The 144,179-nt window shown below is 41.1% G+C and overlaps 2 protein-coding genes across 2 annotated transcripts; both read right to left on the minus strand.

Annotated features, from left to right (window-relative positions):
* Positions 1 to 17,335: 17,335 nt before the first annotated feature.
* On the minus strand, positions 17,336 to 88,712 carry slc17a6a (solute carrier family 17 member 6a). The gene is made up of 12 exons (XM_060838609.1): positions 88,627 to 88,712; positions 86,737 to 86,989; positions 86,177 to 86,295; positions 61,813 to 61,927; positions 60,616 to 60,703; positions 60,420 to 60,506; positions 51,769 to 51,911; positions 45,740 to 45,889; positions 39,303 to 39,435; positions 26,493 to 26,603; positions 19,062 to 19,189; positions 17,336 to 17,668 (listed from the first exon to the last, which is right to left on the minus strand). The coding sequence occupies exons 1-12, from the start codon at positions 88,710 to 88,712 to the stop codon at positions 17,336 to 17,338; spliced, it is 1,746 nt and encodes a 581-aa protein (XP_060694592.1).
* Positions 88,713 to 104,414: 15,702 nt separating this feature from the next.
* LOC132824273 (transmembrane 7 superfamily member 3-like) lies at positions 104,415 to 133,692 on the minus strand. The gene is made up of 12 exons (XM_060838610.1): positions 133,573 to 133,692; positions 130,390 to 130,544; positions 128,663 to 128,798; positions 125,946 to 126,066; positions 120,978 to 121,149; positions 118,047 to 118,224; positions 114,174 to 114,266; positions 112,786 to 112,866; positions 111,192 to 111,344; positions 108,867 to 108,964; positions 106,698 to 106,860; positions 104,415 to 105,964 (listed from the first exon to the last, which is right to left on the minus strand). The coding sequence occupies exons 1-12, from the start codon at positions 133,652 to 133,654 to the stop codon at positions 105,792 to 105,794; spliced, it is 1,605 nt and encodes a 534-aa protein (XP_060694593.1). The 5' UTR covers positions 133,655 to 133,692; the 3' UTR covers positions 104,415 to 105,791.
* Between the last annotated feature and the right edge of the window lie 10,487 nt (positions 133,693 to 144,179).

The following is a 144,179-nucleotide window of genomic DNA, read 5'->3' on the forward strand; positions in this document are numbered from 1 at the left end:
AGGTTGCATGGTATCATCCTGAAAGCCGGACAGTTTGCTACAAACAATGATCTGTTTCAGGTTTGGTGGTTGTTTAAAGGTGAGAAGTGGAGGTGTGGGGAAGATCTTGGCGAGGTGCTCATCCTCATTGATAATGTGTTGCAGGCTGCAAAGATCATGGCATAGTTATCCAGCTCCTGGGAAGTACTGGACAACAAAGGTACCCTGTCGGTTGCAGTTCATGTCTGTCTCCTGAGGAGGTCATTAGGTTCCTCACTGTGACATGTCGGAACTGGCGGTTGATAAATTGAGCATCATACACCGTTCTTATGAGGGCATTCCTGTCTACTTCCAAGTGCCCATTATGTTCCTCCTCCTCTGAATAGATCCTGTGTATGGTAGGTGTCACAAAGGCTGATAGCTAAGTTCCGTTCCCATGGGGAGGGCCTCAACTGGGACCTTGGGTTCACGTCACACTACAGGTGGCCACCATTGCACGATATACATACACACACACACACACACACACACACACACACACACAAGAACTTCTATACACACATACACACAGACATACATATACACAGACACGCACACAGACACTCACACACACTCCTACAGACACACACATACTCCCACATTCACACACACTCCCACACTCACACACACTCCCACACTCACACATGCATCCTCTCTCAGACTTAGACCACTTTACACTCACACACACACATATACACTCTCTCTCACAGACAAATCCCCCACCCCAGACACACACACTCCCACATTCACACATGCACCCTCTCACAGACTTAGACACTTTACTCTCACACTCACAACCCCAACCCCAGACAGGAACACACACACACACACAAAAACACACACAAAAACCCACATGCACACATGTACATATATGTTTGTGGGGTGAATTTGTACTTGCAGAGTTACATTGTACTTTGCTCAAAACTGCATGACTTCATGTAAGACTCTATTAACCCACTTTTTAGCTTAGAATCTATCTAAACATTATGGCACAGACAGGGAACACAGGGGGCTAACGCCTTCAACATGTTATCTGGCTGACACCAATTGTTACAGTTAACCTGAGAATGTAACTTTTTAAAAAAGTTTTGTGATTTGCATATAAAAGAAGAGAAACTATCATGGTATTCTAACAGATGAAAGACTCAACAAACAATCAAGGTATTTTTCAATGTATAATTTCAGTTACATCACACTGTAAACTTTTGCTATAAATTCTGTGCCTTACAATTTTGTCCTCCACAACCACCTGATGAAGGAGCGGTGCTCTGAAAGCTAGTACTTCCAATTAAACCTGTTAGACTATAACCTGATGTTGTATAATTTTTGTCTTTGTGCACCCCAGTCCAACACCGGCATCTCCAAATCTTGTGACCAACAGTTGAGAAATGCAAACCTTGAAGTTAACTTCAGAAAAGACAAAGAACCATGAGGCAAGATCTACAAGACCAAAAACTGATCACTTCACTCGAATCAGAGTGGTATTTGTTTAAAGCCAAACTTATACAGTAAAAGTTAGAATTAGAGTTAGATTCAATTAAGTTAAAGCTAAGGTAAAGTGAAGTTAAATAGAGTGAGTTCAGTTAGATGAAGTAAGAAGCAAATGTTGAAATGAATGTCTGATTGCTATTGAGTATTGATAAAGAAGGGTTTGTTTAATTAAAATCTGTGATGACTCCCTTTCTTTTCTGTGCCACATAGAGGTAGAATTCCTGGTTCAACATTTTGAGTATTCCTTTCGGGTAACACTGTCAAGTTGCATCTGAAACATTGCCGTTGTAGTTGCTTCTACTACCTCTTCTTTCAGGCACTTGCACCTTCCGTGTAAAACACTTGCCTCTCATGTGTTCAAACTTTCCCCCTTTAACCTTAAACTGATATGCCTTAGTAATTTACATTTCTAATCAGGGAAAACAACTCTGATTATCCATTCTATCCAAGCTTCTCATAATTTTGTAAATGTCTGTTTGCTTTTAAGACGTTTGAAGTGGAAAGCATTTCCATCAGTAATGTAAAGTCATGGTCTTACTTACTGCTAACAGTATAAACTAGTGTTCCCTCCCAAACTAGGTAACATCAAAAAATTATTATTTATTTTCAAGTTCCATCAGCTAACCAAGAAGCTCAAAGAAATCTTCTACCAATGCCTCTTTATTGGTTAGTCAAAAACAATTTATTTTTAAACCAGTTGTTCTTTCGGAGCTAATTTAACACCTGGTAATGCAAGAAAGTTGAGATAAAGAAGTGGATACAGTCTCAAAAGTGACAAGCATTGCTAATGAATTACATTTTCATCTCTGTGTTACAGTATTACTCACAGAAAGTCTTTTCTCTGGAGAATTATTCCACCTGAACATGTAGTCTCATCTCTGAAACTCATCCCCACAACAAATCTAAAATTAATGAGAAATCCCTTGAGATAAGACCATAAGACATAGGAGTGAAAGTAAGGCCATTCAGCCCATCGAGTCCACTCCGCCATTCAATCATGGCTGATGGGCATTATAAGTAAGTTCTGTTAAAATCAGGCCAGTAGAATCATTAATTTCCCCATAAATGCCTCTGATATCTTTTTCATTGGTGGGTGTTCTATCACATTGATCTCTGTATGAGTAATCCTTTGTAAGCATTTTTCTTTCTGCTTTGCAACAGTTTCCTATTTCAATATACCTTATGGAAGTGACCTATAATTTTACAGAAAAAGTATTACTTTGTCATAACTGGACACTGCCTGTGCCTGTCAGGTTTTATTTGTTCCACAGCACTAACATTGACTCTAACTCTGACTCATGCTATCTGCTGTTTGGCATATTCTTTGTGTTGGCTTATCATGTATGTCTATAGAGCATTTGTCTCCACACTGTCTCCAATGATATGGTCCTCCTCTCATGATTTGTTTATCAGTCTTCGTTGTTTCTGCATTTGTTGCATTTTGAATAGCTCTCTCCAAGTCAAATTTTCTTTGTACTGTTGCAAATCTATTAAAGACTCAACAATAATTCAAATAATAATTCTGTCTCATTTTAATTCTGATGTCAAAGTTCCTCATTCACAGTTTTCTCTTAGTCTAAAGAGGCAATTATTTGAATTATCTATGGATTTCCTTGGATACTGAACTCCACTGAAATACATTGTTTGATCTCTGGTTAAAGTAATTATTTAAAACTTTTAAAACTTCAAAAGCATCTTACTTTCATTTATATTTTTATGACTTGTAACATCATCAGTTTTGTATTCTATTCTATTCAATAAAATAGAGTTTTTCTTTGTTCGGCTTGAAATTTGACATTTAGTTTTATAACAATTCTGTATCTTCAGAACTGTTTTCTTTACAATGTCTGATACTGTTTGAACCATCTTGACATCAACTCTGTGAGATAGCATTTGTATTTTCAACCTTTTCCTTTTGTGTGGATATTTATTGCTACTACTTTAACACTTTGAATTTTGCCACATTTTAACTGCAGTCAATAATCTTCTCATATTTAAGCTTTAAAATTAACAACTGGCAACGTTGTTTTAAGTTGCTTGTCCCATGTCACTTGAAAACTTCAAACTTCATATTGTTACAATTTTTTATTCTTGTCCTTACTTAAAAGCTTTTAAACTCTGTACTAAATCAAAGCTATACAATATTATTTCCAACAAAATCTTAATCGGTATTATGGCTAAGCTGTAGTGTTTTTACTTCCTTAAAGTTTAAAATTGCGCTAATAGCAATATTGTATCCTGTACGGTTTGTTGAGGAGTTTTCCACCACTGTTCAAAGTGATAATTTCCCATCTTCTGCAGCCTAGCTGGCGTTTATCTATGGCAAGGTGGATGCTTTCTCACAATTCATGGTCTAAAGCAGAATGTATGTTTCTGTCCCAAAAGCCAACTCAGGAACTCTAAAAAGACATGAATTGCGCACAACACACACTCAAAATAAATTGGATAATGAAGATATGGAAGATTCTCAAGACATGCAAGACTCCAAAGCAGGGGAGGTCCATGGCCTAGTGATATTATTGCAAGACTGTTGATCCAGAGACCCAAGTAATGTTCTGGGGACCTGGGTTTGAATCTCACCACAGCAGAGGGTGTAATTTGAATTCAGTTAACTGTGGAAGTGTCTAATAATGTCCATGAATCCATTGTCGATTGTTGGAAACACGCATCTGGTTCACTAATGTCCTCTAAGGAAGGAAACTGCCATCCTTACCTGTTCCAGCCTACATGTGACTCCAGACCCACAGCAATGTGGTTGCCTCCTAACTAGCTTTTGGATTAGTAGTGCTGGAAGAGCACAGCAGTTCAGGCAGCATCCGAGGAGCAGCAAAATCAACGTTTCGGGCAAAAGCCCTTCATCAGGAATAAAGGCAGAGAGCCTGAAGTGTGGAGAGATAAGCTAGAGGAGGGTGGGAGTGGGGAGAAAGTAGCATGGAGTACAATAGGTGAGTGGGGGAGCGGATGAAGGTGATAGGTCAGGGAGGAGGGTGGAGTGGATAGGTGGAAAAGAAGATAGGCAGGTAGGACAAGTCATGGGGACAGTGCTGAGCTGGAAGTTTGGAACTAGGTTGAGGTGGGGGAAGGGGAAATGAGGAAACTGTTGAAGTCCACATTGATGCCCTAGGGTTGAAGTGTCCTGAGGCGGAAGATGATGCGTTCTTCCTCCAGGCGTCTAACTAGCCTCTGGGTAACTAGCGATGGGCAATTATTGCTGGCTTGGCCAGCGACACCCTCATCCTGAGAATGAATTTTTAAAAATCTGAGTTGAGAACACTTAAATGGGAAATCTAACTCACCATAATGTTAACTCAACAAAAGATCTAAAAGGATTGTCAAACCACCTGTACTGTTTGTATATGCTTTGGCTTCTGAACGGTTAAATTTTCAGTTACTCCTGTTTGCATAAGTTGTTTTGCAACATTCTAATGCATTTACATTTTCACATTTAGTGATTTTTTGGGATGTAGTGATAATGCTTTAAGGGATCTGTTTTTTTATGAGTTTGATATGGTAGTGAGTCAAGGGCAACATGTAAACTACATAGTCAGCTGCTATATGCAGTGCAGCCACAGTAGTACCAAGAGAAACTTGCATACATACTCGTCTGTAATTGCAAATTAGAATCTAAGCTGTTACTAAACCGCTTAGTAACAGCTGTTACATGCACTTTTGGAAATTATGCCTTTAGTTCACTGTTCCAAATGACTTTCTGACATCTTTATAAAAAGTTACCTCTGAGAACTGACACCACAAATCTTGTCTACCTCTATTTTATATTCAAATTTTAAAGAGTAATCTGAACCCATTATCACACAAGATGATGTTTAAGAAGCTTGGCCTGCTAACAACTTTGAACTAATATGTGTCTTGCTGGGATAAAAAGAAAAGAGTAAGTAATGCATCAAATTTAACTTCTTAATCCCTCAATGGACTAGGCTTGAACAAATTAAATCACTTGGCCAGAATTATTGTTTCTCAATATTAGGTATTCAGATGTTCAAACCAACTTTAGACTTTAATCAATTTTAATGATGTCTAAATTGCATTATGCAGAGCAACCAAAGTTTAGAGGAACATTAGACAAATACTTTATCCAACAAAGGCAGCTGATAAATCAGGACAAATTTGAGTTGCAATGGGACCCAGAGATAAGATTCCATAAAGCACAAACAACGTGATATGATAGCTGTCTTTTGTTCATACCTGACTCTACCTCACTCCTGTTTAATTTCAAGCTCTTTATCAGTAGATTACAAAACTACAAAAACTAAACTATACTACTACAGCAAATAAAAAGCCACATCAAGGATGATCACAGCCTTTTGTTAGACAACAGCCTAGTGGTGGAAACAGTCCAGTGTTTGTTTTTTCTTAATTGAGCCTGGAAGCTATATAATGCGAGAAAGTTCGGAGTGACCCATATCAGTTGCAAATAATATTTAGGTTTCATTTATTGATAAAAGTACACAGCATGAACTAACAAATGTTATTCATTTGTTTTGCTGTTCTATGATTGAGCATAGAATTAGCCCAAGGTCCCCCCAGTCATTAAACTTGCTAGACCCTTCACCTTATTAAGGAATGTATTAACAAGGAAAACCAATTATAGCAAGCTAACCTGATGCTAATTTGCAATAATGCCTGTATGCTTACGAGAGCAGTGAATTCATGTTCAACTAATCACTGTTACTACTTGATTTGTAGACACCACCTTGAATTATTAATCAAATGTTAGTGAATTTCCCATGGCATCAGGAAATGGAATGAATTTTGGTTCACCTTACATTCGCTTGTTTTTTTCTTCATTGACAAGCTGTGAGCTTCGTCGGCTAGACCAGTATTTAATCCCCACTTTTAATTTCCCTTGAGAAGGTGTTGAGCTGCCTTCTTTAACTGTTATAGCCCATGTTGCACAGTGTACCCACAGTGTTGTTAGGAACAGATTTCTCGGAATTTAACTCAGTCATACTGAAAGAACAGCAATATTGTTCAAAGGCAGGATGGTATATGAACTGGAGAGGATTGTGCAGCTGCTGGTACTCTTATACATCTACTGCCTTTGTCTTTTTACACAATTGAGTTTGAGGGCTTGAAAAGTACTGTCGGAGGAGGGTACGCAAGTTGCCATAGTGTATCTTGCTGATGGTATGCACCGCTGCCACTATGCTGTTGACAGAGGGAATTAACTTTTAAGGTGGGAGCCAGAAAGCTAATCAAATGGGTGTTGTCCCCTAAATGGTGTTGAATTGTTTGTGTGTTGTACACTTATCCCAGCAAGGGAAGCATATTTCATCAAACCCTTGACTTGTGCCTTTTAGATAGTGGAAAGGCTTTGTGGAATTGAGAGTTGAGTCTGTCGCCATAAAATTCTCAGTACCTGACATAATCTGCTAATGACTCTGTACTTAAATGGCTGATATAATTACGCTGCAGAACAATAATTTCCCCAGGATGCTGATGATGAGATGTTGAGTAATGGTCATGTTTATGAAAGAGACACTGACATTGCTGGAGAAATGCAGCAAGTCTGGCAGCTTTTTGGAAGGAGAAAGCAGAGTGAACATTTTGAATCTGGTATGACTCTTCTTCTGAACTGAGAGGTGTGGGAAAATTAGTTTTTTGGGATTAATTAAAGGACTTTTAATGTGCTAGTAATCCTTGATTAACACAGTTTTGATTAATGAGATTTTGCCATTTTTTTTATTTTACCACCTATGACTCCAATAATCTTTACTGAAAGCAAAATATGCTGGAAATTATAATGGATCAGGCAGCATCTGTGGAAAGAAAGTGAATGTTTCAAGTCTAGATGACTCTTCATCAGAGGCTCCTCCAATAATCTGTGCCTCATTCATGATAGCATGGTTCTTACCTGACTCCCAGTAATCTGGAAGAACAAATGCATGGCAAAACGTAACTTTCCTGGGCAGGTTCCTGTTTCTTCAGTTTGTTTTGGCTGTTGCCTGCCTCAATAAAGGCTTGTAATTTTAATTTAAAACTGTCCCCAAGGGTACTCAACCTTACCCCTGCAAAGCAGCAGGAGAGCAGCCTGAAGAATATTAACTTTCAACTTCAGCTAATTCAGATGAAGACGCACAGCCGTCCAGATCCAGATAAGCAACCTTGTATGTGGGGCAATAAAGATTAAACAATGTTATTTTTAACCATTTTCACATTAACTATGACTTTTTATATTAACATTTTGCTGTCTGTGTTTAACATTTCAGGAATGTAACCCAAACATTTACAGTGGTTTCCATGGGAATACATATTTTGATTAAGAGGTTTCACTTAATGCTGTTATTCTCAGGGAGGTAACCATTGCATAAATGGAAGACTACCTGTCTTGATTTTTTTTTAAATCAATGTGTGTTTTTCTATAACAGTAATGCTTTGAATTGGAAAATGGGTTTCATGTCAGTAAAACTCCCAAAGTTGCCTGTTGGTGGTTGGTAGCTGACAAAAGCAAAATACTCCAAATGCTGGAGAGCTGAAATTAAAACAGAAGCATTATATTAGATTTGAAATGTTAATGTTGATTTGAACTATGTTTTCCAGGAGATAGATGGAGAAATGTGGTGATCAGGGCATATGTTGGCATCCAATAACACTAAGTTGGCATACGCTCTATAATTGGCTAGACATTTGTGTACAAGAAGTTAAAAAAAAGACTGCAGATGCTAGAAACCAGATTCTGGATCAGTGGTGCTGGAAGAGCACAGCAGTTCAGGCAGCATCCAAAGTGCAGTGACCTATCACCTTCATCCCCTCCCCCACTCACCCATTGATTAGATTAGATTTACAGTGTGGAAACAGGCCCTTCGGCCCAACAAGTCCACACCGACCCGCCGAAGCGCAACCCACCCATACCCCTACATTTACCCCTTACCTAACACTGCGGGCAATTTAACTTGGCCAATTCACCTGACCCGCACATCTTTGGACTGTGGGAGGAAACCGGAGCACCCGGAGGAAACCCACGCAGACACGGGGAGAACGTGCAAACTCCACACAGTCAGTCGCCTGAGTCAGGAATTGAACCCAGGTCTACAGGCGCTGTGAGGCAGCAGTGCTAACCACTGTGCCACTGTGCCGCCCATGAGGACTCTATGCTACTTTCTTCCCACCCCCACCCTCCCCTAGCTTATCTCTCCACGCTTCAGGCTTACTGCCTTTATTCCTGATGAATGGTTTTTGCCCGAAATTCGATTTCGCTGCACTTTGGATGCTGCCTGAACTGCTGTGCTCTTCCAGCACCACTGATCCAGAATTTGTGTGCAGGATCGTATGTTAACAAAGAGGGTGTGCTGAGCCATGGAAATGGATAGTGAGGACTAGGTTTTTACCAGAGATGTAAAGAACCTTGGGGTGGGATAAAGAGGCATAGGTTAGCCTGTTAATATGAGGGCTATATGGAGGGCATTTGAGAGTCTGAGTTGTCTTTGAGTTTGCATGGGATTGGTTTGGATGGGTATGGGAAATATGTGTCGAAATACGATGGGGCAAATGTTTTACTAAATCCAGAGCAGGAAAGAAGGCCTTACCATAGAATCACAGAATCCCGACAGTGTGGAAGCAGGCCATGCAGCACATTGAGTCTGTACTAACCCTCCAAAGAGCATCCCACCCAGAGCTACCCAATCACTAATACTCTACCATGACTAATCCACCTAACTTGCACATCTTGGGACTGTGGGAGGAAACTTGAGCACTTGGAGGAAACCCATGCAGACACAGGGAGAGCATACAAACTCCGCACAGACGGTCACCCGAAGTTGGAATCCAACCTGGATCCCTGCTGCTGTGAGACAGCTGTGTGAACCACCATGTCACATTCAGCCAACAGCCTCATATCTTATCCTCGGCCACCCCTTGACTTCTGAGGACCTCCAAAACCCAGAAAGAATTTCTGATCTTCCAGGACACATCTCCACAGAATAGGGCTTGCAGGGATAGATAATGTCTTGTCTCTATGCTCCTGACCCATGAACAAAAATCAAGGCCACAGAATGTCATTTCCCTATGGAACCTTCGGTCCTTGATGTTGTGCCAATCATTTAACCTACTCAAAGTTCAGACCAAGCTAGATAGCAGCCATGTCATTTACAAATTACCGTGCAAAGACTGTAACAAACACCACATTGGACAAACATGCAGAAAACTAGCCACCAGGATACATGAACATCAACTAGCCACAAAACGACATGACCCTCTCTCACTAGTGTCCTCACATACGGATGAGGAAGGACATCGCTTCGACTGGGACAATACATCTATCCTAGGACAAGCCAAACAAAGACATGCACGAGGATTCTTAGAAGCATGGCATTCCAACCAGAACTCTATCAACAAACACATCGAGTTAGACCCCATCTACCACCCCCTGAGAAAAGGAGCAGGAAGTGACTTCACCACAAGAAATAACATCACCACCAACCCAAAGAAACCCAAACACATAAATAGAAAGCAGGAATTTTCAGCATTGCTTCGCATGAGGTCCATTGAAGATGTTATCTAGTAAGGTAACAAAATGTCTGGAAATGAACCTTTCAGCTCAGCAAACAAACCTACATTCAAAACTTCCCCCTAAGCTACACATCTTCTCAAAACTCACCAAGCTACACACCTTTCATTGTACTATCTTCCATGTGCCTATCCAAGAGTCGCTTAAGTGTCGCTAATATATCTTAGTGTACTATCACTGCTGGCACATACCCACCACTCTCTGTATAAAGAACCTACGTCTGACATCTCCCCTAATCCTTTCCTCCAATCACTTAAAATTATGCCCCCTCATGATAGACATTTCCACTCTGGGAAAAAGTCTCTGCTTATCCACTCTATTGATGCCTCTCATCATTTTGTACATCTCTATCAAGTCACCTGTCATCCTTCTTTGCTCCAATGAGAAAAGCCCTAGCTCCCTCAATCTTTTCCATGAGACATTCCGTCCTGTCCAAGCAGCATCCTGGTAAATCTCCTCTGCACTCTTTCTAAAGCTTCCACATTCTTCCTGTAATGAGGCAACCAGAACTGAACACAATATTCCAAGTGTGATCTAACCAGGCTCTACAGAACTGCAGCATTACCTCACAGCTCTTAAACCTAATCCCCCTGCTAATGAAAGTCAACACACCATATGCCTTCTTAGCAACCCTATCAAATTTGGTGGCAATTTTGAGAGATCTATAGACATGGACCCCCAGATCCCTCTGTTCCTCCACACTGCAAAGAATCCTATCTTTAACCCTGTATTCTGCATCCAAATTCGACCTTCCAAAATGAATCACTTCACACTTTTCCAGGTTGAACTCTATTTTTCACTTATAATCCCAGTTTTGCATCCGGTCAATGCCCCATTGCAAACTACAACAGCTCTCCAAACTATCCGCCACTCCACCAATCTTCATGTTATCAGCAAACCATTCCACTTCCTCTTCCAAATCATTTATAAAAATCACAAACAGCAGAGGTCCCAAAACCGAAGCATGTGCAAAGCCACTGGGGACCAAGCTCCAGGCTGAATACTTCTCATCACCACCACCCTCTGTCTTCTGTGGGCCAGCCAATTCTGTTTATAGTCAGCCAGATTTTCCTGTATCCCATGCCTCCTTACTTTCTGCATTAGGCTACCATGGGGAACCTTCTCAAATGCCTTGCTAAAATACATGTAAACCATATCCACTTCTCTACATTCATCTGTCACAAAGCTCGTCCCTTATTTCTACTAAAAACTGCTCCTTGGCTCAAGGAGACTCTGACCTTGATTTTTTTTCAGAGGGGCAATAAACCGGGCCGGGCTCTGATCAGTCTGGTTTGGTACAGAGATGAAAAGGGTTTTGAGAGGCCTTTTGTTTATATGTAAACAGATGAGACTTCAGTCCAAAGTGGTCATGCTTTAGAAGTGACCTGTGTAAAGAAAGGGTAGTGGTCAGCTCTCTAGCTGAGCTGAGCTGAGCTGTGCTGAGCTGAACTGGTGAGGAGTTCAACTGGGAGCTGTGTGGAAACTCTCTCTCTCTTTCTGCCCTTCAACTTCAACCTGTAAGTATGTGTTCCATTTACACTGGTTTTTAAAGGGAGTTTGCTTATTGGGACTGTTGTGTATATTCGGAACAGCATAATTAATTCTATTTTGGTTAGACTGAGTTTTGTATGGGTTCTTTGTTCTTTGCATTTCATTGTATAATTTTGTGAATAAAGTTTTCTCTGTTTTTAAATCTAGTAGTCAACTTAGCTAACTTAATCCAGGTAATTTTCATTGTATACTTACAAAAACCAATTGAAAAGTTATGGTCTGAGCTGCCTGCTTAAGAATGTTTTGAATAGTCTGGCTTAGTCCATAACACATCAATGTGTTTTTTTTTCGTAACGTCCTCAAAGAATTCAGTCATGTTTGTAAAGCCTGACCTGCCTCTCACAAAGCTATGCTGACAATCTCTAATCAAACCATGGCTTTCCAAATAATCATAAATCCTCTCTAATACTTTGCCCACCACAGACATGAGACTGACTGGTCTGTAATTCCCAGGATTATCCCTATTCTCTTTCTTGAACAAGGGAATAACATTTGCCACTCTCCAGTCATTTGGCACTACTCCAGTGGACAGTGAGGATGCAAAGATCATTGCCAAAGGCACAGCAATTTCTTCCCTCACTTCCCATAGTAATCTAGGATATATCCCATCTGGCCCAGGAGATTTACCTATCCTTATGTTTTTCAAAATCCTCAACACATTTTCTTTCTTAACACCAATCTGTTCAAGCATATCAGTCTGCTTTGTACTGTCCTCAGAAACAACAACGTCCCTCTCAGTAGTGACTACTGCAGCAAAGTATTTATTAATGACCTCCCCTACTTCCTCCAACTCCAGCCGTAAGTTCCCTCCACCATCCCTGATCAGCCCTACCCTCACTCTCACCATCCTCTTGTTGCTCACATAAGTATAAAATATTTTAGGGTTTATCTTAATCCTACCTGCCATGGTTTTTTCATGGCCCCTTCTAGCGATCTCAAGTCCATTCTTCAATTCTTTCCTGGCTACCTTGTAACCCTCTAAAAACCCTGACTGATCCTTGTTTCCTCAACCTGAAGTAAATTAGATTAGATTCCCTACAGTGTGGAAACAGGCTCTTGGGCCCAACAAGTCCACACCAACCCTCCAAAGAGTAACCCACCCAGACCCATTTCTCTCTGACTGATGCACCTAACACTATGGATAATTTAGCATGGCCAATCCACCTAACCTGTACATCTTTGGATTATGGGAGGAAACCAGGGTACCTGGAGGAAACCCACGCAAACACGGGGAGAACGTGCAAACTGCACACAAACAGTCGTACAAGGCTGGAATTAAATCTGGGAACCTTGGTGCTGTGAGGCAGCAGTGCTAACTACTGAGCCACCGTGCCACCCCAAAGCTTCCTTCTTCCTTTTGACGAGATGTTGCACATCTCTTATCACCCAAAGTTCTTCAATTTACCAATCTTTCCTCGTCTCACTGGGACAAGCCATTGGCCTACATTTCAGCCTCACATTTTTCAAAGCCACAGGTCAAATTCATTTGAAGGTAATTGAGTCCATTGCTTTCAGAATACAAATCTTAAAATGTTTAGAAACAACGCAATAGCAGCAGCTCGATATGCCCCTCAGACTTGTTCTGCCATTCATTGGTTGATCTGTTTATTAATTCCATCCACTTACATTGGTTTCCTAATCATTAATAAAACTGTCAAATAAAAAAAAATCTGCTACAGCATCTGGTTGCTCCTTGATAAATTCAAAAACTTTGATCCTCCTGGTGTATTTTCAATTGTTTATGAAAGGAAGAAATCTTAACTTCTCACCTACATCTGCCTTTCACAACGTTGAATCTATGACTTTGATTTGTTTCCTTGTATGGTCAGATGTACCATTCATATTGACTTTCTACATCTCGTTAAGGGCTTAGCATACACTTTTCAGAACTCAGGAGCCCTACTTTAAGTCAATCAACATCAGTTGCCTCTGGTGTTCGGGATCAGCTACATTGCTGTGCGTTGCACTTACCACAGAGCATAAATGGTCCATCCTGTTGAAGTAATCTAAACAGCTCACAATTTACCAAGTGCAGTCTGATTAGAACACCATATAGCTTTAACATGACATCTGAGGATTTGAGATCAGCTGGACTTGTTAATGTGGCCCAGTTACCTATTTTGCTTCATTTTTATGGCCCCTTGTACTATTTAGACATGGTGCCAATAGGTCAACCATTACTCCTTGGTATTTTTCTACTTGTCCATGCCCCATATGATGCACAGAGACAGATACCGGATCCTAATAAAGTCACACTGACCCACAAATGCACCAATAAATGTCTTATCATCAATTGCTTCCAAACATCATTAGAGAGAAAGAATACAATGAAAAGCAACCTGCTTGTGGTGAATGCAATGTAATATCGCCTCATTGCCATTATATTGCCTTGTATTAAGGAGGTGATGACCTAGTGATATTGTTACTAGATTATTAATCCAGTAACTCAAGTAATTTTCAGGTCCAAATTGACCTGTGGTGAAATTTGAATTCAAGTTTTTTAAAAATAATCTGGAATTAAAAGTCTAATGATGACTATGAAACTATTATTGATTGCTGGGAAATATTCATCTGGTTCCCTGTTGTCCTTTAGGGAAGGAAATATGCTGTCCTTACCTGGACTGGCTGATATGTGACTCCATACCCAGGAGTCTTAACTGCTCTCTAAGCAATTAAGGATGGGCAGTAAATGTTGGCCTAACCAGCAATACCTACATCCTATGAGTGAATACATATATTAAAAAATTATTTCTTCAATTATACCTTTCTTGTACCGATCTCCATAATTGTTCATGTTGCTAGCGTTTGTATTCAGACACAAATGAACAGCTTTCTTTTTTGTTTGATTACCAATCATGATTCTTTGAAATAAGAGAAATAACATTGACAATATGTTCATGTTTTCAGAACCTGTTTCCTGGTCTTATCGTCCTTACAGGCAAAGTCCAAATTAGAAACATAAAAGCATAGATATATAGGGTTGCATGGTGGCTCAGTGGTTAGCACTGCTTCCTCGCAGTGCCAAGGACCCGGGTTCGATCCTAGCCTCTGATGACTGTGTGGAATTTGCACATTTTCCCCATGCCTGTGTGGGTTTCCTCCAGGCGCTCTGGTTTCTTCCCGCAATCCAAAGATTAGATTAGATTACTTACAGTGTGGAAACAGGCCCTTTGGCCCAACAAGTCCACACCGACCCGCCGAAGCGCAACCCACCCATACCCCTACATATACCCCTTACCTAACACTACGGGCAATTTAGCATGGCCAATTCACCTGACCCGCACATCTTTGAACTGAAACCCACTGGGAGAACGTGCAAATTCCACACAGTCAGTCGCCTAAGGTGGGAATTGAACCCAGGTCCCTGGCGCTGTGAGGCAGCAGTGCTAACCACTGTGCCACCCTATATGTGCAGGTTAGGTGGATTGGCCATGCTAAATTACCCATACTGTTCAGGGATGTGTAGGTTAATTACATTAGTCATGTGAAATGTCGAGTAATAGGTTAGAGAAATGAGTCTGGGTGGGTTACTCTTCGGAGGGTTGGTGGGACTTGTTAGGTCTAATGGCCTGTTTCCACACTGTAGGGATTCTATGATTCGGTGATGAATTCAATGAATTTACAGTTTCACTCTGCACCTTCTCTTACACCAGGTTTGTTCAAACAAATGAAAATACAAATGAGCAGCGTCACTTAACAAAGCCATGAAAAGTGCAAGAAATACACAACCCATGGAGCAAAAGCTCATAAGAGGCCTACATGTTCTTATATGGGAGAGATCACTTAAAAACTGTTTATATGTCCTACAAAACATCAAAATACTGTCCTTAGAGAAAAACAAGCATGGAGATGTGACTAGTGATTGTGATTCACTCTTTCAGCAAAGTATGGAAGGAATGTTTCATTTTCAATAGGATCTAATGATACAACATCCGAAGCTTCCAAAACTTTTGTAACAAGCTTACAACTTGTTGATGACATGCTGTAAATGAAAAGGCACATCTTTAAACTATTTGCTTGAAGAACATAGCTTTTGTTTAAAAGTATATATAGAGCTTTTTATTAACACTTCTTGCAGCAACAAAAGTGACACAGTCCACATCGTTCCAAAGTACACAGCAACAGCATGACCACGTTTCACAGCACTTTGAGGCACAAAGTAAGGGCAACACCTTCAGGTCAAATAGGTTTCCCCCTGTAGTAATAGAAGACATTCTCGACTTGTTTACTGGACAACAGATACCAAAACAGCCTCCATCCACTAGTATAGTATAGCCAACAAATATAAACAACCCCTTTCCCTACACCATCTGAAATGCACAGTACAGCAGCAAATGGTTGACGCAAATTGGGAACTGTACCAATAATCAATAGAAATGTGATCATCTGTGGAGAGTGATTTCAATCTAGGGTGTGGCGTGTCTCAAGCAGAATCCAGCATAAAACTTACCTACAACCAAAAGCTATATCAAACTACATTAGTGGAGCACATTTAAGAATACAAGACGACGCGGGTTATTATGTGGATTTATTGCTTTTTACACAAATGCTGCATCCTTGATGAATCCAATAATATGGAGGGGAAATGGTCTTAGCCGAGAAGGACATTGAGTAATGCAACACCTAAACCTGATGAAGCATGCCACCTTTGGTCATTGATGAGGATTGCCACTCCAACTTCCTCTTCCTGGTTTGTCAGTTGAATATTTTGTTGCAAATCCTACATCTGGGGGTAAGATAAATTTCTGTTCAAGATTTTTACTATAAGTTAAAAATTTGCAAAGCATTAACTGCTTTGAAGTTCATAAATAATCTCTTTCTTTGGAGTGTTAACAGTATTCAAATACATCTAACTCTTAAATAAGTGATTTGTTTTATTATAAAAGCTATTCACTTATCTAGAATATCAATAATTTACATTAAATTATTATTATATGTGTTCTATTGCAAATCTTTCTTGCATACTTCTTTTCATAGTAATGGCGAGACTTGTAAAATACAAACTGTTTGGTTGGCTTATTGGAAAATTGAAGGCAATCTTACTACACAGCCAAGATGGACATAATGATACATGCATTTTGGCTAGCAAATGTATGAAGACTCTAACCAGGATGTAAATGCATTTATTCAATGGGATTTTATTGATAAAATGATTCATTTAAGAAAAATGCATATTTTAGGAAGTACACAGGGCATTAGGTTTTAATTTCCTGATCCTGTTTGAGAAATCTCCATGCCCTAACTATCTGAATATCTACTTAATATACATTAAACTTTGGCTCAGATCCACTGGAACAGTTTAAAATTAACTCCTACGTCTGAAATTCAACAAAATGATTCACAACCTAAACCTCCTTTTGAGCACCTGTGATTGAATTTATCCTTTATTTCTGAGTAAGGACTCAGTAAACTGCACACAGCCTCTCCTGCACTTAAACTTCTTATTCCTGTTAAATCTCCTGGCAGTTTACTGGTCAGCCAGCAGAAACTGAATGTCCCCCCACCCCCCACCAAACATGAAGCCCAAGTCATTCTAAAATGGTAAAGCCTGGATTGAGATGATGCACACCACCATTTTATACAGATTGCACTCAAATGCTGCTTTGTTAAGTTGTACACCGTTAACAATGCCATTCTTATGTGTGGACATTCACACCACACAAGTCTGTGCAAACAATCACAAATGAATCTTGGACACAAACACTACAAAATATTGAATAGACATTTCTTTCTTTTAAAATTTTCTCCCTGTTATGAATAGTCCCCTTCTTCATGTTCTTTATAGTAGTAGGAATCTTTAACTTCCTCTTGTACAAACTCTTCCTTTTTCTCCCAGCCATTTGGCCAGCCACCATTGCTATAAGTGGTGGCCCCATAAGACTTTGTCGTGCCATAATTCTGAGTAATGTCCCCGGTTTCTTCCGCCAGTTCATCTTCATTTATAAAACCACATTTTTCATCGCTTGTTTGTTCAGGGTCTGCCCAAGGCTGTTTCTCACCAGATGCAAATAGCCCATAAAAAATGACTCCTGCGTAGTGCACCAAGGCCGCAATTAGAAAGACATACTGCCACTCGCTCTGTGTCTGTGAACAAAAAACATAGTGAAACCTATTTTGTATATCCACAATTTGCCTGAATAGTGCGGGCTTGGGGTGTTACAAACCTGCACTGCTGAAAATCTCATTTACTTTCTTGGTATTCCACTTCCAATATTACTCCTCTCCCCTTAATCCCCTCGCCCCTTCCTGAAGCATGCACAGATATCATATTCTTCAACTACATCAAAGAAGAGACTGTGGTGTAGTGATTTTGTCACAGGACTAGTAATCTGGAATGACCAGTGCATGTGGTGGAGAATGGGTTGAATCACATCATGGGAAATGGTGACAGTTGAAATCAATAAAAAGCCAGCCTAATTTGACCATGTAAGCACCATTGATTGTCATAATATCCCACCTTGTTCACTATCTTCCTTTATGGAAGAAAATCTGCATCCTTACCCAATCTCCATATAAATCCACAACAACATTGTGGTTGACTCTTAACTGCTTGTCTGGGCAATAAATATTGGCCTAGCCATATGAATGAACAAAACAAAAACAAATCTAGATTTTTGTTTAATTATGCTGCTTGTACTTAATTATGATGCTACTTGGACAGATCTCCCAACTGAATTTTCATAACAAAACTGAATGTAGATATTGGGATTGTTATATTGTAGTGGCGTGCTGGCTGTTTGGAAGTCTGTGGAAGAATATAAAATAGAATAGTCCATTGGACAATTAACACGGACTATCAAGTAATCTAATGTAAATCCCCAAACTGTCAAATGATTCAGTGATGGTCAAATGTTGTGCAACAATTTGCATAAATTGCTATGAAGAAAGAGCCTTTGCCTGACTGGAGAAAATTGAGCAGCAGAGGTTATGGCAAAATCGATTTTACGTAATGATATTACTTTACCTTACACAATAACAATTTAATATCCAAAATCATACAAAGCATTTTATAAGAGGAAAACCAATATTCTTCAATATTTTAAGAATACATAGCCCAGACAATGATAATTAATTAATTAGCCTGGGATGCCATATTTATAATTCTAAATTCTATTCTAATGCTATAATTAAAAGTGTTTTTTTACAACACCTTAAGAATAGTTTTCAACCAAAGGTCTGTACATTTTAGTTCATCCAGTGTGGCACACAGCCTGGAAAACAAAACAAAAGGAACGCCCTGGCTAAAGCAATAATAAACCCAGGCTAGAATTGCATCTTTGACGCCCTGTACTGGCTGAAGTAAGGAGACAAGAAATGAATTAACACACCATAGACAGAGACTCCCTCACACAGAATATATTGCCAACCCTTTCTAAGCCGAGAACAATCAGTTTGTTGATGTAGTATTCCAATCTTTTTTTTAAATTCAATTCCATTCAACAATGCTTTATAGTTGTTGATCAAACAAAAGTTGTACCTTGTTTTTTGTCATTGCTCCAACAATTACTGGACAGACCATTCCAGATAGCGTTCCCACACCATTGGAAATTCCCATGAGAATACTGGCATATCTTGGTGCTATATCCAAATGATTAACATTGAATCCTAAATGCAAAGTGAAAAAAAAGGTTATAGAAGTGTCTATGTTGCAAAGTACAGTAAATAATTAACTGGGGAGTCAGGCAATGGTTTGCTTTTAAGTCCACTGTAAAATTGCAAACTGAAAGGCACTCCTATTCATCACAATACATTTAAATTGCTTAACTAAACAAAGTCTTATAGAACAAAGTGGAAGTTCAGTCAAGTGCAACAATCATTGGAATTCATTGTCCCATATTGAAGAGTGTAAAGTTACTTATATGGGCTAACAAGTAGTAAGTAACATTCATGCCTTACAACTGCAGGGCAAAGGTCATCTCCAATAAAAAGAGAATCTGTATCACTCCTCAACATTCAATGGCGTTCCGATTTGAATTCCCTGCCATCAACATCCAGAGAGTTACCAAACACCAGAAATAGAATTGAACTATCCATATAAACACAGTGGCTACAAGAACATGCTAAAGGCTAGGAATCCTGTAATAAATAACTCACCTCCTGACTCCCTAAAGCCTGTCCATAATCTGTATGGTGCAAGTCAGGAGTGTGATGAAATATTTTTCATTGGCCTACATGAGCGCCTCTCCAAAACACTCAAGAGCATTGACACCATCTAGGGCAAAGCAACCCATTTCACAGGCACCGCATCCACTAATATTCATCCTCTCCGACACTGAGAGCAACAGTGTTATGAACTATCTATAATATTCACTACAATAGAAATTTACCAAGGCTCCTTCTATAGTACCTTCCAAACCCATGACTGTATCAGTCTAGAAGGATATGGGAATACTGGCAACTGCAAGTTCTCCTCCAAGCCATGCACCATCCTGACTTTGAGCTATAAATTATGTGTCCTATCAACCTGCCCCACTAGCTACCTGATGAAGGAGCAGCACTCTGATAGCTTGTACTTTCAAATAAACCTGTTGGGCTATAATCTGGTGTTGTGTGATTTTAAAAAAAATTTTGTCCACCTTAGTACAACACTGGCAACTCCACATCTTAAAACATATTGCCATTCCTTCAGTGTCACAGGTTCAATATTCTGGAACATCACCCTCTCCTGCCTACCTTCCCTCACTAATGTGTCCATCAACAGCAAATGGACTGCAGCAGCTCACTGCTACCTTCTGACGGGCAACTGAGATGAGAAACAATTACTAACCCAGCCAGCCACTTCCCACAAGTGAATTACACATAGCTCTCAGAGCTGTCTTCGAGCTAAGAACAAAGAACAAAGAAAATTTACAGTCCAAGAACAGGCCCTTCGGCCCTCCAAGGCTGTGCCGATCCAAATCCACTGTCTAAACCTATCGCTCATTCCTAAGGATCTGTATCCCTGCTCCCCACCAGTCCAAATCCACTGTCGAAACCTGTTGCCCAATTCCTAAGCATCTTTATCCCTCTGCTCATCATCTACTCATGCTTCTGTCCAGATGCACCTTAAATGAATTTGCCATGCCTGCCTCCACCATCTCTACTGGCAACATGTTCCAGGCACTTACCAACCTCTGTGTAAAATGCTTGCCGCGTATATCCCCTTAAACTTTTCTCCTCTCACCTTGAACGCGTGACCTCTTGTTATTGAATCCCTCACCCTGGAAAAAAGCTTATATCTATCCACCCTGTCCATACCCTTCATGATTTTGTAGACTTCAATCAGGCCCCCCCTCCATCTCTTTTTTTCCTAATAAAAACAATCCTAATCTACTCAACCCCTCTTCATAGCTAGCCCCTTCCATAACAGGCAACATCCTCGTAAACCTTCTCTGCACCCTCTCCAAAGTGTCCACATCCTTTTGGTAATGTGAGGACCAGAACTGTACACAGTATTCTAAATGTGGCAGAAACAAAGTCTTGTACAATTTTAACATGACTTGATAGCTCTTATACTCAATACCCCGTCCAATGAAGGCAAGCATTCTATATGTTTTCTTGACCACTCTATTCACCTGTGCAACTACCTTCAGGGTACAATGGACCTGAACTCCCAGATCTCTCTGCTCATCAATTTTTCCCAAGGCTTTTCCATTTACAGTATAGTTGGCACTAGAATTAGACTTTCCAAAATGCAACACCTCACATTTGCCTGGATTGAAGTCCATCTACTACTTCACCACCCAACTCTCCAATCTATCTATATTCTCCTGTATTCTTTGACAGTCTCCTATGTTTTCTGCTACTCCATCAGTCTTCGTGTCATCTACAAACTTACTGATCAGACCACCAATGCCCTCTTCCAGATCATTTACGTATATCACAAACAACAGTGACCCTGGCACTGATCCCTGTGGAACACCACTGGTCACCTTTCTCCTGTTTGAGAAACTCCCTTCAACTACTACTCTCTATCTCCCATTGCTCAATAAGTTCTTTATCCACCTGCTAGAACACCATGCATACCATGTGACTTCACTTTCTCCATTAGTTTACCATGGGGAACCTTATCAAACACCTTATTAAGTCCATGTATATGACACCTACAGCCCTTCCTTCATTAATCAACTTGGTCACTTCCTCAAAGAACTCTATTAAGTTGGTAAGGCATGATCTCCCCCCCATACATGAAGCCTATCACTGATAAGGGCTCATGCCCGAAACGTCGATTCCCCTGCTCCTTGGATGCTGCCTGATCTGCTGCGCTTTTCCAGCAACACATTTTCAGCTCGGCCTATCACTGATAAGCCCATTCTTTCACAAATATAAATAGATTCTATCCCTCAATACCTTCTCCAGCAACTTTCCCAACATTGATGCCTGGCTCACTGGTCTGTAGTTACCTGGGATATCCCTACTACCCTTCTTGAACAGGGGGACAACCTTACCAACTCTCCAGTCCATGCCACTTCACCTCTGTTTAAAGATGCTACAAAAAGATTTCTGTCAGGGCCCCAGCTATTTCTTCTCTCAACTCCCTCAGCAACCTTGGATAGATCCCATCCAGTTCTGGGGATTTGTCCAACTTAGTATCCTTTAGCCTACCCAACACATTTTCCCTCCTTATGTCAACATGATCCAGAGTAAACAAACTTCTATCTCTAATCTCAATATTCATCATGTCCCTCTCCTCAGTGAACACTGATGCAAAGTAATCATTCAGAATCTCACCCATCTTGCCAGGTTCAACGCATAACCTTCCTTCCTTATTCTTTAGTGGACCAATCCTTTCTCTAGTTACCCTCTTGCTTCTTATAAATGAATAAAAGGCCTTGCGATTCTCCTTAATTCTGCTTGCTAAAGTTATTTCATGACCCCTTTCAGCCCACTTGATTCCTTATTTAAGATTGCCCTACTATCCCAATATTCCTCCAAGGCCCATTCTGTTCTAAGCTGCCTTATATATGCTTCCCTTTTCCTCTTGGCTAGTTGCACAATTTCTCCTATTACCCATGGTTCACGAATCTTGCCTTTCCTATCCCTTGTTTTCAAAGGGACATGCCTATCCTGCATTATCTACAATCTATCTTTGAAAGCCTCCCACATATCAAATGTGGACTTCCCGTCAAATTCCCTTCACAATCCACATTTCCCAACTCCTGCTGAATTTTGATATAATTGGCCTTAGCCCAGTTTAGTACTCTTCCCCTAGGACTACTCTCATCTTTGTCTATGAGCATTCTAAAACTTACAGAATTGTGGTCACTATTCTCAAAGAAATCCCTTGTTGCATCTTCCACCACCTGGCCTGACTCATTCCCCAAAATCTAATATGATCCCTTCCCTCATTAGACTATTGACATACTGCTCTCAAAATCACTCCTGGATGCTCTTGACAAATTCTGCCCATTCCAGACCTCTGACACTAAGTGTATCCCAGTCAATGTTGGGAAAACATTGTGGGCGGCACGGTGGCACAGTGGTTAGCACTGCTGCCTCACAGCGCCTGTAGACCCGGGTTCAATTCCCGACTCAGGCGACTGACTGTGTGGAGTTTGCACGTTCTCCCCGTGTCTGCGTGGGTTTCCTCCGGGTGCTCCGGTTTCCTCCCACAGTCCAAAGATGTGCGGGTCAGGTGAATTGGCCAAGCTAAATTGCCCGTAGTGTTAGGTAAGGGGTAAATGTAGGGGTATGGGTGGGTTGCGCTTCGGCGGGTCGGTGTGGACTTGTTGGGCCGAAGGGCCTGTTTCCACACTGTAAGTCTAATCTAATCTAAAAATTAAAATCACCCATCACCACCCTGTTGCCTCTACATCTTTCCATAATCTGTTTACCTATTTGTTCTTCTACCTCATGCTCACTGTTGGGAGGCCTGTAATATAGCCCCAATAATGTAACTGCATCCTTCTTATTTCTCAGCTCTACCCATAATGCCTCACTGCTCGAGCCCTCCATAGTGTCCTCCTTTAGCACAGCTGTGATATCATAACTGTCCAGCAATGCAACTCCTCCCCTCCTTTTACTTCCCTCCCTGTCCTGGCTGAAGCATCTATATTGTCGAACATTGAGTTGCCAGTCATGCCCTTCCTTCAACCAAGTCTCTGTGATCACAATTACGTCATATTCCCAGGCACCAATCCAAGCCCTAAGTTTGTCTGCCTTATCCACTATACTCCTTGCATTAAAGTATGTGCACTTCAGACCACCAGTTCCTTTAGGTTCATCTGCTCTTTGCCTACTCTTCCCCTTGGTAATGCTAACTTCATCTAGAATACACAAATTGTGATAATGGATTCTTGTAAAGACAGTATTGCTGCACTAATCCAATAATGGAAATCCTCAGGCTAGTGTCAACAGAGAGTTAAATGGAAGGCTGTTTTTTTTGTAGTTCTCCAGAGTTTTTTAGTAAAAGATGAATAGGTTTTAAATGACTCCCTTTTTACAATTTGACAGTTCTTTGATAGATTATTGGTCCTCACGAGATTCTGCACTTGTTACAAACAAACATGTAATTCTTCTAATAATAACAAGGGGCACCTGAAGTCTCTCAAAGGGTACCTTTACAACATCTAGGGGCAGCTTACCTCCCTCAAAAGTGACTCAAGACCAGGTTTAAAGGGGTACTTTACCTCTTTGATGAGATATTTTAACTATCTGAATGAATCCACAGGGTTCAGACCTACTCTCACCTTGGCAAATCCAGACATAACTTTTCAGACCCTGGTATTAACTATCATCCAGGAGTGGAGGCAGTGGATGATTCAAATGGCTAGCTGCCTCTCTAACACACACATGAATTCATCCTGAACCAACTCTATTGCTGACCCTGTGAAAATGGGAAAAGTCACTTTCAATAGACAATAGACAATAGGTGCAGTAGTAGGCTATTCTGCCTTTCGAGCCAGCACCACCATTCAATATGATCATGGCTGATCATCCTCAATCAGTATTCTGTTCCTGCCTTATCTCTATAACTCTTGATTCCACTATCCTTGAGAGCTCTATCCAACTCTTTCTTGAAAGTATATTTTAGACTTGGCCTCCACTGCCCTCTGGGGCAGAGTATTCCATCCGCCCACCACTCTCTGGGCGAAGTAGTTTCTCCTCATCTCTGGCCTAAATGGCCTATCCCTTATTTTTAAACTGTGTCCTCTGGTTCAGGACTCACCCATCAGCGGAAACATGCTTCCTGCCTTCAAAGTGTCCAATCCTTTAATAATCTTATACACCTCAATCAGATCCCCTATCAGTCTTCTAAACTCAAGCGTATACAAGCCCAGTCACTCCAATGTTTCAGCGTAAGATAGTTCCGCCATTCCGGGAATTGACCTCGTGAACCTACGCTGCACTCCCTCAATAGTCAAAATGTCTCTCCTCAAATTAGGAGACCAAAACTGCGCACAATATTCCAGGTGTGGTCTCACCAGGGCCCTGTACAGCTGCAGAAGGACCCCTTTGCTTCTATACTCAATTCCTCTTGTTGTGAAGGCCTGCATGGCATTAGCTTTCTTCACTGCCTACTGTACCTGCACGCTTACTTTCATTGACTGATGTACAAGAACACCTAGATCTTGTTGTACTGCCCCTTTGCCTAACTTGACTCCATTGAGGTAGTAATCTGCGTTCCTGTTCTTGCCACCAAAGTGGATAACCACACACTTATCCACATTAAACCGCATCTGCCATGCATCCGTCCACTCACTTAGCCTGTCCAGGTCACCCTGTATTCTCCTAACATCCTCCTCACATTTCACCCTACCAACCAGCTTTGTCTCGTCAGCAAATTTGCTAATATTACTTTTAATACCTTCATCTATATCATTAACATACATTGTAAAAAGCTGCAGTCCCAGCACTGATCCCTGCAGCACACCACAAGTCACCGCCTGCCATTCCAAAAGGGGCCCGTTTATCACTACTCTTTGCCTCCTGTCAGCCAACCAATTTCAATCCATGTCAGTATTTTGCCCCCAATACCATTTGCCCTAATTTTGCTCACTAACCTCCTATGGGACTTTGTTAAAGGCTTTCTGAAAGTCCAGGTACACTACATCCACTGGATCTCCCTTATCCATCTTCAGAGTTACATCCTCAAAAAATTCCAGAAGATTAGTCAAGCATGATTTCCCCTTCATAAATCCACGCTGACTCTGACCTATCCTGTTACTGCTATCCAGATGTGTCATGATTTCGTCGTTATAATTGACTCCAGCATTTTTCCCACCACTGAGGTCAGACTAACTGGTCTATAATTCTTTGTTTTCTTTCTCCCTCCTTTCTTAAAAAGTGGGACAATATTAGCCACCCTCCAATCCACAGGAACTCATCCTGAATCTATAGAACATTGGAAAATGATTACCAATGCATCCATGATTTCTAGAGCCACCTCCTTCAGTACCCTGGGATTTAGACCATCAGATCCCGGGGACTCATCAATCTTCAGACCTAACAGTCTCTCCAACACCATTTCCTGCCTAATATAAATTCCCTTCAGTTCAGGTCCTTAAGCCACTATTATATCTGGGAGATTGCTCGTGTCTTCCCCAGTGAAGACAGGGGCAGGATTTATTCGATTTCTAAAATCTCCTGTTATTTTCACTGTGTGGAGAGACTCTCCGATATGGAAAGGTTCTTGACCTCATCACTATTGACTCAGATATAGTCACATCATACAGATAGCATTCTTTTCTGTCACATCATGAGATATTTTGATATTCAGATATGTAGAAGATTTAGTTTCTGGTTTATACTACAATATATTCAGAAATTGTGCAATTAATAGTAAAGCATTGTTAACAAAATCAAAATACAATAGAATTTAGAAATTTGAAAAATATTTAGCATTCCTAAAGGCAGATACAGTTCAGTTGACAGATAAACAGCAAAATATATAACATACTCTATTGACGTTTTTACAGCTTTGCCTCACCTGATATAGCAAAACCGCTGAAGCCAACAGCCATGACAAGGAATGAAATCGCAACCCCTTTAGTATGTGAGTAGCCCACCACAAGAAGAAATGTTGCTTCCATTCCAAAGCCTACAGGAAAATAAATGACATGCAGTTACTTTCCAGATCAGAGCTATTGATAATTCTGGCATTATGATATTAATGATAGATATACTGTAGTAAATGAATAATCTTCTGACATTATGAAATCTGTCACACTTTAGGACTGCAACATATTGTTACAATTGAAGGATGTCATTCCTTTCTTTTGTAGTCCCACTCCTCCATTGTTTACAACAAATTTTAATGGAATTGCGTTGGTGATATGGCCAATTATCTCAGGTCCCAGACCCTCTCAAGTTCAATATTAAGAACAAGTCAACCAGATTCCTTAAGTAAACGACAAATAACTGGTTTATGACCAAAAAATCGGTTTACTCAAAGAACGATACAAAGATTATTGACAAACAGTTTAGATTACGCAGATAGATATATATTTTACAAATAAGCACATCCACAACCACAAACGAACACACAAGCACACATGGAAACTCTCAGGAGGTGTGGTAACTTTAAAGTACTTTTGTCATGTCACAGCTAAACTCATGAAAAAAAGGTAAAAGATTGAACCATAGAATTTTACATGACAGAAGGAGGCCATTTGGCTTATCATGTCTGTACCATCTCCTGAAAAAGGTAACCAGCTCGACAAATTCTCCAGAGCTATCTCCGTGTGCCTCTAAATCTATCACTTTCAAATATATATCCAGCCCCCTTTTGCAATCTCATATGGAACATACCCTCACCAATCTCCCAGGCACTGCATTCTAAATCTCAACAACTCTCTGAGTGAAGACATTTCTCCACATCACACTCCTAGCTCTCTCGTTGACAATCTTGAAATCATCTCCCCTCGATACTGACAGTCCAAATAGTGGAAATAGAATTTCTTTCTTCACCCTGTCAAAATTATTCATACAGCTTTCAATTTTGTTTGATACAAGGAGAATAAGCCCAATTTCTCGAACCTTTCCTTTGTATCTAAAATCCTTCATTCCTGGTATCATTCCAGTAAATTTCCTTTGCAGTCTCTCCAGAGTTGAACATCTGGAATAAGGTGCCCAGAATTGAACCCAATACTCCAAATACAGTCTGACTAATGATTTGTAGAAGTGTAGCATCACTGCCTTACTTTTATACACAATACTTCCATTTATATACCCAAGGGGCACATAAGACTTAATAGAGTCATAGAGTCAAAGAGATGTAAACAGACCCTCCGGTCCAACCTGTCCATGCCGACCAGATATCCCAACCCAATCTAGTCCCACCTGCCAGCACCCGACCCATATCCTCCAAACCCCTCCTATTCATATACCCATCCAAATGCCTCTTAAATGTTGCAATTGTACTCGCCTCCACCACTTCCTCTGGCAGCTCATTGCATACACGTACCACCCTCTGCATGAAAAAGTTGTCCCTTAGGTCCCTTTTATATCTTTCCCCTCTCACCTGAAACCTATGCCCTCTAGTTCTGGACTCACCCACCTCAGGGAAAAGACTTTGTCTATTTATCCTATCCATGCCACCCATAATTTTGTAAACCTCGATAAGGTCATCCCTCAGCCTCCAACATTCCTGGGAAAACAGCCCCAGCCTTCAGCCTCTCTCTGTAGCTCATATTCTCCAACCCTAGCAACATCTTTGTAAATCTTTTCTCAACCCTTTCAAGTTTCACAACATCTTTCTGATAGAAAGAAGACAAGAATTGCATGCAATATTTCAAAAGTGGCCTAACCAATGTCCTGTACAGCCACAACATGACCTCCCAATTCCTGTACTCAATACTCGTACCAATAAAGGAAAGCATTAAAACGCCTTCTTCACTACCCTATCTACCTGAGACTCCACTTTCAAGGAGCTATGATCCTGCATTCCAAGGTTGCTTTGTTCAGCAACACTCCCTAGGACCTTACCATTACATGTATAAGTCCTGCTAAGATTTGCTTTCCCAAAATGCAGCACCTCACATTTATCTAAATTAAACTCCTTCTGCCACTGCTCAGCCCATTGGACCATCTGGTCTAGATCCTGTTGTAATCTGAGGTAACCCTCTTCGCTGTCCACTACACCTCCAATTTTGTTGTCATCTGCAAACTTACTAACTGTACCCCTTATGCTCGCATCCAAATCATTTATGTAAATGACAAAAAGTAGAGTACCCAGCAGTGATCCTTGTGGCACTCCACTGGTCACAGGCCTCCAGTCTGAAAAGCAACCCTCCACCACCACCCTCTGTCTTCTACCTTTGAGCCAGTTCTGTATCCAAATGGCTAGTTCTGCCTATATTCCATGAGATCTAACCTTGCTAATCAGTCTCCTATGGGGAACCTTGTCGAACGCCTTACTGAAGTCCATATATATCACATCTACTGCTCTGCCCTTATCAATCTTCTTTGTTACTTTTTCAAAAAACTCAATCAAGTTTGTGAGACATGGTTTCCCATGCACAAAGCCATGTTGACTATCCCTAATCAGTCCTTGCCTTTCCAAATGCATGTACATCCTGTCTCTCATGATTCCCTCCAACAACTTGCCCACCACTGAGATCAGGCTCACCGGTCGATAGTTCCCTGACTTGTCTTTACCGCCCTTCTTAAACAATGGCACCACGTTTGCCAACCTCCAGTCTTCCGGCACCTCACCTGTGACTATCGATGATCCAAATATCTCAGCAAGAGGCCCAGCAATCACTTCTCTAGCTTCCCACAGAGTTCTCAGGTACACCTGATCAGGTCCTCGGGATTTATCCACCTTTAACCATTTCAAGACATCCAGCACTTCCTCCTCTGTCATCTGGACATTTTGCAAGATGTCACCATCTATTTCCCTACAGTCTATATCTTCCATATCCTTTTCCACAGTAAATACTGATGCAAAATATTCATTTAGCATCTCCCCCATTTTTTGTGGCTCCACACAAAGGCCACCTTGCTGATCTTTGAGGGGCCCTATTCTCTCCCTAGTTACCCTTTTGTCCTTAATATATTTGTAAAACCCTTTGGATTCTCCTTAATTCTATTTGCCAAAGCTATCTCATGTCCTCCTGATTTCCCTCTTAAATATACTCCTACTTTCTTTATACTCTTCTAAGGATTCATTCGATCTATCCTGTCTATATCTGACATATGCTTCCTTCTTTTTCTTAACCAAACCCTCAATTTCTTTAGTCATCCAGCATTCCCTAAAACTACCAGCCTTCTCTTTCATCCTGACAGGGATATACTTTCCCTGGATTCTTGTTATCTCATTTCTGATGGCTTCCCATTTTCCAACCGTCCCTTTACCTGCGCACATCTGTCTCCAATCAGCTTTTGAAAGTTCTTGCCTAATACCGTCAAAATTGGCCTTTCTCCAATTTAGAACTTCAACTTTCAACTTTTCCAATGCTATTTTAAAATGAGTAGAATTATGGTCACTGGCCCCACAGTGCTCCCCCACTGACACCTCAGTCACCTGCCCTGCGTTATTTCCCAAGAGTAGGTCAAGTTTTGCACCTTCTCTAGTAGGTACATCCACATACTGAATCAGAAAAATTGTCTTGTACACACTTAAGAAATTCCTCTCCATCTAAACCTTTAACACTATGGCAGTCCCAGTCGATGTTTGGAAAGTTAAAATCCCCTACTATAACTATCCTATTATTCTTACAGATAGCTGAGATCTCCTTACAAGTTTGTTTCTCAATTTCCCTCTGGCTATTAGGGGTCTTATAATACAATCCCAATAAGGTGGTCATCCCTTTCTTATTTCTCTGTTCCATCCAAATAACTTCCCTGGATGTATTTCTGGGAAATTCCTCCCTCAGCACAGCTGTAATGTTATCCCTTATCAAAAATGCCACTCTCCTTCCTCACTTGCCTCCCTTTCTATCCTTCCTGTAACATTTGTATCCTGGAGCATTAAGCTGCCAGTCCTGCCCATCCCTGAACCATGTTTCTATAATTGCTATGATATCCCAGTCCAATGTTCCTAACCATACCCTGAGTTCATCTGCCTTCCTGGGTCCCACCCACCCATCTTACTAGTTTAAATCCTCTCAAGCAGTTCTAGCAAATGTCCCTGCCAGTATATTAGCCCCCTTCCAGTTTAGGCGCAATCAGTCTTTCTTGTACAGGTCACTTCTACCCAAAAGAGATTCCACTTCTCCCATACACCAGCTCCTCAGCCATGCATTCGTCTGCTCTATCCTCCTGTTCCTGTCCTCACTAGCTCATAGCACTGGGAACATTCTGCACCTTCTCTGAGACATCCTTGATCCTGGCACCAGGGAAACAACACACCATTCTGCTTTTTCTCTGCTGGCCACAGAAACGTCTATCTGTACCTCTGACTACAGAATCCCCTAACACAATTGATCTCTTGGAAGCCGATGTACCCCTTGTTGCATTAGAGCCAGTCTCAATACCAGAAACTTGGCTGTTCGTGCCACGTTCCCCTGAGAATCCATCACCCCCTACATTTTCCAAAACAGCATATCTATTTGAAAGGGGTATGTCCACAAAAGATTCCTGCCCTAGGTGCCTATCTCTCTTACCCTTCCTGGAGTTAACCCATCTATGTCACTGTATCTGAGACTTTTCCCCCTTCCTATAACTGCCATCCATCACATACTGTTGCTGTTGCAAATTCCTCATCGCTTCTATCTGTCTCTCCAACCGATCCACTCGATCTGATAAGATTCGCATCCAACAGCACTTATGGCAGATATAATTCGCAGTAACCCTTAAACTCTCTTTAAACTCCCACATCTGACAAGAAGTACATATCACTGCAAAGGCCATTTTTACTCCTTCACAATCTACAGACCCAGAAAATAACACCATCTCATTCCTCTACAAAACACTGCACTAGGTTAAATTAATAGCTATGGCTTATATTTTAAGTTTAATCAAGAGACTTATCTCCAAAAACATATAATCAATAAAGAACCCACTGTACTCACTAATACAGCCTTTCTCTTGGACAGACTTAAAACAACAATTAACCTATCTGATTCTGTGTTGTGAACTTCGCCCAAACCGGTTCCTCCAAGATTAATTGTGAAATTCACTGTTTGTTAATTTTCCCAGATGCACTCCGATGTCCAACGACACATGACTTGCTTGGCCACATTTTGGTAAGAAGGCTCTTGAACCCTGAGGTCCCTCTGCACCTGTACTCAAGGTTGTACCATTGAGCCTGTATTGTTTGTCCTCCCATAATGCATGATATTAGCAGAGGATAGAGTGGGGCTCTGACTGAACAAGCCAAGAGTAAACTGTTCACTGACTTTCTCTGCATTGAATTTCATCTGCCAGATGTCGACCCATTTGGCTAACTTGTCAATTCCCTCTGAAGCCGCTATGCATTATTCTCACAATTCATTTGCACATTTAGAGATTTGCCTCCAACACCCATTTCCAAATCATTTATATACATCAGAAAAAGCAAAGGTCACTGCAGTGATCCCTGGAAATATTACTTTCAAGTCAGCTCCAGTCTTAGAAATGCTCATCTATAGAAATGTCTATTTCCTATCTTTTAGTCATCTTCGAATCAATTCTGCCAAGGTCATCAATCTTATATATTTCTGACTGGCTAGCCAACATGCCATGTAGTATAGTATCAAATGCTTTCCAAAAGTCTAAATGTACAACTTTCAGAGCACTGCCCTCCTCCACTGTTTGTGTCAACTCATCAAAAACTCAATTGAATTGTCAAACATAACCCTAACTTTGACAATGCTATGTTGACTATCCATTATTAGTTTATTTTTATCGAAGTGTATATTTATCTTCTCCCATATTCTGACCTCCATCGGTTTTCCACTATTGACGTCAAGTTGACAGGTCTGAAGTTTCCTGGGTTATCCTTTGCCCCATTTGTGAATAGCAACATCGCATTTGCAATGCTCCAGTTTAATCCTGTGTTCAGTAGGACCTGGAAAATTACTGTCAATGACTCAGCAACCATCTCCCCTACTTCTCTTAACAATCTAGGATGGATCCTGTTTAGGCCTGGTGACTTCTCTACCAGGATTATTGCCAACTTTTTTAGTACCTCTTCTTTATCTATCACTATACTGCTCAGTTGCTGAACACCTATTGTCGCCAAGTTATAATTTAGTAAAGACAGGAGTCAAAGTATTCATTTAGTACCACTGCCGTACTCTTTGCTCACTGTCCCGTTTTAACACCATCACTTTGGCAATTTGTTATGTTCTCTCTACCTTAATTATTTTGTACAGTTTTGGATTATTTGTTACTTTGGTTAGACCCTCAGAATGTTATTCCAGCCATTGGGTTGTCTCCAGCACCACATTATTTTTAATTTTTTGTAATTATCTCTCTGCCTCAATTAATTGGATTCTTGATCATCCCTTTCACTCAATATTCAGTTATTGACACTTTACTCACACTGGCTGACACTTCTGATCACCTGCAGAGACTTATTATTCAAGGCTCCTCTCACACCATGTGTATGATCTTTTGATCTCCCTGCCTATAAATTCTGCGTCTGCGTGCTTCTCTTCACTTCACCTGGAGATCCTTGCTCCTTCCAAGTGCAACATTGTTGCTGTTGTACCAAATGGCCTTTCCTTGGCAAAATATCCTTTGTTTGAAAGTTCAAAATGTATTTAGATGGGTCCACAAAGTCTTCTAAAAATAATAATCAGATCACATCTGATAACAAAATGTTTGGGTTACAGAATGATAGAATATTCATCACTTTATCTGGATGGGTGTAGTCAAAACAGCACACAAGAAAATTGACTCCATGTTGGGTAAAACTGTTTACTTAATCAGAACTATTGCCAATGAATTCATTATCAATCCCTTCCACAGCCAACCCACTGCATCCATTCTGCAGTGAGTAGTTTAGCAACTCATCAAAATTACTTCATTCATATTCCACAAACTCTTGAATTCTATCATCCAGAAGGAGCATGACAATGCATGGATATATTTTGGCCTGCAAGTTTACAATCAATTCATACATTATTCAAACTGTGACCATTACTTTTTCATCATATCAGGGACACAAGCCAAACAAAATAGTGGAAATACCATTACCACTTGACGTATAACAATTGAACAGTTGTCAACCACCAACTCAGAACAGCCATAAATGTGCTCTTTCCCTGAGACTTGGGAAAGGATTTTGCATTTTGGGTTGAGGCCTTGCCATAAGATCAAATGCAGGCCCCGCACACATCCTTTCCTCATGCTTCCTCTAAATCTTCTTTATTCCAGCTTTAGCCTCATTTTGCATTTGAGAAACTGTTCCAGATTTCCATTACTATTATTATTCCAACCTTGTGTTCAGAGCAAGGATTTTACCTGCATCATCCACGCAGTGGCCTAAGGCAGGTTCACCCTCCAAGCCAAGAAGGTAACTGTCCTCTCAAAGCAGGAAGGCCAATGGCAGAACTTCCAGCATTGAAGAACCTGCAATCTGAGGTTGAAATAGGGAGGACACCTTCATCCTGAATCATCTCTAAACAGTCTTAACAAAAATGAAGCACAAAATGGGCACAGCCATCAGCATTATGGAAGGAATCCGTGGTTACAGCAATCACCAGATGGACTTGGGAACCCTCAAAATGGGGGGTTCAGGAGTGTTGGCCCCTGGTTGGGAACCAAAATGTGCACAGGGCAGCTGCCATGCTCTCAGTGGTTCTGTGGATGTCTAGAAAGGTCCAGCTGCCTGCCAATGTTGGGCATTAGTGACATTTTAATGGAGAAACTACTCTGCACTTGAAGGCAGATAACTGCACCATTCCTGACCTGGCTTCCAGGAACATGTCTCAGGAAGAAGTGTGCCCACCAATGGCACCAGTGCCTGCTGCCCCCTCAGAGTAAAAGGTCTGCCCCAAACAAAGGGTCTGTACATAGTAATTAATTCTGTGTGAAGGAAGCAAACTTCCATTGATGCAGCACCTTGTTTAGAACTTAAAACAGCTCTGAGTATTTTACAATTAATAATTCCAACTTGTACTAATGTCACTGCTATTATGTATCCAACACTGCAGCCAATTTGTGCTTTTCACAGTTATAAAAACAACTAATGTAATAAATCAACAATTTAAGTAAATTTGTTGAGGTGTTACAAAGCCTACTAGAGATTCCCAAAATTACAGATGATATAACTAAAGCCTAGAAAAATTAGACCAGGAGGAATCCATGTGAAACCCTTTTAACCTGCTCTGCCATTCATTATAGTCATGCCTGAACATCTAACTCAGTATCCTGTTCCCATGTTCCATCATATTTTTTGATCTCTTGAGATCCAAGTACTATAACACATTTCCTTCTTGAAATTCTGCAATGATTTGGTCTTGACTGCTTTCTATGGCCCATAAAAGAACCATAAAACACTACAGCTAATTAAACCATAAATCATCATTTAAATGTTATAGTTTTGAAAAATAATTTACATTAGTTATTTATGTTTCTGTTCAACTTATTCTGTAATACATAGTAATTCTAATTGACAATTTTTCATAGTATTAACGAGGAATCACTTTAAAGGTGTTTATATTTGAATGCCATCATAACTATAGAATGCATCAACACAGCAGTGTAATAAAATAATTTTGAACCTCAGAAGCAAAATTATAATACGCCATATATTACTAAGCAACTTAAGTAGTTTCCAAGGAGATTTCGAAAGGTAAATCAATTATTAATATGATGAAACAGTTGAACCAAAATTATCACAGAAACTGTTGGCTTTTGCAAAGGTCTGAAGGCAATGACACAATGAACTATTAATCTATGGTAGATTGCAAAATTTGAAGTCAATAAAGAAAAAACTGGAATGAGAAAGCTAGCCTAATGGTGACCACATAATCACCATCAGTTACTGCAAATAATCACCTGGATTGCTGGTGTTCCTTAGAGAAATCTGCTATCCTTACCCTGTCTGGACTATGTGTAACTCCAGACCCACAGCAATGTAATTAACTCTTGGCTACCCTTTGGACAGTAAATACTGGCCTGGCTAGCAGTGCCCACATCTCATGAATAAATTTGTGAAATGTGTGTGTCTGTGTAGAGTTTGTACATTTGCCCTGTGTCTATGTGGTTTGCTTCAGTTTCCTCCCACAATCCAAAGATATGAAGATTAAATTAATTGACCGTACTAAATTGCCCATAGTGTTCAGGGATGTGTAGGTTACATTCATTCAAGGAATGGGTCTGGGTAGGGTTGCACTTTGGAGGGTCAATGTGGACTTGTTGGGCTAATGGCCTGTTCCCACACTGTAGGAATTCTAATTTTCAAAAAAGCTATAAAATCTGGACCATTGTGCTAATGATGTACCATCTTAGGATTGTGTTGCCCGCTGTGATGTAATTGAATAATAAGGTGTACTCAATTTTCTAATAATTGGTGTTAATCTGGTCAAGCACACAATAAATTTCACAAATTTATTGTGCCAAAGAAACTAAGCAGGTTGTGCAGCATCAGTTTAGAATATCCAAAGAAGAATCATATCCAAAGCATGGACTATGCTTCTCTTTGTGCAGATCTCCAGCATCCGTAGTATTTTGCCAATGTTTTTCCTCTATCCTTCTTAGCAGCCAGAATTTGCAGATGTCTGGCCTTAGATATTCCACTATATTTCTGATGAGGCCTGAGAGCAGCTCTAAAGAAATATCTAGCCAAGAAGTTAATGATTAGCAGATACTGAGGTGGAGATAAGTACCACTTCATAGAGAACTCAGGACTAAACTGGATTACCCAGAACGCTTCATAACATGAACTGGGGGTTGAAAACAAGCTCTTTGTTTTGATATTTTATGAAACATATAGATCTCTTATGTTAAGCTAACATGCTATTGGGAAACCTGCTATTGTCAAGACAAACTCAATATTTTATTCTGCCAATGAAGCAATCTTGCTATAGCTTGGGGCAATTTCAGAACTTCAAAACTGAAGTGGTGATTGTTATTTTCTTACTGTTAGTCTGTAATTTTGTTACTAATTGTACTTCTTCTCTTGTGTTAACGAGATTGAACTTGACCATTCCTTGCAGAATAGATGTTTTGATCATTTCACCCTACAATCCTTGAGGTTATGAATTACAAATGGATCTGCTTCCATCCTTTGAACTTGACTGGACTCCAGAGGCTGAACCGCAAGGTCATATTCCATAACAGCAAGTATTCTTTACTCTTTGTCTGCATGCCCTTAAACCCATATAAGAAATCTGATATTCGCCAACACCAAACGTTTCTGACTATATTTCATTCAAGCCTTGCATACAATAAAGCAGCAGGTTCAGTAATCAGGTTATGTATCTAAACAATATTCTACTATTCTCAATATCGCAGCATTGATCAAATGACACTAACCATTTATGTTCATAAAATATCGTCAACATAAGAATACATCTCAAGGCACTTCACAGTGGTTTTATAAAACAAGTTATGACACCAAGTCTCATAAGAAAGTATTAGGTTTGATGACCAAAAAGCCTGGTTAAGGACATCGATTGTGAGGAGTGCTTTTTTTTGTTCTGAATGACAGGTAGTGACTAGTCAGTACTGCAGTGATCAATACTGGGATCACAGTTATTCACAATAAACATTAATGATTTAGAGGAGGGAATCAAATGTAATATCTCAAAATTTGCAGATGACACAATGCTGGGTGGAAGCGTGAGCCGTGAGGAGGATGCAGAGATGTAGCAGTGTAATTTGGACAGGCTGAATCAGTGGGCAAGTGCATGGCAGATACAATACAATGTGGATAAACGAGAGGTTATATCCTTTGGTAACAAAAATAGGAAGACAGCTTATTATTTGAATGGCTGTAAATTGTGAGAGGGGAATGTTCAAGGAAACCTGGGTGTCCTCAGGCACTGGTCACTGAAAGTAAGTGTGCAGGTGCAGCAGGCAGGAAAGAAGGTAAACTGTATGCTGGTCTTCATAGGGAGAGGATTCGAGTACAGGTACAGGAATGTCTTAACACAACTATACAGGGCATTTGGTGAGGCCACACCTGGAATATTACTATCAGTTTTGGCCTCATTATTTGAAGAAGGATCCTATAGAGGGAGGGCACCAAATTGATTCCTGAGATGGCAGGACTGATGTATGAGGAGTGGTTGAGTCAGTTAGGATTGTATTCACTGGACCTTAGAAGAATGAGGAGGGATTTCATAGAAATCTATTAAATTCTAACAGGACCACACTAGTGAGATGCAGGAAGGATGCTCCTGATTGTGGGAGAGTCCAGAACAAGGGGGAGTAGCTTAAAGACTGAGATGAGGAGAAATTTCTTCACCCACAGAGTGGTGAGCCTGTAGAATTCACTACCATAGGAAGTGATTCAGCCCAATACGTTACATGCTTTCAAGAAGGGGGTAGATATAACTCTTGTGGCTAAAGGAATCAAGGATATGGGGGGAGGATGAGATTAGGGTATTGAACTTGATGATCAACTGTGATCATACTGAAATGTGGAGCAGGCTCAAAGGGCTGAATGGCCTACTGCTATTCCTATCTTCTATGTTTCTATGTTTTAAAGAGTAAAGCGTGGTGCAGTGAGGGTATTCCACAGCTTTAAGGACAAGGCAATTGAAGGTAATGCTATCAATGGTGAGAGATTAATATTAGGATGTACAGAAGGCCAGAATTAGAGGAGTTCAGATTAAGAGAGTTGCTGAGCGCTCTTGTGGCATAGTGGTGTGCCCTTACCTCTGAGCCAGGAGATCTGGGTTCAAGTCCCACCTACTCCAGGGGTGTGTCATAACAATACTGAACAAGCTGATTGGAAGCTATCTGAAAAGTGAATCATGGGTTCTGATGGTGCAGTGGTAACTTCTTAACAAATAGGACTGGACTAATAACATTTCTGATTGGGTTGATCAGAAAATATATTTAGCTATTTTCTAGCCCTAACCTTATGAGATTAAATCAGTCAATTCACAACCTTAGTGTCACATTTGATGCCAGGATGAACAACTGGCCTCATATTTGTGCCAATAGTAAGATACTTATTTCCACTTCCATACCATCTCCCAATTTTGCTTCTGTCTCAGTTCAATTGTTGCTGAAAATTTAGTTCTTGCCACCATTGCTTCTCCAATTGAATATCCCAATGGCTGGACTCCCACATTATGCTCTCATTGATGTCACCCAAAATTTTGCTACCTGTGCCTTAACTCATACCAACTCCCATTCAACTGTCACCCGGTTTTAAATTTCTCATTGTTATTTTCAAATGTGTGCATGACCTTCCCCTTCCCCCTCCACACAGGGTTCAAATTCCTCCATGGTATCTGCACAGGTCTAAATCTGAGCTCCAAATTTAAATGTTTCCAATTTTAACTCTTCCACCATTAATGGCCGAGACTTCAGCTGCTTAGGTCCCAAGTTCTGGAATATGCCTCTCTACCTTGCTTCCCCTTTTAGACACTCCTTGACTACACTTTCAGCCATCTGACCTAGTATCTTTTTATGTGATTCGGTGCCATTTCACTCTCTATAATACACCATGAAACACGGTTTTGTTATGTGAAAAATGTCAAATAAACACACGTTGTTGTTGTAGGATTTACACAGAAGTGTCAAGTGTGAACTACTGTATTCCAAATACTAGGTGTACCACTCTATGGTAGGTATAGTTTGAATGGAATGAGTTTAGAAATTTTTAAGCAACATTTCAATAGCACTGACCCCCTCCCCCCCCCCCCCCCCCCACACCCCCCCCCCCCCCCCCACTAAAAATGAGACGTACCTCCACAGTTCATTATCTTTCTGACATTTGTGGTTGAAAGTATCCTCTTGCTTCTGAGGTGATCAGCAATCTGCCCACCAATGGGTACTACAATCGTCATGACAAGATGGGGCAAAGCTGATAGAATCCCCACCTGGAATGATAAAATAGTTAAAGGCAACAGGGAATATTGTTTATCCACTTTTATAAATGGACAGAAACAAATATGAATTACTGGAATTAAATTACTGAAGATTTTCTCTGATAAGATTGTGAACAGACTGACTTAATCTCATTAACTCTTCAAATATATTTTCTCATCAACCTGCTCAGAAATGTTACCAATGGGAGGCTGTAGCCCAGGCCTATTTGCCAAGAAGTTGTCACTGCAGCATCCAAATCCCTATTTCACTATTCAGATAGTTTCCAATCGGCTTGTTCAGGGATGTTACGATATACCTTTGGAGCAGATGTGACTTGAACCCAAATCTCTGGCTCAGAGATAAGACCACTCCCACTGTGCCACAAGACCCCTCAGCAACTCTCTTAATCTGAACTCCTCTAAATCTGACCACTTGATGTCAAGTCCAAAGTATTCAAAGGCCACAAGAAGATTAGGACTGTGGCTTTAGAACAGCCCAGTAGTTTTCAACCACTCTCAGTCTATTATCACATTGTATGGTTTGCCTTCAGTTCAGACCACCCATTCTCTGTTACCCATTGCTCTCATTATCACTTATTCCATTTCTCTTCTGTCCTGGATTGCTATCCGCAATCCACTCCACCTACTCGTATCATGTACCTCTCTCCCTCTCTCCCTCTCTCTCTCTCTGGGTTCTATCACCACCCATCCTCTCCCCTCTCCCCCCATCCTCCTCCCCTAACCTCAACTTCAGCATAAATACCAGACTTTCCTAGTTGCTGTCAGAAGAGTCACCAAACTCATTATGTTAACTCTGCTTTCTTCCCTTAGACGCCACCAGACCTGTTACATTTTGACAGCAATTTCTGTCTTTGTTTCACCAGAAGGCTATCAGTAGTGAATTTGCAGAAAGTCTTTGCTTAAACTACATGCTTTTTTCAATAGGATCTCAATAAGAATTGGCAAAAATAACACAGTGTAAAAGAACAGAAGGATGAAAAGAAAATTATTTTGATAAAGTAAAGAAAGAGAGATGTTTGTAAACTGCTATAGGGAAAGGTGAATGGACCCTGAAGAATATTAGCTTTGCTGTATGCAAAGCCATGATTTCACTGGAGACTTTGGTCAATTATTCTTTCACAGGATGAAGGCATCACAGCAAAGGCAGTATTTGGATCCCATTTCCAATTGCCCTCACATTGTGTGGATTGCTCAGTCACTTCAGAGCACTGTTTGGAGACTTTTTGATAGATCTGGAATCACATGCAGGCCAGACCAGGTTAGGATGGCAGATTTCCATCCCTCAAGAGTATCACCGAAATATTTGGGGTTTTAATGACATTTGTCATGTTTAACATAGTTAACTTTTAATTCTGGAATTATCAATTGAATTAATTTCCACCAAAGCAGGTTGAATTCATATCCTTGGGAAATTAGCTCTGCCTGTGAATCATGAGCACAGTGACATTAACACACTTTTGTCTTCCCTGTTATAGAGTCATAGAGTCACAGAGTCATCCAGTACAGAAACAGACCCTTCAGTCAAATCAGTCCATGCCAACCATTATCCCAAATTAAACAGTTCCACCTGTATTTGGCCCATAATCTTCCAAATCTTTCCTATTCACGAACTTATCCAAATGTTAGAACTGTACCTGCATCCATTGCTTTCTCTGGTAGTCCATTCCATATACTAACCACTCTCTGTGTAAAGAAGTTGTACCCTCATGTCCTTTTATATCTTTCTCCTCTCACCTTAAAAATATGCCCCACAATTAATTTTTAACTTTGGTATTATGAATTAAATTTAAATTCCCACGACAGCAACTTTGAACCCATATCCAGAGATAATTAGCTGGGCCAATGGCATTAACACAATACCTCCATTGATGTGTTGAATATTTAGACTAAGCTAAGAACGTCTGTGTTCATGAAGATGTCAAATACAAAAAAACCTCAGCTCAGCTCCATTGCTTTCATTCTAATGATGTATCACAGAGCCTTTTACTTGCAATACCTTTCTTAAAAGGCTTTCATGTCCAATAAACATTCAACATAATATACTTACATCTCAGCACAAACATGAGAAGTTTTTGAAAACCACATCTCACATTTGGACCTCATCTCACATATTCATTATTGTGAGATTAACCAAACAAGAAAATAATTTAAGTGTATCGTGTGAAGAACTAATTAACTCTTCACGCACAATTGAGAGTAGTTATGGATTTGCAGTAAGGAGGCACCAAATTACAAATGGATGAAAATCTTATTTTAAAAATATGGAATTATAGAAAAACCATGGCTGTCATTAAACAGTGACTGCCCTCTGTATTTTTAACCAGGCTTTTCAGTCTTGCTGGAATTCTGGTGAGATTTTGGTAGTTCCAGTGGCCATCTCCTTATTCTACCTTTGGCATCCACAGTATTTTGATTTATTTATCCTAACCCTGATTTCCTGGGTTCAGACTAAGTAATGCATTTTAGATAAAGGCAGATGTGACAATTAACTATCACTCTTTATGAACTCTCTTCCAACCTCTTCCATCAGGCAGAAGATTCTAAAGCTTAAACACACGTACCACCAGATTCAAGAACAGCTTCTTCCCCGCTGTTATTAGACTTTTGAATTAACTTCTCAAATTTCAAATTTAATGTTGATCTCGCTGTTTGCGCACCTTCCCTGCAGTCGTAATATTGTACTCCTCACTCTGTCCAATCTCTGTCCAATCACCGTAATACACTTTCTCTGGCATGATTTGCCTGTACTGCATCCAAAACAAAACATTTCACCGTACCTCGGTACATGTGACAATAATAAATCAAAATTTTTTAAAAAAGTACAAACCAAATGAAACACTTTTAAAATGCAGTCACTGGAACAATGTCATGATGCACAGAAGACAAACTGCAAATAGCAGGACCCCAACTCATTGATGAGACAATGACATTTAAGAATGGTGCATGAGGGACAAATAGTGGCCAGCACACTGGGGGAGTAACCAATTGTCCACTTCTTTGCATTGTAACATGGGATCTCACATGAACATTTGGAAGGACATGGTGTTACCAAAACTGAATCCACTGCTGAGGTTTATCATTGACCAGAAACTCATCTGGACTCACCACATAAACACATTGGCTACAAAAACTATGAATACTGTGGCAAGTAACTCAGCTCCTGACTTCCCAGAGCCTGTCCATCATCTACAAGGCACAATTCAGGTGTATGATGGAGTACTCCCAACAACTTGAATGAGTGATCCAGCTCCAGAGATTTGACACAATCCAGGACAAATTTTCATTGGGAGCATATCTGCAAGCATTCACTCCCTTCACCACTGACACTCAGTAGCAGCAGTGTGTACTGTCTACAAGAGGCACTGCAGAAATTCACCAAAGGTTCTTAGACAGCACTTTCCAAATCCGCGACCACTTTCATCTAGAAGGATGAGGGTAACAGATACTTGGGAACACCATCACCTGCAAGTTCCTCTCCAAGCCACTGACCATCCCAACTTGGAAAGATATTGCCATTCCTTCACTGATGCTGGGTCAAACTCCTGTAATTGCCTCCCTGAGTGCATGTGGGTTTACCTACAGCATTGGGACTGCAGCAATTCTGGAAGGCAGCTCGTCATCAAGTAGGGATGGGTAATAAATACTAGCCAGCTAGTGAGGCTCCCTATCCCACAAGCGAATAACAAAAAAGATTCAAATCCCATCGTGACAGATAATGTAATTTGTGTTCAATAGAAATCGGGAATAAAAATCTCATTTAATGGAGCCCTGTCAACTGTTTTTAAAAACCCATCAGGTTTTTTAATATTCTTCAGGCAAAGAAATGTGCCATCCTTACCTGGTCTGACCTACATGTGACTCCACACCGTCAGCAATGTGGTTGACTTTTAACAGCTAACTAAAAACTGAAAAGATGGTGGAAATCAGAAGCAAAACCAGAAACTGCTGGAAAAGATTAGCACGTCTGGTAGCATCTGGGGGGAGAAATCTCTATCATGGACATGTAATCACTTTACACATCCATTCCCCAACAGTGTGGTCACAGGGATCTTCACTTCTTCCTGGAAAAAAGGCCTGAATTCACCATCCTCCTCCACCTGGCCGAACTCATCCTCACCCTGAACAACCTCTCTTTTCACTCCTCTCACTTTCCTGTCTGACCTGGAATGGAGACACATCTGGTCCTTATGTCTGAAAGGTTTGGATTGTATGCTTGGAATTTAGATAATGACTTACTGGTATGATCAAAAAGCTATAAAGATGCTCGAATTTCCTGTTTTCTTTGGAGTTTAGCTTTGGTCTAACAGGAGTGACACTCTCCCTGACTCACTCGAATAGAACAATCATAAACCTGGACCAGTGGTTGATTATTATAAGTTATTACAATACTTTTTTGAAGAAATAACAAAGGGGATTGATGAAGGAAGAGCGGTGCACATGATCTATATGGACTTCAGTAAGGCATTCAACAAGGTTCCTCACGGTAGACTGGTTAGCGAAGTTGGATCACATGGGATAGAGTGAGAACCAACCATTTGGATACATAACTGACTCAAAAGTAGAAGACAGTGGGTGATAGTGGAGGGTTGCTTTTCAGACTGGAGGCCTGTGACCACTGGTGTACCACAAGGATCGGTGTTGGGTTCACTGCTTTTCATCATTTAAGTAAATGATTTGGATGTGAACATAGGAGGTATGGTTAGTAAGTTTGCAGATGACACTAAAATTGGAGGTGCAGTGGACTGTGAAGAAGGTTACCTCAGAGTACAATGGGATCTTGATCAGATGGGCCAATGGGCTGAGGAGTGACAGATGGAGTTTAATTTAGATAAATGTGAGGTACTGCATTTTGGAAAGGCAAATCAGGGCAAGACTTACACACTTGATGGTGAGATTCTGGGGAGTGTTGTTGAACAAAGAAACCTTGGAGTGCATGTCCATAGTTCCTTCAATGTGGAATCACAAGTAGATATGATAGTGAAGAAGGCATTTTGTATGCTTTCCTTTATTGGTCAGAGTATTGAGTACAGGAGTTGGGAGGTCATTTTGCAGCTGTACAGGACATTGATTAGGCCACTTTTGGAATACTGCATGCAATTCTGGTCTCACTGATATAGGAAAGATGTTGTGAAACTTGAAATGGTTTAGAAAAGATTTACAAGGATGTTGTTAGGTTTGGAGGGTTTGACATATAGGGAGAGGCTGAACAGGCTGAGGCTATTTTCTCCAGACCATCGGAGGCTGAGGAGTGACCATGTAAAGGTTTGTAAAATCATGAAGGACATGGATAAAGTAAATAGACAAGGTCTTTTCCCCAGGCTGGGGCAGTCCAAAATTAAAGGGCATAAGCTTAGGGTGAGAGGGGAAAGATTTAAAGGGACCTAAGGGGCAATTTTTTCATGCAGAGGGTGGTGGATATATGGAATGAGTTCCCAGAGGAAGTGGTGGAGGCTAGTACAATGACAACATTGAAAAGACATCTGGATGGATACATGAAAAGGAAGGGTTTAGAGGGATAGAGGCCAAGTGCTGGCAAATGGAACAAGTTTTATTTAGGATGTCTGATCAGCATGGACAAGTTGGACCAAGGATGTGTTTCCATGCTATTTCTCTATGATTGTATGACTCTACGTTTCCTATACCTAAAGGTATGGAGAGATGTGTAAAGAACTGGGCAAAGATACCCAAGAGGACATCTCACCTCTTTCTCGCTAATTCACTCATTTATGAGACAGTCCATGGACGATCTTCTTGATCCAATACCAATTAAGGCACTTAAATGGTCAATAAGATATGCATTAAATTCCCACTCCCTGATCAGTTAACTTCTTGATAGTTGAGAATAGTGGCTAGTTGGCAAAGGAGGTGACCTGGAAATGTGTTGCTGGTTAAAGCGCAGCAGGTCAGACAGCATCCAAGGAGCAGGAAATTCAACGTTTCAGGCAACACGTGTATGCCCGAAACATTGAATTTCCTGTTCCTTGGATGCCGCCTGACCTGCTGCGCTTTAACCAGCAACATATTTTCAGCTCTGATCTCCAGCATCTGCAGACCTCACTTTTTCCTAAAGGAAGTGACCTACCTGTTGAAGGGAGGAAGAGAACTCCAATTCCCCTTTGGCTTTCAGATTTTAAAAAACAGATCTGTGAATGGCATTTATTTAGAACCAAATCCAGAATGTGGAGGTTAATAACAAAGTTTGAGCAATACTTTACTCTTTAAAATGATTGCATCAAACAGAACTGGGCTAAGGGTCTATCCTGCTCTCAACACAAACATTTGGAATGAAAATTACCTTGCTGATTTCAAATCCAAACACTTCTTCAAAGTAGGCAGGTTGGCTAATCAGCAGCAAATAGAAAGTCCAGCTTCTACAGAAATTTGCCACAATTATTGCATAGACTGGCAGAGAGGTAAAGAACTTTCTCCATGGTGTTTTGTATTTCTATAAAATAAGATATAACATAATTAATTTGGGGTTTTTGTTGATTTTATTACATCAAGTCCACTTATAAATTATAATCCATTTACTGTATTTTTTTGTTTAGAATGTATCAGAACTAGAATCACTGAAACAAAAATCAGTGCCCTGTACAAATCCAGTGCCCTCTCCAAACCCAGTGCCCTGTACAAACCCAGTGCCCTCTCCAAACTCATTGCCCTCTCCAAACTCAATGCCCTCTCCAAACCAGTGCAGTCTCCAAATCCAGTGCCCTCTCCAAACCAGTGCAGTCTCCAAATCCAGTGCCCTCTCCAAATCCAGTGCTCTCTCCAAACCAGTGCAGTCTCCAAATCCAGTGCCCTCTCCAAACCAGTGCAGTCTCCAAATCCAGTGCCCTCTCCAAATCCAGTGCCCTCTCCAAACCCAGTGCCCTCTCCAAATCCAGTGCCCTCTCCAAATCCAGTGCTCTCTCCAAATCCAGTGCCCTCCCCAAACCCAGTGCCCTCTCCAAACCCAGTGCCCTCTCCAAACCCAGTGCCCTCTCCAAATCCAATGCCCTCTTCAAACCCAGTGCCCTCCCCAAACCCAGTGCCCTCCCCAAATCCAGTGCCCTCTACAAACCCAGTGCCCTCCCCAAACCCAGTCCCCTCTCTAAATCCAATGATCTCTCTAAACCCCGTGACCTCTCTAAATCCAGTGTCAAGAGTATGGTGTTGGAAAAGCACAGCAGGTCCTGATGAAGGACTCATGCCCGAAATGTCGATCCTCCTGCTCCTCGGATGCTGCCTGGCCTGTTGTGCTTTTCAGGTACCACACTCTCGACTCTGATCTCCAGCATCTGCAGTCCTCACTTCCTTCTCTAAATCCACTGCCCTCTTCAAACCCAGTACCCTCTTCAGACCCAGTGATCTATTTGAATAGTTTGCAGATCAGAACTTTACACTGATTTTGTTTGAAATAAAATTAATATATCCTGGTCAGTGGAGGCATCAAGTGATCAACATCCAATTAACACAAAGACTTAATCTTGTTTAAAGCTTAGAAGTTAACTATTTAAATTATCATCCAGTCTGTTCTTACAGCATAGTTTTAACTAATGAGGTGTCAACAATAAAATAATATATATTTAACTGTTCTAATGTTTTATTATTTCCAAGTTACTTCAGGAAGAACTTCTGCAGCTCAGTGGTGGGTAATTCACCTGCTCAATGGCAAATCAAACAAAAGGCTTGCCTGTATAAATAAAAAGTGTTCACGGAGAATAATATGTCACTTGTTGCATTTCATTCTGGGGCTGTAACTTTTCAGATGCTTTCTAATCAACCTGCTCAGAGGTCCCATTGGAGCAGGGGAGACTTGAACCTAGGCCTTCTGAGATAGGGACACTACCACTGCACCATCAGAGCCATTCAGCTATACCATTTCATTTATCTTCCAAAGAAAGACATTTTATTGTCCAATTAAATAATTACTGTAGAATCTGAATGTTTAACTAGATTGTTCTTTAATGTCTGAAGACATAGTTGCAAACTTGATTTTGTTCTTGTGCAGCTCAAAAAAACAATCACTAAAAGAAAGCCCCAGTACTTTCGAAATGGCACTAACAGGGTAAAATCACAGTGTTCTGTTAATATTGAGTTGAATATTATTCTTATACAGTAGTAACACTCGAATGGATTTTCTCCAAGTTTCAAGCTCAGAGTCCCTCTCTGATGTCATCCAACTCTAGTTCATTGTTTGATTCTATTTCAATCTCTTGAGTTATCATTTCTCTGAGTATACAGACTGTGAGGTCTGCAGATGCTGGAGATCAGAATTGAGAGTGTGTTGCTGGAAAAGCACAGCAGGTCAGGCAGCATCTGAGGAACAGGAGAATCAACATTTTGGACTGAAGCAATCCTGATAAAGGGCTCCAGCCCGAAACATCGATTTTCCTGCTCCTCGAATGCTGCCTGACCTGCTGTGCTTGTTCAGCAACACAGCCTCAACTCATTTCTCTGAATGTAGCAGGATCTACTGCAAATAATTCAGCTTCCTTCTCTGGTGAAGATCTGCATGTTTGATCCTTCTCAATGCGTTGACATTCATATGCAGGTCAAAAAGTGTAGTGCTGGAAAAGCACAGCCAGTCAGGCAGCATCCGAGTAGCAAGGGAGTTCAGCTTGAAGTGTCAATTTTCCTGCTCCTCGGATGCTGCCTGACTGGCTGTGCTTTTCCAGCACCACACTTTTTGACTCTGATCTCCAGTCCTCACTTTCTCCCAGTTGACATTTATATGCCTCTGCTATTGCTTGTATATTGACTCTGGCTGAAATTATTCTGTTCCTGCCATTTTGTAGCCCATCCATGTCAGTTCTGTCACATTCAACAACAATTTGTCTGCATTTCCTGTAATATCTGCTGATGTTATGTAACCATTACTAACCCTCGTCTCTTATCATGCTCTTCCTTATTGGCTCCCTAAATAACAGTGCTATCTGAGGTAAAGTTGTACATCTCTATGACTCTATGACTATGACTCTATAAAGTCTGCTCCTGAAATTCATAATATCACCTTATGGATATTGTATTGTAAATCTCTGGTGCTGAACTGAAGGCAAATAGCAATCCTTTGTATCTGTAAAGTCTTCAATGAGGAACAAACGTTGTCATCTTCCTTGAATTAAGATAAAACTGGCAAGTTGGCATGCCTCCCAAATCGAATTTGGAGAATATTTTGCCTGTTGATAAATATTTCATCTACAGAGGGAACTAGATGACATTCTCCCTCGTCATCTCTTCATTCATCTCTCAGGAATGGGTCTGATATCACAATTTCACTGAGGCAGAGTGCTGCTTCTTCAACTGACTCCATGATCTCTTGGTTTTGGATAATCCTAGATCTTTGCCTCACTTTCCCTCTCAGGCTAAAAAGAGTTCTGTGTACAGGCTGCGATACAGACCTCATATTCTCATCAATGAATAATCTCACTTGTCAGAGTTGTAACTCCCCAATTCCTTGAAATACTCATCCAAACCCCTCTCTATACTTCTCATAAGATCTAGCACAAAATTTACACTCAATCTGATTTGTAAAACACTCAAGACTTGGGCTGTTTCTCTATTTAAAAAAGACTCACCATTCTCCTAACTCACTAGAAATTCTACCCCTATATTATAACATTTACCTCTCATCTTCAAAAAAGCATCCAAGCCATTCAAAGTGTTTTTTAGATTGGTAAGGATGAACTATTTTGATATATTTTTTGAGATGTCCACTTGATTCTCTCTATCTTTATTTCATCCCACAATGCTCTGTCCATGAGATACCTGCCACTTCCTCAATTGACAAGAACATTTACTTCAACCATCAACAATCACCAGAACGTTCTCATGATTGCTCCCATTAATGGAAACCACATCATCAAGATTGGCTATGCTTGTCCTCGCTCTCTGCACCTTCTTCAAACCATCTCACAGTTGTGCTACTTTCATCTCTTTGCTTTACTAATTCTCCACGCAACCCTCTTTGCTCAGCTTTGCATCTACACTTCTTGACAAAAGGTACTTTAGCCACACAATTTGTACATACCCTTCCTGTAGAGGGGCAGCAGACGCCTCTCCTATGATACCCAAAGTTGCCACATCTTTGTGTGTCACAAACCTCTGATGTGTACAGTTACATATTCCTAAACTCCAGGGCTCCACTTAGAGCCATAGAGTCATAAAAATGGACAGCATGGAAAAAGACCCTTCGGTCCAACTTATCCATGCTGACCAGAAATCCTGAATTAATCTAGTTCTATTTACCAGCATTTGATCCATATCCCTCTAAACTCTTCCTATGCATGTACCCATCCAGATGTATTTTAAATGTCATAATTTTACCAGCCTCCACCACTTCATTTGGCAGCTCATTCCATACATGCACCACCACCATGAAAAAGTTGCCCCTTAGGTCCCTTTTAAGTCTTTCCTTCTCACCCTAAACCTATGCCCTCTAATTCTGGACTGCCCCAACCCAGGGAAAAGACCTTGGCTATTCATCCTATCTATGGCCCTCGTGATTTTATAAACCTCTATGAGGTGATCCCTCAGCCTCCGACGCTCCAGGAAAAACAACCCCAGTCTATTCAACCTCTCCCTACAGCTCGAACCCTCCAACCCTGGCAACGTCCTTGTTAACCTGAGCTTCTCTCCTGCTGATGGTGAAGGTGAGACTACATTTCTTATGAAATTGTTCATCCAATGCTTCAAGTGCAGCTGACTTTTTCAAAGTTTCATCCAAGGTTAATCCTTCTCCCAATTCTTGAAGCTTATATTTCAAAAGTCCAGCCTTCAACATTGTACTACCATTATCCATTACCATCTACAACCATTATCCATATGGTTATCCATATGTATGATTGCAACTATCTAAAGCCTACCACAAATCAAGTACAGATTAGGCCTTTGTTTCCTCCTGTTTCTAGTTTCATTTGCCAGAAAACATGTCTTTCAGGATTGGCATTTGACATCACAAAGTTTTCATTGCATTTTCCTATTCTGCTTTTCTCCAACTCAAGCAAAATCTTGAAGTCTCCTTCGTTGAAGCAGCCATACCGAACGTGAATAAGACTGTGTTTTCTGTACCACCAGGCAAAAACAAGCCCTGAATGTCAGCACATGTTTCAAACACACAATTTCAGCCACAATTTCCATTTCAAGCCAACAGTCCTATCATCAGCCAATATATCAACATGCTTCTTTGCTAGAATGGCAGACACATAGGCTCCACCAAATGTCAAGGCACAATCCCTAAATGTCCCTGTATTTACCTCTATATTGTTCTTCAGCATTTCTCTTAATTGTCAATGTCATATCACGGGCTGAAAGAACCACTTGAAGTCATTGATATAACTTTCGTGAAGAATATGAAAACTCAATGGAAATTGTTTCGTGTTGCTGCTGCATGTGCTGTCTGGACCTTCCTTGCATTACACAACATACTTTCAGTTTCTTTCCCGAGTACCATGTAGTATTTAATACTCAAGCGATCACCCTGACAACATCCTTAAACCACCATGATATTTAAAATAATCAGTTGTAAAATGCCCAAGCAATTTGTTGTTTTATGCTTAATTCTAAGAGCTGATGGAAAAGTTCTTTCTTCCCCCATCATAATTCCAACAGCCACTGAAAAGAAATGTGTCCAAGTGTTGAGCTCTCAGTTCATTACATGTTTAACTACATAAAGGAAAGCTCTTTATATGTGTAGTATGTAATAAAATATATAAAGTCCTGATGGACAGGACAGGCTAGATGCAGGAAGAATGTTCACAATGCTGGGGAAGTCCAGAACTAGAGATCACAGTCCGGGAATAAGGGGTAAACCATTCAGGACTGAGATGAGGAAGAATTTCTTCACCCAGAGAGTTGTGAACCTGTGGAATTCTCTCCCACAGGAAGATGTTGGGGCTAGTTTGTTAGATATATTCAAGAGGGAGCTGGACATGGCCCATGTGGCTAAAGGGATCAAGGGATATGGAGAGAAAGCGGGAATGGGATATTGAGATTGCATGATCAGCCATGATAGTGGGGCAGGCTGGAAGGGCCAAATAGCCTACTCCTTCACCGATTTTCAGTGTTTCCATGTTTCTAATTATAAAGCTCAGTGCTTGTGTTAAAAAAAAGTATACATGTTATAAGCAAATAAGGTACAGTTTCAACTTGGGCATAATCCATGATTCAGGAAAGCATTGTGTCCAAAATTCAATCCTTTGGGATGCCATGATGGAGAAAATTTAATCAATGCAATTACGCACACACAGAGTTTTTGTGCATATGTTTGAGTTTCTACAGCTGTGTTTGTGTTTAATTAATTTAGCATTCCCAAAAATTAATTTTGTATAAAAATATCCATACATCTATTCCTCCAATAAGTTTGGCACTTTCTCCAATGCTCTCTTCAATATAGGTGCGTTCCTCATCTGTGATAGTTGGATGGGCTGCGGGGCTTTCATAGGATACCAGAATCCAGAACATATACCACACTATTCCAAGTGATCCTAATTCAAGAGGAAAAGCAAGAAGTATTAAATTGTGTATAATCAGGAGTTAAATGTTATTGCACAAAATACCCCTGTTCTACAACAGATCAATTGCTAGTTATTTGATATCTTGTTACTCAGTTACAACATTTCACTCAAATTGTTAGCATCTGCAAACATGGAAAGACAGTATGACTGCTGGGCAACTGAAATATGTACAAACAATTGCTAGAAGTACACAGCTGCACTATCAATATTAAAAAAGGGGAACAGTACAATATCTTAAGAGATTAGTGAACATAACAAATCATCTCAATACATTTAGCAAGGTATCGCACATAACATGAAAGCACATTGAACAATCGTGGATAGTGGAAAGGGTTCAGATTAATAAATAGGTAAAAGCAATGACTGCTGATGCTGGAAACCAGATTCTGGATCAGTGGTGCTGGAAGAGCACAGCAGTTCAGGCAGCATCCAATGAGCAGCGAAATCGACGTTTTGGGCAAAAGCCCTTCATCAGGAATAAAGGCAGTGAGCTGGAAGCGTGGAGAGATAAGCTAGAGGAGGGTGGGGTGGGGAGAGAGTAGCATAGAGTACAACGGGTGAGTGGGGGAGGAGATGAAGGTGATAGGTCAGGGAGGAGAGGGTGGACTGGATAGGTGGAAAAGAAGATAGGCAGGTTGGACAAGTCCGGACAAGTCATGGTGATTGTGCTGAGCTGGAAGTTTGAAACTAGGATGAGGTGGGGGAAAGGGAAAGGAGGAAGCTGTTGAAGTCCACATTGATGCCCTGGGGTTGAAGTGTTCCGAGGCGGAAGATGAGACATTCTTCCTCCAGGCATCTGGTGGTGAGGGAGCGGCGGTGAAGGAGGCCCAGGACCTCCATGTCCTTGGCAGAGTGGGAGGGGGAATTGAAATGTTGGGCCACAGGGCGGTGTGGTTGATTGGTGCGGGTATCTCAGAGATGTTCCCTAAAGCGCTTTGCTAGGAGGCGTCCAGTCTCCCCAATGTAGAGGAGACCGCATCGGGAGCAACGGATACAATAAATGACATTAGTGGATGTGCAGGTAAAACTTTGATGGATGTGGAAGGCTCCTTTAGGGCCTTGGATAGAGGTGAGGGAGGAGGTATGGGCACAGGTTTTACAGCTCCTGTGGTGGCAGGGGAAAGTGCCAGGATGGGAGGGTGGGTCGTAGGGGGGCGTGGACCTGACCAGGTAGTCACGGAGGGAACGGTCTTTGCGGAAAGCAGAAAGGGGTGGGGAGGGAAATATATCCCTGGTGGTGGGGTCTTTTTGGAAGTGGCAGAAATGTCGGCGGATGATTTGGTTTATGCGAAGGTTGGTAGGGTGGAAGGTGAGCACCAGGGGCGTTCTGTCCTTGTTACGGTTGGAGGGGTGTGGTCTGAGGGCGGAGGTGCGGGATGTGGACGAGATGCGTTGGATGGCATCTTTAACCCCGTGGGAAGGGAAATTGTGGTCTCTAAAGAAGGAGGCCATCTGGTGTGTTCTATGGTGGAACTGGTCCTCCTGGGAGCAGATACGGTGGAGGCGGAGGAATTGGGAATACGGGATGGCATTTTTGCAAGAGATAGGGTGGGAAGAGGTGTAATCCAGGTAGCTGTGGGTGTCGGTGGGTTTGTAAAAAATGTCAGTGTCATGTCGGTCATCATTAATGGAGATGAAGAGGTCCAGGAAGGGGAGGGAGGTGTCAGAGATGGTCCAGGTAAATTTAAGGTCAGGGTGGAATGTGTTGGTGAAGTTGATGAATTGCTCAACCTCCTCGCGGGAGCACGAGGTGGCACCAATGCAGTCATTAATGTAGCGGAGGAAGAGGTGGGGAGTGGTGCCGGTGTAATTATGGAAGATCAACTGTTCTACGTAGCCAACAAAGAGACAGGCATAGCTGGGGCCCATATGTGTGCCCATGGCTACCCCTTTGGTCTGGAGGAAGTGGGAGGATTCAAAGGAGAAATTGTTAAGGGTGAGGACCAGTTCGGCCAAACGAATGAGAGTGTCGGTGGAAGGGTACTGTTGGGGACGTCTGGAGAGGAAAAAATGGAGGGCTTGGAGGCCCTGGTCATAGAGGATGGAGGTAGATTAGATTAGATTAGATTACTTACAGTGTGGAAACAGGCCCTTCGGCCCAACAAGTCCACACTGACCCGCCGAAGCGCAACCCACCCATACCCCTACATTATCCCTTACCCCATACCACTATGGGCAGTTTAGAATGGCCAATTCACCTGACCCGCACATCTTTGGACTGTGGGAGGAAACCGGAGCACCTGGAGGTGTTGAGGGATTGGATATCCATGGTGATGATGAGGCATTGTGGGCCGGGGAAACGGAAGTCTTGGAGGAGGTGGAGGGCGTGGTTAGTGTCTCGAACGTATGTTGCGAGTTCCTGGACTAGGGGGGATAGGACAGTGTCGAGGTAGGTAGAGATGAGTTCAGTGGGGCAGGAGCATGCTGAGACAATGGGTTGGCTGGGGTGGTCAGGCTTGTGGATCTTGGGAAGGAGGTAGAACCGGGCAGTGTGGGGTTCTCGGACTATGAGGTTGGAAGCTGTGGGTGGGAGATCTCCTGAGGTGATGAGGTTCTGTATGGTCTGGGAGATGATGGTTTGGTGATGGGGGGCGGGGTCATGGTCTAGGAGGCAGTAGGAAGTGGTGTCCTCGAGTTGGCGTTTAGCTTCAGCCGTGTAGAGGTCAGTGCGCCAGACTACCACTGCGCCCCCTTTATCCGCTGGCCTGATGGTGAGGTTGGGATTGGAGCAGAGGGATTGGAGGGCTGCGCATTGTGAGGGTGAGAGGTTAGAGTGTTGGAGGGGGGTAGACAGGTTGAGGCGGTTAATGTCCCGGCGGCAGTCGGAAATGAAGAGGTCAAGGGCAGGTAATAGGCCAGCGCGGGGTGTCCAGGTGGATGCAGTGAGTTGGAGGTGGGCGAAGGGTTCCTCGGAAGGTGGGCGGGAATCCTCATTGTGAAAGTAAGCTCGGAGGCGGAGGCGACGGAAGAAATGTTCGACGTCACGGCGTGTATTAAATTCATTGATGCGTGGACGGAAGGGGATGAAGGTGAATCCTTTGCTGAGGACTGACCGTTCGTCCTCAGTGAGGGGGAGGTCTGGAGGGATGGTGGAAACTCGGTAGGGCTGGAAGCTGGGATCTGGTGTGGGTGTGGAGCTGGGAGTGGGGTCGGAGCCAGTACCTGGAGTGGGTGTGGTGGTGGGGGAATGGGGGTGGAGTCATGAGCAGGGGTAATGTGCCCCTCAGGGTTCTGGGGGTTGGGGATAGTGACAGTGGGGTCTGTGGGGGGGGTGTCAGCAGACTGCAGGTGAGTGGCGCTGGTGGGGGGGGAAGTGGTGGCAGACATGGCAGTAGGGGTGGCGGAAGTCACTGAGCGAGTGGCATCAGTGGTGATGTGAGGGCCGGAAGTGGCTTTGGGAGTGGCCATGATGGGGGCGGAAGTGATATCATCAATCAGCATGGGGGTGGAAACTGCACCAGCCGCATGGCTAATGGCGTTTCCGAGGCCGGGGGAATCTTCTGGAATGTTTGAGGAGCGCTGGTTATGGAGGTGGGTAGATAAAAGTTTGTAGTACTTACAGTTTTTGATGTTTGAGATGGAGTTGAAATACTGTTTGTTGAGAGTATGAATTCTCCTGAGGATGTAGTATAGAGTGGGCCCTTTGCAATTCTGAGAGAGTGTGGCTCAACACCCATGGCCAGTATTTTGTAAAATTACCCTGAAGATAATGATACTTAAATTTTTCAATTAAAAATAGCTACATGATAAGGGAGATATCCATGATTTCAGATTTATGTGCTATGTTTTTTTTTAAACAGACCATGGGAGTGCCCTTCAATTTACTCCAAAACCTAACCAAACCAGAAAATCTTCTTTTCCACCTATCCACTCCCCCCTCTCCTCCCTGACCTATCACCTTCATCTCCTCTCCCACTCACCCATTGTACTCCATGCTACTCTCTCCCCACCCCACCCTCCTCCAGCTTATCTCTCTATGCTTCCAGCTCTCTGCCTTTATTCCTGATGAAGGGCTTTTGCCCGAAACGTCAATTTTGCTGCTCGTTGGATGCTGCCTGAACTGCTGTGCTCTTCCAGCACCACTGATCCAGAATCAGATTAATAAATAGTTGAGTAAAAATGGTTACCACATTTTGAAGACAGTCTCTTGCTAACTCAGTTTCCACTGACTCAACTTTGAAACATACTTGAGAAATTTTCTTTCACTCGTTTATCTAATTTTTTTTTTGTAACGAACGCACTTATGCACAAGATCCATTCTGCTCAACAGCTTCTCAACAATAATTTTCTGAATCTACACTGAATCTACTGGCTCAACACCCATGGCCAGTATATTGTCAAATTACCCTGAAGACAATGATACTTAAATTTTTCAGTTAAAAATAAAAAAAGTAATCTAATCTAATCTAAAATGATAAGGGAGATATCCATGACTTCAGATTTATGTGCTGTGTTTTATTTTTAAAGAGACCATGGGAGTGCCCTTCAATTTACTCCAAAACCTAACCAAACCAGGAAATGCTGAAGAAACACAAGTCTAGCAGCATCCATAGAGAGAAAAACAGAGTTAATATTTCAAGTCCAATACTTTTGTAAATCCTGATAAAGGGTCACCAGATTTGAAATGCTATCTCTGTTTCTCTCTATAGTTGCTGCCAGACCTGTTGAGTTTCTCCAGCACTTTTCATTTTTGTTTGAGATTTCCGCCATGCAAAGGTTTTTTTTTGGTTTGAATCCGCGAAAGTAACTTTTCTTGCTGGCCAGGACTCATTAAAGAAATAACGCTGTCGGAAGATGTGCAGGTGAGGTGAATTGGCCATGCTAAATTGCTGAAAATGTGTTGCTGGTTAAAGCACAGCAGGTTAGGCAGCATCCAAGGAACAGGAAATTCGACGTTTCGGGCCAGAGCCCTTCATCAGGAATGAGGAGAGGGCGCCAGGCAGGCTAAGATAAAAGGTAGGGAGGAGGGACTTGGGGGATGGGCGATGGAGATGTGGTAGATGGAAGGAGGTCAAGGTGAGGGTGATAGGCCGGAGTAGGGTGGGGTGGAGAGGTCAGGAAGAGGATTGCAGGTTAGGAGGGCGGTGCTGAGTTCAAGGGAATCGACTGAGACAAGGTGGGGGGAGGGGAAATGAGGAAACTGGAGAAATCTGAGTTCATCCCTTGTGGTTGGAGGGTTCCCAGGCGGAAGATGAGGCGCTCTTCCTCCAACCGTCGTGTTGCTATGTTCTGGCGATGGAGGAGTCCAAGGACCTGCATGTCTTCGGTGGAGTGGGAGGGAGAGTTAAAGTGTTGAGCCACGGGGTGGTTGGGTTGGTTGGTCCGGGCGTCTCAGAGGTGTTCCCTGAAGCGTTCTGCAAGTAGGTGGCCCATCTCCCCAATATAGAGGAGGCCACATCGGGTGCAGCGGATGCAATAGATGATGTGTGTGGAGGTGCAGGTGAATTTGTGGCGGATATGGAAGGATCCCTTGGGGCCTTGGAGAGAAGTAAGGGAGGAGGTGTGTGTGCGCAAGTTTTGCATTTCCTGCGGTTGCAGAGGAAAGTGCCGGGAATGGAGGTTGAGTTGGTAGGGGGTGTGGACCTGACGAGGGAGTCACGAAGGGAGTGGTCTTTGCGGAACGCTGATAGGGGAGGGGAGGGAAATATATCCCTGGTGGTGGGGTCCGTTTGGAGGTGGCGGAAATGACGGCGGATGATACGCTGTATACGGAGGTTGGTGGGGTGGTAGGTGAGAACCAGTGGGGTTCTGTCTTGGTGGCGGTTGGAGGGGCGGGGCCCAAGGGCGGAGGAGCGGGAAGTGGAGGAGATGCGGTGGAGGGCATTGTCGATCACGTCTGGGGGGAATCTGCGGTCCTTTCCGTCATTTCCGCCAATTCTAAACTGACCCCACCACCAAGGATATATTTCCCTCCCCTCCCCTATCAGCGTTCCGCAAAGACCACTCCCTTCGTGACTCCCTCGTCAGGTCCACACCCCCCACCAACCCAACCTCCACTCCCGGCACCTTCCCCTGCAACCGCAGGAAATGCAAAACTTGCGCCCACACCTCCTCCCTTACTTCTCTCCAAGGCCCCAAGGGATCCTTCCATATCCGCCACAAATTCACCTGCACCTCCACACACATCATCTATTGCATCCGCTGCACCCGATGTGGCCTCCTCTATACTGGGGAGATGGGCCGCCTACTTGCAGAACGCTTCAGGGAACACCTCTGGGACGCCCGGACCAACCAACCCAACCACCCCGTGGCTCAACACTTTAACTCTTCCTCCCACTCCACCGAGGACATGCAGGTCCTTGGACTCCTCCATTGCCAGAACATAACAACACGACGGTTGGAGGAAGAGCGCCTCATCTTCCGCCTGGGAACCCTCCAACCACAAGGGATGAACTCAGATTTCTCCAGTTTCCTCATTTCCCCTCCCCCCACCTTGTCTCAGTCGATTCCCTTGAACTCAGCACGCCCTCCTAACCTGCAATCCTCTTCCTGACCTCTCCACCCCACCCTACTCCGGCCTATCACCCTCACCTTGACCTCCTTCCACCTATCACATCTCCATCGCCCCTCCCCCAAGTCCCTCCTCCCTACCTTTTATCTTAGCCTGCCTGGCACCCTCTCCTCATTCCTGATGAAGGGATCTGGCCCGAAACGTCGAATTTCCTGTTCCTTGGATGCTGCCTAACCTGCTGTGCTTTAACCAGCAACACATTTTCAGCTCTGATCTCCAGCATCTGCAGACCTCACTTTTTACTCGAACATGCTAAATTGCCCATCGTGTTCAAGGATGTGTAGGTTAGGTGCATTAGTCAGGGGTAAATATAGGGTAAGGGGAATGGCTCTGGGTGGGTTACTTTTTGGAGTGTTGGTGTGGACTTGTTGGGCCAAAGGGCCAGTTTCCACACTGTAGGGATTCTTCTTTGGTCAAATTTTTCTTACCTACTTTAGTGAGGCATGATAAAAGTATTCATCCAGTTTGAAGAACTAGTTTGATTATATAAACTATATTAGCACTTATGCATTCTCATATACCTCAGATTAAAGAATTTTACAATGAAGAAAGTGACCATTAACTCATTTGGGTCACCACTGCCTCTTTTAAAGGGACTCAATGAAACCTCCCCCCACCCCTCCAGTCCACCACCAACCCCCCACCGCCCCCCCCCCCCCCCCCCCGCTTCATTCTTCTCCCATAGACATGATTTTTTTTCCCTTTTCTCATTAATAACAAACTGCCTTTTGAAATTTCCTGTTGAATCTGCTGCCATCATTATTTCATTCAATGTGTTCCAGGTCATAAAAGCTTGCTCATCTCACTTCTAGCTCATTTGCTAATTCTCTTACATCAACATCTTCCAAATACTGATATACCCACTTTCACCATATTCATTTCATCGGAACTAATCTTCTTTTAAACACATCTAATAAATCTTCAAATCTTCTCCATTGCAGTGTTTCCACAGAAATCTGGTTCCTTAAACCTGGCATCATTCTACTTTTTCCACAAGTGTGGTGTCCATTATTGAACACAAAGGGGCAGAAATTCATTTTCATAGGATGTAGGTGCTAAAGAGGCATTAGTGAATTAGCCACCCACCCAATATTCAATTCCATGAAGTTGCAATAGTACTGAGTTCCAAGTGGGTGATTTAAGAAGATGATAATTAAGATGATAATAGTCAATTTTGTGCAATGATCCATAATGAGTTTCAACCACAATCTTCCAGCTGAAACCTAACTAAGGTTTAGCAGAACATTTACGTCCTCTTACTCTATCAATCAAGTCAGAAATCTCATTCGCTTTCCCAATGTTTGTATGTAGTCATGAAATGATCTCTACTGGTATATTTCTAAACAACTTTCTAGATTCTTTTTGGAAATGACACAGAAACTTCTATTTTCTCTAAGAAAAAACACTCTGAAACTGTTGAGCTATTTTGCAAGTTGTAGTGATGCAGTTTCAGAGTTGCCTGTTTTAAAAAAGCTTTTCATAGGATGTAGGCATCACTGGCAAGGCTGGTGCTTCTTGCCCAACTCTAACTGAACTTTTATTGAGGGTCTTCCTCACCTAACTCACAGGGTGGATAAGGGTCAACCACATTGCTGCACATTTGAAGGTACAGGTAGGCTAGACCAGGTAAGTGGTTTTCTTTTCCTTAAAGATCATTTGTGAAAGAGATGGATATTTACAACATTTGCTTAATAGTTGCATGGTCCCATCAGGTTAGCTGTTATTTCCAGAATTTTATTGAATTCAAATGCACCATTTGACATTATGGGATTCAAAGTCACATCCCCAGAACATTAGCCTCTAGATTAAAACTAAACCATTCACTTCCTATATTTGTATTCATAACCACAAATGCAGAAATTAATAAAAGAAGGAAGGGCTTTTTTTGCATTCTGAAGCCTGATGGCAGGTTGTATTTGGGGCATATTGACTGACAACCACTAATTTCATTGGAATATAGAACTTACCGTACACATAGAAAACTGAGGGCCATCCAGTGTATTGCACCAGTATCCCAGCAAGAGGCATTGCAACGACTGCTCCGGCATATGAACCTGCAAGAAAATCAGTGTGAAACAATATGCAAACAAGATCCCAGTCAAAGGTTACTCTTCAAACTTTTAAATCTTTTGAAAAATAACTTAGAGGAGAAAAGATAATTACCACAAAATGAAGTGGTTGCCAGTCTGCTTCTCTCCAATGGCGGTGCCCACTTACTCCAAATGCCATGGCAGGCTGGGTACGTGACTCCCTGCAAACACACATCAATTTTTACACAGAGCGAAAGTTTCAGACAGGTCTGTAATTTTGCTATCAGTCAATAAAGCAATAAAGCAAAAACAATATGTTTATTCTTTCAGAAGTACTAATGCAGACAAAACAGAGAAAACTTCATTAAAGATTTTATTTGAGAGGGGCAATTGTACCTTGCTGTTCAGTTACTGTTATAATTCTATGCAATCACACAGTGATTTCTCAAACTTACCCTCAACACTTTAATAGTCATAGAGTCATAGAGATGTACAGCATGAAAACAGACCCTTCAGTCGAACTTGGCCATGCTGACCAGATATCTTAGATTCATCTAGTCCCATTTGGCAGCACTTGATCCATATCCCTCTCAAACCTTTGTATTCATGTGTCATCCAGATGCCTTTTAAATCTGGTAATTGTACCAGTCTCCTCCACTTCCACTAGCAGCTCATTCCATACACGCAGCACTCTTTGTTTGAAAAAGTTGCCCCTTAGGTCCCTTTTAAATCTTTTCCCTCTCATCTTAAACCTATGCCCTCTAGTTCTTGACTCTCCCACCCCAGGGAAAAGACTTTGTCTATTTATCCTATCCATGCACCCTTCAGCCTCTGACACTCTAGGGAAAACAGCCCCTGCCTATTCAGCCTCTCGCCCTAGGTCAATATCGCAAAAACGAACCTGAGAAACCAGACATTTGTATTCTTTCAAAGTACTCTGCAAAACCAATTGAATTGCAATGCTAATTAAAATATTGGCATGCAGCTACAGTTATTAGTTTCCAGTTAGTACCCCAACATGATAACGTATAATCTGGAATAAAACATTACCATCTCAGCAATTAACAGCAAGAACAAATGTAATTATTGGGAACTAAAATAGCAAAGGTTGAAAATGCATGAAAAGTCAGCCAACATCTATCAATAGGTCAATGTGTTATGGGAGTGCAGCTTTTACCAGTTTAAATGGATAAAGCATAATGGACAAGCTGCAAAACGTCAGAGACAAATGTAGCATTCTTCAGAGCTGACAACATTGTGTCACAGTCACTCTGCAGGATTCTGTGAATTAATTGGTGTTGCTCCTGTACCCTAGGAGAGTTAAACATACCTCTACCAGTCCCTGCAAGATCCTGACGAATATCACAAAACCATAGTGCACTTTAGCTGCAGATGGGATAAGCATATTGAGAGTCGAGGTGAGAAAGATGGCAGCGCCAAATACTCTGAAATAGAGCAGAATAAATATTTCTATCAGATATATTTTTCTTACAGGTGGTCACTAATACTTTCCAATTTTAGTTTCTGAGATACAGTACCTTGGGTAAAGTATTTCATTTAGTTATTTTGAGTATCTACACAATTAATATTTACATAAACAATTTGCACATTAATTTGTGAACACTTATGTTCTGATACTGATAACTTTGTTGTTATTTCCTGAACCTTAGTAACAGATTTTACAATCCTTCAGTGGTTAATTGTGACTGCAGAGTTTCAAGAAGGCAGCTTTCCCAAGGACAACACAGGACAGTGAATTAATGCTGGCCGGCCAGCAATGCCCACGAGTGAAGGAAAAAAAACAACCTAACAGTGCCTGAAGCAGCTGGCATTATCTGTACAATACTTTATAAATTAATATTTCTTTAGCTTTTCCAGTTTACTGCATAATGCACCTTTTCAGATTATGTAAGATCGATTCAATTTGTATTATATTTAATGCAGTCTGAGAAAACAATAATGTAATTGGACCATAGAATTTTAAGTTGAGTATCAGGTTGTGATTTCATGCGGTCAAGAGTGGTGCTGGAAAAACACAGCGGGTCAGGCAGCATCTGAGGAGCAGAGAAGTTGACATTTCAGGCAAATGTCCTTCATCAGGAATGAAGGGCTTTTTCCTGAAATGTCAACTCTCCTGCTCCTCAGATGCTGGCTGACCTGCTGTGCTTTTCCAGCATCACACTCTCGACTCTAATTTCCAGCATCTGCTGTCCTCACTTTTGCTCTGTGATTTCATGCAGTTGTTCCATTCATCTGAAGTTTCAATGCTGTCACATTAATAGGACCAAGAGGAGGTCAGTTAGCCCCCTCAACCCGCTCTGCTGTTTAAATATGATCTCACTGATCTGTGGCCTTACTCTATAATCTGATTGACATCTCCTAATTCCTATGATTAATAAGACTCTATCAATATCAGATTTAAAATCAATAATTGATCTAGAATTAGTTTCCAGTACGGAAGAACATATCAAGTTTTCTACCACAATTAATTTAAAAGTGATTTTTAATTATACTCCTGCGTGGTTTGGCACTAATTTTGGAATGTCATTCATAGTCCTAGCCTCCCCAGTAGTATTGAATATTTTTGAATAAAATGATCAAATTATTCCATTGAATTCGAAGATCACAGTCTGAGTTTATGTAATCTAACGTTAATTTAATCGTTTGAGTCCAGGTATTATTCTGGTGAATTCATATTGCTCTACCTCCAAAGGTCAATCTATCCTTCCTAAGGAGATTCTTGAGGCACATGATAGTGTCTCTACCTCTGGGCCAGAAGCAAACAGAAACAGAAATCGCTGGAGAAATTCAGCATGTCTGGCCAGCTTCCGTGGAGAGAAAACAGAGTTAACATTTCAAGTCAAGTGACCTAAAGGATTGTGGTTCTGTATAGTTTAAGCATGGATCCTTAAAATGTCAATCAAGTACTCATAAAGGCAAACAGCAGGATTGTGATGGATATGTTCCAATGGCAAAAGTGAGGACTGCAGACGTTGGAGATTAGAGCTGAGAGTGTGATGCTGGAAAAGCACGACAGGTCAGGTAGTATCTGAGAGCAGGAGAATTGACATTTCAGGCAGAAGGGCTTTTGCCCGAAACATCAATTTTCCTGCTCCTCAGATGCTGCCTGACTTGCTGTGCTTTCCCTGTGCCACACTCTCGACGCTATAGTCCAATAGCAGTCATTTAAGAAACCACACATAAGAGGCCACTCCATTAAGGATGGTGGCCTGTCTCTCTCGGATAATAATCTGATCTGAAGACCAGCAACATAGTGGCCTTAGCAGTGCCACGTGTAGTACACATGGAGGAAACCACTACGATAGAATGTCCTCATAGATCCAGCAGAAGATATTGATAAGCATGGGTGAGATGGACAGTCCGGGTAACTAGCGGGTGAACCTCCAGTGGTTATTTAACACACAGATGCAACCACTGCCATTGGAGAGTCACTCTGGACCACAGACCTCCAAAAACAAAGCTTCCCCTCTCAACAAGGAAGGCAAAAAGCTACTGATGGTCCACTTCTAGGAATCTACCAGACTTGCTGTGTGATGGCAGCCATTCTGACTGTGAGCAAATCCCAAAGGGGTCATTGAATGGCTGGCAATAGACCAATTAATTAGCTTCATTGTCTCCAGTTGGGAGGCAGGCAAGATATTGCCATTCTTACCATTCATCCATTGTCACACTGACAAGAACTTCCATCCCAACACACCTTCCACTGTAATCTTAGCACCGTCTGTGCCTTACAAGCCTTCTCCGAAGGACTGATCATATTCAGTTACTTAGGTTCCAAAGTGTCTGCGGACCTACACTTTTTCCACATTTCTGTTATTCAGGAAGTACTCCATTGTACATTTTTGGATGTCAAGAGTGGGTGATCTTACATTTGCCTAAATTGGAATTAATTTGCCATAGTCTGCCCATTTACTGAATCCTTAAGTATCCCTTTGTAATTGTATGTGCCAGTTTATATTACATACAATGCCCTCAGTCTTTTTGCCATTCACAAACCTGGGAGAGTTGAATACAAGCCCATCATTTAAGTTGACAATAGATACGATGAATAGATGTTGTTCTAATATAGATGTCTGCAGGACAGCACTAGCCTCATTCTACTAATCTGAGCACCTGCATAATGCCTCTACTTTCTGAGTCCTGCAACTCAGTTAATGAAATTCAACATTACCTTCATAGTTTGCCTCAGATTTCATGAGCCTTAACCTTAGCAAACAGCCTCTTATCAAATGTCTACTAGAACTCTACCTTAATTACATCCACAAGTATTCTTCCATCAACTATATTACTCATCTCTTCAAAAAAAAATCCAATCAAGCTTGTCAGGCACAACAAAACCGGTATAAATCAATAAGTCTCCCAGATGGTATTCTCATTTGAGGGCCTGACAACAACTCTTTACTAATCCATGATGGCTTCTCTGATCAGCAGCAATTTTTTTACAAGCGTTTCAGAGTGTTTATTCACATCATACTTAATCATAGACTCAAACAATGTCCAGTCAACAGGTGTCAGACCAACTGGTCTTTACTTTTTCCTCATTTGCCTTCCTAAATAGTGAAAGCATGTGCTCAGTTTTGGTGATTCAAGACAATGTTGGAAGATTATAGTTGGGGTATCTGTAATTTTCTCAAGGATTTCCTTTAAAGCCCTTGGATGAAAAACATCTCAACAGCGGCAGAGGAAGTATTTACCTCTGAGTCTATTCTACTATTCAATGAAATCGTGATTGATTTGGACCTGGGAACGTGCCAATCTTGAATACTATGATTTCCTGCAATGGTGTTATTTTGTTTACCTTAATTTTAGTGAGTCTCCGCCTTAATTCCCACAGAGAAAAATGATAGTATTAACAAATCTAGAGCCACTTGATTATGCAGAGGCATACAGGGGAATGTAAAGCAGAAAAAAATAGAGCTCAGACTATCTCAACATGTAATATTTTAGGAAATTTTGAGAATATAGAAAGCACAGGGCTGAAATTAAAAATGAAATTAGGGAAGTAAAAAGAGAGGAAGGAAAGGTATTGGTCAGTAAGATTAAGAAAATGCTTTATTTTACATCAAGATCAAGAGAATGACTAAGGAAAGATAGGGCCATAAAACAATAGACCATAAGATATAGGAGCAGAATTAGACCATTCAGACCATATGGTCTGCTCCACCAATCGATCATGGCTGATATATTTCTCAATCCTATTCTCCTTCCTGCTCCCCACACTCTTAATTCCCCTACTAACCAAGATCTATCTATCTTTATTTTAAATCTCAATGATATAGCCTCCACAACCTTCTGCAGCAATGATTCATCACTCTCTGGCTGAAGAAATCCCTTCTCCTACAATTGGAAACATCTTCTCCAGGTCCACTCTGTTTAGGCCTCTCAGTATTCTGTCAGTGTTAATCACTTGGAGAGATATGGAATAATTTATTGCAGTAAGTATGATTTTGTTAAGGCTGTGATGTGTTTAACTAAGGGAGCACTCTCGACTTTCTATTCGAATGGCAGTCATTTAAGAAACCACACATGAGAGGCCAATCCATTAAGGATGGCGGCCTGTCTCTCTCAGATAATAATCCAAACTGAAGACCAGCAACATAGAGGCCTTAGCAGTGCCACATGTAGTACACATGGAGGAAACCACGAGGATAGGATATCCTCACAGATCCAGCAGAAGATATTGATAAGCATAGGTGAAATGGACCGTCCAGGTGACTAGGGGGTGAAACTCCAGTAATTATTGAAGACACAGATGCAACCACTGCCATTGGAGAGTCACTCTGGACCACAGACCTCCAAAACCAAAGCTTCCCCTTTCAACAAGGAAGGCAAAATGCTACTGATAGCCCACTTCTAGGAATCTAGCAGACTTGCTGTGTGATGGCAGCCATTCTGACTTTGAGCAAATCCCAAAGGGGTCATAAAATTGCTGGCAATAGACCAATTAATTAGCTTCATTGTCTCCAGATGGTAGGCAGGCAAGCTATTGCCATTCTTACCATTCATCCATTGTCATACTGCAAGAACATGTCACACTTCCATCCCAACACACCTTCCACTGCAATTTTAGCACCTTCTGTGCCTTACAAGCCACCTCCGAAGGACTGATCATATTCAGTTACATAGGTTCCAAAGTGTCTGTGGACCTACACTTTTCCCACATTTCTATTATTCAGGAAGTACTCCATTGTACATTTTTGATGTAAAGTGTGGGTAATCTTATATTTGCCTAGATTGGAATTAATTTGCCATAGTCTGCCCATTTAATGAATCCTTAAGTATCCCTTTGTAATTGTATGTGCTAGTTTATACTACATACAATGTACTCTGTCTTTTTGCGATTCACAAACCTGTGTGTGTTGAATACAATCCTATCAACTAAGTTGGCACTAGATATTATGAACAGATGATGTTCGAATATGGATGTCTGCAGGACAACACCAAACACATTCTACTAGTCTTAGCACCTGCATAATGCCTCTACTTTCTGAGTCCTGCAACTCAGTTAATGAAATTCAACATTACCTTCATAGTTTGCCTCAGATTTCATGAGCCTTGACTTTAGCAAACAGCCTCGTATCAAATGTCTACTAGAACTCTACCTTAATTACATCCACAAGTATTCTTCCATCAACTATATTACTCATCTCTTCAAAAAAAAATCCAATCAAGCTTGTCAGGCACAACAAAACCTGTATAAATCAATAATTCTCTCAGATGTATTCTCATTTGAAGGAGGTGATGGCTTATTGGAATTGTTGCTGGAGTGTTAATCCAGAGACCTAGGTCATTTTCTGGGGATCCAGGTTTGAATGATACGTATGGTGGAGTTTGAATTCAGCAAAAAAAAATCTGGAAATAATTATTTAACGATGACCACAAGGTCAATGTCGATTGGCAAGAAAATTAATCTGGTTCACTAATGACCTTTAGGGAAGGAAACTGCCATTCTTACCTGGTCTGGCTTACATGTGATTCCAGACCCACAACTGTGTGTTTGACCATTAACTGCCCTCTGGACAATTTGAGATGGATAATAAATACTGGCATGGCCAACGACAGCTCAACCCATGAAGGAATAAAAGGAAATAACCTCATTTCTCTTTGACATCCTCAAAATCCCAAATTTTTGAGTAAGTCAAGGAGGATTGATACGATTTGATATTGTCCACATTAATTTTAGAAAGGCATTTGGCAAGGTCTCACAACGCAGACTGGTTGGAAAAATTAAAGCCCATAGGATACAGAAGCATGTTGTAAGTTGGATCCAAAATTAGTTCCATGACAGTAAACAATGGGTAATGGATGACTTATGCTTTTGTGAATGGAAAGTGGTTTCCGGTGGTGTATTACAGGGCTCAGTGTTGGGTCTCATGCTGTTTGTGGCACATATTAAAGATTTACACTTAACTATGGAAGGACATGATTGGGAAATTTGCAGATTCATCTTGTTGATAATACAAGGGATAGGTGTTGACAACACAATGATATCAATCATTTAGTTGAGTGGACAGAAAAGTTGCAAATGGAATTCAATCTGGGGAAGTATGAGGTTATGCACTTGGGAAGGATAAATAATGTGCAGGAATACAAAATATGCTGAAGGATATTGAGAGGGTAGAGGAAGTGAGAGATCTTAGAGTGCAGGTCCACAGGTCCTTGAATGTGGCAGAACAGGTAGGTAAGGTAGTAAAGAAGGCGCATGGGAAGCTTTCGTTCATTGGGTGGCTCCGTCGCATCTGCTCAGCTGAGGAGACATTCCATTTGCTAGCCTCCCAAATGTCCACCTATTTTGAACAACGTGCTTTTCCTCTCTCTGTCATCCAGAGAGCCCTCTGCTGCACAACCTCCATTCCCTGTTCCACTGCTCTAAACCCATTCCATGCGATAAAGACAGAGTCCCTTTGTCCACACCTATCACCCCACCTGTCTCCGCATCTAACACATCATCCTCAAACATTTTCACCAACTCCAAATAGACCCCACCACCAAGAACATCCTCCCCACCCCACCCATCTCTGCCTTCTGTAAGGACCGTTCCCTCCAATAGTCCTTAGTCCATGCCAGCCCCTCCACCAAACCCCCTAGTACCTACCCCTGCAACAAGAAAAGATACAAAATCTGCCGGTACACTAACCCTCTCACCTCCATCCAGGGCCCCACAACCCTTCCAGGTGAGACAGAGGTTCCCCTGCTTCTCTTCCAACTTAGTTTACTGCATCAGGTGGTTCCAATGTAGTCTTCTCTACATCAGAGAGACTGATCATAAACTTAGGGAAAGGTTGACTGAGCATCACAGCTGGGTCAGCTGGGGCCAATCGGACCTCCCAGTCACTGCCTATTTCAATTCCCCCAACCACTCCCTTTCCGACATGACCATCCTTGGCTTCCTCCATTGCCAAAACAAATCACAGCTCCTACTGGAGGACCAAAACCTTCTTTCTGGGCACGCTACACCCTACAGAACATTTAGTTTGCCATTTCAAATAACCTCCCTCCCCATCCCCTGACACCCTTCCCAGCCCCTCCCCTTCCCTTCCCTTCCCTTCCAACAACCAGATTCATTCCTCCCATTGACCAACTAGGTCATACGCTCTACCTGTCTTCACCCACATCACCTCACCTCACCACCCCCTTTATCTGCTTCCCCCACACGCACCCCCAATCCTGAGGAAGGGTTACACCTGAAACATCAACTTCTGCATCTCTGATGTTGCCTAGCTAGCTCTGTTGATTAGATTGGAAACAGGCCCTTTGGCCCAACAAGTCCACACCGACCTGCCGAAGCGCAACCCACCCAGACCCATTCCTCTACATTTACCCCTTCACCTAACAGTATGGACAATTTAGCATGGCAGATTGCACATTTTTGGATTATGGGAGGAAACCAGAGCACCCGGAGGAAGCCCACGCAGACACGGGGAGAATGTGCAAACTCCACACAGAGAGTCGCCTGAGACGGGAATTGAACCTGGGTCTCTGGCGTTGTGAGACAGCAGTGCTAACCATTGTGCCACCGTGCTGCCTGTGTGTTCTCCCAGCCTCCTGCCTGTACTGAATACAAGAGCAAGGATGTAATACTGAAAATATATAAGACACTAATTAGGACATAATTGGCATTTTGGGCACAATCGTAGTGACCGCATTACAGGAAGGACAGAATTGCTGTACAAAGGAGATTTGGAATAATGTTGCCGGGATTTGAAAATTGCAAGTATACAGAAAGATTCGAAATGCCAGGCCTGCTTTCCTTCGAACAGAGGAAGCTCAAGGATGACTTAATGGCGGTGCACAAAATAATGAGTGGGTGGATAGAATGGGTAAGGGTAAAAATAGACTGAACTGTCACGTTCTGCGATGCAACTATTCCATAGTGTTATGGCTCAATAGCTGCAACTTCAGGCAGTCAAAACTATATCATCGTCTTAAGCGTAAATATTTATAAAGATTAATTATTCAACCTATCTGCCAATTGCTTATTTTCATTTTTTTAATGATAATCAGTTTAAAGGGGGCCATATTTCTCCAACTCATCCATTTTTCCTGAATGTTAAGACATGACTAAGATTCATATTGATTTTGATATTCTTTGCAAGTTTTGTTCTGTAATCACTGTTGTCTCCTTTTATATATTTTGCATCTCTTCCCAATTCCAGGAGTTGCATTGTTTTGTTTTCAATTTTTGTGTGTTTATTAATGTTGTCCTTCAACTTATTATTCATTCATGGCATTTCTTTTAAATTTGGAAAGTAGGCAATTTGTTCCATAGAGAAATGAACAGGATCTGTACAACTTAAAATCATTTTTCAACATCTCCCCCTGATTTCCTGTAAATGTACTGAGCAATGTAACAATGTAAATGTAACACATGAGCAGGAGCAATCTATGCAGACTCTGTTCCATCACATTAATATCAACCTTATTTAATTTAGCTTTCAAACACTTCATTGAACTTGTAAGCAATAATGTCACTGAACTAGTACTTCACAAGTCCAGGTTCTGAAGATGTGAGTTTGAATCCCATTGCAGCAGATGGCAAATTCTGAATTCAATAAAAATCCAGAATTAAAAGCTAGCCTAATGGTGACCAATGTCAATTTTTGTATAACCCCATCTGATTCCTTCAGTTAAGGACATCTGCTATTCTTACCCAGTCTGTCCTATATGTGGCTCCAGTCTCAATATGATTGATACTGATATAAAAACCAAAGGAACTGCAGGTGCTGGAAATCAGAAACCAGAACAGAAATTGCTGAAAATACTCAGCAGGTCTGGCAGCACTGGTGGAGAAAAATCAGAGTTAATGTTTCTGTCCAGTGACCCTTCGTCAGAACTCTGACTGACTCTTAACTGCCATCTCAAATGACCTAACAAGTTCAGTTCCAAGACAATTAGGTAGCCAGTAATACCCGCAGTCCATGAATTTTTTTTTAATTATTAAGCAAATATTTATTTACCATTCAGCCATTAAATAAATCTACTCATTGTGAAATCGAACTGCCCTTTGCTAGTTGAGGAAATATTATTGCAGCAAGTCTCTCTGTACACACTGGGCAAATTCACTGCCTTTCTGGATGAGTGAGACTTCTTGTACCAATCTATATTCAAATTAGAAACCTTCAAAGCCACTCTGTCAATGTTTTTAGTAAGTAGTGCAAATAAATTATCTATTTTGGTGTTCTCTTGAGGTCTCACCATTAGAGTTACTAATTTCAGACAACTCAATGTGACATGAAGAAACATCTAAGGTTGTTGGATACAATACAGGCTATTAACCCTGACTACATCCTAGCTTCAGTGTTGAAGACCTGTGCCCCATCCACCTCCTTAAACATTTACACATCGCCAAACATGGAAAGTGACAGCATGATGTATCATTGGCAAGATGACTCACCAAGACCCATTCAACAGGACCTTCCAAACCTGCACCTTCTACCACCTGGAAGGACAAGGGGAATAGATACATGAGAACACCACAACCTGCTAGATCCCCCTGGGAAACCAACTGGGACTATATTTACTGGGGTTTAGAAGAATGGGGGTGGGGTGTGGTGACCTCGTAGATGCCTATAAACTTCTAACAGAACTGGTCTGAAAGGATGTTGCAAGCACTCCAGAACCAGAGGTCACAGAGTGGGCCATTTAAGATTGAGATGCGAATTAATTTTCACCCAGACGTTGTGCATCTATGGAATCCTCTACCACAGAAAGCAATTAAAACCAAAACATTGTAAGTTTACAAGAAGGAGATAGATATAGTTCTTAGGGATAAAGCAATCAAAGGGTATGAGATAAAAGCAGGAAAGTACTATAATAAATAGGAATGGGAGTAGGCCATTCAGCCCCTCAAGCTTGCTGTGCCGTTCAATGGGATCAACTGACCACAATCCTTTCCCTATAACTCTTGAATCCACTACTGATCGAGAATCTATCTATCTCAGCACTAAATATACACAAGGACTCTGCACCCTTAGCTCTCAGCTCTGAGAGAAGAAATTCCACTTCATCTCAGTTTTAAATTGTCACCCGTTTATTCTGAGACTATGCCCTCTGATCTTAGACTCTCCCCTGATGGGAAACATCCTCTCAGCATTTACCCTGTTAAGCCCCTTAACAATCCTGTAAGTTTCAATTACATCACTCCTATTGTTTTAAACTCCGGAGTAGAGTCCTAACCTGTCTAATCTTTGCTCATAAAACAATTCCTCTGTATTAGGGATCATCCTTGTGACCCTTCGCTGAACTGCGTCCAATGAAATGATATCTTTCCTTAAACAGGTGGATAAAAACTGCTCGCAGCTCACCTGTACTCCAACCCCCTTGAAATAAGGGCCAACATTCCATTAGCCTTCCTGATTCTCTGCTGCACCTGTGTGCTACTTTTCTGTATTTCACACCCCACCTCCCAGTCCATTTTTGTTGCAACTTTCTGTGATTTCTCTTAATTTAAATAATAAGCTGATCTTTACTTCTCCCTTACAAAATGAACAATTTTGCGTTTTCACACCCGAAACTCCATTTGCCAACATTATGCCCACTTTATTTGCCCATCAATATTTCTGTGAGCCCTTCTCATAACCTGTCCTGCCGCCTATATTAGTGGCAACAGTACATTCACTTCCTTCCTCGAAGTCACTAATATGGACTGCAAACAGTTGAGGTCCAAGTACTGATGCCTGTGGAACCCCACTGGTCTTGGGTCACCAAGATGAAAGAGAATCCCTTTTTCCACGACTGTATTGGATGTAGATGGTCAACCCTGATCCTATTAAAGGGCAGAGCAGGTTAAAAAGGATGAATGGCCTCCTGCTGTTCCTAGTTTCTGTGCTTCCAAGCCACTCTCCAGCCTGACTTGGAAACATATCGAGGAGAAAGTGAGGTCTGCAGATGCTGGGGATCAGAGCTGAAACTGTGTTGCTGGAAAAGCGCAGCAGGTCAGGCAGCATCCAAGGAACAGGAGAAGGGCTTATGCCTGAAACGTCGAATCTCCTGTTCCTTGGAAATATATTGCCAATCATTCTGGGTCAAAATTTTGGAACGCTTCCTGACAGCAATGTGGGTGTACCTAAACCACATGGCAATAAGGGGTGGACAGTGTCAGTGAGGGTCACGTGGTAAGAACAAATAAGTCTATACATATTTTTAAATGCATGAGATTGATGTTTACATGCACACTCTGGGTTACTGTTTAAGTCATAGATATCACAAGGATTCGTGCCTAAATTAAATGAATAGGTAACGATTCTCATTGTCTGTCTGACCACTAGAAATTGCTGGAGAACTGGTTTCTGTGCTGGCTAAGCTGTAGTCTGTGTGTAAAAGAAATTGAAACCTGCACATACTCAAAGGAAAGCACTCAGTTCTTTGCCACAATACCTAGCCTTCCTACAGCTGAGTGCGCTGGAGGATATCTTACTGTCGTTCCCCGCCATTCGCTTCCCCGAAAGAAATAATTCTAAATGTAAAAGCCACTTCACGATGGGGGAATGAGATGGATTTCCAACATATGGTGTAGTGGTTTTAAAAATAGACTCCCAGGTGCAGGAAGTACAAAGATTCTTGTGGCTGGTCTGTGCAACAGGAACAGAACTCGAGACCATTAACGTGTTTTTCCACATTCCTTTGTGGAAAGATAAATGTACCAAAAGTAATTGGGAGCCACACGGCCTCTAATTCATTGATCATTTAGTAACTGAAGATCACACGGCCATGAAAAGTCGTTGGCAGATAATTTTCATCCCTGCCTCCACCGGGAAGCTGATGGGGACGTTGTACATTCGAATATGGTCTTTCTTTTACTAAAACGTCAGTGATGTCTGAAACGTGCTCAACTCAAAACGCGACCTAATTTCAGCAAACAAAAACTCCCCACGTCAAAGGGGCATTCTTACTGCTCTTTATTCGAAAAGGGAAATCCGTGCCAGGTTACCAGGGCATCCTCTTCGGAGAATGGATGGGCCCAATGGCCTCATAGTGGAAGAGTGTGGTGCTGGAAAAGCAACTGAGGAAGCAGGAGAGTCGATCTTTCGGGCATAAGCCCTTCATCACGATCCTTCACATGCAAACAGAATGCTGCGGGTGCTGGCAATCAAAAACAGTCTCAGATTGAACTGTTTCTCTCTGCAGTGATTCCTGCTGACATTTTACAGCATTTTCCGTGTTTTTTTTAAGCGTTGCTACTTCCATTTCTGAGTATTATTGTTTGGATCCGTATAAACTCTACAGACCGGGGGCTGAAAGGCTGCTGGGGTTCAGGACAGTTGCAGTATCCCTAATCCCGCTGTTCCTTTTCATTCCTGATGAAGGGTTTATGCCCGAAACGTCGACTCTCCTGCTCCTCGGATGCTGCCTGACCTGCTGTGCTTTTCCAGCACTCTCCACTCTGATCTCCAGCATCTGCAGTCCTCACTTTTGCCTAGGTATGTTGCTGTCTGTCCAGAAAGGATTAAGAACACCCTGCGTTGACATAGCGCCGGCTTTACCTCATTCGGGTCAGCGAGTAACTGAGGAAATAGACCCGAAAGCTTGGTCTGTTGTGCTGACGGCACTTTTCACCCGTTCTGAAGAAAGGTCGCTCGACCCTATACTTAAACTTTGCTCTCTGTCTCCACAGATGCTGCCAGACCTGCTGAGTTTCTCCCGCGTTCTACGTGTTTGTGTTGATTTCCACCCTCCGCAGTTCTTTGGGTTTTAATTTTCCTTTCATGGGAGGTTAGACTAAATATTAGTGGTTATGTGTTTAACACCAGGGCTGGCCCTGTCTCTGGACCAGGCGGCCTGGGTCAAAGTCCACTTCACATGACGAAAGGGCAGAGCTTAAAAAGCTTACGGTTTCAAATAAACCTGTTGGACTATAACCTGGTGTCGTGTGACTTCTGACTTTCTCTACCTCAGTCCAACACTTGCGCCTCCGCAGCATGAGTCCAAGCGGTTCACAACGTGTTTGGTTTTTTTTAAATGGAAATCTTATAGTGCAGACACAGGCCATTCGGCCCAACGTGTCCAACCTACCTAACTTGCACCTCTTTTTGAGAAAGAAAATCTTTGGACTAGGTGAGGAAACTCTTCCAGTGGATGCTGCCTGAACTGCTGTGCTCTTCCAACATCACTAATCCCGAATCTGGTTTCCAGCATCTGCAGTCATTGTTCTTACCTCGAGGAAACCGGAGCACCCCCGGACCAACTAATGCGGACACGGGGAGAATGTGCAAACGCCACGCACACAGTCTGTGAGGAATCGAATCTGGGTCCCTGGCACTTTCAGACAGCAGTGCTATCCACTGAGACACCGTGGTCAAACCCAGAATGTGCTTGAGTAGGTTCAAGGTTGAAAATGTGTTGCTGGTTAAAGCACAGCAGGTTAGGCAGCATCCAAGGAACAGGAAATTCGACGTTTCGGGCATAAGCCCTTCATCAGGAATGAGAAGAGTGCTTGACACTCTTCTCATTCCTGATGAAGGGTTTATGCCCGAAACGTGGAATTTCCTGTTCCTTGGATGCTGCCTAACCTGCTGTGCTTTAACCAGCAACACATTTTCAACTGTGATCTCCAGCATCTGCAGACCTCATTTTTTACTTGAATAGGTTCAATACAATAAATCAGACTAGGGCCGTTGTGATATACAGGTACAGCCTGTACCTCTGACCTAGGAGACTCAGGTTCAAGTCCCACCTGCTCCAGAGAAGTGTAACAATACCACTGAACAGGGTGACTCCGGGAAAATATCGTCATGGGGTTACTTCAGTGAAATTAGATGCTTAAACATTCATCGAGTTTTATTCACCGGCTGGTCATATCGGCTGGTGGGTGGAGAGTCACTGTCTCTCGGGACAACATTTCCATCCTGTCAGAAAATCTAACGCTGCTTCCTGACACATTCACCTTCCTATTCTCCGCAAAACAAAACGTAGATTAAAATAAACGAACAATTAAGAACCATTTGGGGCCGATTAGGATCTCCCAAGACAAAGTCACAACCACCAACTCTCGAGTCGAAGACAGAAAGGGCACGTGTTCCACGGAACATTGAAAACGATTTCTCGATTCACTTTTCAAAGGACAAATCCATCGAGAATACAACAGAGATGAAGTCAGAATATTCCTTCCGTAAAATGGTGTTTAAAATGAATTTCGGATGTAAAATGCATATCCTGTGAACAAATAAATTGCCTTGTGTTCCACAATCTCACTGATGGATGAAATTTTAAAATAGCCAATAATCATTATGTAAATACTATGTTGCAGACAGCAGACAGTAAATCGTTACTCTAAAGACTAAATATTGAATTAATGTGAAAGCATATCGTTTGGCGATTTGGGACCATAGTTACTGTCGAAATGGGTCGTTCCTGGTGTCTTAATCTTTGACAGATATATTGTCATCGTCCTGTGACTTGTTCACATCTCAAAACAAACATCAAACTGAGTCCCTGTTCTATAATGACACCGACAGAACTTTTAACAATGGTTTCATTGCCAAATTAACGAAAGAATTCGTCAATTTGCAAAGGTTTTATGTTTTAAACCATAAGTATGAAGCTGATTATCACAGAAACTATAATAAAACAAAACAAAAAAATGCGGCGCCAGAGAGCTGAAACGGGTTTCTGAAGAAGGGCCATTTGATTCGGAAAGTTAACTCTGCTTTCTCTCTAGAGATGCTGTCAGACCTGTTAGGTTTCCAAAACAATTTCTTTTTGTTTCAAATAGACTATGCAAGATTGAATGTAAAGAATTTCTGTCCTCATCACGCCACTGTTTGCATCGCCTGTACCAACTTTAGGGTACAGCAGTATTTCAGTAGCTTTACACAGGAGAGCTAGTGCAATATGAGAACGTGTTCAGACTGCATCGCTGTGTACTGCTACACTATATGTAAAACCTATGCTTTGCCACGGTCTGATATCTCCTCCCATGTAACTTCGACCCCAAAGTCGCTTGCCTTACTATTAATGACCACTTAATCTCGAGCAATCAGGAGGTATTTGTTATTTGGACGAATTTTCGTTAATCCTTCGCTAATCTTTTTTAAAAAATAATTTACGCAGAATGTAATAGAATTACACTCATGTTTTGACTATTGGTACATGTTTATATGTGGTAAAAACAATGACTGCAGATGCTGGAAACCAGATTCTGGATCAGTGGTGCTGGAAGAGCACAGCAGTTCAGGCAGCATCCAAGGAGCAGCGCAATCGATGTTTCGGGCAAAAGCCCTTCATCAGGAATGTTTGTATGTGTTAACCTGTTAACTGGGCAAGAGTTGTACTGTCTTTTTTTAAAAAAAATTGGGATGTGGGTGTGATAGGCCAACATTTATTGCTCAGAGGATTGTCAACCACATTGATGAGGACCTGGAATCAATTATAATCTGTATGAGTAAGAACACCAAGTTATCTCCCCTAGAAAGGCATTAGTAAACCAGATGGGTTTTCCAATATTCCACAGTTGCCATTGGGCTAGATTTTATTCACAATCTGCCATGATGGGATTCAAACACAGTGGTCAGTGGTCCAAAGACAATACTGTTATGCTACCACCTCATACTCAGCCCATACCAAGTTAAACCACACACAAACAAACCGTTGATTACAATAATTTTCTAAAATAATTGTTTCGATTGCCTGCTTTTTCTATGACCAGCACATTCAATAGTTCAACTACTTTAGGCACTTGTTAATTTATTAATTTGGTTTAATATATCTGCAATTCTTTCATGGGCACAAAAAAGAGTCACTAAACTCAAAATGTGTTAATTCTTCTTTCTCTGTTAGACCTGCTGGATTTCTCCAACAACATCAGTTTTTGTCTCTCTTTCATAGGACCTTTTGTTTCTAAATTAAACACGCAAATAAATAATTACACAAAATTACTGGAAATAAACCATATTTTTTCCCAAGTGGAATTACAACGAATTTATGTTTTTTAAATATAAATAATTTTACACGGTTTGAAAGAAAGTTAACTATTAAGCATGATTTCAGAGACTTTAACCTTGCAAACAATTGCATCGAAAAACACATAATTTCATGACATAACCCGCATAAATTAATAAGGCCAATCTCTCATTTCAATATTTTCTTAAAATTGTCTTATAATTTCTGCTTTTGATCATTAAGGTTTGTTCACAAGGGATCAATGATCAGACCCTCCATACAACTTACATAAGAAAGACAAAAATCATTATCTTGCTTAGAAATTGATTGGATCACTGCAACTTGGGAGTCCTAGTTGTTTGTCAGAACACTGTCCACCAAATGAGAAGATAGGTCAATGTCTGGAATCAACCCAAAGCATCACTCTACATCACCTCCCCAAATTAGGGAACAACATACTAATATACTAATAAAGGATACTTTAAGCATTTCTGCACTTGAAATTGGAACAATATTACTGGACTGCTCAAGATATGTCCTCATTGACAAAATTCCTCAGGCCTTCTTTTTACTAATTATATGAGCAAATAATTAGTTTTTTTTTCTTTCATGATATATGGGCCTCGCTGGAAAAGCCTATAATTGTTCCTTTTCTTTTGTCTTGCTGGGACCATTTAGCAGAGCAGATAAGAGTCAACCACATTGCTGTGTATCTTAAGGCACATGTAAGCCACATTGGATGTGCATGGAAGATATGTCACTGAAGGACATTGGTGGATCAGATGAGTTTTTCATACAATTAATGTTTTACTTTAAGACGTGATTTATTCATTGACCTTAAATCACAACAACTCCTACGACAGTATTTTAAGCCATAGCCCAAGCTTCGAGAAATCTGATTGGTCAGGCTATGTGCCTCTTCACCATCATCAAATTAGGAGAAGATGGTAATAAGATGATGGCAATGTAAATGCACCACCATTTAAACCTAATTCAATATAAGTAATGGCTGGCACATTATAATAAAGGATTTGCCTCTGTTCAGCAGTGCAATTACCAGATTTTTTTCTGCCAATAACTGAGAAGCGCTTAGAAATCAGAGCTGTTGGAGAGATTCTGGAAATGCAGAGGGGTGTAGTTCAGCATTGCAGCGTGCAAATTTTGTAATTGATGAGGACACATTAACACCACTCCAGAGGGTGTGCCATTTGAAATGGCTAGAAAAATAACAATGAAAAATTGGGTTCATTGTCCATTGATTACAAATAAATTAGATTTTAAAAAATTACATCCTTATTTCCAGGCATTCCCTTAATAAAGGCTTAATGTAGTAGCCAGTCCACCAGGAATTAAAATGGATTGATTAGTTTCATATAATCCCGTTTCAAAATAAAACTGACAAAAGGTAAAAGATGTTAAATGGTAAAATCTAAGAATTTTAAGCATGAATTGTTAAATAATTTTCATATTGTTTTCAAATGGATTATTTGATCGGTTGTTTTATTTAATCAGTGATGCTTCTATTTTTAAGCTTGCAAAAATATATTTTCTTATTGAACATAAATCTCATCGATGGTTCTGATGTTCCAGTGCCTATGCAGCAACAGTCAGCTTTGTGCAATGTTTTGAGGAACATTTTCCCACAACTGCTGCCATATGTGTCCATTCTTACCCCAGACTTTGTCATTGGAAATATGGGTATGGTTGGTACTTAAACTGATTCAATATCAATAGTGAGAAGCTGTCTGTTACTTTTAGTAGAAGTGAAGGGAGATAAAGCATGCATCAGGATATTGAATAAGAAGACTCAAATTCAGCATTTGAGGAAATTATTGGAAGGGAGTCAATATATCTGTGATTCTATGTTTGGAGATTGCAAAATTACAGTGCATTTTATTCAGTTTTCCAATTGAATGAGTCTGAATCTGACAGTAACATAATTATTCACCACAATTTTCATTTTATCTTTATTGGATTTTTGAAGTACATCAAAATGAAATATGGACTCATCCTAATGACATCGGGATGGAAGACATGGCCTTTGTAATTTATCACAGTCAACTATAACAATGTGGCTGTGATCTAGTGAAAAACTGTTTATACTGTTCAACTTTGGATTTGGAAATAGATAGAATGATGCACAGATGGATAGACAAATCTGGAGCTTCTAACTGCCTGTTAGTATCATGGCAGATTGAAATGGAACATTATAAAAAGCAAAGAATTCTTAAAAGACAACAAAATTTCATAACTGAACAAAAAACTAAAATCTAATATTGGATTAAACATTCCAAATACTCATAATTGTGTGATTTTAGGAATCTGTCAGCATGTTTATGTTTGCATTTTGTTAGTATCTTGTCTGTTGTTGGTTGTGTCCTTGGCAGTAAAGTATTGGAATGCTAAGTGATGTTAGAAACTAAGAAATGGGATTGTATACTCGTGGCTTAATGCAATTATCTGAAAATTCTCCTGGCACTGTTTTATTAATGGAGTTGATAATCATTTATAGTTTAACACCTCAGTTCCAAAACTGAGGTTAGCATTTATATAAAACAAAGAACTGTAGATGCTGGAAATTTGAAACGAAAACAGCAGTTGCTGGAGAAACTCAATAGATCTGGCAGTGTCTGTAAGCAGAGTTAATGTTTTGAGTCCAGTGACCCTTGTTTCAGAATGTTGTGTTCTCCTGAATTTCTCCAGCAATTCTGTAATTGATTGTTTCAGATTTTCAACATCCACAGTTATCGAGTCATAGAGATGTACAGCATGGAACAGACCCTTCGGTCCAACCTGTCCATGCCGACCAGATATCCCAACCCAGTCTAATCCCACCTGCCAGCACCCAGCCCATATCCCTCCAAACCCTTCCTATTCATATACCCATCCAAATGCCTCTTAAATGTTGCAATTGTACCAGCCTCCACCACTTCCTCTGGCAGCTCATTCCATACACGTACCACCCTCTGTGTGAAAAAGTTGCCCCTTAGGTCTCTTATATCTTTCCCCTCTCATCCTAAACCTATGCCCTCCAGTTCTGGACTCCCCGACCCCAGGGAAAATATTTTGTCTATTTATCCTATCCATGCCCTTTCTTTGTTTTACTTTTTTTTAATTTAATGATCTTTTTGGCATTCTATGTATTACAGCTGATACTATTTCTATTTTCCTGTTATTTTCTTGCAAAGAAGAATATTATTCATTGTCTAATTAAGAGATTACATAAACGTTTTTATGTTTAAGTTAGGACCGAATTACACATCATCTGCATTAGAGGGGTTTTTGTCATACGGTGGTAATGTACCTTTGGGTCAGAAAGTATGAGTTCAAGTCCCACCTGCTTCAGGCATATATCACAATGCATTGATATAAAAAACGACACATCAACTGCATGGAGCATGCCCACCAGATGAGGTTGAACCATAATAAAGTTGTGAACCAATCCAGCTGTATTTCCCGTCCATGAGGATCACTTTCGACTGGTGCTTTCTCCCCACATAGCATTGCGGTTTGGATTTTGTTCAGACACTATCTGCTACCCAAGTGAACAAAGATTGTCTAGTAAGGCAATGCATGAGCTGATTCATCAAAAAGCTCCCTTCATCTTTCTAACCAATATGTTCAGTGATATTATTACATGCCTCTAGTGTAGGTGGGACTTGAACGCGGACCTCCTGGCTCAGGGGTAAGGACTTTACCACAAGAGCCCTCACCCTTAAAAATTTGTTTTTAATTGCCCTTAAAAACTTTCTTCCATGCTCATTAGAGCTACACACTCCGTCTGGCTCCTTTGGCCATGATGATCGTCGTAACAACCCTGAAATAGAAGTCGGTAATTGGGAAACCGGAAGTGGCCGGATAGGGTTTTTTTTTAAATTGGATAATGACACGTGGCTTTCCTGCTAACGTTACAGAAAAGGAGGGTCGTGTGAGATTGAGGAGCGGCAGTATTGCCTCGAAAACGAATCCAGGCATTGCGTCTTTTTACCTGTTGGGAATGGTCCACAAGACGGAGAAGATGACAAGGTATCACTGGCTAATTAATGGACTGATTTTATAAGATGCCATTCTGTGTGAGGTGACGTGATCAATGTGGGTGCACGCAGTAAATGTTCTGCCAGTTTACAAAGTCATTAAATCGAAATGTGGCCACCTCAATAGTCAACAACAAGTGATTCCCAAATAAATATCATTCTCAAGGTTCCTGAATTGTGCGGTAAAAGGCCATAATGTGCTTAAACAAACACCGAGCATCACATCTTTAAAGCGAAGTCCGAACTTTCATTGAAAAATATTATTCTGTTAAACAAAATCGTATATTTTATTTCAATCCTAAGTATTTTTTTCCTCACCATAATAATAAATGTATAATCTAACCAATAAACCATACTGGTACTAACATAATATTACCAGCTGGATCAAGAAGGAGATAGATATATAGTCATTTGGGTTAATAAGAACACATGATTTGGGGAGAAAGTGAGTTGGATGATCAGCCGTGATCATATTGAATGGTGGGGCAGACTCGAAGGGCCGAATGGACTCCTTCTGGCCCTATTTTCTGTGTTTCCATCTCCCATTCAGAGCCAGAAAGGGAAAAATCCCCAATCGACTGCTACAATTCTAAACATGTTACTTCGATATTTCAAAAGCTATTTCTTCTGAATGCTCCCTATATTCAATCTTATTCGATAATAATTCAGATCAAATCATAGAGTCATTGTTATACAGACGCTGATCCCTAACTCTGGGAGAACTGCACATATAAAGTGGAAAAAGTCCTGTTAGGATCAGAGCAAGATATTTCCTTTTATGAGTTCCATGTATCAAATACATTCCAGTGTGATGGTGAACCCGTAGCAGACTAAAGGATAGCAGTTCATTGTTACACCTTCACAGTTTGTACATTCGGTGACTGATGAATTTCTATGCAGCCACAGGGGGCGAGAACATATTTTGGAAATTTTCAGGAATTTTGTTCGTTTGGGAGTATCTCCAAAATTTCCGTATTTGTGTGCCGCAATTAAAAAAAAGGATTCAAAAATAGATTCGAAGATAAACAAAGAAAAAAAACAGGAGTGATGAAGCTCCACCGGAGGTTTAGCGGCGACTTTCAGAGGCAGAGAACAGGTGTAATGAGAGAGATCCTCCCGAATTGTTCTCCATCAGGGGAACGGGGGGTGGGTGGGGGGGAGACCAATACCGCCGCGGGCTTACTGTTGGAATAGGGAAACCTCTGCAAATATGGGCACAAAGTCCTGCGTTGGATTTTTAATATTTGCAGCCGTCTCAAATTTAGAATTGCGAGAGAAATCAACTTGCATGTTAGGAAGATAGTGTAGCGCCTAGTAACAATGCACTTTAATGAAGAAACGTTAGGAGGAGTTTGCAATTCGTGCTAAGAACCCCTCCTGTACAAATTACTGAGCTCCTTAATCGTGGTAACCTGTTGTGGCCGACACACATCATGTGCCCGAAACGTCGAATTTCCTGTTCCTTGGATGCTGCCTAACCTGCTGTGCTTTAACCAGCAACACATTTTCAGCTGTGATCTCCAGCATCTGCAGACCTCATTTTTTACACATCCTCAAGACTCTAACATAGTGAGGTCGCTTTGAATCCCATCGGCATTAGTTAATCGACTTCACCTCTCCACCACTGGGACTCGTTATCTGGCAATGCGTTACCTCCTACTCAAGATGGACCACACCTCATCCCACTCCCAGCGCCTAACCGCACACCCAGGGATCCCATCCCCTTGTAGAGGCGAGCTGGGTTCACAATTTCTACCCGAAAGCTAGAACAAATAACAACGAAATCACTGGAGCACTGGACAACCGAACAAGTCTAACATTCCACACCCACTTGCAGCCCCTACCCCACGTTACTAATCACTTTCCACAATATTTTCTTTTGGGGAGAAATATAAATCGACTTCAAAATCTCTGGGCATGCAGCCGCTTTGTAAGCGAATGTGCCCTCATCACAATTTCGCTCATTCCTCCCGGATTACTACAGGGTTATTTTCCCAACCTCAGCTGCCCTGTCACCTCCGGACTACAGCGTGGTCTGAGTTCAGCGACTGTTATTCAGACCCTGAGAAGGGTTTCCAGACTCGAAACGTTAGCTCTACTTTCTCTCCACAGGTGCTGAGTTTCTCCAGCATTTTATTTATTTTTTGGTTCGTTTGTGTCAGATTTCCAGCATCCGCAGTTCTTTGTTTTAGACTGCTCTGTACTTGCTGAGGACGTGTTCCCGACACACATCGTGTTGTCGGGGCGTAAGAGCCATTATTTTGGTGGAGGGCTGTAATTATTGTGTTAAGAAATGAAGATAGACACAGACACGCAGGGTGTCTGCGGTTTTCAGCAAGTTGAACTACCTCTGTTGCTTAATATAAACGTAAATGTGAAATTTGGGAATCGGTGACAAATCGCAAGGCTAAATTAAAAATCACATTACATTCTGACAGAAAATTAACGAATTCTGTCAAATTTGAGGGAAAATTTTGACGTAAAATCCAAAAGATGTGCAAGTCAGGTGAATTGGCCATGCGAAATTGCCCATAATGTTAGATGCATTAGCCAGGGGTAAGTATAGGGTAGGGGAATGGGTCTGGGTGGGTTACTCTTCGGACAGTAGGTGTGGACTTGTTGGGCCGAAGGGTCTGTTTCCATAATGTAGGGAATCTAAAATAGCTATCTCAGTCTATAAAGCCTCGATCTTAAGGGAAAAATGCATGAAAATTCTTAATTTTCTTCAGGAAAATTAATGACTTGTGCAGGATTTTCCGAAGGCATCCCGCTATTGTTCCCTGTTATTTTCTAGATCCAATTGGAGACAACTGTGCGAAGCTTTATTCCCTCTTGATCCACAGTATACAATCCGCTCCTAACTGAGCAAAAGTCTGGACGCTGTAAGTTGCACAATTGCGGTGTCAAAATAACATCTACAGCGGATTGGGGAATGTGCTGGCTCAGATCGGACACGATGGCTATGAATTCCAGATGCTGTGCACGTTTCAAATGGTGTTTAACATCCAAGAATGGGAGACTTTTTTTTTAATATCTTGCATCCTTCGACTCACAGAAAGGATCCCCCATCACAATCACTTTCAAATCACAGCGCCCTTTCAACCCTTTTCTGGGCTCGATTTTGGCGCAATGTTACGCAGACCTGCACCAACCACACTGAACACGTCCTCCTGCAGCTAAAGGGTGTCAAACATCTTGCCAAGACATGTGACCCTGCACACACAGATGAAAATTGGGCACGGCTTCTGACTGGCTGAACTGCATTGGGACTGGCGCTAGGATCCAGTCGGCAGAGTGCGTGACTCGGATGGGGATGAACTGAGTTGGAGTCTCTGGGGATCTCATTAACAAGTTGGATGAAACCCCATGTGCACCGGATTATTAGTAAAGCACCATAGAAACGGTTCATCCACAAGCTGCTCCTCAACTCAGCCTTACAGTTGGCACAACATTCCCTTCAATCACAGTCTGTTTAGTTAACGCTCATCCACAATGTTACTTATCTGAAAATCGTCTAATCTGTTCATTTATCCACAGGCCGGTGTCAAAGTAATCGTTCACGATTTTCGTTTGGCGTAAATAAAAACACAACAAAAATAACGTGTTTTGGAATAGACGTTGCAATTAACCTAATTATCGGAGAATATTTTATGATCCTGCAGTTCTATTTTATGATCAACCCATTATTTTCTTTTGAAGAAAAGATTGGAGTCAAAATTGATTAAAACTAAATTAAATGTCAGTAGTATTCTGGTAATTATTATAATGTGATCATAGGATAAATCTTGCAGATCCTATTTAGAAACAGAAATATGTACGCTCATCAAATGGCCATAATTCTGATAGTTCCCTCATCAAAAGAATGCTAATAGAGCAGTCGATGGTTTTTTTTGGAATAGAACGGCAAATAACGCTACCAACTGGAGTGGTTTGTTCTATAAGGATATGTTCCACGCCCCCCTCCCCCCACCCCCACAAAAAAAACGGGTGTAGGTGTTTCCCACCAATTAATCTTTTGAATAACATTTGCATTTCCCTGTTCAATAATTTGTCTCTCACCAGATTTTTCGAATTGAAAACCTTCAGTTTAAAATCAGGCATCATCGGTAAAAGGTCCGTTTTGACGCTAAAAACAGAACAGAACGTATATGATGGGTTAAGGTCCTCTCTTGTCCCCCAAGCGCTTGCACTAAGAGACCCAGGTTGGCACCTCAGGGAAAACGCACCAGAAATTCGCAGCATATCTGAGATGAGTAATTTTACCTGTTCGCCGCCAATCTAGACGCTATGTAACCTCCAGGAATCTGCGTGACGATATATCCCCAGAAAAAAGAACCGTGGATCATTCCTACTGTCTCAGGGTCCCAGTTAAACGTCGCTTTCTTGCGGTAAAGAGAGGGGTGAAAATGCAGGTCATGTTATAATGTAATAACTGGGATAAATCTCATACTTTATAAATATATATGTATATATTATATATATATATATATACACACAAACACACACACCCATATCAAATAGCCACTTGTATTTTAACCTTCGGCTTTGAATGACCTGTTCAGTTTATTGTTACAGGGTATATTTGAGGATACGATGAGGAGAATAAAATTTAATTTGGTTTAGCCATAGCTGTAAATATGTTGTCACAGTAATAAAACAGGGAAATCATTCTATTCTGCAATATTTTACATTTTGCAACCATAGAATCAGCCTTCCCACCTTATGAGAGTAAATATATAGAATTAACAGGAAACCGTGTTGCTTTGGGTATTAATTAAAATTACTTTTTTTTCACAAGCGAACGAAGGGTTTGCCCTCCTCACCTTCTTAATAATTGTATTCCCGTGATGGATGGTGCTATTGTTGACCATGTCCACGATCGCTACGCCAAGGTTACACCTGATCCCGAAGGAGATACAAAAGCCCAGGCCACTCATGATGGCGATGATATACCTGCGGGGTAGCCCAAAGCAGGTACAATCGCAAAGCGGCGGCTTCTTCGGCCGGACATTCTGTACCCTGCCATCCTCCGTCAGCTCGATGTTCTCTGCTGGTTGCTGCCTCTTTTCTAGGACTCTGAGTCAGGGAAACATTGGATTTCACACGTTCAGCAGAAGAACATTGCTTTCACAGTGTTTCGAACTGCAGTTTCAATAGACAGAACAACCCTGGCTCTGTTACCTTTGCTGCTTTGTTCAAGGGGTGTGCAGTCTGGATACATCGGCATTATATGTTCTCGAAATATACAGCAGGCAGACAATTAATAAATACCCTTGGCCCCCGTTATGTTGGTGCAATATATGGGCACACAAGCACACCGATATAAAATGTATGCGAACAAAACGGGTTATTCGTTGGATAGTTTATTTTAATAGGCACACAGCTAACCATGGCAACTTTATCTTAGTGATGGTATTTTCGTGCGCTATATACTTATTTTGAGGCATTTATTTCTCTAACAAGTGTCCAATCCAGGGCCCAATATTCTTTGCATAATGCAAATTTGCTGGAACAGTAACAGTTGCAATATTTAAAATATATCGGGATGATTTTTGTCCATGTTAACGACTCGATAGAGAAAATTGAATTAAATTTCCGATCATATTGTTACTTCATCGTGGAGAAAATGATGTAACAAATGCATAACAACCTTAATGCATAACTAAACATAAAGGGGACTTCTCAGTCAAGAAAGACCTGCTATATTGAGTGGAGGCTTTAGCCCAAGATAAACAAAAAACATTCGAGTATTTAAAAGAAAATGTTGTTGATAAATGCACTCATTGCTTAAAATATAGTTAAATGTGACTTAAAGTAAAACGATGTTAGAAGTCTGTATAGAAAAAAAGATGGTGATGATTGTGAAATAAACTATAAAGCGATTGATGTGACAATAATCGATTATTAATCCATATAAGGCGAGTGGTTAGGATGGAGATGTTTGGAATGCTTGCATTTATTCTAGAGATATTTATTTTCGAAACTGATACATGGAAGCCGTTGTGCTTTTTAAAGTAATAAGGTTTAGCTTTAATTGTTTCACAAGAAGCGTTGACTACTTTCGTCACTAAGATCTGTATCGATCTGAAGACATGTATTGTATAATTGTTGTTTTGATGGGGAGGCACAGCAGTGTTACAGCTCTTAAACAGGTCGCTGTGCCTGCCGCGCTGTGAATTAATGCAAAAATGCAGACGCAGGCATTCATTCTGATATGAATTCTTTACACGTTTGCCGGCCGATTCTTCAGGTGCAGATTGAACACAGGAACTCCAGATCAGGAACACAATACCATGAGTCGATTTCTCAGGCCCCCCCAAAAAAATCCTGTTTGTAATATTTCCTACATAACCCGTGCTCAATTTAAAAACAAAATCTGCTTATGATTGAAAGGATAAGAATGCTAACAGCTATATCCAAGTGATTGCATTCAGTCCAGATAGATAAGGGGGTGCAGAATCATATAGGTAGCTATGGGGAGAAAGTGAGAGCAAGAGAGCATTGAGTGGCAAATTGTCAAGTTTGTCTTCATCTGTGGCATGAATGAGGTCTATATGAACATTATTCGTCATTATTACACGCATTTAGCATCAATCTGATAACATTTCCAGAAATAATTTGGAAGATTTACAACGTTATTAATCTAGGGTATTTAAAACCTTTTTAATGTATATAACGCATCACATTTTGACAAATATTGTTAGCAGTCTTACCTGTACAGATGGCTAAGGGACTTCCCAGCAAAATTTTTGAGCCCCTCTTTGGTCGGAGCAAAAACCCGTTCCTTTACAGTATCCATACCTTCCGAAAACAGCTCGGGGATATTCTCTTATGAAAGTGTCATGCTAAAGATCTTGACTGTTCATTCGAATTAATTTGATAGAACGACCGAGTGCTCTCCAGCTACGGAAGAGGATGCGACTCCAACATCAGCTGGTATTCTGCGGCAATTCGAACTTCAAAGAGGAAATGGGAAAGTCTTATTTGGAAGCCCGCATCCAACCACTGAACATTCAGAAACAGCCATAATGCTCAGGAAACCTTGTTTCAGAAATGCAATGTTGCAGTGAAAGGAAGAGGACCAAATAAACAAATAAATAATTCCTTGGATGCAGATTTCGTCAAATAAAGTACATACATGCAAGCAGTGACAACTTGTCTCCAAGTCTGATCTTGGCGTGGTTTGCCCAGTATAAGCTGCTGCTGGCGTTTTCAGCACCTTGGACAGCAGCACACAACCGAAGTGTTCCAAGAACGAGAAGGAGGGGGCGGCGGGGAAATGGGGGAGTGCGATTGGCTCGCTAACTTTCTCGGGGATTTGACCGGATTTCAGCAAATCCCTCACCGTCACCAGGCTCCTTCCAGATGCTATGGAAACTGCATCAGAGATCCCATCATCTCGCCACCGGCTTCCACAGGCGAGCCGCTGCCTCACAGAGGTTGGAGTTTATTAAAAATTGACAAGTTTTCTTTCAGTTCACATATGCGCCCCCCCCGCCCCTCCTCCTCCTCCCCGCGAACGTAAATCCAAGCCACGATTTGTTTTTATTCCTGAATGTACCTACCTAGCTCGCCTTCTATTAAGGTTGCTGGTTGTTTGAATACATATGAAGACCCAAGTACACGTTCATTGGTCTTTCCCTTACATTAGGGAAAAAGAGATCAAGATTACATGCATACAAAAAAGGTCAATGCTTAGGCAACACAGCACCATATATAAAGCCGTCCAATAGTTCCCCTTTTAAAACAGTGGTTTACTGATATTAAACATCAGAGACCCACATACAGATTTGAACATAACCTAGCATTGAAAGCACAAATCGATAGGAGCTAAAAATTTAATCAATCTTTGAAAACAAAAGTCGCATAAATTTGACTCCATGTTCGAATGGCTGATGAAAGACCCAAGACGTTAAATAAGACTAAACATGTTGCTGCACCAATTATCGGAGTGACATTGGCTTGTCTAGGCGATGTCTCCGCCTACTGGCTCAGGATGTCACTGCTCACACTCCCGGTACTGTAAAGACACAGAAAGCTGACAGGAAACCCTGCGCCGTTTATGGATATTAGATTTCCTATTTTTATATATCTTCTTTTAAAAATAAAGCTTCGATGCAATTTGACTTTTGGCGTTGCTTATAAGAGGAGAAAACATACGGTGATTTAATAAATTAATTTTAACTGAAAAGACTGTTTCTATTTGAATAATGATCCGTATTTGGTCAGGAAAATTATTTTGCAGCTGCAGTCACACAATCTTTTAGTTTCAAAAATGGTGTGAATGCCGTAAATTAATTCGCATAAGTTTCTAATTTATATCCCATAAAATCTAAGATGATGAAGAACATTATTTGACTTGGTCACTCGTTTTACATATTGCATCTCACGCCTGTTTAAGGAGTAAACTTTATCCTATACCTCAATTTTCAAAGCTGATAGCTTTTATGCAAAAAAAATTGTACAGAGTTTATTTTTGTTAACCCTTTTCTGTCACCAAGGCTGTGTAAATAAACCAAATGTGTTGATTTCATCTTCAAATTCTCCAAACATTCTAATACATACATTCCTTTACGAATTGCATGCCTCTGGATGGTCATTTCAGTGGATAATTGTTCACAACTGCACCACTCCCAGATTGTATACTTTCAAATTGTTGAAAAGAAGGCACATTCCATTATCACCTGATCATTCTTGCCTGGGAAGCTAACACTAGGATGCTCTTGCCTAACCCTAAACCAAACCTTTTCTTTCTAGAACAATGTCCAGAATTCAAACAAATAAGTTGGAAGTCTTCTTATCAACCATCCCTGTTGGACAGTGACTAAATCAGAATTTAATCGCGTTTGATGCCCATAATGAATATTTGAGGTTATCGTAGTTGTGGGTATGTTCGCTGAGTTGGGAAGTTGATTTGCAGATGTTTTGACCCCTATTGAGGTGACATCTTCAGTGCTTTGGAGACTCCAGTGAAATGCTGCTGTACTGTGTCTTCTGGAATTTATTTGGTTCAGTTCCTGCTGCTTCCAGTTGCTTCTTCTGGTTGTTCATTGTAGCGGCTTGTATATTGGGTCTATGTCAATGTGCTTTTTGATGGATTCTGTGGCTGAGTGCCATGCTTCTAGAAATTCTTTGGCTGTCGTCTGTTTAGATTGTCCTATGATCATTGTTGTTGCCCCAGTCATATTTATAGTCCTTGGCATCTGTGTGTGTGTTGAAAATGTGTTGCTGGAAAAGCGCAGCAGGTCAGGCAACATCCAAGGAACAGGAGATTTGACGTTTCGGGCATAAGCCCTTTTTCAGGAATGGGATGAAGGCATCCTTGCAAGAGGATTCGCTTCCTGAAGAAGGGCTTATGCTGAAACGTCGAATCTCCTGTTCTTTGGTTGCTGCCTGACCTGCTGCACTTTTCCAGCAACACATTTTCAGCTCTGATCTCCAGCATCTGCAGTCCTCACTTTCTCCATCTGTGTGTGTGTGCCTACTAGGGACAGTTGATCTTGGCATTTAGTGGTTAGTTGGTGTTTGTGGTTATGGATTACTAGTTGTCTGCCTGTTTATCCTATATAGCATTTTGTGTAGTCTTTACATGGAATCTTGTAAATCACGTTTGCCTTGCACATGATGGGTATTGGGTCTTTTGTCCTGGTGAGTTGTTGCCTGAATGTGGTTGTTGGTTATAGGCTGTCATGAACCCGAGTGATTGGCAAAGTCTGGCTGTCAGTTCCGAGACATTTTTTAATGTAAGGTAGCGTGGCTAGTGAGTTAGATCATGGCATGTCCTCATCACATTGTTTATCTGTTAGGCATCTGTGGATATCAGTGGATATCTGTTCTTAACGAAGACACTGTGGAGGTCTTCTTCTTCTTCCCTTTGCAGGCTGGGTGTGCTGAGCATATTGTAGTCCTTTTGAACAGAGTCCTAATGCACCTTCTCTTGTGTGCGTTTGGGTGGCTGCTGTTGTAATTCAGGACCTGGTCAGTGTGTGTGGGTTGTCTGTACACTTAGGTGGTGCATTCACCATTCTGTGTTCTTTGTACCATCACATCCAGGAATGGGTGTTGATTGTTGGCCACTAAATGCCATGACCAGCTGTCTTTAGTAGCCATACACACAGATGACAAGGACCACAAATTTGACTGGGACAGCACAGCGATCACAAGACAAGGTAAACAGAGGACAGCCAGAGAATTTCTAGAAGCATGGCACTCAGCCATGGACTCCATCAACAATCAAATAGACCTAGACCCAGTATAGCAGCCACTGCAACAAACAAATGGAACTGGCAACTGGAAACAGCAGAAATTGAATCAAATAAATTCCAGAAGACACAGTCCAGCAGTGCTTCACAGGAGGCTCCAAAGCGCTGAAGATATCACCGAGACAGGGGGCAAAATGTCTGCAAATCAACTTCCCAGCTCGATGAACATACCCACAACCACAACAACCAGCACCCACGTGACAAATCTTTATACAAACCTTGAATATTTGAAGTTATTTCTGGTTGGCCTTGCTGCCAAGATTCACTGAACTTCCCCAGCAGGAACATGAAACAGTCCCATGCTGGCACAAGCTTTACCGGAGCAGCCACTCAATATAAGTGAACTTGGTTAAACATTTATTTGATTAAATTCAAATTGAAAAGACTAGCTCATACACATGAAATACTGCCATACCACTGCATGATGTGCTTTTAGAAACAATCACATAATTTAGACATTGCAAAAGTGAGCAGTCAACCCTTTAGATCCTAACAGTCTAGTTCAAGTTGACTACAGAAGGTAACTAGCAGAACAACAAGACCAACTTGCTTATACTTTGTTTCAAAAGCGGATCTTCTACTCAGGAAGTCTGTCAACATTAAGGATGACTTATTTTTCCTCAGGTTCAATGGGTTCTGAAAAAGTCCAATGCACAAACTGTGGACACAAACTGGAGGACCAGGCATATCAGATGATGGAAAATTTGTGAGCTCCCTCTGATATCTTGATATTGCCTCTGCCTGCATCTGAGGCATTCTCCCGAAGGCTTTGTTACCTTGCTGAATACACCTTGACCAACTTGGTTGATTACAGCCATGGATGAGTTGGACAGAAGGGTCTGTTTCTGTGATGTGCGTCTCTTTGACTATGGTTCCAGAGTAAATAGAAGTGATTGATCTCTTTGCCAATCCTTTAAAGATATCCCTAAGGACAATTAGCTTCCCTCTTAAGAATCTCCTGCCAAGATTGAGTTCCAAACACAATTATTTCAGGAGTCTGATATTAGGGAGGTAAGCTATGGCTTCATACAACAGAGCTGGCTTTGATGTCAAGGTTGCAGTTAGGGAAATGATACTGCTGTTGGACCACTTTTCTTGCATCTGAATTTGGAAGAATACATTCTTTCTCCAGTGCTTTGTGGTACCTGCTGTAGGTCATCCAATTCTCTGAATTATTTTGTAGCCTAAGGATCACTGCTACTCAGAAACCTATAACCTACGTCTGAATGAATAGAGCTCTAATGTATCTATTTCTGAAACAATTAGAAATGAATTTACTGCATCATTACATTTATTTAGTTTGTTGCTATTTTATTCCCTCATCTTCCTCCCACTCCAGAAGGAACAATATTCATGGGTTTAGTTTCATGAATGTCAGCAGTTCAGAATGGTTCTTATTAAAATGTTCAAGATAATGAGGGTCAAACACACATGAAAAATCATACACAAACCAGACCTTACCAAAACAGATTTATTTATAAGCCATTTACCAGAATGTTGCTGGGAATGGAGGGTTTGAGTTATAAAAATAGAGTGGATAGGCTGAGACATTTTCACTGGAGCATAGGAAGTTGAGGGGTGACCTTATTGAGGTTTATAAAATCATGAGGGACAAAGATAAGATGAATAACAAGGGTTGTTTCCCTACAGTAGGGGAAACTAGGGGGCATATTTGTAAGGTGAGAGGCAAAAGTTTTAAAAAGTATATGAGTGGAACCTTTTATACACATAGAGTTGGTTATGTTTTTTTACAAAGAGAGTGGGCCTCCTTGTGGTAATGCTGCCCTTTTAACAAGGTTGTGTTGTCCTTGTTTTTTGTCAGAGGGATCGCAAATGCAAAGACTCTGGGAGGTCTGGTATTAGGCAGGTAAGCTACGGCTTCATACAACAGAGCTGGCTTTGATGTCAAGGTTACAGTTAGGGAAATGATACTGCTGTTGGGCCACTTTTCTTGTATCTGGATTTGGAAGAATACATTCTTTCTCCAGTGCTTTGTGGTACCTGCTGTAGGTCATCCAATTCTCTGAATTATTTTGTAGCCTAAGGATCACTGCTACTCAGAAACCTATAACCTATGTCTGAATGAATAGAGCTCTAATGTATCTACTTCTGAAACAATTATAAATGGAATTTACTGCATCATTACATTTATTTAGTTTGTTGCTATTTTATTCCCTCATCTTCCTCCCATTCCAGAAGGCACATTATTCGTGGGTTTAGTTTCACGAATATCAGCAGTTCAGAAGGGTTCTTATTAAAATGTTCAAGATAATGAGGGTCAAACACACATGAAAAATCATACACAAACCAGACCTTACCAAAACAGATTTATTTATAAGCCATTTACCAGGATGTTGCTGGGAATGGAGGGTTTGAGCTATAAAAATAGAGTGGATAGGCTGAGACATTTTCACTGGAGCATAGGAAGTTGAGGGGTGACATTATTGAGACATTAGCAGTCTGGCTATTCAGTCAGGTTTGAGGCTGCTGGTCAAAGAAACAGCTACATGGAAGAAGGTGTTCCATACTGAATCTCTCTGCTATCTCTCCTGTTAGACCCTGTATTTGATTTTATCTTTTGGGCCAAAGGGTGTTTATGGGGATTGTTGCAGGAATTTGCAACAACATCATTACAGTTGGATAACCTGTTAGGTTTTCAGATAGGTTAAGTTATTCTATATTTTGTTCTCTTTTGTTTGTGTTTCTTTTGGTAATCTTGCAAATAAATTCTGTTTTGTTTAAAACTAAGTGGTTGGGCCAGCTGCATCCCTCCTGGAATATCCATTCTACACCTGCCTAAAACAACGAGAAAAGTTAGGGTCCAGACTACTTTCTTGAAATGTTTTGATGGGGTCTGGCTTGGTCTGTAACACCTTGCAGTAATGTTTATATCATCTATAAATACGGCTGAAGTGTGGGATGGCTGGAGAGTGGCTAATAGAGTCATTGGGTCATAGAGTCAAACAGCACAGAACCAGACCCTTCAGTCTAACCAGTCCAGGCTGAATATAATTCCAAACTATACTTGTCCCATCTGCCTGCTCCTGGCCCATATCCCTCCAAACCTTTCCTAATTATATACTTATCTCAATGTCTTTTAAACAATTCCTCAGGAAGTTCATTCCACATGCTGTGACTTTGTTTAAGAAAGGCTGTAAGGAGAAGTCTAGGAACTACAGACCCGTGAGTCTGACTTCCGTGGTGGGTAAGTTGTCGGAGGTGATTCTGAAAGATAAGAGTTAGATGCATTTGGAGGGCAAGAACTGATTACGGATAGTCAGCTTTGCTTTGTCCAGGATAAATCATGTTTCATAAACATGTTTGAGGTTTTTGAGAAGTAACCAAGCACATTGATGAAGGCAGCGTTGCAGACATGTTTACCTGGACAGTAGTAAAGACTTTAACAAGGTTCCACATGGTAGACTAATTAGTAAAGTTAGATCATGTGGGATTCACAATAAGCTTCCAATTAGATACAAAATTGGCTTAATGGCAGGAGACAGACAATGACAGTGGAGGGCTGTTTTTCAGACTGGAGTGTTCCACAAGGGTCAATCCTGGGTCCACTTTTGTTTGTCATTTGTATAAATGATTTAGATGAGAATATAGAGGGCATGTTTAGTAAGTTTGTGGACAACAGCAAAATTGGTGGTATAGTTGACAATGAAGAAGGTTAGGGCTGAAAATGTGTTGCTGGAAAAGCGCAGCAGGTCAGGCAGCATCCAAGGAGCAGGAGAATCGACATTTCGGGCATGAGCCCTTCTTCAGCATCTGCAGTCCAATGAAGAAGGTTATCTGAGGCTACAAAGAGATATTGATCACCCAAGTCAATAGATTAGATTAGCTACAGTATGGAAACAGGCCCTTCAGCCCAACAGGTCCACACTGACTCAAAGAGTAACCCGCCCAGACTCATTCCACTACCTGATATTTACCCCTGACTAATGCACCTAACATTATGGGTAATTCAGCATGGGCAATCCATCTAACCTGCACATCTTTAGATGCTGGGAGGAAACCAGAGCACCCAGAGGAAACCCACGCAGACATGGGGAGAATGTGCAAACTCCATACAGACAGTCACCCGCGGTTGGAATTGAACCTGGCCCCTGGTGCTATGAGGCAGCAATGCTAACCACTGAGCCACAGCGCCACCCACAGCAGACCATTTGGCCCATCAAGGTTATATCACTCCTCTGAAGAGCATCCCAACCAGACACATCCCACAACCCTATCTCAGTAACTCTGCATTTCCCATGACTAATTCACCTAACCTGCACATCTTTGAACTGTAGGAGGAAATCGAGGCACCTAGAGGGGACCCACACAGACACAGGGAGAACGGGCAAACTCCACAATTGCCCGAGCTGGAATCGAACACAGGTCCCTGGTGCTATGAGGCAGCAATGCTAACCACTGAGCCACCATGCCACTTAGGCTGAAGAGCTAAAGGTGGAATTTAATTTGGATAGATTAGATTACTTACAGTGTGGAAACAGGCCCTTCAGCCCAACAAGTCCACACCGACCCGCCGAAGCGCAACCCACCCATACCCCTACATTTTACCCCTTACCTAACACTACGGGCAATTTAGCATGGCCAATTCACCTGACCCGCACATCTTTGTGACTGTGGGAGGAAACCGGAGCACCCGGAGGAAACCCACGCAGACACGGGGAGAATATGCAAACTCCACACAGTCAGTCGCCTGAGTCGGGAATTGAACCCGGGTCTCAGGCGCTGTGAGGCAGCAGTGCTAACCACTGTGCCACCGTGCCGCCCACTAAATGAGAGATAAATGAGAGATATTTCATATTGGTAAAACAAACAAGAGCAGGATTTATACAAATAAAAGTGGGACCTCGGCTACTGTTGTAGAACAGAGTGACGAGAGGTTCAGGAACATAATTCTTTGAAGTTTGCATCACATGTAGACAAGGTGGTTACTCCTTCCCATATACCATATCCCACCCCATCTACCCACCTTTTCCTAGTTACAATCAGTACTGAAGAAGGGTCACTGGACCTGAATGTTGACTCTGTTTTATCTCCTCAAATGCTGCCAGACCAGCTGAATATTTCCAGCTATTTCACCCTTTGTTTCATGATTGGGCGGCTTGGCTGCCGTAACTCAATGGTGCTCAAACCAATTAGAATGTTGTAATTATTATCTTATTGTGCTGCATTATGGCAGGTGAGACTAGGCATGAAAACCTAGCACCTAGTAAGCTGTATTTTTATTATGTAATGTGGTACCCCAATATAATGGAATCTTAAGTGGCCAATATTAAAATTCTTCCGTTCTCTGCAATGAAGGATGACAAATTTATTAGATTACTGAACATCATAATAAATCTGAATCATTGAGGGAAGAAAATATACTTTCAATTTTTATTGATTTTAAGATTAAACTGATCATATTTTATATAAGCAAAATACTGCAGATGCTGGAAATCTGAAACAAAATAAGCCATTGCAGGAAATACTCAGCAGGTCTGGCAGCATCTATGAAGAGAGAAAGAGTTTAGGTCAAGTCCAATAAACCTCTTCTTCAGAACTAGATTGTGATGGATTTTACACTGATGAAAAAGAAGGAGGAGAGCTGGAACAAAATAGAAGATGAGAGAAAGGTTTGGAGCAGGGTAATTAAAGATCAAAGATGTCATGAAACAAAAAGTAAAGGGAGTGGTGATGATCATAATGAAGAAAATGTATTAGTCCACAATGAGTTTTAATAGTGAAAAAAGTTAAGCTCTGTCAGAAAACAATAAAACAAAGCACAAGAAAACAATACAGTGTGGTAACTGAACACAATGATGGAACCAAAAGGCTGTAAAGTGTCTAGTTGTGGGCATCTAAATTTGACAGTGACAATTTGTTCAGAGGCTGGTTGACAAATATTAGAGAAAGAGCTGAAAATGTGTTGCTGGAAAAGCGCAGCAGGTCAGGCAGCATCCAAGGAACAGGAGATTCAACGTTTCGGGCATAAGCCCTTCTTCAGGAATCCTGAAGAAGGGCTTATGCCCGAAACGTCAAATCTCCTGTTCCTTGGATGCTGCCTGACCTGCTGCGCTTTTCCAGCAACACATTTTCAGCTCTGATCTCCAGCATCTGCAGACCTCACTTTTTCCTCAAATATTAGAGAAAGTCTAGTTAACAGAGACGTGGAGCACAGGTTCAGATGATACTTGTGTAATCTGTGATCAAATGAAATAGGAGCGCAAGTAGACCATTCAGCCCCTTAAGCCTGCTCTGCTACATAATACAAACATGACAGAACTGCTCTCATTTCTAATTCCATATTGCCACCTATCCCGACTCATCTACCTAATAAGAATCTATCCGCTTCTGAATTAAAAGTATTCAATCATCCTGCCTCTAACACCTCTAAGGCAGAGAATGATGTAATCCTGAAATGCTGAACAAACCGCCCCATATTGATGGTATGTATAAAACAGAACAATGTGATGCAACCTAAGAAATGCTCATGAAACAAAACAAGAAATGAAATAATTTTTTATGTGTTTGGTGTACTTTCTAAGTGACAGTTACAAATTCATGATGCTGTGGTATCAAAGGTGTTGAACGATATAAATTTGGATCAAGGAGTCAAATTCTTCAATCAGAATTTTTCAAAACATTTAGATTAGATTAGATTAGATTAGACTTACAGTGTGGAAACAGGCCCTTCGGCCCAACAAGTCCACACCGACCCGCCGAAGCGAAACCCACCCATACCCCTACATTACCCCTTACCTAACACTACGGGCAATTTAGCATGGCCAATTCACTTGACCTGCACATCTTTGGACTGTGGGAGGAAACCGGAGCACCCGGAGGAAACCCACGCAGACACGGGGAGAACGTGCAAACTCCACACAGTCAGTCGCCTGAGTCGGGAATTGAACCCGGGTCTTCAGGCGCTGTGAGGCAGCAGTGCTAACCACTGTGCCACCGTGCCGCCCACATATACTTTATTAAGATAACTTCTGCTTCATGGTATACATCCAGCATGGATCATCTCATTTGTAGCATGCAACTCAATCTTTGTTTTTTTTCTCTCTAAAACACAAATCTGGAAATGAAAATTTTGTTTCATTTCTACGAAACAAAAGATTGAAAGATTTATACCATAAAGTCATCTTTTCCAAAAGACACTGTATGAAGCAATTCAATGTGGATTATGAGAAATTGGAGTGAACCTGCTTATGGATAAGTTTAACAAGCATCAATGCTGTGGGTGAAGAATTCCTGAAATGTGTTCCAGATGGTTTTGTCAGAGCAACAAACTAGGGCAAGGCTTGTTATATCTAGCATTGTCTATCTGAAAGGGATAAATTATTAAACCTGTTGCAAAATAAATTTAAGGGAATAATGATCATAGTATGATAATATTTTCATTAAATTTGAAGGAGGTACAGTTTAATCCAAAACTTTTAAATCTAAAGCAATTATGAAGTGATGAGCAAGAAGGCAGCTGTGGTGTACAGAACAAATATATTTAAAATGTTTTATGATAGATGTTTAAAGCATTCATTTTTTTTTCAGAAAAATATTCCTTTATTAGATTAGATTCCCTACAGTTTGAAACAGGCCCTTCAGCCCAACAAGCCCATACCTACACTCTGAAAAGTAACCCACCCAGACTTATTTTCCCTAACTAATGCACCTAACACATTGGGCAATTTCACCTGACCTGCACATCTTTTGGAATGTTGGAGGAAACCAGAAACCCACACAGACACGGGCAGACCCCACACAGTCACCTGAGGCGGGAATCAAACTCAGGTCCCTGGCACTTTGAGGTAGCAGTGTTAACCATTGAGCCACCATGCTCCCACAGTGCCAAAAGAAAAACCAACAGGCAAGACGGCCAGGCTAAGTGTCACAAGAGGTTGTTTATAAACATTGCAGGCTTGAGAATTGGAAGAAAATTAGATTTAGCCAAATAGGACCAAAATATGATGAGAAAAAACAGACAATATATTACAAATGTAAACTAACAAGAAATCTGAAAAACAGATTCCAAATGTTTCTATAGATATGTAAAATGGAAAACATGTGCAAAGCAAAATCTGGGTCCATTTAAGGCAGAGGCAGGAAGGTTTTTAATTGCGAATAGAGAATAGTCTTCCCAGACTACTGTAGAAGCATTACATTCCAGAGAACTATTTGTAGATTTATAAATATTGATGACATCAAAAGGACATGGACATAACATAGGAATGTGGATTTGAAGTAGATGATCTAGAATGACAGCGCAGACCCAAATTCCTATAGCTATGTTCAGAAAAACAGAAGAGGTATTGCGTGCAAAAGCTTCATTTCAAATAAATGTTACCTTTATCTTGCTTATTATGATTTTTAAAGAAAGTATTTCAGATAAAAGGTATTGGATCAATGAATAATAGTCTAGTTGAAACATTTTCAAAATTCCATTGATAATGCACAACACTATGTCCTCGGAGGAAGACTGTAATATATTGGAACTGCAGCAGTTATCAGATGGATAGAGAATTGACTGTACTCAAACAGAAATAACAGTTCTGATTAGACACCAGAAACAAAGGAACATTGATAGGCATTAATGTTACAAATTAAGACAAGGGCATCGGTGGAGTGATTTTCAAGATAGAGGCTGACAAACTCAGGCATAAGCACTCCAGATGAAACATGTAACTTGACCTATACACAAGAATTAGGATTAACATCTAGAAGATGTCACAATATGGACAGGAGCAGCAGAATGCTATTAGAAGGGAGCAGTTTAAAGCACATTAAAGGATGATGAGTAATAAAAGAAACTTAGTTTCTTGTTACTGAAGTATGAATCAATGGATGTCCATAATAGGTGAAAGTGAGCACTGCAAATGCTGGAGATCAGAGTTGAGAGTGTGGCACTGGACAAGCACAGCTGTTCAGGCAGTATACGAGGAGCAGGAGAATCAAAGTTTTGGGCATAAACCCTTCATCAGGAACGAGGCTTGTGAGCCGGGGGGGCTGAAAGTTAAATGGGAGGGGGGAGGTGGTGAGGTTGGGGAGAAGGTAGCTGGGAATGTGATAGGTAAATGAAGGTGAGGGAGAAGGTGATAGGTCAGAGAGGTGGGTGGATGGATAGTGGGAATGAAGATGGACAGTTCAAGAGGGCGGTGCCAAGTTGGAGGTTTGAGACTGGGATAAGGTGGGGGAAGGGGAAATAAGGAAGTTGGTGTAATCTGCATTGATCCTGTGTGGTTGCAGGGTCCCAAGACAGAAGATGAAGCATTCTTCCTCCAGGCGTTGGGTGGTTAGGGATTAGTGACAGAAGAGGCCCAGGATCTTCATGTCCTTGGTGGAGATAGTGTGGCTGCAGGGTCCCAAGCAAGCCTCCTGTTAAATAATAAAAAGCAAGATCGGAGCAGCATGGTGGCTCAATGGTTAGCGTTGCTGCTTCAGCACCAGAGACGCGGGTTATTTTCCCAACAGCACTCAGGGTCAGTCTACAGCAGGCTCAGGAAGGCAACTCACCACCATCTTCTCAAGGCATCCAAAGATAGGAAATGAATGCTAGTCTGCCAGTAACATTCACTAAAATGTTAAAAAGGCAGAGAAACTGAACAATAATATGTTTATCTTTAGATGGTATAAACAAAACTCCCAGAAATACTAATTGCTCCTTTGGTTCTATTGTAAGTGAAAAGTAGCATTAATGAAATTAATAGGAATGATCGGCAAATTCCTTGGACCTGATGCTCTGTGGAGAGTGAAGGAAGAGATGACCACAGAATGGATGCATGAGAGATCATCTTCTAAATTTTTCTACATCCTGAAATGGTTCATTCAGATTGGAAAGTGGCAAATATATCTCCACTACTGAAAATAAGAAAGAGAACAAATGGAGAGCTACAAAGTAAGTTGGCCTAATATCAGTTGTAGAGAAACTACATGCATGCGTTATAAAGCATATGACAACAGGACACTTCAAAAATTATAGTGGAACAGTCAGTCAACATGAATAATTCATGTTTGACAGACCTCAGACTTTTGATGATAAAATTAGTAAAGTAAATAAGGGAGACCAGTAGATTTAGTATGTTGGATTTTCCAATAGATATCCCACACAACATATTAACAAACAAAAGTAGAGCATGTAGGACTGGGGTAACATACAAGCATGGTTAAAGGTTGGTTAACAGATAAAAGCAGGGTAGCAATTATTCGGTCATTCTCTGCTTGATAGACTTTGGCTAGTGGGGTTCAGCAAAAATCAAAGGTTTGACTTCCGCTGTTAACAATCTATATCAATGATCTGGACAAAATCCAATACTTCCCAAGTTTGCTGATGACACAGAATAAGGTGAGGATGGGAGTAAAGAGGAGGATGCAATGAGATTTCAAGTGGATTTACACAGATTGACTGATAGGCAAGAGGATTTTCCTGCTCCTTGGATACTGCCTGAATTGCTGTGCATTCCCAGGACCACCCTAATCCAGTATCAGGTTTCCAGCATCTGCAGTCATTGTTTTTATCTAGGCAAGAGTATAGCCATGAATTATACTGGAAAAATTGGTAAGAAAACAAAATGCTCGATAGTGAGAACTTGAGATTTGTTAGTGACCAAAGGGGCAGTTGTGACCTTGTTTATTGAGCCACTGAATGGGATGTGCAGGTACAGCAATTAGGAAGGGACTAACATGTTGGCCTTCATTGCAAGCAAATTTAGTCAGCATTCTCTCCCATTTCTATTTCTACTGTTGCGCAGACCTCCGATGTTCATATGTGACAGTGACTTTTTGAAACTGGATGCTCAGAATGACTTTGGCACGCCAACCAATGTGCACAGGCCCTCCCAGTCATTGTGCAACCAGGCAGCTTCTGGGGAACATACAATTTGAATACATGAGTACAGACATCTTGTTTCAGTTGGAGACAGCCTTCGTGAAACTGCTCCTGGAGTAGCCTATGGCTTGGGACTCCACCACAAAGGATATATTTATTTTCATTGCCCTCCCTAAGTTCAGCAGACTGACTTGTGAAGTGACAGAACTATCTTATGGAAAGATTTCGGTCTGTATCAGGTGACTAAAGACATACTGGATTCTCAGAGGGTAGCCATTTAGGATTGAAATGTAGTGGAATTAAAAAAAAGTCATGGAATGAGGGCATAACTGGCTAGACCAGCATTTATTGCCCATCCTAATTATCCAGGAGGCATGCAAGAGTCAACCACATTGTGGGTCAGGAGTCACATACAGTCATAGAGATATACAGCATGGAAAATATCCCTGTAGTCCAACTCATCTATGCCAACCAGCTATCCTCAATTAATCCAGTCCCACTTTGTCCATAGTCTCTAACCCCTTCCTATTAGTTATCCCATCCAGAATGTATTTGGACAAAGTGAGGACTGTAGATGCTGGAGATTCAGTCAAAAAGCACGGTGCTGGAAAAGCATAGCAGGTCAGGCAGTATCTGAGCAGTAGATTCGATGTTTCACGCATAAGCCCTTCATCAGGAAGGCAAGTAACCAGGTATGGATGGCGGTTTATTCTCTAAAGTACATAGTGAACCAGATAGATTTTTCTGACAATTGACAATGATTTTATGGCTCTTAATTGCAGATTTTTATTGAATTCAAATTCCACCATCTGCCATGTCAGGATTCAAACCCAGGTCCCTAGAAGACTACCTGGGTCCCTGGATTAACAACCCAGCGATAATACCATTAGGCCATTACCTCCAAGAGTGATTGTTTTCACTCAAACTGACGAATCTTAACTTATTCCATGGGGTCATGAAGGCTAAGAAATTGAGGACATTCAAGACAACAAACAGTAAGTATATTAATGTTAACAATAAACAGTTAAATGCTAACAGACAGGAAATGTTATGGAATATTGTAGGCAACTGATATTTAAGTAGAGCAATGACCGAATGGTCCAGGAAGATAGGCAAGGTAACAGGAGATACAACAATGGAAGCCACAAAGATACGGAGAGAAAAATTGCTAGGGCTGTTTTTCTGAATTGGATTATATACTTTGTCTTCTCTACTTGGGGTGTCAATGAAAGATATAGTCTCTGGGGCACAGAAAATACAGTGAAAAGAAACAAATGAAAAAAAGAGAGCGCAGTTGGCACTTTAAGACCATTGTCCATCAAAAACACCTTCTCCACAGTAACAGTAATATACAGAAACTTGTTAGGCAATTTTCAAATGGAACAATTATAGATATAAGCACAAGCATTTAATACAGGTAGAAACTTTAAATTTTATTAAAGTGCACATGATTTAGAAGCAAAATTACTTCTTGATACTTTAGGCCAAATGCAGTTCCACACAGAATATGAAAAGAAACAGATCTGTGATAATGGTGTACATTTATAGTTGTGATTTTTCTGAAACTTAGTTGTTCCAAAACATCTGTTTATCTCTCCACAATGCTGTCAGACCCGATAGGATTTCTCAAAACTATATTCATTCAAGCTTCCAGTCTAGGTGAAGGGTCACCTAGTACCAACTAAGGTATCAGGGGTTCAGTTTGATGAATACTCAGATTATTATTTTATTTCCTCCAAACTTCGCTGGGTAACTATTCAAATTTAATTGAGTTGGAACCTTCTTATATCTAACTCTGGCACAGAAATGGTGAAGTCCAGACACACAGCTCCAAAACGTGCTGCTGTAATGACTGTCACACCCCATGGGAAGTTTGGGCCATTGGCACTAAGAGCAATGTGGAACTGCGTTATATATTAGATTAAACCATAATCTTACACTTTTGCCATAATCTTTCATTTTTTGCAAAGGAGTACACATTCTGTCTAGATTGAAAAATCGAGACAGAAATGATTTGTACCTGCTTGCTCTAAGCATTGTATACCACATTAATTTAAACAATCAGATAAAAGATTCCTACAATACCAGATTATCAAGATGGAAAGCATAAACAATACGCCTGGCTATCATCCAAAAGGTGATGAACCCATCAATCCCTTCATTATAATCTTCATGGTCTTTAACTCAACACCAGGCAGAGACTGAACCTGTAACCAGTCAACTGGTTCACTGACTGTAGACTCAGAAGTAAAAGTGACTTGTAAATACCTATGTGCAAGGCAGGCCATTAAAAAAAAAAGACATGGTATTTTTGCAGGTGGTTAGAAACTGAAATCAGAAACATTAGATTCAAATGAAACAGTATTTCACAGTTGCATCACAACTACATTCAGGTATTACAAAAGAGATTGAAACTGTACGATTCAGGTGCAAAGGGCAAGAAAGTTGTACTGACAGAAATACAACTAAGTGTAGCATTATCCTAAAGTGTAAAATAGGTATTACCAAAGCACACAGAACACATTCATTTCAAGCTTGCAGTTAGTAAAAACTAACAAAAAAAAAATTATCCCTTTTCTCCCAAGTGGCAAATATTCAATTCAATGAAGTTCAAAACTTAATATATTTCAGGATCCTCCAAAACAAATTCAATGGATATCCCAATGTGAAACCTGAAAGACCCAAGACAATGCAAATTCTACATTTGGAAAACTAGTTAATGTAGAACTCCATAACATCATATGGGCCAAACAACACAGAAATGAGCAAGTTATACAGAATTTTGCTGTTGTGTTCATCATATTTCAGGTGGCCTTAACAAAGGTGTTCGTTCTCCAAAGGCTGCATGTCTCCTCCTCTTCCAGTTATCATATGGACAGGGTGGAAAAGGTAATCTATTTCTTTCCAAAATCAACTGCAATGCTGTACTACTGACAAACAGCACTGCCCATACAGCAGTCAGAATATAATCTGGGAAGAGAAAGAATTAAAAATACTAATTTACATTCAGCGGGGACCACAAAATCTCCATTAGTTCTTCTTTTCTAAATTAAGTGTGTCTCCTTATGCACTTATAAAGTGAAATTGGTGACTCAGGGGTTAGCACTGCTGCCTCACAGCACCAGGGGCCCAGGTTCAACTACACCCTAGGTTGACCGTCTGTTTGGCGTTCACACATTCTCCCCAAGTCGGTGTGGATTTTCTCTGTGTGATTCAGTTCCCTCCCATGATCCAAAGATGCGCAGATTAGGTGGATTTGCCATATTAAAATTAGCCACTGCCTTCAGGGATGTGCAGGCTAGGTGGATTACAGGGATCGGGTTGGGAGGGAGGTGGGTGAGGGTGGGGTTAGGTGGATGGTTCTGAGTGGGATACCCTTTGGAGGGCTGGTGTGGACTTGATGGGCCGAATAGCCTGCTTCCACACTGTGGGGATTCTATGATTGCTCTATTGGTATTTATATAACCACTGCAATTGTTCCTCCATAGTAAAGTTACATTGTGGAGAACTGGAACACACCAGAATACAAACATAAAGGGTCACCAATTATTTATTCATGGGAGGAAGCAGACTTCAGTAATTAGCATAATTCACTAATCCCATGTAAAAAAAAAGTAATAAGTTTGTAATCAGAACCGCCCTGAACAAAACTATAATCAGCTCTCTTCAACCCAAAGAGGAAAATTTTACTCAAAGTACCTACCCGTATGCTGGAAAGGAGCATCACTCTCCACTTTTGCAAAATCTGGGTATATTGCTCTTTTAATGATATTGAGAATTATGAATGTCAGGCTGGTGTAGACATATAACCCAACTGCAGTAATTACAGCATAAGAGCCAACCAGTGTACAGCTGATGATGTTCAACTGTTTAAAAAAAAAACACACACACACTATTAACAGTAATTTCTTTATCCTACAGCCCTATTTCACAATAATACTCAAATCATTTCATATGAAATATGAAGGATGTATGAATTCGGGTGACAGAAACTCTAATTCAGAGTTCCACCAAATCTTGTACTGCATTAAAAAAAATATTTGCACAAAGTTATTCATTCACAGAATGAGGGCATCACTGGCTAGGCCAGCATATATTGCCTATCCCTAATTGCCCAGAGGGCATCTAAGAGTCAACCACATTGCTTTGGATCTGGATTCAGGTGTTGAACAGACCAGGTAAGGATAGCAGTTTCTTTCCCTAAAGGACATTAGTGAACCAGATGGGTTTTTTCCAACAATTGGCAATAGATTCATTAGACTTAATTCTAGATTTTGTAAAAATTGAATTCAAATTCTACCATTACCGTTGGCAGGATTTGAACCCGGGTCCTTTGATCATTACCAAGGGCTCTGGATTAACATTCCAGTGATAATACCAGTAGACCATCCCTTTTCCTTAAAATTTGACCCATTGAAACCCAAAGTAACTACCCTCACACCAACACCAAAAGAAATGTAAAAGTTTTTGGATTTATAGAACATCTGTAACATGCCTGACCTCCACTGACAGAAATATTGACACAGTCATTATTTTGTACACAGGCAGAGGGGAGGTGGTATACATTGGCAATGGCAGGTGGTGAATTTGAATTCAATAACAAAAAAGGAAAAATCTGAAATTATCTAGAATGTCTTTCTTCAATAGAAATGAAAACCCTGAAATTAAGCTGGATTGTCTTAAAAACCCCATCTAGTTCACTAAAGTCCTCCAGGGAAGGAAATCTGTTGACCTTACCGGGTCTGACCCCAGACCCACAGTAACGTAGTTGACTTTGTGCTTCCCCCTGGGCTATCAGGGGTGGGCAATAAATGCTGGATGACCACATCCCGTGAACAAACACAATAACACATGGCAGCCAATTTACTTTGGAAGATGTGACTCATTCTCTCTCACCTCCCACCAGTTCATGAACAGTTTCTCCTGAAATTTCCTGGAAACACAAGCTGGTAATACCAATAGACATTAGTGAAAAATCAGGACTTGCCCCCATCCATTTCCTTAACCAATGAGACTGGAGTCAAAAGCTGAAGTGCGACTTCACCTGGTGTTGAGAGACTTTTGACTTTGTCCATCCTAGTCCAACCCAAGCATCTCCACATCAATGGAGGATTGAAAAAGGAACAGAATCAATGATGTATTAGAAAATCAGGTGCAGATAAAGAAACAGCATGAGTGTGAGAGAGAGGAGAGAAAAAGAAAAAAAAAGAGAGAAAACAGAGAGAAATAAAAGAGTGTGAGAGAGCAAGAGTTAAGGTAATGTTTAAACATTTGTTTAAAAATGCCCTCTAAAAATTTACTCTTCATAGGTAAGGATCCACCTGCTGAAATTGAAATCTGTGCAGAAAGATTGATTGCCATTGGTGGATCATCAATTTATTCATTAAAACATACACTGCACTATTAATTGTCCTAAACTTTTTTTTTTGCAGGAAATTAAATGGATATTAATCTTTCAATGCAGCAATGTCACGCTGTAAACCGCAGCACATTTTTTTCCCCGTAGGAGTCGAATTATACAGTAACAAAGATAAATGTCAATGATGCAGTGTTAATTTAGCCCAGAATCTGATTTTTAGTTGAAGAGTGTGTGTTGACTAGGAGACCAGTTAGCTACTGCCTTTTGTAGTGTTTTATAAACAACCAACAGACAAGACAGACAGATGGGGCATATTCTAAGATCTCAAAGACGTTAGCCCAATATATTGAGATGGAATGTTGATGGATACATACCAGACTGAGCAAGGTGATAAACTAGATGAAAATGGCACATTTTGAAATTGGTCCTCTACACACTTTTCAAAACAAACCTCTTTAGGTTGTAAAATGTCTATGATTGAGCTAGGAGAGCAAAGTAAATACAAGTACTTACTGTCCTTGGAAGCAGAATCAGAACAGTTGGCACCAACAGCATCACACAGGCAAATATAATCCAGAAGTTGATGTCATTGCGAAATATGGCAAAATTTGCTATTTGGAAAGAACAAATAAATGTGACTATCCTCAGGGACAAAGGTCAACATGGAGAGTAGCACAAACCTTTAATAAAAAGACGTACAAGATTTACACCACATACAGGTGGTCAGCAAGGAAACAGGGATTTTTGTTTTAGTCATATTCCTGGTGAAGGGCTTATGCCCAAAATGTCGATTCTCCTGCTCCTCAGATGCTGCCTGACCTGCTATGCTTTCCCAGCAACACACTCTCGACTCTGATCTCCAGCATCTGCAGTCATCACTTTCTCCACATTACCAAACAAGCCAACTGAAGAAAAAAAAACTAAAAAACAGAAAATCTTGGGAGCTCTAGATGTCGACTAACCAGCAGCATCAAAGGGAAATAGTAACTTTTGCAGGAAAACATCCTAATGCACAACAGCCCAAATCTTATGGTAAGGGCTATCTAGCACTCAATGTTATTTCAGAATAAATTGGATAGCAATTCTCATCGTGTGCTCAAAGGTCTGGGTCTAGTCCAAGGTTCAGACGGAGCACAGTGAAAACGTGCAACATTTCTAAACATGGGATCACAGAATTTGTTTTTGCAGATGCTGTTTGATTGTTGGCAGGACAGCTGGCTTGCAATAGAGGGATGCCAGCAGTGTGGTTTAATTCCTGCAGTGGCTGAGGTTACCACAAAAGGACATTCCTCCTCAAGATAGCTTCTTGCCTGAGGGATAGCAACCCTCAGGTTAAACCACCAATCACCTTGGCATAGGGCGACACTGTGGCTCAGTGGTTAGACTGCTGCCTCAGTGCTGGGAACTCCAGTTCAATTCCAACCTCAGGCAATTGTCTGTGTGGGGTTTGCATGTCCTCCCCACGTCTGCATGGGCTGTCATCAGGTGCTTCAGTTTTCTATCACAATCCAAAGATGTGCAAGTTAGGTGGACTGGCCATGCTAAATTTCCCCAAAGTGTCCAGTGATATGCAGGCTAGGTAGGTTAGCCATGGGAAACACGGAGAGGGTGGGATGCTCTTTGGAGGGTTAGTGCAGACTCCAATCGGCCAAATGGCCTCTTTACTCAACATAGGGATTCTATAATTCTCTTTGCTGCCACCTCACTCGTCTTCACTATTACAAGATTCCTGTTATGCAAGGAATCAAAGATTATTGGAGGTGGATGGGAATGTGGAACTCGAAACAAAACAGACTAGCCGTGACCTTACCGAGTAACAGAATTAGGTTCAAAAACATTGGGTAGTACACTCCTACACCCATAAATTCATGTTCATATCCCCGCTAATCTTGGATCCATTTATTTGCTGAGCAGTTACTACTACTGCATTGGTCATAGTCATTTATTAGATCTCCAAATCTATTTATACAATTTGCCAAAATAATAAAATGTTCAACATCTTCATAATTCAAAAAGCAAATTGTAGGAACAGGCAGAATTAAAAATGCAGCAAATTCACTACAAACTAAAATGACTTTTAAAACCACCTGGATTCCCTGGTCTTAAATCCTTTCAGCCATTGCAAAGTAACATAATCAAAAGCTAACTGGATATAGTTATAAATCACACAACATCAGGTTACAGTCCAACAGGTTGAATTGGAAGCACTAGCTTTCAGAGCACTGCTCCTTCATCAGGTGGTTGTGTATCGCAAAACTTTTTTAAAAAAAGTTACATTCTCAAGTAAGAAGTGAAAAAAACATTTTGCGATTTACAAATGAAAGAAGAGAAACTAACATGGACATTCTAACCGATGAGAGACTTAACAATCAAGGTATTTTTCAATGTATAATTTCAGTTACATCACGCTGTAAACTTTTGCTATAAATTCTGTGTCGTACAGTTGTGCATTCCACAACCACCTGATGAAGGAGCAGCGCTCCGAAGGCTTGTGCTTCCAATTAAACCGGTTGAATTATAATTTGGTGTCGTGTGATTTTTAACTTTGTACACCTCAGTCCAACACCGCATCTCCAAATCATAACTGGGTATAGTAAGGATAAATGAGAGTGTACATTGAGTCATCAGTTGTTTAGTCATAGAGTCACAGATGTACAGCATGGAATCAGATCCTTCGGTCCAACCCGTCCATGCTGACTAGATATCCCAACCCAATCTAGTCCCATCTGCCAGCACCCGGGTTTCTCTAAACTGACATCATACAATTCAGAAACCGATGTAAATACGTGTAATTACTCCCACAATCTGCAGGTTTATCAATTTTCACCTTTGACTTACCGACTGGAGTAAAGAAAATGATTGCCGCGACCAGAAATCCCAGCACGATTCCCACAAATGTTACACAGGGCACAGGAACACCGAAAATCCACCTAATCAGTGTGACTACTACACCACCCAGCAGTCCTACTGCAACCATAATTTCAAACCGCCCTGGAAAGAAAAGAACAGCATGTCTTCAGGAGATCAAATTATGCCAAAAGGCTGAAAGAAAGTGCACAACCAGTCTTTCGGACATTACACTTTAAATTCTGTGCATTATAAGCAGATAATACAATGTATATCTGTTGTAGATAATTCTCTCATTTCAGAAAAACAGAAATTGAAGTGGACACTCTGGTTCTCATAGGATTCTCAATTTTGCCCTATGAAGCTTCCAACGTAATAGCAGCAGTGTGTATCACCTGCACAATGCACTGCAGCAACTCATCCAGGCTCCCTAGACATCATCTTCTGAACCCACAACCTCTACTACCTGGTACCCCAAGGACAACTCAGGTGCATGAGAACACCAGCAAGCTCTCCACCAGGCCAATCAAAATCCTGTCTTAGAGCTGTGGGCAGCATGTTGGCTCAGTGGTTAGCACTGCTGCCACACAGTGCCAGTGATCTGGGTTCGATTCCAACCTCGGGGGGACTGTGTGGAGTTTGTACATTTTCCTTCCATCTGTGTGGGTTTCCTCCGGGTGCTCCAGTTTCCTCCCACAATCCGAAGAGGAGCAGGTTTGATGAAGTGGCTAAGCTAAATTGCCCATTGTATTCAGGAATGTATAGGTTAGGTGCATTAGTCAGGGGAAATGTAACGTAATTGAGTGGGAGACTCTTTGGAGGGCTGGTGTGGACGCGTTGGGCCAAATGAGCTGTTTCCATACTGTGGGGATTATAAGATTCTAAGAACTATGCTCCATTTGTTCACGGTTGCTGAGTTGAAATCTGGGATTTCCCTCCCAAACAGAATTGTGGGTGTGAGCACATCAAATGATTGCAGCAGTTCAGTCAGATTGCGTTACACCATCTCAAGGGAAACAAATGCTTGCTCGGTCATCAACACTGACATCCAATGTCAGTGAATAGATTAATTTTTAATTCTAAATTAAACTCAGTAAATCTAATGAGTAACTAAACATTACAGCTAATATCTATTCTCTGTGCTTCATGGTGATTAGCGTAGCTAGTAATGGGATAATTTAACCAGTTTGTCGTGAGGAACTGTTTCAGCGGTTCGGCCTAGCAACCACTGGGAACATTTAGGAACCTTGTAGCACAGTGGTAGTGCCCCCAACTCCATCTGTCACTTCTCAGCCCCACTGGCCAGATCACCACGATCTCGTTGAACTCTTTGACAAATTTATTATACTTAAAGCCTGTGCTGCATTACCTTAAACAAACCAGAAAAACATTTGTTGCAACACATTTCTAAGTGTGAAAGGTAAGTTAATATTTGTTGAGGAAACCAGTGTGATTGAGAATTCATCTTGAACTTAGAAGATAAGTTATGTGGCAATATTTCCAGCCTTTCCACATTAAATGCATGGTTGAACAAATCGGAAACAAAACAAACATGCCTCATGCTGGATTTCTATTCCATACTCACTGATGAAGTCCAATGTAGAGAATCGAGTTGCCAACACAAAGCTGATGAATCCAAAGGCCAAAAAGCCAAAGAAAAGAAATTCTACAAAGAGAGGAGTGGAAAAAGAGAAAATAATCTGACTTAGAAATCCAATCTGTCAGAGGAAACAGCACTCATTCATTAGGCATATCTATAATATCAAAGCACTGCAATCCAAAATGGTTAAAAGAACAATAGGTATAAAACCATGCCATGTGGGACCTTAATATTTATTAACTAACCCTACTTAATGGGGAAGCAAACCAGAAGAATAAATGATGGAAACATGATGACAACCATCAAAACCATACAGCACAGAAACAGACCCTTCATCCAGCAGACAAGTTTTTAGTCAGGATCACAGATCACAGAACCTCTACAGTGTGGAAGCATCGCATTCGAGTCATCAGGTCCACACTGACCATCTGAAGAGCACCCGATCCAGACCCAACCCTTTACCCTATCCCTGCATTTCCCACGGCTGATCCACCTAACGTGCACATCCATAGACAACTTAGCAAGGGCAATCTACCCAACATTTGGACTGTGGGAGGACACCAGAGCAGCTGGAGGAAACCCACGCAGACACAGTGAGAATGTGAACCTCCATGCAGACAGTCATCCGAGGTTGCAATCAAACCTGGGTGACTGGCACTATGAGGCAGTCGTGCTAACCACTGAGCCACCTTGCCCCCCCCCCCAGTTGTGTAATGGGAAGCTGTAATTTTCCTACCTCTTATTATTCCACTCTGCTCTGAAAACCATGTTATTCCAGCCAGCACGTTTCTTTATAAACCCCCCAAAAAACTCAGCATTTGCACTTTGTTCTCTACCCAGAATTGAACAGTAAATTATTTTTCGTTGTTATTTAGAAAATCAGTGACACTAAAAAAAAATACAGTATCTGAAGCTTTCGGTCTTGTGTTCATAAGAACAATTTGCTTGAATTTGCCAACCAATCAGCACAACTCTCAATCAGTTTAAAGGTCAATTGCCTTTTACATTGGGACAATTCACATGAATTACCAATGAGTGCAAAGTGCAAACCTTTGACAAAGTGTAATTATTCTTCGATGCTCATGCAAATCGATTCCTATCCCTAAACCAATTGGACAGCAGCGATTCAGGAATGCAGTTCACCACCACTTTCTCAAGGGCAGCTAAGGATTGGCAATAAATGCCAGTGAAATCCACATCCCTTGAATGACTTTGTTCAACACAATGTAAAAATTGTTTGAGTGAAACAGTACTAATCCACAATTGAAAATGAGAGGAAGGAAGACTCCAGAAAAAAAGGCAGATGAACTCAATTATACACAAATGTTACAATGCAAAATGAACCTGGAAAGAGTAATCTTTTGAGAAATTACCTGCTTCAAAGATTCTATGTCCAATAAAACAGAGTATTAAGCCATAGATTCCAAGTACTGTGCATAGAACCTGCACATAGATTAAATTTCTATCTGCAAATTTAAAATAAAACTTGATTAGGATTGAACCTGTTAATTTCTAATAGACTGCAAGATGCTATTCAGATGACAAATGAAAATAACAACATTAATGCGAATAGATTTGGCTCGTCAGTCAAGTGTCAATTGACATCAATAGCAGCTAGTATCAAAATATGTTTTCATTAACAATTCATATCTTATAGCATTCCTCTTGCACAATGATCTCAAAATCATTGTCACTCCTTGGTTTTCATATGGAAAGCTGTAATAATTCTTTGGGGCTGAAGAGAAGAAATTATATTTTCCCAGGTGAAGTATTAGCTTACAGAACAGTGTGATAACTTGCATTATTACAAGGGATGGGCCATTGCTCAAAAAAGAGCACATCTTGGTGAAGCTTGGTAGTTAACTGCCAGTTATCATTAACTGGAGCATTCTCCATGGCAAAACCTCTGCTAGCCAGAGTCCACTTGACAGTCAACTAGCACCTTCTCGGTTTTAAAATGCCATCCCCTTTACATTGGTATGCTCACAAAGTCTACATGAGTGCCCTTGTCTAGCAATGCCAAAGTTCCATACTGTCAAATGATTGCAGAGGAATTTTATTCAGACAATAAGATGATGCAATCAAGTTACTGGCTTTGATAACAGATCGCATTGACACAGTTCGGTTACAAAAAATCAGTGGCAAAAGGGAAAGAACGAGGCTGTTATCAGCTTAAAAACTAAGAGACAGGTATCCATGTCTTGACTTGGCTCCTAGGCACAATGATCAGAAATTCAATATGAAAGCGGAGATGTGTCATAAACATACCGAAAGATAAAAATGACAACTTAGCAACAACTGGATCGAATACTGGCTGTCCCTTCTCAGGAAGGTAACAGTATGGATCAAGAAAGTACAGTGACAGTTCACCAGTTGGAAGGAACTTAATTAGGGTTATGCAACTGTGATGGTTAAGGCTGACCCAATTACAGTGTGTGCTACAATGAATGGATTTCTAGGACAGGCGGGTGAACAAAACTTATTTTTTGGTTGGTAATATGGGATACAAATTTGACTCAACAACTAATACATAGAAAAGGATAACATGGTGGAATGCCCTTAAAAATCAAAGGTAAAATTTTTTGAATATTTAAAATGGATTGGGATATTGAGAAAAATGTGGATTGCTGAAATATAAATTTGGTTAAAGACAAAAAAAAACTATAGATGTTGGATTCCAAAGTAGACAGTCAGCATCAGGAGGTGGAGAAGTCAACATTTTGGGTGTAACTCTTCTTCAGGACTGGGAATGGGTGTAGGGGGGTGCATATAAAGGGGGTGGCAGGGGCAGAGTGGTGAAGTGGGGATAGGTGATGACAGTTAGAGGATACAACTTGGTTGGCCAATGGGAGGAATTAATCCGGTTGGTGGCAGGGAGCAGTGGAAGGGATGGGGAGGGGCTGGGAAGGAAATGGGAGATCTGGAGTTCTCCAATTTTAAATAGCCTCCCTTCCCCCGATTCCCTTAACAGCCCCTCCCCCTCTTTTCCACTCCTTCCAGACACCTACTGGATTCATTCCTCCCACTGACCAACCAGGTCGTACCCTCTGCCTGTCTTCACTTATCCCCTGCTCTCATCAGCTCCTTTATCTGCAGCTCCCCCTTCACCCACCCCCAATCCTGAAGAAGGACAATATAAATTGGTCATGACTAGCAAAACTAACTCAGAAAAGGCTCTTGTACTCTGTTCAAATATCACACAGACTTTGTACTGGTAAACAATTATACAAGGATCAATCATTACATGTTAATATTTCTGGATTTTTCATTGGTGAAAAATTGCAACCAGATGGGAGATGAAATGCAAAAACTATGCAGATCCACCAATGTCATTTCTGTCAAATTGTGGCAGAACTTCTCATTTTTCTGCTTTGGAGGTGGCCAAGTTTCCACTCTGGTATTTTTGGAAACTGTTGAAGATTAAGTTATCAACAAAACAATGTCTGGCATACCAGAAACCTCCATCTGGACTTGAATGTTAAAGCACAAGCAGTAAAGTTTATTCCTTGTTAAAATTTAACACAGCGTCTTAAACTGTATGCTAGAGCTTTAATCTCATTTATAAAAGGCCAACATTTAGTACAAGTGCAGACTGGGTGATCCCACCTGATACTAGAGTCAAAAGAAAATACAAATTTTGAACGAATTAATTGGCTGTGCACTTAGTGGGCATCACAAACAGGCATTTTGCTAAAGCAACCTATAAACACCTTTACTGTATTTGTCCAGTGTCAAATCTTACTCCTATAATGTATGTACTTAAACCTTACTAGTTAAATATTTGAGTAAAAACTGAGGTCTGCAGATGCTGGAGATCTGAGCTGAAAATGTGTTGCTGGTTAAAGCACAGCAGTTCAGGCAGCATCCAAGGAACAGGAAATTCGACGTTTCGGGCACAAGCCCTTCATCAGGAATGAGGAAAGTGTGTCCAGCAGGCTAAGATAAAAGGTAGGGAGGAGGGACTTGGGGGAGGGGCGATGGAGATGTGATAGGTGGAAGGAGGTCAAGGTGAGGATGATAGGCCGGAAAGCTTCCCGTTGTAATCAAAATTGCATCACTGAAAAATAAATCATTAAAGTAAATAATTGCTTGGAAAATTACTGCTTACTGCAATTTTTAAAAAGATTAATTTTTCATAGAATCCCTATAGTGTGGAAACAGGTTATTTGACCCAACATGTTCACACCAATCATCCGAAGAGCATCCCATACCCAGAGCCAATCCCTGTATTTCCCACAGCTAATGCACCTAACCTACACTTCTCTGAACACTATGGGTAATTTAGCATGGCCAATCCACCTAACCTACACATCCCTGAACACTATGGGTAATTTAGCATGGCCAATGCATCTAACTTGCACATCTTTGGTTATGGGAAGAAATGGAGCATCCAGCAGAAACCCACACAGGAGAATGTGTAACTTCCACACAGTCAGTCAGAGGGTGGAATCGAACACAGATCCCTAGAGCTGTGAGGTAGCAGTGCTAACCACTGAGCCACCATGCCACTCTTTATATTTGGTTCCTAGGAGGTGGCCACATGTTTATCAGCTTCAACTGAACTGATCTAATCTGATCAGTTACTTTACCCAAGATTTTGAACTTCGGGCAAAGATTACAAAACTGTAGTCCATTTAACTCTGGAAGAATAGTAGTTAAGGTTGGGTAGGCAGAAATGTGGAGTAGTCAGCCACAATCTGACTGAATGGTACATCAGTCTCGAGGACCTGAGCAGTCTGCTCCCAACTCATATGTTAAAAGAATATGCTCGGAATAAAGTTGCCTTTGATATTTTCAAAGTTAGACAAAGGCATGAAGGGCAGATTTGCTTTTGTAAACAGTGTGGTTCATGCATGGAATGAACTTCCTGAGAAAATGGTGGAAGTAGACACAGTTACAACGTTTCAAAGACATTTGGAGAAGTACATGGATAGGAAGGGTTGAGGGATATGGGTCAGGAGTGGGCAAGTGAGACTAGTTTTGGATTATGTTTGGTATGGACAGGTTAGACCGAAGAGTCTGCTTTTATGCTGTATGACACTATAACAGCCAAAGCCCAGAACTGGCAAAAGTGAAATGGCTGTTGTGCCCGCCTCCAGCCTCAATGACAAGTTTCAACTTGGCGAGCAAACACGTTTCCAGTTATCCACCAATTCAAACTCTCACTGATTCTGTTTTGTGTATTTGGACAGTTACAAAATGGTCATATATGCAAAGGTTTAGTCGAAACTATGTTATTTCCTTACCTGAATTCTCACAGAAATATCCTGGAGTGGACAAAGTGCAGGCATACGTGGACACAGGGATATAAGATGCAGAGGTTCTCCAAACAGGGTCCCTGACAATGACATTGTAGATCACTCCAGTGCCAATATATGAGTTTCCATGGATTATCGTCTGCTCAAATGAACTTACTGTGGTGATCTGTAGTTATAAGAGAAAGCACATTCAAGTACATCAATTCACTAAATTAATATCCAAAGAGATCATTCTTCACCTTGACTCAAAATGGAGGCCAAGTCTTTACTTATTAAATTCAAGTTAGAATGAGACGATGGCACTAACTGCTGTTACTGCGAAGTATAAACAATAGTGTCCAAAATAGGTTGTATATATCCAAGTTTATTTCATCCTACAATACAAATTCCAGGTAGTGAGAGATTCATTGCAAGGTTGAAGAAAAACACTACGGGCCCTCCATTCATTCTTCACAATTAAAACTCAACTTCTAGACAAACAAGATTATTCACCTAATTTTTACCCATCCCACTCAAAAACAAATTCTCTGTTCAATGCGCTGCAATTTTTTTCTATTCCAATAATTATCTAATTTCTTTATTGATTCTATTGAAACTCTCACCACACATGGGCAGATTCCAACTAACAGTTGCCCAAAGTCCCCTCACCTCACCATTGCTTCTTTGGCCAACTGCCATTAATTTGAGACCTCGGATTCTTGACCTTTCACCCTTTATGGTCGGTGATGGCCTCGAGGTATGATTGGTAGATGATCGCTATTTATCCAGAGACCAAAGTAATTTTCTGGGGACCTGGGTTCAAAGTCTGTCATGGCAGATGGTGGAATTTCAATTCAATTTTTTAAAATTTGAATTAAGAGTCTAATGATGACAATGAAGCCATTGTTTGATTGTTGGGGAAAACCCATCAGGTTCATTAATAACCTTTATACGGAAGGAAACTTACATTCTTAGTTGGAGTGAACCAGAAGCGACTCCAGACCCACACCAATGTTGTGGTCTCCTAAATGCTCAAAAACTATTAGCAATGGGCAATAAATGCAGTCCTAGTTAGAAACAAATGTATATATACAGTATATATAAACAAAAGGGAACAGTTTGAGACCTTATTTATTATTCCACTGCCCTTATGATTTTGAATGTCTATCAAACCTCCGCTAAACCTTCCCATCTTTAAAAGACAGCACTCCCAGCTTCTTCAATCTACCATGTGCCTGAAGTTGCTCATCCCTGGAACTATACATTTAATAACTTCTGCTCTCTAAAGCATCTTAATGGGACGTTCAGAACTGGACACAATACTTCAGTTGAGGAAACCCTTAGATTAAGTATAACTTTCCTGCTATTGTACCTGATGGCATGATTATAAAGCACAGTATTCTACACAGGTTATGAGCAGTTTTTTTCAAACTGCCTTGCCACTTCTAATATTTTGGGCCTTGTCTCTGCACAATTTCAAAATGGTCCCTTAGTTATATCATCTCTTCTCATTCTTCCAACAGAAATGAATCAGTTCACACCCCTCCCTGTTAAATTTCATTTGCCATTTATCCACCCATTTCCCCCAATCCCTATGTTTATCACTGTCCATATAACTATTCAAAATACAGTCAAAGCTTGACGTCTGCAAACTTTGACACCAAATCCAAGTCATGGAGAAATATAATCAAGAAAAGCAGAGATCCTATTACAGATCTGAGGGAACCCCTGCATTGATCATTGCCTCCTATCACCCAGTCAATTCTGTATCCATGCTACCACTATCTTTTTATGCCACATGCTATAACTTTGCTGACAAGCCTGTCATGTGGAACCTTATTAAATGCTTTACATCACATCAATTGCATTACCTTTATCAAATCCCTTACTCCTCAAAAACCTCAAATTAAACACTTATATCTTTTTTAAAAAACCCTGATTTTCCTCAACTAATCTACACCTTCCTAGTGACTGTTGATTTTGTCCTGAATTAAGCATAATTTCTGATCACTTTCCCAGGTTAAACGGATTGGCCCGTCTATGCAGCCAAACAAAGAGCAGGTGAGTTCCCCTTGGTATTGTGACCACTATTTATCGCATTTTCAGCTACATTGCTGTAGGTCTGGAGTCTCACGTAGGCCAGACCAGGTAAAGATGGTAGATTTCCTTTCCTCGAGGTTAATAATGAACCAAACATTTTTTTCTGATGATCGACAATAGTTTCACAGAGTCATCATTGGATTCTTAATCCCAAACTTTACTGAAGTCAAATTCCACCATCTGCCGTGGCAGGATTTGAACCTGGGTCCTCAAATATGACCTTTGTGTCTGGATTAATAGTTCCGCCATCGCCTCTCCCCAAAAATATCACATTGGCAGAAGAATTAAAGCTGCTAGTGAGAAGTTACAGTACATGATTTGGCTTTTGTGTTTCCTATATTAAAACAGTGACCATATATCAAAATTCTTTCAGGGTGGCAAGGCCACAAAATGCTCTGAATGTCCAATCAAAAAAAGATGAAAATCTACTGTAAGCACAAATAAATTCTACATTTTTCTTATTTCTGGCAGCTGTATAGCATGACTTTGACTTGCTATAGCTGTCAGTCTAGAAAATAGTAGTTTTAATTACCGGAAGCAAATACCTTGAATTCATATTGCACCTTTCACATCACCTAAATAAACAAAGTGCTCTTCATCAAACAATTATCCTGAACTGCATTTGCTTATTTTGTCAACAAACAGCAGCCAATTTGTGTACAGTGAGATACACAAAAGTGGCTACTTAACGTAAATATTTGATCAAAATTAAACCACCGTAAAAGGTAAAATATAAATGGTTGTTTTTCAGTTTGAAAATGACAAATATTGTATGCATTGAGGTTTTCAAAAGCTTCAAATCTGGGGATTCACACTATCCTGCCTACAATAAGTATTTACCTTTATTCCATTTTGTTCTATCTTTTGAACAGATGACATTTGACTCAGTCCTTTGAATAAACTTTCCACGCTGAGGTCGTTCTCGGGTAGAAAATATTGATATATGTCATAGGTCAGTCTCCATCGTGTGGAAGCATCTGTCTTCACATCACAAGCAGGAGGTGGCAGCAGCCTAGAAGATGAAAGCAAATAAAGATTATCAAGTTAACAGCATACATTATCCATTCAAACAAGTTCCTTGAATACTTAAGCCTTTCTTTAAAAAAGATAATACTTAAAGCTCACTACTCTTCTGCTCTGGAAATACTGGAGCTCCAGTCATCCTGCTTTTAGTTACAAACTAATGTAATCGCTGGTTGCACCACACACAGTCAGCAGCCAATACAATCAACAAAAGCAAAATACTACAGATGTTGGAAATTTGAAAATAAGGGAATGCTGGAGAGGCTCAGCAGATGGAATCACTCTATATTGGCCCATTGTGTCTGCATTGACAAAAACTACCCCAAACCTACTCCAGTTCCACTTTCCAGCTCTTGAACCATTGCCTTAAATGTCATGACATGTCAAGTGCGCATCCAAGTACGCTTTAAAGGTTGTGAGGTTTCCCATCTCAACTACCCCCCCAGGCAGTGCATTTCAGACACACTCCACTGTCCGGGTGAAAACACATTCCTCAAATCCCTTCTAAACCTCCAATATTTCACTTTAAAATTATATTTGCATGTTATTGATCCATCAACTCGGGAAACAGCTATTTTCTAGTCACCTTGTCCATGCCCCTCAATCTTATACACCTCTATCAGGTTCACTCTCAGCCTTCTCTGCTCTAAAAGAAAGTAACTCAAGTCCATCCAGTCTCTCTTTATAGCGTAAGAGGTTTGGTAGCATCTGTGGATAGGAAACAGAGTGAACACTTCAAGTCCAGTGTTGTTCTTCTCCAGCTTGCGGGAACATCTTCAGAACCTTCAACAATTGGAACAGTCTTCTCGATTACGTCATTCAAGCCAGACTGGCTTTTAAAAAAATTTTTTTTAAAAATTCAAATCTCTAATACAAGGACAGAGACAATGTTTGCATGGGAACACCATCACATCCAATTTATACACTTTTCTTTCATCATCATTAGATTAAGATCCAGTCACTGGGACTTTATATTCAGAAAACAGACTACAACACTTTAACAGAGTGATGCACTTCTTTCTCCTCAACGGTAATGATAAATGGATAATAAATGCTGGCTTTCAGTGATATGTCTGAGTGCGCATGCTTTTTTTAAACAAGAAAATGCAACAATCCTACTCAAGTCTACACATGATCAAAACCTCTTTCAAAAAGCCTAAAGCATGAGAATAATTTTAAATCATGCAATCCAAATAACAGGTTTTTGGAAATACATTTTACACAGTTAAAAGCATCTAAAGACAGTTGCACAAGTTTGTAGCTAATAATGGATGGGCAGTTAAATTCATTTCAACTTACAAAATAAATAGATATCTTGTCACATGAAAATTAAAAAAAAAATACAAGAACTGTGTCAGGAAGCCGGAGCAGGATGAAGTTCAGATCATTCGTGAGGCTGAGCGTGTAATAGAGAGGAGTTATAGGGAGGAGTTACAGGATAGAGGTTTCTAGGTGACTGTTAGGAGAGGGAAAGGGAATAGGCAGATAATACAGGGACCCTCTGTGGCCATTCCCCTCAATAAGAATTATACTGCTTTGGATATTGTGTGGTGGTGGTGGTGGTGGGTGGAGGTACCTACCAGGGGAAAGCCACAGCAGCCAGGTGTGGCTCAGACAGGAAGGGGAGAGATTAGGAGAGTGACAGTGATAGGAGATTTAATGGTTAGAGGAACAGACAGGACATTCTATGGTCCTGAGCAATAATCCCAGATGGTATGTTGCCTCCTGAGTGCCAGGCTCAGGGATGCCTTGGATAGTGTCTACAGGATTCTTCAGAGAGAGGGTGAGCAGCCAGAAGTCGTGGTACACATCGGTACCAATGACACAAACAGGAAAAGGGATGAGGACCTGGAAAGTGAATATTGGGTTAGATTGGAAGTTACAAGGCATGAAAAAGCCTTGGCAGGTAGGATTAAGGAAAACCCTAAGGCGTTGTGAGGAACAAGAGGATGGCAAGAGTGAGGGTTGGGCCGATCAGGAATAGTGGAGGGAATTTCTGCCTGAAGTCGGAGAAGGTAGGGGAGCGCCTTAACACACAATTTGCTTAAGTATTAAGAGTGAGAGCGACCTTGTCATTTGCAAGACAGCGTGAAACAGGCTGATATACTCGAACAGATTCATGTTAAGGAGGACATGCTGAAAACTTTGAAAAACATAAGGATAGATAAATTCCCTGGGCCAGACTGGATGTACCCAAGGTTTATATGGGAAGCGAGGGAAGAGATTGTGGGCCATTGGAAAAGAGCAAAAACAAAGAACAAAGAAAATTACAGCACAGCCCTGCAAGACTGCACCGATCCAGATCCTCTGTCTAAACTGGCCAGCTATTTTCTCAAGGTCTGTGTCCCATTGCTCCCTGCCCATTCACGTTTCTGTCTAAATACATCTTAAAATACGCAATCATGTTTGACTCTACTACCTCTGCTGGCAATGCATTCCAGGCATTCCATTGCTTTTCCTGATGAAGGGCTCTTGCTCAAAAAATTGATTCTCCTGCTCCTCGGATGCTGTCTGACCTGCTGTGTTTTTCCAGCACCACACACTCTACTCTGATCTCCAGCATCTGTAGTCCTCACTTTCTCCCAACACATTCCAAACACCCACCAACCTCTATATAAAGAGCTTTCCATGCATATCTCCCTTAAACTTTTCCCCTTTCACTTTAATCTCGTAAACCCTAGTAAGAGTCCAGCACTCTGGGGAAAAAGCTTCTTGCTATCCACACTGTCTGCACCTCCCATAATTTTGCAGACATCGATTAGGTCCCCCCCACGCCCCCAACCTCAGTCTATCTAATGAAAATAAGCCTAATCGACTCAACCTCTCTTCATAGCTAATGCCCTCCATACCAGGCAAAATCCTAATGATCTTCCTCTGCATCCTCTCCAAAGTTCCACTTCCTTTTGGTAATGTGGTGACCAGAACTGTACAAAGTATTCCAAGTGTAGCCGAACCAAAGTCTTATATCATTGTAACATGACCTGCCAACTCTTGTACTCATTACCCCCTCCAATGAAGGGAAGCATACCGTATGCCTTTTTGACCACGCCACTGACCCACATTATCACCTTCAGGATACAATGGACTTGAACACCCAGATCTCTGTACATCAATTTTCCCCAGATTTTTTCCATTTACTGTAAAGTTTGCTCTTGATTTGGATCTTCCAAAATTTATCACCTGATCTGTGCGTCCTCACTGTCCACTGGAGTAGTGCCAGATGATTGGAGGGTGACAAATGTTATTTCCTTGCTCAAGAAAGGGAATAGGGATAATCCTTGGAATTACAGACCAGTTAGTCTTACCTTAGCAGTGGGCAAATTATTGGAGAGGATTCTGGAAGACAGGGCTTATGATTATTAGAACAAGCATAGTTTGATTAGCTATGAGATTGCATTAGAGATGGTGAGCATGGCTTTGAGAAGCAGGTCATGTCTCACAAGCCTTAGTGATTTCTTTCAGGATGTGACAAAATGGATTGATGAACATAGAGCAGTGGATATGGTGTACATGGATTTTAGCAAGGCGTTTGATAAGGTTCCCCATGGTAGGCTCATTCATAAGGTAAGGAGGCATGGGATAAAGGGAAACCTGGCTGTCTGGATTTAGAATTGGCTGAAAATGTGTTGCTGGAAAAGCGCAGCAGGTCAGGCAGCATCCAAGGAACAGCCCTTCTCTTTCTCCTCTTTAGAATTGGCTGGCCCATAGAAGACAGAGGGTGGTATTCAACCTGGTGCTCGGTGACCAGTGGTACTCGGCAGGGATCAGTTCTGTGACCTCTGCTCTTTGTGATTTTTATCAACAACTTGGATGAGAAAGTGGAAGGGTAGGTTAGTTAATTTGCCGATGACACAAAGGTTAGTGGAGTTATGGATAGTATGGAGGGCTATTGTAGGTTGCAACGGGACATTGACAGGATACAGAACTGGGTTGATAAGTGGCAGATAGAGTTCAACCTGGAAAAGTGTGAAGTGATTTATTTTGGAAGGTCAAAATTGTTTGCAGATTACAGGGTCAGGATTCTTAGCAGTGTGGAGGAACAGAGGGATCTTGCTATCCACATCCATAGATCACTAAAAGTTGCCACCTAAGTTGATAGGGTTGTTAAGGAGGCTTATGGTGTGTTGGCTTTCATTAGCAGAAGGATTGAGTTTAAGAGCCGTAAGGTTATGCTGCAGCTCTATAGAGCCCTGGTGAGAACACACTTAGAATATTGTGTTCAGTTCTGTCCGTCTCATTGTAGGAATGGAGTAGAAGTTTTAGAGAGGTTGCAGAGGAGATTTACCAGAATGCTGCCTCGACTGGAGGGCATGTCTTATGAAGAAAGGTTGAGGGAGCTCAGGTTTTTCTCATTGCAGCGAACGAGGATGAGAAGTGACTTGATAGAAGAGGATAAAGATGGAGGAGAGACAGAGTGGAAAGCCTGAGACTTTTTCCCAGGGCAGAAATAGCTATCATGAGGGGGCATAATTTTAAGGTGATTGAAGGAAGGTTTAGTGGAGATGTCAGAGGCGGGTTCTTTACACCAGAGTGGTGGGTGTGTAGAATGCCGTGCCAGTGGTGGTAGTAGAGTCAGATACATTAGGGACATTTCAGCAAATCTTGGATAGGCACATGGATGATAGCAAAATAAAGGGTATGTAGGGGAGTTTGGTCTTAGAGTAGGATAAAAGGTCAACATAACACTGAGGCCCTGTATTGTATTGTTCTACACTGGTCAAGCCAGTGAACACAAATATAGGATTACTTTCAGCTGTCAAAAAGTTATGTTAGCTGTTGACTTACCCGGTTATACCCAAGTTAGCTGGTGCAAACATGATAGAAGTTTCATAACTGTTGTAGGCCAAGTGCAAATTCGGGTCATTTTCTAAGACAAACTCTGTGTTGCAGGCACCGGGTACAGGAACTGTCGGAGAGAGAGGAAAGATGTTGAGCTGGTACATTTATTTTAATGAACAGAATATTTGGTGAACATTGTTCTGAACTTAAAATCTTTGAATACTGGGGATGAAATTCAACTGGGGCTCGCAAAACGATCAACAGCACATTTGCCAACTGTTATGCACCCCATCAAAGTTTGTTTTGTAGTGAATATGTATAGAGCTAGTATACTGCCCGTTTTGTGTTTCAAAGTTGAATTGTACTGCATAATATTTTCACATTCTACCCAATTTACAAGTAACCCAGAGTCCTATTTTATCTCTCTATGCTCATATTAGCACTTCCATCTGAAATTACAATGCATAAAGGCTTTTTGATGTGCCAAAAGATTAATATGCATTCACGAGATATTCAGATAAAAAAGAAAGCTACATTTTAAAGTGCCATAAAATGTGACAAAGCATCCCAACGTACAAGGGGATTGGAGTAGGTGACTGCAGGTGCCTTCTAGATGTCAGTTTAAGGAACTTTTAAAGGTTGTCTTGATGTAGCATTGTGAAAGGATCAAGAACGAACAAAATAACTGAAGGCTTATTCGCTAACAGTCAAGTGGAAAGAGTGTAGAACATTCAGCTGTGTGAAAGTTACACAATTGGATGTAATGCAGGAAAGGTAGAATGGAGGAAGATCAATAAAGGGACCTAAAAAGGTTGGAAAGTAATTCCAAGATTCCTACATTAATCCCTACTACTGCAAGATAAGACAGACATCACGGTTCACTTTTGTGAAAAATCAGTTGACCTACTGCTAAAACTCAGTGAATGTTAGGTTTTCACTGAGAGAATCTCAGAACCAGGATTCATTCAATTAATAAACATATGCAGCAAAAGACCATCCATAAAAATGATCACAAATGGAATGGAAAGGAAAACCAGAGCGACTTTTGTTTTACAATCATGACAATTAAAATGAATTTAAAACATACACTTTGCAAGTTGGAAGGTTAAAGAAAATCAATGTTTGAAGGCATACACTGATCCAGAATGATTATCATTGTTGCGACTAGCTTTCTATTCCAGGTTAGTTGATTAATTTTAAAATATCCACCAGCTTCTGTGGTTGGATTTGAACCTACTTTCCCCACAATGTTAGCCTAGGCCCTGGATTATGCCACTTTTCCACCAGTGTCACAAGTATATGCAGTGCCTTTGCATTTCTCAAAGTATTATGAAGTGCTTCACTGTAATATGACTGCCAAAAAATGGCCACCAAGTCCATATATACAGAACAGCTGACTAAAAGCTTGATAAAAGGAATTGGTTTTAAAGGAGCATTTTACAAATGAGCAAATGTTTGAAAAGGAGGAAAGTTCAGCGTTTAGTGTTTTGGAGCTGAAAGCAGGTCATCTCCGGGAAAGGAGTGGAAACTGGAGTGTGCCCAATATGCAGAATGGGAAAGGTGCAAAGACCTGGGAGGTGTGCTGGCCGTAATGGATTGCTGGGCCATGGAATGATAGGTGTTTAAAACTTTTACATTCAGGCAATACTGGACACGGAGCCAATGTAGGTAGCGAGTGTGGGGTGAACTTGATTTGATTCAGGGTAAGATGCAGACAGCCAATTTGAATTAGCATGAATTTATAGATGTTGAAAGGTCAGCCAGGGATGTAGTGGAATAATCTGGATTGAGAGACAAAAAAAAATTATTGTGGCTTTCATCAGCAGGCTAGTTGAGGCAGAGATAGAGACAGGTCATAGAACGGAGGTGGAAGTAGATGGGCTTGGTAATAGTGATCATATGGGGGTCTTAAGCTTAGGTCAGGGTCAAATAGTGATTGTGAACATCTCAATAGCCAAAACAATTATGCCTAGTGGCAGATATAGGGACTAGTGTGTAGAATGCGGTACGCAGCTAACAGGGTAAATTGGTCATGAGTCAGTGTATAAAAGCAGTACTTGAGAAATCCCCATTTCTCTAGGCAGGCTGGTAAAATTATAAAGCTTGCTATAGCAGGGCCATGCTTTGCCAAGTGACTTAAATCTACTATCCGGCCAATGTTCCCTTTAAAACTTAATTGCTATGTTGATATGGTCCCTTTGAATGGATTGTGCACAGCCTTGCATATACGCTTCCAGAACAAGTTCTGTGTGGTACCAGCACAGGATAAAGGGAGAATATTGTCTCAGATCCCATTTAAACACTGTCAAACACTGAACAGTCACTCTGCTGCAATTTGCCAGGTCAGAGAGGGGAGGAAATGAAATGGCACCTACAACAAACCAGTCAGCAACTCATAGCTTGAGGTAACCATGCATAAGGTTTCAAACAGGTCTTCAGCTGGACAAACCACCATCTGCCCAGTCTTCGGATGCTTGCTACTAATTTTTCAAACTTGAATGAAGATTTGTGAATTGAATTTCTCCCTTTAACTTTCTCACTTGATATGTTGTCCATTTTCAAAATTTGTGCAATTACATGTTTAGAAAATGCTGCTGTGAGCAGTTTTACACTACGGGGCACTGTTTTACAGGTGCACAAGAAACATCCACAATGAAAAATTGGACAATGTTGGTCTACAGTTTACTATGAGGAAGGCAAGAAATCTCTATTAGCTCATGTACCGAGAGTATCGTAGGACAAAGCAAGCAGGACTGCTGACACCGGCTCTTCTCCAGCTTGAATGTAGAATGTTGCTGAGCTTAACATCAGCACAACACCAGCAGTAGAACCTGTGTACGATGCATCTGCAGGAAAGAACTGAGGCAGAGGAAACAGGAAATGAATTAACTCCCTTAAAGAGCATCACTGACAGAGATCACATGCCAGCCATAACTGCTATTAAAAGTTACAGCTAGAGCCTGTGTAAAGGATTTGCAGCTAGATTAAATATCATTACTTAAATTTAAATAGTCTTACATTTGGATAACAGTCAAAGAAAGATCTCCAGGGTAAAATTTATAATAAAAGCAACATAATATGGATGCTGGAGTCTGAAACAAACAACATTGCTGGAGAAAATCAGGAGGTTTGGCAGTATCTGTGGAGAGAAATCAAATTAATGCGGAGTCTGGTATGATTTCTTCTGAAGAAGAGCCACTGCTTCTCTCTCCCCATACGCGGCCAGGCCTGCTAAGATTCGCCAGTGTTCTCTGTACAAATTATAATGCATTGTTCGGCAGTCTTCATTTGACTGCCACATAGACAGAAATCATCTGCTTTTCAAGATACAGACTGAAATCCAAGTTTATTAAATTGATGTGGACTCCAACTGGTCAAATCTCACTTATATTTTAGTTTATTTGTAACACTGGTAGAGTGCTTTCTTGTCTCCACCATTACTTGGATATTACTTGTCACGGATTAAAATTCTAGAATTCCCTTCCAAATGACATTGCGGGTCTACTGACAGAATATGAACTGCAATGGTTCAAGGCACCAGCTAATCATCACCTTCTCAAGGACAACTTGCCAAACCAGTAACCATGCATTAAGCAAAAGTCCCATGGAGCCCAGTTGGTATAAAACTTTTGGTTAAATAAAAAACTAGGAGACTGAACCAATTACTGGTTCTTTAACCTAAAATGGTGAAAAGACTATTGAAAAGAAAAGAAAATGGAGATCACCAGCTAAACAGATTTCAGAAACTGATACCAGGCAGCAATCTTCTCATTCTGGGAGGCAGTGGTAATGTCGCTGGATTGGCACCCAGAACCCAAGCCTGGGGGTGTGGGTTAGAAGCCCACAATGGTAGATGGTGAAATGTGAATTCAGTTTAAAAACAACCTGGAATGAAAAGCTATTCTAATGGTGACCACGTAACCACTGTCAATTTTTTTTTTAAAAATCAGATCGGGTTCACTAATGTCTGTTAATGAAGAAAATCTGCTGTCCTCATCTGGTCTGGCCTACATGTGATTCAAATCCACAGCCATGTAGTTGACTCTGGTCTATTAGGGATGGGCAATAAAGGCCAGCCCAGACAACACCAACATCCCATGAACAAATTAGACCTGGCAGTATATGTGGAGAGAGAAACAGTTTGTTTTGAGTCCAATGATTCTTCTTCAGAAGAACTCATATCAGACCCAGCTTTAATTGGATTTCTCTCCAATGATATGGAAATATCATTTCCAAATGCTCCACAGTGGAATGCAAACAGCATTGCATAAACTTTATTTCAATACTGTTGTTATAGGAAGCCAACAGTCTATAAATATTATAAAATTCTTTTCCTTCACTCAATTTCCACCTGACTAACAGTTAAATGTATTAGAGGACAAAAAAAAACAAGAACAGATCAGACCAATTTCAATTAGTCTAATTCTTTCCTTCAGATATGTGTACTTACCTTAGAGAGAGATACTGTCACATTCTGCATGTGAGTGTACACTTGAGCAACCACAAAGGTAGTCAGGCTACTAATGTTTGTAACCACAACGCGTTTACATTCATTAGGCTCCAAAACAACAGAAACAGGCTCCAAAAGAGGAACTTTAACGTGACCTGTCACATGAAAGAATCAAAACAGAAAATTACATCACTGATAACCTTCTAGTTACAATTCTTCTCAAGATGTACTTCAATAATAAGCAGCTTTAAATTCCTTTATACAAGCAAGTTGGATTAAGCATTGCACCATATTCTCAGTGGGAAGTGCAAACTTACACTTTATACATATAATGCCACAGGCCAGATTATTTATTTATTTTTGCCATACAACATCTGAATACAACAAATATGATGAATTGCTGCCTGCCCCAGAATAAGGGACAAACTTATCAGGAAAACTTACATTCACTTTTTAAAAAGCATTATCTCAAAGTAAAGACATGTTTGGGGGGAAATAGTTAACAAGGAGAAAGTGAGGACTGCAGATGCTGGAGATCAGAGCTGAAAAATGTGTTGCTGGAAAAGCGCAGCAGGTCAGGCAGCATCCAAGGAACAGGAGAATTGACGTTTTGGACATAAACCCTTCTTCAGGAATTCCTGAAGAAGGGCTTATGCCTGAAACGTCGATTCTCCTGCTCCTTAGATGCTGCCCGATCAGCTGCATTTTTCCGGCAACACATTTTTCAGCAGGGAAATAGTTAACAGGAAATTTCACCCAATGGTTTAGAATCAGATTAGAAATAGACTGATAATCTATAATTGCATGAAAGTTGAATTAAAAGGTTGAACTTTTGTGTATTTAAGAATTATTATTGATGCGTCCCATGCTGTGACTGGTGACTTTAGTCTTTCAAAATAAAATCTAAGAATGCTCAGCATGGTGAGACACGTGGAAATCACAAGTGATAACGAGAAGCTATTGTGTCATTATGTGATTACAGCAATGCTGGTTTCAAAAGTGTACTTCAAAAGAAGCTCTATAAAGCAAGTATTTTTATTTTTATGCAAGATTGTGTTGAAGCTTATTCAGGAAATAAATTTATACCTCACAGTTAACAGAAATTGATCCAAAACAATGTTTTAATTGTTTAAAATATTCTTTCACAGAATGTAGGCATTGCCAGCAAGGTGCCATATGTCTCCCATTCCTATTGTCCTTGAACTAAATTGCTTATTAGGGACATTTTAGAGGACAGTTAAGAGCCAACATCACCACTGTGGGTCTGGAGTCACATGTAGTCTACATCAGGTAAGGACTGCACATTTCCTTCCTTAAAAGGATATTAACAATCCAGATCAGCTTTTACAACAACTAAGGCATCTCCATGGTCATCACCACGGAGAATAATTTTCAATTCCAGATTTATTATTTGAACTTGTGTTCTCTCAATATGAATGGCAACAAAAGCTTCATTATTAACACTGACAAAGACAAAAGGCCATGGGTTCAAAAGCCACTTAGCCTAGGTTAACATCTTAATACAAGATTTGGTGCAAGTATGGAATGAGCTGCCAGAGGAATTGGTGGAGGCTAGTACAAATTACAACATTTAAAAGGCACCTGGATGGGTATATGAATAGGATGGATTTGGAGTGATATGGGCCAAGTGCTGGCAAATGGGACTAGATTGCTAACATCTGGTTGGTGTGGAAGGAGGACTGAAGGATCTGTTTCATAGCTGTACATTTCTATGACTACAATAATCCATGCAAACAAATTCAGCAAGTAGTTATTAATTAAGTAGCTTCCAGGGTTTATTTTAAGTGAACCATTGCAAATCATCCAAGAATAAATATTTAGATAATTTCAGAGCAATGTGGTCAGATATAGTGAATATCTAGAAAGCAGGTGGAATCTGACCCAGGCCTTTTGGCTCAACAGGATGTGACACTATCACTACAGGAGAGGAGCCCCAGAGTTTCACTGCTGTACATTACTCAAGTTTATCGATTAAATGGATTTGAGTTACAGGGAGAGGTTGAATAGGCTAGGGCTATTTTCCCTGGAGTGTCGGAGGCTGAGGGGTGTCTTTATAGAGGTTTATAAAATAAGGATATGGATAGGATAAATAGACAAAAGTCTTTTACTTGTAGTGAGGGAGTCCAGAACTAGAGGGCATAGGTTCACAGTGAGAAGGGAAAGATATAAAAGAGACCTAAGGGGCAACATTTTCACACAGAGAGTGGTACGTGAATGGAATGAGCTACCAGAGGATATGGTGGAGGCTGGTACAATTGCAACATTTAAGAGGCATTTGGATGGGTATATCATTAGGAAGGGTTTGGAGGCATATGGGCCAGGTGCTGGCAGGTGGGACTAGATTGGGTTGGGATATCTGGTCAGCATGGACAATTTGGGCTGAAGGATGTTTCCATGCTGTACATCTCTATGACAACATTAATTAGACTACTTCCCTCAAACAACTTCAGTGGCCACAGTGGCTCAGTGTAGGAATTCTATGATTCAGACACACTCCCTCTTTGTTCAGTTCAGGATAGGAGGGGGAGCAAGAAAGGGAAGGTTGGGGGTGAGTGTATGGGAAAGGAACCAGTTGGGAGGTAGGAAGTGAGGTGGGTTTGGGCAATTTTTGTGCAAAAGAATTCATAAGACAGCATGATAGCAAAAAAAAACACAAAATTTCCATATAAACGTTTCTGAACGTTTTGCACCAGCCTTGAGCAGTTTCTGAACTGCATTGGTAAATCTAGAATTAATTCTGCACACATGCCACCTCCACACTTCTGTAGGTGACTTATTATCCTGTACACCAAACCCTCCCTTCAAAAATATTTACAAAGCAGACTTGGAGGCAGGGGAGGTGAGATTGCGAAGCCCACGACATAACTGTAAGTTCATCACCCAAACAAAAGTAATCACTAACACTTATATTGTTTAAAAACGACATTGAAGAAAGACACAACATCCAGTTAAGAAAGTTGAAGTAAACATTACAGACTGCGAAGGGGAGTTTAGAGCAGGAATTCATGGGGCGGTGGGTGAAAATAAAGCAGCTTAAACGTGTCCAACTGCAAAAGGAATCCGAGCAGTTTTGGGAAAGGAGTGTATTATTTGGGGGCGGGGAATGTGGATCAGCTAAAGCGAAAGAGATGCCCAGAAAGAAGGCTGCAACAGCCCACTCACCGAGAATCACAGCCTCAGGTGAGGTCCCTGCACCGACGGCCAACAGCAAAGCTGCCAGAACACAGCAGCACCATCTCCACATCGTCCCTTGTCCTTCCCCTCTGAAACTACCAACCCCTCACCCCCGTTTGGACCTCAGCTACACCCCAAAAAATACACGTCACATCCTGAAATGTACATGTCTGAGCTCCACCTCCGGACATAGTCACTGCATTCTTTCTGGTATCCCTTTCCCTTTCGTTAGTAGCCGCAGCTGCAATTTCTGCGCTGATTTGGACCTGTTTGTAGGAATGAACTGTGTTGGTGCAAGTTGTGTTTTGCTGCAATTCTCTCTCTCGATATTGGAATTGAGTTGTAATTACGGAGTGCCGCCAGGTGTCGCAAGGCTTTGTATACTTTTCCAACAAGACAAATTGTTCACAAAATCCAGAAATGTTGAGTATTTCTGCAGTGTCCTTTTTTTTAAAAAAGGCTTTCTGTTTTGCACGCCTCAGGATGTTCTCAACATAACTATTGGGAACAACACTTTATACTGTATGAGGAAGATAATGCTACAAAACATATTTATGCACATTATTTTAACAGTTAAGATGTGACTTCACTTAAAACTTCAAACTAGGTTATCTATTTCTCAAGGGCAAGTAATAGAATGGAAAAAACGCTGGCCCAACAATCAATCCTGTGAATGAATAAAAAATACTGCTGACTGGCACGTGAGGTGTCTCAATAAACTTTAATAAAACAAAGAACTGCAGACGCTGAAGATCAGAAACATGCAAGAAATTGCTGGAGAAACACAGAAGGTTTGGCAGTATCTGTGAGGAGAAAACAGAGTTAATTTATCAAGTTCTGAAGAAGCCTCACTAGAAATGTTAATTCTGTTTTTCTCTCCACAGATGCTGCCAGACCTGCCGAGTTTCTCCAGCAATTTCAGTTTTTTCTGAGTGTTTCAGATCTTCAGCATCCACAGTTCTTTGTCTTTTGGATTTGCTTGGTGACTGGAAAACGTTAACACAGGACTCATTTAAAAACAGAAATAAAGCTCAGAAATAATAAGTGCATTGAGACACATTCAGAAATTGTTGGAGAAACTCAGCAAATCTGTGGGAAGAAAGGAGACTTAATGTTCTGATGTCTCTCCATCAGAACTGATAGCAGCTCAGAAAAAGTGTCTTAGCTGGAGCTGAATTTGGACAAGGGGAGGTCAGTAACGGGAAAAGTGAGTGGATCGGTGGAGACGCAGAGATTTGAAAGTGCTCGGTAAAGAAGGAAATTATGGATAGGGGACCAGAACAGAAGAAAAGCTGCATAAGTGATAATAAAGAGCTAAGAGGAGAAAATGGGTGAATCCTGCTGAATGAAAGCAGCATTATGAGATAATGGGCCCAAAGTATGCAAGATTGTGCTAAAAGCCTAAATGCTAAATGTCATAACAGGACCAGGTGTGGGGATGGGTGTAAAGCATGGAAGGATGGAATCAGGCTCCAAACTTATTGAACTGTATGGTGAGGCCTAGAGGCTGCAGAGCCCCAGGTGGAAAATGAGATATTGTCATCTAAGCTTGCATTGAGGGTCATTGAAGAACTGCAACAGGTCTGAGACAGAAATATTCGTCAAAGAACATGGTGGTGTTGAAGTGGTAGGCAATTGGGAAGTCAGGGTCATTTTTGCAGACATATCATAGATATTCTTCACAGCGGTCATGTGGACTAATTTAGCTTGGTTTGAATGGTCATTCAGATTAAACGTAGGACACCCACTGGATGTTAGCACTTGAGAGGGAGATTAGAATCAAGGAACACAGTTTAAGAACGTGAGATCTTCCTTTACAGATGAAAAAAGGAGGGAACTTTTTCTTCACAGAGGTTTTTTGAGTCTGTATTCCAGTTCAAGCTGGAGCATTGAATTTATTCAATTTTGATAATTTAGTCACAGGATGTAAGCATCACTGGCTAGGTCAGCAATTATTGCCCATGTCTAATTGCCCAGAGAGCAGTTAAAAAGTTAATGCATTGCTGAGGGACTGGAATTACATGTAGGCCAGACCAGGTAAGGATGGCACATTTCCTGAGGGTGGGAGGGGAAAGATTTAAAGGGGCAATTTTTTCACACAAAAGGTGGTGTGTGTATGGAATGAGCTGCCAGAGGAAGTGGTGGAGGCTGATACAGTTACAACATTTATAAGGCATCTGGATGGGTAAATGAATAGAGGGATATGGGCCGAATGCTGGCAAGTGGGGCTAGATTAATTTAGGATATCTGGTCAGCATGGACGAGTTGGGCTGAAGGGTCCGTTTCTGTGCTGTACATCTCTATGGCTCTAAGTACATTGGTGAGCCAGAGTTTTTTTTTTCCCTGACAATTGACACATCATTGGCTCTTTAATTTCAGGTTTTAATCCAAATTCCACCATTTGCCTTCACAGGATTCAAGCCCTGGTCCCCACGATCTTTGGTTTAACACCACTCGGCCATTGCCTCCCCCCAGAGTTAGATCTGAGTTAAATCTAAGTTACATGGACTTTTGGTAAACTAGGGTTATGGGGCTGGGATGGGGGTAATGGAGGAGACAAGGATGAAAATTAAGACCAGATCAGTTGGTCTTGTTAAATTGGAGGCTGAATAGTCTGCTCCAGCTCCTACATTCTATGTCCCAATGTGGCTTACATACAAGGCATGGGGAGGGAGGACCTGCCTAACTCCAGATCTGGTCACTTCCCATTTTATATCAGAAATCAAGACCATTTTGGATGTAAGGGTAAATAAATAATTTTGTGATGTTTACCCCACTCACTCCTCAGGAATGTCTGTCATTACATACTATTTTCATACAAAATAATCCTCTTCAGAAATAAAAACGATTCTGCAAAACAGAACTATTGTGGGTGCTGGAAATCTGAAATATCTAAAATCTGTAAACGTTGGAAGCATTCAGGAAGTCAGGCAGTGTCTGTGGAGAGAGAAACAAGAATGAGTATTTAAATTGATGGCATTGTCAGTACTTTCAAGATACAGGGGTAGACTATGGAAGGCTTGGCAGGTGAGTTTCGAAAATATACCAAAATATGCCAGCAGTGTTGCCACATCCAGTTGCGAGTGGTAGTGGCTAATTAAGCAACAAATTACAGGAGGAAGCTTTATGTGCACCTCCATCTTTGATAATGGCAGACATAAAATTATGTCATTCAAAAATTTTTGAGTAGGTGATTCATCTTGGCTTATTCCAGAAGACCCATCATCATTCCTGATCCCAGTTTTCAGCCAATTTATGACCATAAGATTATTAAAAGATAGGAACAGAAGTAGACCATTTGGCCCATCAAGTCTGCTCAGCCATTCGATGAGATTGTGACTGGCCTGATGTCCCTCAACTCCACTTTCCTGTTTTTTCCCCATAACCCTTGATTCCCTTACTGATTAAAAATAAGCCGATCTCAGCATTGAATGTACTTATTGACCCGGCCTTGACAGCCATGCACAGTAAAGAATTCCACAGATCCACGGATCTTAGAAAGAAGAAATTTTTCCTCATCTTTGTCTTAATTGGCTGAACCCTTACTCTAAGATGATGCCCTCTGTCCTTATCTCTCCCACAAGGAGAAACAACATCTTTGCATCTATCCTGTCAAGTCTCATAAGAACTCTATGTTTCAATAGCGTATGTTCTCAGTATTCTGAATTCCAGCACGTACAGGCCCAATCTACACAGTTTCTCTCATGAGATAGTTCCTCCATACCTGGTATCGGTCAGTGAATCTTCTTTCGACCGCCTCCAATGCCCTTAGATAAGGGGTCCAGAACTGTTCACAGTATTCCAGCTGTGAACTGACTAATGCCTTGTATAGTTTTTGCAAAAATTCCACACTTTTATTCAACTTTACTTATTTATTCACAGGATCGTTGGAGACTGAGGGATGACCTTATAGAGGTTTATAAAATCATGAGGGGCATAGTTAGGATAAATAGACAAGGTCTTTTCACTGGGGTGGGAGAGTCTAGAACTAGAGGGCATAGGTTTAGGTTGAGAGGGAAAAGATTTAATAGACACCTGAGGTGCAACTTTTTCACGCAAAGGGTGGTGTGTGTATGAATGAGGAAGTGGTGGAGGCTGGTACAATTACAACATTTAAAAGGCATCTGGATGGGTATATAAGTAGGAAGGGCTTAAAGTGATATGGACCAAGTGCTGGCAAATGGTATTGGATTAGGTTAAGATATCTGGCCGGCATGGACGATTTGGACCAAAGGGTCTGTATCTGCGCTGAACATCTCTATGACTCTCTGACTCTATGTGAGCATCACTGGCTGGGCCAGCAGTTACTGCCCAGAGGGCAGTTAAAGAGTCAACCACATTGCTGTGAAACTGGAATCATATGTAGACCAGACCAGGTAAGGATAGCAAATTTCCTTCCCTGAAGATATTACTGAACCAGATATGTTTTCCTGACAATTGACACATCATTAGATAATTCCCTTTGAAACAAATTTGAAGCCTCCCATGGAATATCAAGAAATGAATGAGTGCCCTGGATACTGCAAAGGCAATTCCCACTGAAGCGTTAAAAGCATGCGCTGTAGAAACAGACTAGCCCCTATCCAATATAGTTCTGTACACCAACAAAGCTGGTATCTACCTGAGTAAATGAAACATTGTCCAGCTACATCCTATAGTTGAAAAGCAGGACAAATCCAATTCAGGTAATTCCCAGCATTTCAATCTACACTCAACTGTCAAGGTAACATTCACAAAAATATCACATCATTTACTTACCAAAAAACTGTCCCTGATTCCTTCAGGGCCACTTTGCTCAAGACCACATGACATCCTTAGTCCAAACATGGGCAAAGGAACTGAATGTCTGAGCTGAGTGACTTCACTTGACACAGTATTTGTCAGAATGAGCCATCAAGGATCACTGGCAATAGTAGTCAGTAGGTATCAGGAGGAAAATGTCCCAGTTGCTGAAACCACATGTAGCACAAAGGAAGAGGATTGTAGTTAGTGGGGGTAGGCAATTATCTTCGTGATGGTGGTGATCATGGTAGTCTCACTGGTCTAGCAACCCAGACACGCCAAGTTAGTGTAAATTTGGGTTTGAATTCCCATACTGATTTTAATTCAATAATAATTTGGTATAAAAAAGATATGGCCTAATAGTTCAAAAGCCACTTCATTTACTAATACCATTAAAGGAAGGAAATCTGCCATCTGTATCTATGCTCAGTCTGACTCCAGACTCTCATCGATGGTTGACTCTTTGTCTCTGGGCCCTTAAGCCTGTGATGAACAACTTGTTTAAAGAAATACCAGATCATTGTCACAGGGGCTTCTCAAATGCAATGTCCTAGGCCCAACAATCTTCAATTGGTCAGGCAGTATCTGCACAGAAAAACAGAATTATGTCTGCAGCTGGTTGACCCTTCATCAGAGCTAAAAGTGTAATGAAGAAGAATTCACTTGAAGTGTAATTCCTTTGTGTTAATTACAGATGCTGCCTGAGCTGCTGAGCATTTCCAGCAAAAAAGCTTTTAATCTGGAAATGCTCCTGACTCATGGTTATATTCTAAGAGTAGACTGTTCTATGCTGCAGTTCACACTGAATCATTGGCATGTTGAGTTCATGCTCATAACGTGGGTCGACAACCTTAATAACAAAAAGAACTATTTTATAAAATTTAATTGGAAACACAATATCTCAGAGCCAACATGACAAAGCTGTGGCTTTAAGAGGTTATGTTGGCCTGGTTTTTTTTTTGGAGAGAGATTTTAAGGTGAAGGCACCCAAAATCACTAGAGTAAATGGCATCTGAGGCTCTGGGGATTTTGTTTTTAAATTGGAACAAGAGACGCAGTCTGGATGGGTGGAGTGAAGCTCTCACAAACTCGGATGCGTAGGTTTTTTTCAGTTTTGAAGTTTTTTTTACCTTTAAGCGGTTGCAGTTGTTGACTTGAAGAAGTAGAAGCTATCTTCTCCCTCTCTTGGTTATTTGACTTCCTCTCTGCCGCTGGGTTCCCAGTGAGACAAATCTATCTCACTGAATTTGCCTTTTCGGCAAAGGGTATGTTTATGGGATGTTACTATATTGGGATAATTAATTAGTAATTGGTACTGTATCTATTATTCTGTTACGTTTCCCAATAGAGTTAAGTTCATCTAAGTTCTTTCTTTTGTTGTATTTAACTGTAGTGTTTAAATGAATCATGCATTGTTTAACATCTGGAACGAAGCACATTGCATCACCCACAGGGGTGGCACGGTGGCTCAGTGGTTAGCACTGCAGCCTCACAGCATCCCTGTTCAATTCCAGCCTCCGCCAACTGTCTGTGTGGAGTTTGCATGTTCTCCCCGTATCTGCGTGAATTTCTTCCAGGTGCTCCGGTTTCCTCCCACAATCCAAAGATGTGCAAGTTAGGTGGATTGGCCATGCTAAATTGCCCATAGTGTTAGGTGCATTAGGCAGGAAAAATGTAGTGGAAATAAGGGAATGGGTCTTGGTGGGTTACTCTTTGGAGGGTCGGTGTGGACTTGTTGGGCCAAAGGGCCTGTTTCCATACTGTAGGAATTTTAAGTTCTAAGACTCTACATCTGCCTTTCAAATAAAAACAAGTTAGAGTCTAGGTTACGTTCTTAAAATACTTTGAGGAGTCAGGTCTGGTCAATAACAGCCATAATGAGAATAACAATGACAAACAGGACAGACCTGTATTTCAACATTGGAAAGGATTTTACAAAGAGACTGTTTTCATTAGAGAGAAGTTTGAGAGGTGGGGTAATTGAGATATCAGAGGGTTAAATCGAGTGGACAGTGGGAACGTTTTTCCTTGGATGGTGATGGCTAGCACAAGAGGACATAGCTTTAAGTTGAGAGATGATAGATATAGGACAGATGTCAGAGGGAGTTTCTTTACTCAGGGAGTGGTAGGAACGCACTGCCTGCGACAGTAGTAGACTCGCCAACTCGAAGAGCATTTAAACGATCACTGGATATATATTTGGATGAAAATGGAATAGTGTATGTTAGAACACTAACTTCAAATTGGTTGTTGTGGTTCTGTTCGCCGAGCTGGAAGTTTTTGTTGCAAACGTTTCATCCCCTGGCTAGGCGACATCATCAGTGCTTTGGAGCCTCCCGCGAAGCACTTCTTTGATGTTTCTTCCGGTATTTATAGTGGTCTGTCCTTGCCGCTTCCGGTTGTCAGTTTCAGCTGTCCGCTGTAGTGGTTGGTATATTGGGTCCAGGTCGATGTGTTTGTTGATGGAGTTTGTGGATGAATGCCATGCCTCTAGGAATTCCCTGGCTGTTTTCTGTCTGGCTTGCCCTATGATAGTAGTGTTGTCCCAGTCGAATTCATGTTGCTTGTTGTCTGCGTGTGTGGCTACTAGGGATAGCTGGTCGTGTCGTTTCGTGGCTAGTTGATGTTCATGTATGCGGATTGTTAGCTGTCTTCCTGTTTGTCCTATATAGTGTTTTGTGCAGTCCTTGCATGGTATTTTGTATACTACATTAGTTTTGCTCATGTTGGGTATCGGGTCCTTCGTTCTAGTAAGTTGTTGTCTGAGCGTGGCTGTTGGTTTGTGTGCCGTTATGAATCCTAAGGGTTGCAGTAGTCTGGCTGTCAGTTCTGAAACGCTCCTGATGTATTGTAGTGTGGCTAGTCCTTTTGGTTGTGGAATGTCCTCGTTCCGTGGTCTTTCTCTTAGGCATCTGTTGATGAAGTTGCGCGGGTATCCGTTTTTGGCGAATACCTTGTATAGGTGTTCTTCTTCTTCTTTTTGCAGTTCTGGAAACATCAAAGAAGCGCTTCGCAGGAGGCTCCAAAGCACTGATGATGTTGCCTAGCCAGAGGAGGAAACGTTTGCAACAAAAACTTCCAGCTCGGCGAACAGAACCACAACAACGAGCACCCGAGCTACAAATCTTCTCAAATTGGTTAAAATTGGTTGTACAGGTCGAAGTAACATCAAGGGCCGAAGGGCCTGTACTGCGCTGTCTATGTAGGTAGCAATCTGTTGGCTCAATGTAATAAATTTTAACTTTTGGTCTAAATAGAATCCCTACAATACAGATAGAGGCCATTCAGCCCATTAATCCTCCAAAGAGCTTCCCGACTAGACCCACACACCTCTCCAATCATTTCCCATGGCTAATCTACTTAACCTGCACATCCCTGGATGTTATGGATAATGTAGCATGACCAATCCACTAACCTGCACATCTTTGGACAGTGGGAGAAAACGACCACCTGGCGGAAACTCATGCAGACACAGGAAGAACGTGCAAACTCCACACAGATAGTTGGCAAAGCTGTGAGGCAGCAGTGCTAACCACTGTGTCACCATGTTGCTAAATTACCTTTAACATAACATTCCAATGCTCATTATGATTTGTGACTCATTTCTCTGAGGTAACATAGCCATTTTGTAATTTAAATGTTGTGTTGTAAAGTTTTAAAAAAAAATAAAGCCAGTAAATAGGCCACCAAGGAACAGTGATTAAATACTGCTTAACGGCAAGGCAATAAAAATCAGGCTCTTTTTACAAAGTTGAGGCATTTGTTCAAAACTGTTGGTCTGTTTAAATGTAATGTGACAAAGCTAATCCCATTTTTTCGAAAAGCTGTTCATTCGCTCAAGGAGATTCTGTCCTTGGTTTGTTTTAGAGGGGCCCAAAAACTGGGCGGGGCTCTGATCAGTCTGGTTTGTAACAGAGATGAAAGGCATTTTGAGAGGCTTTTTTGTTTATATGTAAGCAGATGAGACTTCAGGCCAAAGTGATTATGCTTCAGAAGTGACCTGTATAATGAAAGGAGATTGGTCAGTTCTTTAGCTAACCTGAGCTGAGCAGTTTTAGTTCAGTCTTGAACTGGTTGGAGGTTCAACAGGGAGCTTTATGGAAACTCTCTCTCTCTTTTCTGCCCTTCAACCTCAACCTGTAAGCATTTGTTCCATTGATACTGGTTTTTAAAGGGAATTTGCTAATTGGGACTATTGTGTATATTTGGAACAGCACAACTAAGTCTAGTTGATTAGCCTGAGTTCTATAGGGTTTCTTTATTCTGTCCTTTGTATTTCATTGTGTAATTTTGTGAATAAATTTTTGTCTGCTTTAAAATCTAGTAGTCAGCCTAGTTATCTTACTCCAGGTAATTTTCACTGTATACTTACTGAAACAAATTACAAGCTATGGTCTGGGGCTGCCTGCCTAAGAATGTTTTGAATGGTCTGGCTTAGTTCATAACAGTTAAACCTTTCATTCATTTTCTGCACATTGAAAAATGCAACACATCCTTTAGTTGTGATTAAAACTGTTTCAAAGTTTAGTTTTTGGCTAAATCATTTTCCTCACGGTATAGGTGAGACTTGACATACTAGCAACAGAGAAAGAGTTCAACAGGGGTTCATTAGACTCATTCCTGGAATGGAGGAATGATTGATTAGACTGAGTCTTCATTTCCTCAAGTTTAGAAGAATGCAAGGGAAACACATTCAAACATACAGAATTCTCACAGGGTTTGACAAGGTCAGTGTAGGGAGGATGTTGCCCCATGACGTGTAGATATCAGATGTGGGTGTGCAGGTGGTGTTGGAGATATAGAACCAGAGGCACAGTCTCAGAATAAGGGACCACCCAGTTGGGGCTGAGATGTGAAAGAGTTTCTCCACTCAGAGAATCTCTGCCCTAAAGACAGCAAGGGCTCACAAATTGAGTATGTTCTATATTGAAATCAATAGAATTCTAAAGACTAAAAACATTACAGAATACAGGGATAATGCAGAAAAATGTTGTTGAGTCGAGCATGAGCTATGATTTCACTGAATGGCAGAACAGACTTGGAGGGCCGAATGGCCTCTGCCTGCTGCTATTTTTTTCTGGACAACAGCATTACGATATCATCTTATCATTGAAACTGTCAACAGTTGGATTTTACAGTTTGAACATGAACATAATGCATATCAAGGAATTGTAATCCGCAAATGACCAATAGGAAGGAGACCAGAATTGCATGCAATATCCCAACAATGGCCTAACCAATATCCTGTACAGCTGCAACATGACCTCCTAAATTCTGTACTCAATACTCTGACCAATAAAGGAAAGCATACCAAACACCTTCTTCACTATCCTATCTACCTGCGACTCCACTTTCAAGGAGCTATGAACCTGCAATCCAAGGTCTCTTTGTTCAGCAACACTCCCTAGGACCTTACCATTAAGTGTATAAGTCCTGCTAAGATTTGCTTTCCCAAAATGCAGCACCTCACATTTATCTGAATTAAACTCCATCTGCCACTTCTCAGCCCATTGGCCCATCTGGTCCAGATCCTGTTGTAATTTGAGGTAACCCTCTTCACATTTCACATTTGAAACCCTAAATCTCCCTGCTTGGATCGGTGTTGGGACCCTTGTTGTTTGTAGTTATATATAAATAATTTGGACTTGAATTCTGGAAGAGTTGATCAGTCGATTCGTAGGTGATACAGAGATTGGTGGGGTAGTAAATAGTGACGAGGATAGCCTTAGGTTATAGGAGGATATAGATGGGCTGGCCAGATGGGCTAATCAGTGGCAAATAGAATTCAATCTGACTAAATGTTTGGCTATTCA

This window comes from Hemiscyllium ocellatum, chromosome 18, assembly GCF_020745735.1.
Source record: "Hemiscyllium ocellatum isolate sHemOce1 chromosome 18, sHemOce1.pat.X.cur, whole genome shotgun sequence".
Classification (NCBI taxonomy): Eukaryota; Metazoa; Chordata; class Chondrichthyes; order Orectolobiformes; family Hemiscylliidae; genus Hemiscyllium; species Hemiscyllium ocellatum.

Excerpts from the sequence above, each read along its gene's own strand:
- slc17a6a (XM_060838609.1), bottom strand. The coding sequence starts at position 88,712 with ATGGATACTGTAAAGGAACGGGTTTTTGCTCCGACCAAAGAGGGGCTC. Across the intron at positions 61,928-86,176 it reads TCTAGATTGGCGGCGAACAG|AGTATTTGGCGCTGCCATCT; the intron begins GTAAAATTACTC and ends GCTCTATTTCAG. Across the intron at positions 60,704-61,812 it reads TCTTGCAGGGACTGGTAGAG|GGAGTCACGTACCCAGCCTG; the intron begins GTATGTTTAACT and ends GTGTGTTTGCAG.
- LOC132824273 (XM_060838610.1), bottom strand. The coding sequence starts at position 133,654 with ATGTGGAGATGGTGCTGCTGTGTTCTGGCAGCTTTGCTGTTGGCCGTC. Across the intron at positions 121,150-125,945 it reads GCTAACTTGGGTATAACCGG|GCTGCTGCCACCTCCTGCTT; the intron begins GTAAGTCAACAG and ends TTCATCTTCTAG. Across the intron at positions 111,345-112,785 it reads CTCTACATTGGACTTCATCA|GGCGGTTTGAAATTATGGTT; the intron begins GTGAGTATGGAA and ends TTTTCTTTCCAG.